The sequence below is a fragment of the Suncus etruscus genome, chromosome 14, assembly GCF_024139225.1.
Source record: "Suncus etruscus isolate mSunEtr1 chromosome 14, mSunEtr1.pri.cur, whole genome shotgun sequence".
NCBI classification, from domain to species: domain Eukaryota; kingdom Metazoa; phylum Chordata; class Mammalia; order Eulipotyphla; family Soricidae; genus Suncus; species Suncus etruscus.
The window spans coordinates 84,758,626-84,877,952 of NC_064861.1; the positions used below are offsets into that span (position 1 = coordinate 84,758,626).

The 119,327-nt window shown below is 51.4% G+C and overlaps 3 protein-coding genes and 1 non-coding gene across 7 annotated transcripts in view; 3 read left to right on the forward strand and 1 right to left on the reverse strand.

Annotated features, from left to right (window-relative positions):
- Positions 1-6,263, reverse strand: part of BLVRB (biliverdin reductase B) — a 14,620-nt gene extending 8,357 nt beyond the window's left edge. The window contains exon 1 of the mRNA XM_049787212.1: positions 6,129-6,263. Within this exon, the coding sequence (XP_049643169.1) occupies positions 6,129-6,207 (79 nt within the window). The 5' untranslated portion in view covers positions 6,208-6,263. The remainder of the gene's footprint in view (positions 1-6,128) is intronic.
- Positions 6,264-8,462: 2,199 nt separating this feature from the next.
- SPTBN4 (spectrin beta, non-erythrocytic 4) lies at positions 8,463-103,997 on the forward strand. Of its 3 annotated transcripts, XM_049787129.1 has the most exons (36): positions 8,463-8,573; positions 12,527-12,719; positions 22,098-22,249; positions 24,957-25,130; positions 31,099-31,190; positions 32,408-32,488; positions 33,428-33,543; positions 36,469-36,581; positions 36,681-36,868; positions 36,954-37,071; positions 37,348-37,506; positions 39,464-39,766; positions 41,275-41,425; positions 47,318-48,269; positions 50,365-50,502; positions 53,221-53,965; positions 55,065-55,267; positions 57,127-57,217; positions 61,081-61,227; positions 63,673-63,936; positions 84,001-84,225; positions 86,016-86,105; positions 87,697-87,975; positions 88,080-88,210; positions 89,675-89,879; positions 92,401-92,781; positions 93,119-93,363; positions 94,945-95,083; positions 95,163-95,247; positions 95,717-95,913; positions 97,312-97,955; positions 98,287-98,356; positions 99,061-99,353; positions 100,397-100,570; positions 100,715-100,757; positions 102,922-103,997. In XM_049787129.1, the coding sequence occupies exons 2-36, from the start codon at positions 12,542-12,544 to the stop codon at positions 103,078-103,080; spliced, it is 7,725 nt and encodes a 2,574-aa protein (XP_049643086.1). In that variant the 5' UTR covers positions 8,463-8,573; positions 12,527-12,541; the 3' UTR covers positions 103,081-103,997. The 3 variants fall into 3 exon arrangements, with proteins under 3 accessions (XP_049643086.1, XP_049643088.1, XP_049643087.1); XM_049787131.1 differs by lacking the exons at positions 8,463-8,573; positions 12,527-12,719; positions 22,098-22,249; ... (13 more) ...; positions 55,065-55,267; positions 57,127-57,217 and adding an exon at positions 58,836-58,932; XM_049787130.1 differs by lacking the exons at positions 8,463-8,573; positions 12,527-12,719; positions 22,098-22,249; ... (13 more) ...; positions 55,065-55,267; positions 57,127-57,217 and adding an exon at positions 59,131-59,271.
- On the forward strand, positions 67,573-67,676 carry LOC126029213 (U6 spliceosomal RNA). Its single transcript, XR_007502858.1, has one exon. It is a non-coding gene; the product is annotated as a U6 spliceosomal RNA (small nuclear RNA).
- Positions 103,998-104,374: 377 nt separating the features above from the next.
- Positions 104,375-118,204, forward strand: SHKBP1 (SH3KBP1 binding protein 1). 2 transcript variants are annotated; one of them, XM_049787156.1, is made up of 18 exons: positions 104,375-104,490; positions 104,688-104,741; positions 104,869-104,914; positions 105,021-105,094; positions 105,746-105,804; positions 106,030-106,110; positions 109,530-109,691; positions 109,777-109,867; positions 109,958-110,121; positions 110,844-110,959; positions 112,262-112,349; positions 112,445-112,561; positions 114,826-114,996; positions 116,231-116,386; positions 116,622-116,718; positions 117,282-117,460; positions 117,588-117,702; positions 117,793-118,204. In XM_049787156.1, the coding sequence occupies exons 1-18, from the start codon at positions 104,405-104,407 to the stop codon at positions 118,022-118,024; spliced, it is 2,088 nt and encodes a 695-aa protein (XP_049643113.1). In that variant the 5' UTR covers positions 104,375-104,404; the 3' UTR covers positions 118,025-118,204. The 2 variants fall into 2 exon arrangements, with proteins under 2 accessions (XP_049643113.1, XP_049643112.1); XM_049787155.1 differs by lacking the exon at positions 104,375-104,490 and having other exon boundaries at positions 104,561-104,741.
- Positions 118,205-119,327: the final 1,123 nt, after the last annotated feature.

Genomic DNA, 119,327 nt, shown 5'->3' on the forward strand with positions numbered 1-119,327 from the left:
CTAAAGCCCTGGACTATCTCTCCAGACCAACACGGAGAGAAGCTGACTATCCTCAGGTCAGGGGAAAAACATGTGTGCGTGAGCTGAAAATAGGGCTGTCTCAGGGTTAGAAGATGGAATGATTCAGCAGCTTTGGGCAGAGTCAACACTTCCTCAAAAGGGTCAACATAGTTATGATGTGACTCAGCAATTTTGCTCCTACGTAGGAAAACATGTCTCCTAAGAGAAAAGCAAACAGGGGCCGGAGAGATAGCACAATGGTAGGGTGTTTGCCTTGCACGTAGCCGACACAGGATGGACGGTGGTTCAAATCCTGGCATCCCATGTGGTTCCCTGAGCCTACCAGGAGCGATTTCTGAGCTCAGAGCCAGGAGTAACCAACCCCTGAGCGTCGCCGGGTGTGACCCCAAAACCAACACCAACAACAGCAAAAAAAAAAAAAAAAATGGGGCCGGAGAGATAGCATGGAAGTAAGGCGTTTGCTTTGCGTCCATAAGGCCAGTGGTTCAAATCCCAGCATCCCATATGATCCCCCAGTGCCTGCCAAGGGTGATTTCTGAGTGTAGAGCCAGGAGTGACCCCTGAGCACTGCCGGGTGTGACCCCCCCAAAAAAAAGAGAGAGAGAAAATCAAACAGAAGACAGAGCCTTAGCACAATGGCGAGGTTGCTTGCCTTGCACACAAACAACCTGGGTTTGATCTCTGGCATCCCATATAGTGTCCCCAAGCCCCACCAGGAATAATTCCTGAGCACAGAGTCAGGAGTAAGTCCTGAATAATTGCCAGATGTGGTCACCCTTCTAAAAAAAAAAAAAAGAAAGAAAGAAAAAGAAAAAAAAAAAAAAAGAAAAGAGGTACAAACATTTACTTACACAGAAATATGTCCCTGAATGTTCATAGAGGCTTTATTTATACTAAGTACAAACAACCTAAAACTTTCCAATGACCCAAAGGAGAGATAAAATGTGTCCCTCTGAGAGCTAGAGAGATAATTAAAGTGCTTGCCTTGAAAGAGACTGACATAGTTTTGATTTCAGGCACCCCATATGGTCACCCTGAGAAGAGTGATCCCTGAGTGCAGAGCACAACCAGCTGTGGCTCAAAAACACAAAATAAATCAAAACAAAACAAAACCAAAAACACCCATCTGAGGCCTTTATACACTTTGAGCCCTTGGCCTAGAGCTCCTGGCACACTCCATCCTCAGCCCCAATTGCTATGCTTCCTGTTAGGGCCCTACATTTGCTGACCTGGAGTAAATCTGGGCTCAGGGACTATGTCAGAGTTCCCTAATTTGGGGTGGGGGAAGGGGAACAATCTCCCCAGCGGTGTTAGGAAACCAAGATGAATATCTAACTCTTTTGTAGCTTCAGCCACAGCTGGTGGTGTTCAGGATTTACTCCTGGCTCTGAGGCAAGCAACCATTTTCTCCTCTGGACCATCTCTGTGGCACCCTCATCAGTCCTTTGATCTAACTCCTGATCGCTTTAAAAAATTTTTTTTTGTTTTGGTTTTTGGGCCACACCCCGCATTGCTCAGGGGTTACTCCTGGCTGTCTGCTCAGAAATAGCTCCTGGCAGGCACGGGGGACCATATGGGACACCGGGATTCGAACCAACCACCTTTGGTCCTGGATCGGCTGCTTGCAAGGCAAACACGGCTGTGCTATCTCTCCAGGCCCTTTAAAAAATTTATTTAGGGGCCGGGCGGTGGCGCTAAAGGTAAGGTGCCTGCCTTGCCTGCGCTAACCTTGGACGGACCGCGGTTCGATCCCCCGGTGTCCCATATGGTCCCCCAAGCCAGGAGCAACTTCTGAGCACATAGCCAGGAGTAACCCCTGAGCGTTACTGGGTGTGGCCCAAAAACCAAAAAAAAAAAAAAATTATTTAAAGAAAATGCATCACATAGTTGACATAACTGATCATTTGTTTTAGGAAGAGCAAAAGCAACATTTGAAAAACATTAAAACAGGGCCCGGAGAGATAGCACAGCAGTGTTTGCCTTGCAAGCAGCCAATCCCGGACCAAAGATGGTTGGTTAGAATCCCGGTGTCCCATATGGTCCCCCGTGCCTGCCAGGAGCTATTTCTGAGCAGACAGCCAGGAGTAACCCCTGAGCAACGAGCAGACAGCCAGGAGTAACCCCTGAGCAATGCCTGGTGTGGCCAAAAAAAAAAAAAGAAAAAAAAACCATTAAAACATTTAAAACATTTTAAAAAGTAGAAAATTGAAGAAAAAACTGAAGAGATGGAAAAGAAAGGAAAGAAGAATAAGTTCAGTAGCAAGTCTATTTTTTAAAATTATTGAATCACCATGAACTCATTAAAGCACTAGCAGAAAGTTTAGTAAGCTCTTCTCTCTCTCTCTCTCTCTCTCTCTCTCTCTCTCTCTCTCTCTCTCTCTCTCTCTCTCTCTAAGAGAATAAGAGTTAAAAAATAAAACAGTAATAATGGTGTGAGAGTGGCAATTGTTGTTTGCATAGGCCCAGCAAAATCTGGGGAAAATGGAAAGAAAAAAAGCCTTGGCCTAAATACAAGGAGACCTTATCCCTGAAGTTTTCTGGCATAACACCAATTCTGGGTTCCAGGCATACTAGGTTGTCCAACCTGAGTCATTCTCTGTGGTCCTGGTGAAATTTTTTCGAACAATAGCTGTTGTTGGTGTCAGGTTTAACTCCTGATCTCTTACTTTTGTTGCTGTTGCTGTTTTTTGGGGCCACACAGATGATGTTCAGGGCTTACTCCTAGCTCTGTACTTAGGCATCACCCCTGATGGGGCTCTGGGAACCAAATGGGGTGTCAGGGATCAAACCTGGGTTGGTAACTGCTGTCCTGTTTTGTCTGCTACACCCAGTGAGTGATGTTCAGGTCTTAAGACCATATGGGATACTGGGACTTGAACTCGGATCACCTGTGTAAAAAGCAAATCCCTCTCCTCTATGCTGTCGCTCAGGCCCTTCCTCCAGGAATTTTTTGACACAAAAGCAGAGGCTTTGCTACTTGCTCCCTGAGCCTGGCTTCTAACTGAGATCCTGATGCTAGTGTCAGGAAACTTGGAAAATAAATACTCCCTAGTTAGAGCCCTGTCTCGTCTCTAAAGTTTATAGGGACAGAGAGAATATGGCAGGGAGGAAGTTGGTTTTGCATGCTGAGTTCAATTCCTGCCATCCCATATGGTCTCCCAAGACCCACTGGGGGCGATCCCTGAGCACAGAGTCAGGAGTGAGTCCTGAGTACTGCTGGGTGTGGCTCAAAACTAAAACTAACAATAAAAAGAGGAGAATGAGGCTAAAGTGGTGCTGCTTCACCAAATTTAAGGGTGCGGGAGTCTTTGTGGTGCCAATGTGGCCGCCAGTTAACTGCCACTGCACACACCTCGGGGGTTGCTCCTGTACTTGGGGAATTGCTGCTGGCATGGCTCAAGGACCTTGTGATCTATTGGTGATGGAGTCCAGGTCTCTCCGTGCAAAACTCTTGTTCAGCCTCTGGAGCCATCTCCTCAGCCCCGATGATCTCATTAGTCATAAGAACCACCAAAGCAGGTCCTTGTGGGTCACTCAAACCTTCCAGATGTGGTATAAAGGACCACAGGGGTAGGATGCTGGCCCTGCAGGCTGGGCCTGGCACATAGTGTCACAGATAACTGGGATCAAGAAAAGTTTTGCTTGACTTTGATGGGTCTGAGAGATAGTACAAGTACAGCTGAGAGGGCACTTGTCTTCTAAGTAGCTGATCTGGGTTTGATGCCTGGCATCCCTTATGGTCCACCAAGCAACACCAGGAATGATAAAAGAAAGAAGAAAGAAAAAAAGATGGAGAGCTGGAGAAAGAGGGAGAGAGAGCTGGAGAAAGAGGGAGAGAGAGCTGGAGTGAGAGGAGAGAGAGAGAGAGAGAGAGAGAGAGAGAGAGAGAGAGAGAGCTGGAGTGATAGCAAAGCAGCAGGCTGTTTGCTTTGCACACAGCCATTACAGGATGGACAGTGATTCAATTCCCGGCATCCCATATGGTCCACCCAGCCTGCCAGGAGCGATTTCTGAGCACAGAGCCAGGAGTAATCCCTGAGCCACGGTATGGCCCAAAAAACAAGAAAGAAAGAAAGAAAGAAAGAAAGAAAGAAAGAAAGAAAGAAAGAAAGAAAGAAAGAAAGAAAGAAAGAAAGAAAGAAAGAAAGAAAGAAAGAAAGAAAGAAAGAAAGAGAGAGAGAGAAAGAAAGAGAGAGAGAGAAAGAAAGAAAGAAAGAAAGAAAGAAAGAAAGAAAGAAAGAGAGAAAGAAAGAGAGAAAGAAAGAGAAAGAAAGAGAGAAAGAAAGAGAAAGAAAGAGAGAAAGAAAGAGAAAGAAAGAGAGAAAGAAAGAGAGAAAGAAAGAAAGAAAGAAAGAAAAGATGAAGAAGAAGAAGAAAAGAAGAAGGAGGAGGAGAAGGAGGAGGAGGAGGAGGAGGAGGAGGTCCATCCTTGCTTCGTTCTGAGCTCTACAGCTGGGGAGAGATTTGTCAGAGGCTCAGGCCAGATGAGTCTCCAGGGCCCAGAGTTCCTGGGGTGCAATTCCAGCAGTGAGCTGCAGGGTGGCTGAGGCTAGAGGCCCCAGTGGATCTCAGGATTACAAGCAGGTTCAGGATTACAGGAAGGTGGTAAAGCAGGGAATTCGATCCTCAGGGTGACTCAGCACCTCTGCTTTTCCCTCTGATTTCCTCCCCATAGCGACCTGACCATGGCTTTTCTCCCCTCCCGATAAATCAATCTCCTCACTCAGTCCTGGGGAGCTGGGGATGAAAGTTTGGGGTAGGGGGGGAAGTAGAGGGTGGCAGTGGGCCCAATGAGAAACTGTCAGGCTGGGCTAGGAGACCCCAGAGGAGGACCCTAGGGGCCTCCACCCTTTTGGGGCACCCAGATAGCCAATATCTTTAGTCGCTGAGGCCAGCCAGGGTGGGGCCCTGTATCTGGAGGTCTCAGCCCAGCTAAAGGGTGAAGTCTAGATAGCACCTGATGCTCATCCCCTTTCTTGGGGCAACTGAATGTTCTGCCCTTCTCGACTTTCCCAGCCCAAGTCTTCTGCCATGTCTCCAATTTTGTCTGGGCAACAACAACCTGTCCACCAGCCTTGTCAACTTTGGGCCTGGGTGTCCAGGCAGTCAAGTGTGTGAGGCAGGACAAGGGCTGAGGGTTGGAGAGAAAGTAAGTGTGCAGGGTAAGGCGTTCACCCGCGTGCCAATCCTAGCACCTTTTGCCATTAGCCCCCCTAGGACACCACCTGGTGTGGTCTCCCCCCAAAAAAAATACCAGGGGCCAGAGACATAGCACAGCAGTAGGGCATTTACCTTGCTCCAGCCAACTTGGGACGGACAGAGGTTCGATCCCAGGCATCCCTTCTAGAATGGCAAGCCTGCTAGGAGGGACTTCTTTCTATTTTGTTTTGTTTTGTTTTTGGGTCAAACCCGGCAGCACTCAGGGGTTACTCCTGACTCTACACTCAGAAATCCCTCCTGGCAGGCTAGGAGGACCATCTGGGATGCCGGGATTCAACCACCGTCCTTCTGCATGCAAGACAAACACCCTACTTCTATGCTATCTTTCCGGCCCCATGCTAGGAGGGATTTCTGAATGCAGACCCAGGAGTAACCCCTAAGCACCTCCAAGTGTGCCCCCCAAATAAAACAAAACCCCCAAAAAGTATAGTGGATAAGGTGTTTGCTTGGGGTTCAATCCCTCACACCCCATGTGGCCCTCTGAGCACTGCCAGGGCTAAGCCCTGAATACCAACGATTGTGGTTCCCAAATAAACAAAAAAGAGTGGTTTGGGGAGTTAAAGGGATCGCTGGCTTTTTAGACCAACATTGGGCTTACTAATAACCATGGTCCAGTTGGTCTCCACTGCCACCTCTGGCCGGCACTGTGACATTTCCTAAGTGCCCTGAATTCAAGAATTCAATCCTGCTTCCCATTCCTATTCCTTGAAGTCACATAGAACTGGATCTCTTAGCAGCCACCCTCAAAATGCACACACAATCCTGCCATCTGGGTTTCCACACCAGGGCAGTGAAGGCCCAAACCCGCCTGGATCCCCCGCAGCCCACGCATTGACCCCAGTCCTGGGGGTCAACCATGACACTCCCTGCCCGCCCCAGCTCCATGCCTGCTTGCACCGCCTGCGCCAGGGTGGTGAGCCCGGTATTGCCGGTGGCTCCGAAAATCGCGATCTTCTTGACAGCCATGCTTCGGGGTCGCGCGGGAATCGAGTGGCCTCGAGACCGCCCTCTCGGGGGTTCTTTTAGCGGACGGGCCTATCGGGGCGGGGCCGCCGCACAGAGTCCCGCCTCCGACCGCTTCTGATTGGCCAATCGAAAGAAGAGCCCCAACAGACCACGCCCCCAGATTAACCCGCCTGGGTGGGCGGAGCATAAGGGGCGGGCTTCCTCTGGAAACCCCGTCCCTCTTTTTCCTCCGCCCAACCCTTAGGTTTGAGGGGGCGTGGTTTTATTTGTACGGCTCATAGGATAGGAGAGTGAAACTGTCTTTCACTCAGCGTGTTCCGCCCCACGCGAGGGGCGTGGTCATGTGGGGGAGTAGGGGATTCTCTTAGCGGAGGGGCGTATCGGGGCGGGGCCGACGAGCAGAGTCCCGCTTCTGATTGGCCAATCAAAAGAGAGGACCCAACAGGCCACGCCTTCAGACTCAAAATACCGGGGGTGAGCGGAGCACCAGGAGCGGGCTTTCTGAGGAAACCCCGCCCCTTTTCACACTCCGCCCGTGTCTTAAGGTCGGGGGCGTGGCTATATTTGGCTAAGTCATAGGACCGGGAGGACTAGGATAGGAGAGCGAAACTGTCTGTCACTCAGCGAGTGTTCCGCCCGGCGCGGGGCGTGGCCACGGGGCGTGACCAAACAAAACCACGCCCACCTCCCCTCAGTCTCTCGAGGCCTCACGCTTTGAGTCGGTTCCTCACCTGAAGAAATGTTGTCCTGGGAGAAGGGGAGCGCGCGACCCGGGTGTCTCTGTGTGTGTGGGAGGGGGTGCGACGCTGCGTCCCCCCATGCTTGTGTGACTCGGAGGGACCCGAAGCACCTAGTGGGGGGTTGACACGTGCCGCTTTCTTGTCAGCGCGGCTGTTCTTGCGTGATTTAGATGTAGGGACCCTGAATGGGGGACCCTGAGGAGGGGACCCCAAAAACTCATTCTGGGGCTGTCAATGCTTGTGAGACCTGGGACTGACAGGCCGCGATGGTGACAGGGGGACGCTGAGGAGGGGGTCCCCCTTTTACCCGGCGACGTGTGACAAGTTGGGGGGGAATTCTGTGAGGGGGACCCCACAAAAAAAACTCAGTCTGGGGCTGCCAGTGCTTGTGGGACCTGGGACTGACAGGCCGCGATGGTGACAGGGGGACGCTGAGGAGGGGTCCCCCTTACCCTGGAGAGATGTGACAAGTTGGGGTGGAAATCTTGTGAGGGGGACCCCAAAAAACTCAGTCTGGGCTGTCAGTCTGACGCCTGAGGAGGGGTCCTCCCTTGACCCGGGGGCTCGTGTGACAAGTTGGGGAGCCAAGGGTCTGGTGGGGGGTGGACACGCGTCGCTCTGTCAGTTCTTGCATGATTTGGATGTGGGGACCCTGAGAAGGGAACCCAAAAAACTCAATCTGGGGCTGTCAGTGCTTGTGGGACATGGGACTGACCCACCGCCTTGGTGTGCGACTCCGCTGGGAACAGGAGGTGACGCTGAGGAGGGGTCCCCCTTACCTCTGCGAGCGTGTGACAAATTGGGGGGAATCCTGTGAGGGGAGGGGGACCCCAACAATCAGTCTGGGGCTGCCTGACAGGTCGCGATGGTGACAGGGGTGACGCTGAGAGGGGGTCCCCCTTACCTCTGCGAGCATATGACAAGTTGGGGGGAATCCTGTGAGGGGAGGGGGTCCCCAAAATCAGTCTGGGCCTGCCACTGCTTGTGAGACCCGGGACTGACAGGTCGCGATGGTGACAGGGGTGACGCTGAGAGGGGGTCCCCCTTACCTCTGCGAGCCTGTGACAAGTTGGGGGGAATCCTGTGAGGGGAGGGGGACCCCAACAAACTCAGTCTGGGTCTGTCGGTGCTTGTGGGCCTCCGGACTGACAGGCCGCGATGGTGTGCAATACCGCTGGGGACAGGGGGCGACGCCGAGGAGGGGTCCCCCGTTGACCCGGCGCGCGTGTGACAAGTCGGGGTGCGAGCGTCCAAGCGGGCGACACGATGACAGACCACCCCGTGGGACGACCCGGTGCGTGACGCCGCGTGCCCGGGGGTGAGCCTCGCCCTGAGAGTGTGTCGGGGTGCGGGGGGACCCCGGGGGCGCGGGGGGCCGCCCCGATCGCGCGCGGGGCCGAGGAGGGTCCCGGGGACGCGCCGAGCGGCGGCCGCGAGCAGGGGGAGGCGCGACGGCGGCGGCGGCGGCGCATGCGGATCTCGGCGGCGCGGCGGGGCCGAGCGGAGCCGGGCCGGGCCGGGCCGGGTCGGGTCGGGCCGGGCCGCGGACGCCCGCCTTAAGTCGCTCCGAGGACGGTGGGGCGCGGCGATCGGCGGGGTCGGCGGCGCGGGGGGCCGCGGGCCCAGGTGAGCGGCCCCTCCAGCATCTCCCCACCTGCCCGAGCATCCCTTCCCCCGCGCGCCGTGGGCCCCCCAACTCCAGGTCTCCCCGGCTGCAGAGCCTGAGATTGGAGGATCCGCGAGGAAGCGGCACCCCCGGACCCCCCACCCCAGCCCGGTGGCGGCCCCCGCGTGTGGGTCTCCGCACCCCCAGGCCTTGTCCTTCTCCGATCCCCCTCCTCCTCCTCCTCCTCCTCCGATCCCTAAACTGCAGAGAGGCGCGGCCCTGGAAGGGTTAAAGCATCCGCTCCCACCTTCCTTCATTCAGCCTAGGCCAGGCCCGGAGCCTCCTTTTCTGCCTTCCCCCCAACCTCTTCCATTCATCCTGCTCGGACCAGGATGACCCCTGCGCCTCCCCCAGCAGACAACTAGAGCTGGAGAGCTCCTCGAAGTGCTCACAGCTCCCCACCCCCTAGTTTCTCTCCCCCTCCCCACTCAGGGAGTAGATGTATGTGCTCATCGGTTAACGGGGGTGCGGTGGGGTGAAGAAACTGAGGCACTGAGGGGACCAGTGAGGGGACCCCGCTGGAGGAAAGCCAGACTTGAGGTCCTGATTGTTCCAACTCCAGGGCAGGCTATATGAGGGGCTGGGCTGTGGGATCCAGGAGAAGAGGAAGAGCCTCCAGGAATGGGGGTTTTGGGTCTCTGTTACCCCAGCAGTGCAGATCCCCAGCATTTCTGATGTCCACACTCCAGGGATCTGGAGCTGTATTTCCATTTTAGAGACTGCGACTGGGAAGGGACAGGTTCTTACATAGGGGATAGGCGGCTGTGTGCCTTTCTGCAGAAGAATGAAAGACTAAAGAGTTTGGGGTTTCCTTCCCAGCATCCTGGTTGGCACCTGTCTGAGTCTTGATGAGGGGTGTGACATGAATCCCTGGTTTCTTCCTTTGAGGGACTTAGATCTGGTTGGAACCGAGGGTGGAGGAGACAGGTGATTCTGACCCTGGACCCATAAACTTCTTGTTTTTACTCTCTGGCCTTGTTCTGGAACATAACCCCCAAATCAGACATTATGTCAGCAAGCTATTGTCACAGTAGTGCTGCATAAAAGCCCCCCACCCAAATTTAGCTTTTCTTTCTTTTTTTTTTTTTTTTGAGGGAGACACACCCAGCGGTGCTCAAGGGTTACTCTGGCTCTGTGTGTAGGTGTTATTCTTGGCAGTGCTTGAGAGATCATATGGGATACCAGGAACTAAGTACAGGTCAGCTGCATGCAAGGCATGCTGTGCTTTGCTTCAGCTCCACATCTTTTTTGTTTTTGTTTTGTTTTGTTTTGGGTCCACACCCAGGAGCGCTCAGGGGCTACTCCTGCCTCTGCGATCAGAAATTGCTCCTGGCAGGCTCGAGGGATCTATGAGATGCTAGGAGTTTGTCCCTGATCACCTATGTGCAAGGCAAATGCCTTACCGCTGTGCTATTGCTCTGGTCTCTTTGTTTTTTCAAAACAAAATAGTTTTTATTTTATTTTATTTGGGGGGGGGCACACCCCGTGATGCTCAGGGATTACTCCCGGCTATGTACTCAGAAATCACTCCTGGCTTGGGGGACCATATAGGACATTGGGGGATTGTACCATGGCTCGTCTTAGGCTAGTGCTGGCAAGGCAAACACCTTACTGCTCCATGCCACCGCTCTGGCCCCCAAAATAGTTTTTATTGAAAGACATTTATTTAGGCGTACAGAGGAGGGGAAAAAGGAATATATGTTTAAGAGGAGCATGCATGTCTCTAGAGCTGAAAAGGCCTCGAAGAGAAAGAAACCATGGGCTTGAAAAGGCAAGCAATGGTGCTGGCTGGAGTGATTAGTAAGTGGGGAAGGCATTTGCCTTGCATGTGGCTGACCTGGGTTTGATCCCCGACATCCTGTATAGTCCCTGGAGTCTCACCAGAAGTGATACCTGATGCAGAGCCAAGAGTGAGTCCTGAGAACCACTGAGTGTGGCTCAAAAAAAAATTATTTTTGGGGGGCCGGGTGGTGGCACTGGAGGTAAGGTGCCTGCCTTGCCTACGCTAGCCTAGGACGGACCGCGGTTTGATCCCCCGGCGTCCCATATGGTCCCCCAAGCCAGGAGCGACTTCTGAGCGCATAGCCAGGAGTAACCCCTGAGCGTCACCGGGTGTGGCCCAAAAACCAAAAAAAAAAAAAAATTATTTTTTGAGAAAGTAGAAAAAAAGCAGGGGGGGGGGGCAAATTCAAACTCAGAGCCTTAAAACATAAAACCTTTATTTAGCCCCGGAACTTGAGGCCAACATCAAGTTGGGTTGGGCTCAGAAACTCGGGTTTCTGTGGACCTTCCTCATGTGTCCAGATAGGACTGTGTGTGGACCCTTTGCTGCTCTGTCTGGCCTTGACCTGGAGTGGCCCAGGAGAGCTTTCTCACAGCCATAGTCAAATTCAAGCAAAAATACATAAGACATATAAGGTCTGTGGAATCAGAGACTCAGAATTTTGTTTTGTTTTGTTTTGTTTTGTTTTTTTAGACACTCAGAATTTTTCTTTTGTTTGTTTGGGTCACACACAATGGTGCCTTGAGCTCTGTACTTAGGGATCACCCCTGGCAGGCTCGGGAGATTATATGGGGTGCCAGGGATCAAACTCAATCAGCCTAATGCAAAGCAAGTGCCCTAGCCATTGTACTATTGCTCTGGTGTGGAGATTCAACATTCACCAGTATTTCATATCTAATAAATTGGACAAAGCTAAGGGAATTGACCAAACCAGCCCAAGGGCTGAGAGGGGTTCTGAGATTCCTCTTCCGTTCCCCCACATCCCCAGTCGAAGAATGCGGAAGAGTTCTATGACAGGAATGAAACTATAAGCATGAAGAATGGGGACCATTAATGCCATTATCTGATCATAGTAGCTATGTCTCACTCCTGCCTACATACTCGCTGTGTGATCTCAGACAAGTGAATTAACCTCCCTGTGCTCCACTTTACTCCCCTGCAAAATAGATCTAATGAGATCTCTTGGGAATTAACTCTGTGCAAATTAAATAAGATCATGCCTACAAAGTTCTGAGCATAGTATAAGTGCTAATATGTGTTCATTAGTGTTATTACTAGAGTTCTTTGGATAATACTATTTTTACTTATTTATTTATTTTGCTGAGGGCTGGTTTGGGTCATACCTGGTTGTGTTCAGGGTTTACGCTTGGCTCTGTGCTCAAGGATTACCCTTGATAGGCTCAAGGGACTATATGTAGTGCCAGAGACTGAATCCTAGTCAGCCACTTGCAAACAAGTACCTTTCCTGCTGTATTACTTCTTGAGCCCTTGGCAGTCTAGTTTATTATTTGGTGCTCGGGGGATATTCCTGGTTCTGTGCTCAGGAGTGACCTCTGGTGATCTGATGATACTTGGATGTTTGGGAGGACTATATAAGGTGCCGGGGATAGAATTGGGCCAGCTTGCATGCAAGGCAAATGCCCTACATCTGACCTATCTCTCCAGTCTGTGTGGTTGTTTATTTTTGTTTGTTTTGGGGCACACCCCATATCAATAGTGCTTAGGGCTTACTCAAGGATTGCTCCTGTAAGTGCTTGGTGGTCTATATATGGTACCACTGAATCGAACCAGCGTCAGCCACGAGTAAGACAAATGCCCTATCATCTCTCCAGCCCCTCATATATCCACTCTATTTTTGGTTTTGGGTCACACCCAGTGGTGCTCAGGGTTACTCTTGTCAGTGCTCAGGACACTGTATAGGATGCTGGGGATTGAATTCAGGTCAGCTCCATGCAAGACAAGCACCTTACCTGCTATACTATTGTTCTGGCCCTCAGATGTCCACTTTAAAGACAGGGCAAATGGAAAAATGAGCTGGAGAGAAGGCACAGGACTGGGACCCAGAGACTGCTCAGGTGGGCACCTTGGACTCAGGCTGACCACACTTTAACCTGCTCTGCTCATTACCAGGCCTCAACTTCCCCGATGGCGCAGGTATCGGGGGAAGTGGACAACATGGAGGGCCTGGGCACCCCCAACAACAACAACAACAACCCTGCCAGCCGCTGGGAGAGTCCAGATCGCGGCTGGGAACGGGAGCCACCCGCTGCTTCCACTGCTGCGGCCTCGCTCTTTGAGTGCTCCCGGATCAAAGCTTTGGCAGGTACCAGCAGAGGGGCTGGAGTGGGAGGGGGTGCTCCGTGGTGGTGTCTGCACCTTGGTTCCTGAGGACAGATGGAAAGACAGTGGTGCCAGACCCTCAAGGTGAACTTTTTAATTTTTTTCAAAAAAATTGTTATTTTGTGTGTGTGTGTGTGTGTTTTAATATATATTTTTTATTTAAGTAACATGATCATAGTTGGGTTACAGTCATAACCAGAACACCCCCCCCCCTTCACCAGTGTGTTTTGTTTTTTATTTTGTTTTGTTTAGATCATATCTGTGGTGAGGGCTCTGTACTCAGGAAAGATTCCTGGTGAGGTTTGGGGAACCCCATATGGAGTGCTGGGAACTGAACTCTGGTCCACCACATATAAACAAGCACCCCGCCCACTGTACTACAGCTCAGAGCCCCCTCCTTTTTAAATTAATTTGTTTGTACCATATCCATCAATGCCTGGACTTAGGAATCACTCCTAACTTTGCTCATTTTGCTCATAACTTTGTGATGCCAGGGATTGAACCCTAGATTGCTGTGAGCAAGGCAAGTGCCCTACCCGCTGTGCTATCGCTCTGATCCCAACAAAGTGCACATTTTAAGGACAGCCTAGTCTGCTAGAACTTTCTACCATGATGGGAAAATGTTCTTACTCCACCACACCCTTTTATTTACCAAGAGCAGTTGTGGCCATGAGCACTGGGATTGTGGTCAGCGCTACTTGGGGGAATGATTGTTTTTTTTTTACTTACTGAGTTTTAATGAAACTATAAAAGCCACACGTGGCTTGTGGCTACTGTGTGTGGGGCAAAAGGGCACCCTTAGACCCTTAGTATTAATTGTCCAATTCCTGAAGCATGGGGCTTGACATGCACGGTCCTTTCAAGTCCCTAACAGGGCTTAGGACCTTCAGTGTCAGTTCAAAGTCTCTTTAGAAACTTTAGGAACTTTAAACTTTAGAACTTCAGAGAACTTTAGAAAGGAAACTTTTAAAAACATAGAGTTTGGGGCCCCGAGAGATAGCACAGCGGCGTTTGCCTTGCAAGCAGCCGATTCAGGACCAAAGGTGGTTGGTTCAAATCCTGGTGTCCCATATGGTCCTCCGTGCCTGCCAGAAGCTATTTCTGAGCAGACAGCCAGGAGTAACCCCTGAGCACTGCCGGGTGTGACCAAAAACTGAAAAAAAAAACAAAAACAAAAACATAGAGTTTGATCTTCAGAGCATTTGAATTATTAGATTAGATATTTGATTTTTTTCCCAGTTTTTGGGCCACACCCAGTGACATTCAGAGATTACTCCTGGCTATGTGCTCAGAAATTGCTCCTGGCCTGGGGGAGCATATGGGATGCCGGGAATCGAACCCAGGTCCATCCTGGGTTAGCTGTGTGCAAGGCAAAAGCCCTACCGCTGTGCTATTGCTCTGGCCTCTTAGACCTTTGATTCTTTTTTTTTTTGGGGGGGGGGGGCCACACCCGGCGTTGCTCAGGGGTTACTCCTGGCTGTCTGCTCAGAAATAGCTCCTGGCAGGCACGGGGGACCATATAGGACACCGGGATTTGAACCAACCACCTTTGGTCCTGGATCGGCTGCTTGCAAGGCAAACATTGCTGTGCTATCTCTCCGGGCCCTAGACCTTTGATTCTTTTTTTTTGTTTTTGTTTTTTGGGCCACACCCTGTGACGCTCAGGGGTTACTCCTGGCTATGAGCTCAGAAGTTGCTCCTGGCTTCTTGGGGGACCATATGGGACGCCGCATGCAGAAGGACGGTGGTTCGAATCCCAGCATCCCATGTTGTCCCCTGTGCCAGGGACGATTGTTTTCTGAGTGTAGAGCCAGGAGTAACCCCTGCGCGCTGCTGGGTGTGACCCAAAAACCAAAAAAAAAAAAAAAAAAAAAAGAGTAATCCCTGAATGCAGAGCCAGGAATAAGTCCTGAGCATCAATGGGTGTAACTAAAAAACCATATGGGACGCCGGGGGAGCCGGGGGATCGAACCGCGGTCCGTCCTAGGCTAGCGCAGGCAAGGCAGGCACCTTACCCCTAGCGCCACCGCCCGGCCCCAGACCTTTGATTCTTAAAAACCTAAACAGAGAGCCTTGGGATTTGTGATTTTATTTTATTTCTAATTTTTTTTAATATTGGATTTTGGGTCACACCCAGCAATGCTTAAGGGTTAGTCCTGGCTCTGTGCTCAGGAATTACTCTTGACAGGCTTGAGGGACCAGATGAGATACAGAGGATCAAACCTGGATTGGCTATATGCAAGGTTAAGCTTCTTACTGTAGTTTCACTATGGTCCGGCTTCATGATTTTTTTTTGCATTTGTTTTTGGGCCACACCTGACTCTGCATCAGAAATTGTTCCTGGCAGGCTCAGGGGACCATATGGGTTGCTGGGGGTTGAACCTGGGTCCACCTCAGGTTGACAGCATGGAAGGCAAATGCCCTAATGCTGTGCTATTGCTCTGGCCCCTCGCTTTATGATTTTAAACATTTAAAATTTCAGGTTGGAAGCATGATGGATCCCTATTAATATTATTATTTGGTTTTAGGTCACACCGGCAGCACTCAGGGGTTACTCCTGGCTCTACACTCAGAAATCACTCTTGGCAAGTTCGGGGGACCTTATGGGATGCCTGGACTTGAACCACCATCCTTCTGTATGCAAGGCAAACACCTTGCCTCCATGCTATCTCTCTGGCCCCCTATTATTTTTTAACATAATTATTTTTCATTATAATATCTTGATTTACCTAGTTGTTTATAATGCGGTTATTTCAGGAACATTAAATGTTCCAACACTAATTCCACCACCAGTGTAACTTCACTATGAGTGAATTCAGAGCATAGAAAACAAAACCCCACACAGTCACCCCTCTAGCTAGAATAGCTTTTGGTGCCTCTTCATCATCCAATGTGTGTTTTTATTTTGGACATCTAGCTGGATGTGTTTTGTTTCTCTGAAATGAACTTGCATTTTCTTGTTGACTAACTAATAGCCTTGGTGTGGTTCAGGGCTGGTTCAGGGCCTGGTCATGTTTTCACTTATATCTTGGATCAGTTTCTGGGAAAAATGTTCATTCAAGCCTTTGCTCACATTTATATGTTTTCTTGCCTTTTTCTTTTTTCTTTTTTGTTTTGCACCACACTCAGCAACACTCAGGCTCAGGGGACCATATGGGATGCTGGGGACTGAAAACTAGGTCGGCTGCATACAAGGCAAACGCCCTACCCACTGTACTATTGCTCTGGCCCCCTCCTTTTTGTGGTTTGCAGAAACATATATGTTCTGGAAATTAGTCTTTTTTTTTTTCGGGCCACACCCGTTTGGTGCTCAGGGGTTATTCCTGGGTAAGCACTCAGAAATTGCCCCTGGCTTGGGGGGACCATATGGGACACCGGGGGATCGAACCGTGGTCCCGATCCTTGGCTAGCGCTTGCAAGGCAGACACCTTACCTCTAGCACCACCTCGCCGGCCCCGGGAATTAGTCTTTTATAAGGTATTAGTGTTGTGAATATTTGCTCCCACTCTGTAGCTTATCTTTTTCATTCTCAAAATGAAGCCATTTGGGGGGGGAGGGTAACACCTGGTGGTGCTCAGGGGTTATTCCTGGTTCTGTGCTCAGAAATCGCTCCTGGCACGCATGAATAACTATATGGGATACCAGGATTTGAAACACCATCTGTCCTGGATCGGCTGCATGCAAGGCAAATGCCCTGCCACTGTGCTATCTCTCCAGTCCCAAAATGAAGCCTTTTTTTTTTTTTTGGTTTTAGGTTTTTGGTTTTTGGGTCACACCCTGTGGTGTTCAGGAGTTACTCCTGGCTCTTTGCTCAGAAATCACTCCTGGCAGGCAAGGAGGACCATATAGGATGCCAGGATTTGAACCACCGTCCATCCTGGATCGGCCACATGCAAGGCAAATAAATGCCTTACTGCTGTGCTATTGCTCCAGTCCCCCAAAATGAAGCCTTTATGATAAACAGTATTTATATCTTTGGTTGGGGGGAAGAGTGAGGAGAGGGTCCTACTGGGAAGTGCTTGGGAACTATTCATGATTCTTTGCTCAGGAGTGGCTCTTGGAGGGTTTGGATTCCATGGCTTGCAAGGCAAGTACCATATGCTCTATCCCCAATTCTGCTCAACAGTGATTTTTTTTCTTTTCGGTTTTTGGGTCACATCTGGCAGCACTTGGCTTACTCCTGGTTCTGTGTTCAGAAACCATCCCTGGCAGGCTCGGGGGACTATATGGGATGCCGGGAATCAAACCATCCAAGGTCAGCCACATGCAAATGTGCCCTACTGTGCTATTACTATGGCCCCTCAACAGTGATTTTTTTTTTTTTTTTGAGTTTTTGGGCCACACTCGGGTGATGCTCAGGGGTTACTCCTGGCTATGAACTCAGAAATCGCTCCTGGCTTGGGGAACCATACGGGACGCCGGGGATCGAACCGAAATTCATTCAGGTTAGCTGTGTGCAAGGCAAAAATGCCCTTTCACTGTGCTATCATACTGGCCCCTCAACAGTGATTTTTATTTTTTTATTTTTTTTTATTTATTTATATTTTTTTTTGGTTTTTGGGCCACACCTGGTAACGCTCAGGGGTTACTCCTGGCTATGTGCTCAGAAGTTGCTCCTGGCTTGGGGGACCATATGGGACACCGGGGGATCGAACCGCAGTCCGTCCAAGGCTAGCGCAGGTAAGGCAGGCACCTTACCTTTAGCGCCACCGCCCGGCCCCTGATTTTTATTTTTTAATATTTTTTGGGGGTCACACCCGGCAGTGCTCAGGGGTTACTCCTGGCTCTACACTCAAAAATCGCTCCTGGCAGGGGACCATATGGAATGCCAGGATTCGAACCACCATTCTTCTGAATGCAAGGCAAACGCCTTACCTCCATGCTATCTTTCCGGCCCCTCGATTCTTAATTTTGTTGTTGTTGTTGTTGTTGTTTTTGGGCCACACCTGGCGGTGCTCAGGAGTTCCTCCTGGCTGTCTGCTCAGAAATAGCTCCTGACAGGCACGGGGGACCATATGGGACACCGGGATTCAAACCAATCACCTTAGGTCCTGGGTCAGCTGCTTGAAAGGCAAACGCCGCAGTGTTATCTCTCCGGCCCCCTTGATTCTTAATTTTCAAGTAGTTTTGGGGGTCAGGTAACTTAATGAACTAAGCACATGCTTTTCAAGTGTTGTGCTCAGAGCTTATTTCTGGCTCTGTGCTCAGGGATCATTCCTGGTGGGCTTGGGGGACCACCTAGGATGCTGGGATTGAGTTTGAGAAGTCACGTTCAAGACTGGTGCCCTCCCTGCTGTAATACTGTTCCAGCCCAGGAAGTTCAGGTTTGATTTTACATCACCACATTATTCTCTGAGTACCACCTTTGATTGAGACTTGAGGATAGAGCAGGGAGTAGCGGAGGAAGGAAAGAAGCAAGGAAAGAAGGAAGAAAGGTTTGCCTAATTGAAATCTATATAGATAGTTTTGTTTTGCTTTTCAATTCTGAAAGTACTATTCGATTCCTTTTCTACTTAGATTTCTGTGCTGAACCTGAGAGGTAGTACAGGGGTTATAGTGCTTACCTTGCATGCAACTAACCCCAGCTCAATCCCTGGCATTGCATAATCCCTTGAGCACTCCTTAATGTGACCCCAAACCCCCAGATAGATTTATAATCTGAATATCTTTTTTTTTTTTTTTTTTGGTTTTTGGGCCACGCCTGGCGTTGCTCAGGGGTTACTCCTGGCTGTCTGCTCAGAAATAGCTCCTGGCAGGCACGGGGGACCATATGGGACACCGGGATTCGAACCAACCACCTTTGGTCCTGGATCGGCTGCTTGCAAGGCAAACACCGCTGTACTATCTCTCTGGGCCCTGAATATCTTTTAATTACATTTTATTGTATATAATAAGATTAAATATACAGTTGACTCAGCTTCATTAAATGAACACTGTTGCTGGGAATGGAATGGGAAACCATGCTCCCCCACCTTACTCCAACCCTCTAAGTTCTTCCAGTAATTAAATTAATACTAGACAGACAAGTTGGAGGGAAGCATTCTGATTTTGTTTTGTTTTGTTTTTGGAGGGGAATTCAACATGGAAGTGAGGGTCCTAGGTCAAAGAGATAGAACAGTGGTGCTTGCTTTGCATACAGCTGGCACCACCACATAAGATCCCTTGAGCTCCTCCAGGAGTGACCTCTGAACACAGACCAGGAGCAAGCCCTGAGTACCAATGAGCATGGCCCAAAATAATATAAAAGTTAAAAGAAAAAACAAAACAGAAAGACTATTTTTCAGGTTTGTGAGGGTAGAAGAGGGACTATTGATCCAGAGCTAAGGGACAGGGCTGGCTGGGGTTTTCAGAAGTGGAGAGCAAGGACGAAGACCCTTACTTTCCCTAATGCACAGATGCAGACCCCCTACTTGCCCCCGATGCACAGAAATATTTCTTCTAAGAAGGCTGGGTCTGGTAAAAAAAAAAAAACAAAAAAAAACTAATTCTGGGTGGTTCCCCCAATTTTCATTTGTCTAGGTGGTGATAGGGTAGTAAAAATGTCTTGTGATACCCCCTCCCCAAAGCACTGCCAGGTGACTCTGAAGTTCCTGAGAGTACAGGTTCTGGGCAGCAAAAATCCTCTTGCTGATTAATGGTCTGTTCAGGTTGGCTAAGTGTCACTCGGTGTGGACCCCAGGCCTCCAGAGCACTGCATGGGAGGCTTTTACTAAAATAAACAAAACTGGTTCCTTTGGGTCTGTGTGGTCTTCACTGACCTTCTCTCAAAATAATAACACTCCGGGGCCAGAGATATAGCATGGAGGTAGGGCATTTGCCTTGCATGCGGAAGGATGGTGATTCGAATCCCGGTATCCCATATGGTCCCCCGAGCCTGTCAGGAGCGATTCTGAGCACAGAGCTAGGAGTAACCCTTGACCACTGCTGGGTGTGACCCAAATACCATAATAATTAATAATAATAATAATAATAATAATAACAACAACAACAACAATCCAAAGGGACATATCTTGGTTTGGGTCTTTTGTTGTTGTTATTTGTTTTCTGGGCCATACCAAACAAGACATAGGGGTTACACCGGTGTCTGACTCAGGAATTATTCCTGGTAGTGTTCAAAGAACCATTTGGGATGCCATTGATCAAACCTGGGTCGCCTGAGTTTCATGAGAGCATTTTATTATCTCTCAGAAAGTCCTAATCTTTCTATTTTTATTTTTGGAGGGGAAAGAGGTCAGGGCCATATCCAGAGTTACTCTGTTCCTGGCTCTATGCTCAGAAGTGATGGGGGTGCTCAGGTGACCAGGATACTAAGGATGGAACTGAGTTTTGCAGTCTGCAAAATGTTTAACCCAAACGCTATCTCTTTGGTCTCTGTGTCACTTCTTGATCCCAGCATCCCACCACAGAAATTAAAGTGTGAAAAGGGCCAGATATATAGTACAGTAGTCGAGGAGTTTGCCTTGCATACAGCTAATCCTGGTTTGATCCTCTGGTACGTTATATGGTCCCACAAGCGCTATCAAGATCGCACATCGGCGTCTGCCTTGCAAGCAGCCAATCCAGGACCAAAGGTGGTTGGTTCGACCAAAGGTGGTTGGTCCCATATGGTCCCCCATGCCTGCCAGGAGCTATTTCTGAGTAGACAGCCAGGAGTAACCCCTGAGCAACGCCGGGTGTAGCCCAAAAACAAAAAACAAAAACAAACAAACAAAAAAAAAACCCAAAAAAAGAGAGAGAGATTGCCCAGTGCAGATCCAGAAGTAACCCCTGGGCATTGACAGGTGTGGCCCCAAAGCAAACTGAAGTGCCAGATCCCACTTCTTGAGGATGTCAGCACCCACAGGGCCCAGGATTTGTTTGTTACTTCTTTTCTTTGGATATCACAGAAATGAAATAGTGGTTTGTTGATAAGGGAATAGAAAGGGTGCCTGGGCATGACCACTCACTGCTGGAAGTGTCCAAGATCCAAAAATATTCAATTGCACCCCCTTTCTCTCTCATCTATCTCCCTGCGGGATCCAAGTGAGGAGAAAAGGAAGATGTAGAAGATCTGGGCCATGAATTGTGATTTGGTCACTAAAGGAATAAAGCACATTGGATGAACCTGCAAAACATAAGGCTCAGTGAAAGAAGCCAGAATATCCCTCCTCCCCCCAAGAAACAAAAAAGCAAGCAAACACAGCCCAAACAGTTCACTCTTGTTTGATTTCATGAATGAGAAATGTTCAGAACAATGTCAGGCAAATCCATGGAGACAGACAGATGATGAGCTGATGGTTTCTAGGGCTTTGAATACCCCAAATGGAGACTACATGTTTTGTTTTGAGTGCATGGAAATGTTCTGAAGGGACGAACGGAATGACAGCACAATGGGCAGGGCCATTGTACGCAGCCAACCCGATTCATTTCCCGGCATTCCATATGGTTCTCCAAGATCTGCCAGGAGTAATTTCTTTTTCTTTCGTTTTTTTTTTTGTTTTGTTTTGTTTTGTTTTGTTTTGGGGGGGGGGGTTTGGGCCACATCCGGCAGTGCTCAGGGTTACTCCTGGCTGTCTGCTCAGAAATAGCTCCTGGCAGGCACGGGGGACCATATGGGACACCGGGATTCGAACCAACCACCTTTGGTCCTGGATCGGCTGCTTGCAAGGCAAACACCGCTGTGCTATCTTTCCGGGCCCTCTTTCGTTTTTTTGTTTTTTTTTTTCTTTTGTTTTGTTTTTGTTTTGGGGCCACACCCAGCGGCCCTCAGGAATTACTCCTGGCTCTGTGCTCAGAAATCCCTCCTGGCAGGCAAGGGGGACCATATGGGATGCAGGGATTCAAACCAATGTCTGTCCTGGGTCAGCCACTTGCAAGGCAAACGCCCTTCCGCTGTGCTATCTCTCCGGCCACCCCCGCAGGAGTAATTTCTGAGTGCAGATCCAGGAGTAACCCTTGAGCACTGCCAGGTGTGACCCAAAAGCCAAAAGCCAAAAGCCAAAAAAAAAAAAAAAAGTTCTGAAAATAGAGGTGATGTTTGGCCAATTATGGATCTACTACTAAAAACAACAGAACCAACTGTCTGAAAGGGCTAGTTGTCTAGTATGTGAATAATTCCTACTCAAGCTGTGATTTTGTTTGTTTGGGGGCCCCACCCTGCAGTGCTCAAGGCTTACCCTGATTGTATTATGGGACTTTATACTGTTGGGGAAGAGGGCCCAGGTGTGTGTGTGTGTGTGTGGGAATGGAGCCCTGGTAGGCCATATGCAAAGCAAGTGCCTTATCTGTGCACCATCCCTCGGGCCTGGCAACTCCCTCCACCCCCCAAGCAGGTTCGGGGTGGCTGCGGAGTGGGAAGAGCTTACCAGGGACTGTCCTTCAGATGAGCGGGAAGCTGTGCAGAAGAAAACCTTCACCAAGTGGGTCAACTCGCACCTGGCTCGCGTTGGCTGTCACATCGTGGACCTCTATGCCGACCTCCGCGACGGCTTCGTACTCACACGGCTCCTGGAAGTGCTGTCTGGGGAGCAGTTGGTGAGGGGCCTACGGGCTGGCGAAGGAGGGGTCGTGGCAATTAAGAGACCCAAATCGGTGGTGGGCTGGGAGACAGTGTGGGAGCTGGGCTTGTCTGGAAGGAGCCTGGGACTAGATTTGGCTTGGGCCTGGGCCCGGGCCTGGAGCAGAAGAGGCTTTTTGGGAAGGTGAAGGCTAAGGTTCACTCAGCATTTGGGTGGGGTTACTAGAGAAGGGAGAAGCTTTCTTGGGAGAGACTTGGGGCTGGGTTAGTATTGTATTGAGGCACACGTTTGTCAGACTGAGATGTGCTACACTTGTTAGGTCTATGAAAATACTGAAGAAAGTATTTTGTTTTGTTTTGTTTTGTTTTGGGGGCATGCCTGGTGACAATGGTATTTATGAATTTGGCTGATGCTTCTAGCAAAGAGTGAGAGCAAAAAATTCAACAAGGGCCGGAGAGGTAGCATAGCGGTAGGGCATTTGCCTTGCAAGCAGCTGACCCAGGACCAATGGTGGTTCGAAACCTGGCATCCCATATGGTCCCCCAGCCTGCCTGGAGCGATTTCTGAGCACAGAGCCAGGAGTAATCCCTGAGAAACACTGAGTGTAGCCCAAATATATAATATAATATATAAATAAATAAACTGCTAAAAATAAGATTCAATAAAGCCAGAGAGATAGTATAGCGAATGTTTACCTTGGACTCGACCGACCTGGGTTCAATTCTTGGCACCACATAGAGTCTTGCCAGGAACCGTGAGCACAGAGTCAGGAGTAAGCTCAGAACACCGCCTAGTATGGTCCCCAAACAAGACAGACAAAACCAGATTCATTTAAGGATCAGAACTTGGAAATTAGGTAATTGTCAGAGAAATGAATATAGATAAGTACAAGGTTTGGAGTGATAATATGATGGGTACGGTGCTTGGCTTGCAAGCAGATAACCTGGCAAGTCAAATGGTTCCCTGAGTACTGCCAGGAATAATTCCTGAGTGCAGAATCAGGAGTAACATTGCCAGTAAGACCTAAAAAACCAAAACAAGCAAAAGAAAAAAAGCCTTTGGGGGTAATGAGCCTCTCAAGCAAGTACCAAGGGCAGAGTGATAGCATAGCAGTAGGGCATTTGCCTTGCATGAGGCTGACCCAGGACAGACCTGGGTTCAATTCCCGGATTCCCGGCATCTCATGTGGTCCCCCGAGCCTGCCAGAGTGATTTCTTTCTTTCTTTCTTTCTTTCTTTCTTTCTTTCTTTCTTTCTTTCTTTCTTTCTTTCTTTCTTTCTTTCTTTCTTTCTTTCTTTCTTTCTTTCTTTTCTTTCTTTCTTTCTTTCTTTCTTTCTTTCTTTCTTTCTTTCTTTTTTCTTTCTTTCTTTCTTTCTTTCTTTCTTTCTTTCTTTCTTTCTTTCTTTCTTTCTTTCTTTCTTTCTTTCTTTCTTTCTTTCTTTCTTTCTTTCTTTCTTTCTTTCTCTTTCTTTCTTTTCTCTTTCTTTCTTTCTTTCTTTCTTTCTTTCTTTCTTTCTTTCTTTCTTTCTTTCTTTCTTTCTTTCTTTCTTTCTTTCTTTCTTTCTTTCTTTCTTTCTTTCTTTTTTCTTTCTTTCTTTCTTTCTTTCTTTCTTTCTTTCTTTCTTTTCTTTCTTTCTTTCTTTCTTTCTTTCTTTCTTTCTTTCTTTCTTTCTTTCTTTCTTCCTTCCCTCCTTTCCTTCCTTTCCTTCCTTCCTTCCTTCCTTCCTTCCTTCCTTCCTTCCTTCCTTCCTTCCTTCCTTCCTTCCTTTTTCTTTCTTTCTTTCTTCCTTTCTTTCTTTCCCTCCCTCCCTCCCTCCCTCCCTCCCTCCCTCCCTCCCTCCCTCCCTTCCCTCCCTCCCTCCGTCCCTCCCTCCCTCCCTTTCTCCTTCCTTCCTTCCTTCCTTCCTTCCTTCCTTCCTTCCTTCCTTCCTTCCTTCCTTCCTTCCTTCCTTCCTTCCTTCCTTCCTTCCTTCCTTCCTTCCTTCCTTCCTTTCTTTCTTTCTTTCTTTCTTTCTTTCTTTCTTTCTTTCTTTCTTTCGTTTTTGGGTCACACCCGGCAGTGCTCAGGGGTCACTCCTGACAGGGTCGGGGGACCATACAGGATGCCTGGGTTCGAACCACCATCCTTCTGCATGAAAGGCAAATGCCTTGCTGCCATGCTAATTCTCCAGCCCCCAAGAGCAATTTCTGAGCTCAGAAATAACCCCTGAGCACCACCTCTGGATGTGACCCAAAAATACAAAAAAAAAAAAAAAATCAAGCAAGCACCTAGAATCCATGGGATAGGGCAGGACTTGATAGAAATTGGAGTGGCAGGAGCCTGATAGAGAGGTGGTGAGGAGTGTAGCCATGGAACTGGAGGCTAAGTGAGTGGTAGGGAAGATATCCAATAGAAAAGGCTAGACTGGTTAGAAGGGACAAGGTTTTGTGATCAGAGGTGTGGTTATCAGGCCATAGGTGGAGTGCCAGGGAAAGGGGTGGTGGGGCCAGGAACTTGCAAAAAGATGGGAAAGGATGTTACCCTTGACAGTATAGGGCTGTGGGGGTGGGGTGGGGTGGGGGTACAGCACTTCTATGTAACAGCTAAGTCCTGGATCTGTGATAAATATAACTTTGCCTGAGTACACAGAGCAGGGACTGTGGTGAGGAGCCTAAAAGGGGTGGGGTCGAGGACATGTGCTTTTGACCAGGCTCTGGTTCTCCCAACGCCCCTGCTGCCCTAGCCAAGGCCCACACGCGGTCGCATGAGGATCCACTCCCTGGAAAATGTCGACAAGGCCTTGCAGTTTCTGAAGGAGCAGCGCGTGCACCTGGAAAACGTGGGCTCGCATGACATTGTGGATGGGAACCACCGGCTCACCCTGGGACTCGTCTGGACCATCATCCTGCGCTTTCAGGTGCTCCCAGCCCCTCCTTCCCTTTGCCCATCGTCCGGGTGGAGCTTTAGGAATCACTCATTCATTCAAAGCATATTCCAAATGTGTTCTGTTCTTGGTGCTGGGGATAAAAATAATAAAAATGATGGGACCCGAAGAGATAATACCAATACTTGTCTTGCATGCAGCCAACCTGAATTCAGTTGCTGGCACTCCATTTGGTTCCCTGAACACCTTCAGGAGTGATTCCTGAGCAGAGAGCCAGGAGTAAGCCACAGAGTTTGCCCCTTAAATAATAATAAAATAGTAATCAGACAGGTGATGGAGACCAATGGTAGAATACTTGCTTTGCATGTGTAAACCCTAGGTTTGATCCCCAACAACGCCAAAAAAAAAAATCAATAATTATTATCACTGTATTCATCATTTACCTTCTTCTTTATTTTTTACCACTTTTAAAAATATATGTTTTGGAGCTATGCCTGGTGGCTTCCAGGGGTTACTCCTGGCTCTCTGCACTCAGAAATCACTCTTGGCTGGCAGGCTCGGAGGACCATATGGGATGTCGGAATTCAAACCACTGTCCTTCTGCATGCAAGGCAAATGCCCTACTTCCATGCTATCTCTCCGGCCCTAATTACCCCCCCTTTTTATTTTAAATAAAGTTCTGCACACTGTTTTAAGCATTGGCATTTAATTTATACAGTAACTCCACAGATTAGGCACTATTTCCTTTTTACCAGTGAGGACCCTGAAATTCAGAGAGGTGAAGTGACATGTTCCGGGTCACAGCATGCTAGAGGAGCAAGGACCAAGTCCTGGCATTCTGCTCTAGTGCAGAGACAAAGTAGGCAGATTTTCTTCAATGATGATACTTACATTTGTGGCAGGAGAAAACTGATTTCAGAAAGCAAAAGATAGGCCGGGAAGGTGGCGCTAGAGGTAAGGTGTCTGCCTTACAAGCGCTAGCCAAGGAACGGACCACGGTTCGATCCCCCGGTGTCCCATATGGTCCCCCCAAGCCAGGAGCGATTTCTGAGCACATAGCCAGGAGTAACCCCTGAGCGTCAAATGGGTGTGGCCCAAAAACCAAAAAAAAAAAAAAAAAAAAAAAAAAGCAAAAGATAGGTATGGGGAAAAGACTAACTTTAAGCAGAGAAGTCAAAAGAACAAAAAAGGGATAAGTATTAGGGAGGTGAGAAAATTTGGACTTAGTGACTGGAGGACTCTGAGACAGTTGAATATGGAATATGGAGTGGGAAAGCATTTCAGGCAGGGGACCTGGCAGATGCAAAGGCCCCGGGATAGGAATGAGCTTGGTGTCTTGAAAGAACCAAAGGACCAGATAGATACAGAACAAGAGTCTGGTAGGAAACTAAGAGGGAGGAGATCATGTGAGAGGAGTTGACAGGGCCAGGTGATATTTGGATGATTTAAGAGTTTGAATTTACTTGCTGCAGACATAATACTGCTAGTGGGTAGAGTCGTTGCCTTGCACTATGGCCGACTCATGTTTGATCTCCAACACCCCGTAGGGTTGCTTGAGCTCCTCCTGGAGTGATTCCTGACTGAGCACAGAGCTGGGAGTAATTCCTAAACATTGCTGAGTGTGGCCCTCCCAACAAAACGCATCCTAAGGGCCAGAGTAGCAGCACAGTGGTAAAGTGTTTGCCTTGCATACAACTGACCCAGGACAGACGCAGGTTCAATCCCTGGCATCCCATATGGTCCCCAGTTCTTGCAGGAGTGATGTCTGAGCACAGAGCCAGGAGTAACTCCTGAGCACCACCAGGTGTGGCCCAAAACACCAAAAAGAAAAAAAAGGCACCCTAAAAAGAAGTTGGATTTTACTCTGCAACAGGTAGTGATGAAGAGTTTTGTCAAGAAGGGGGGTATGGGCCCGGAGAGATAGCACAGCAGCGCTTGCCTTGCAATTAGCCGATCCAGGACCTAAGGTGGTTGGTTCGAATCCCGGTGTCCCATATGGTCTCCCGTGCCTGCCAGGAGCTATTTCTGAGCAGTCAGCCAGGAGCAAGCCCTGAGTGCTGCCGGTGTGGCCCAAAAACCAAAAACCAAAAAACAAACAGAAAAACAAAACAACAACAAAAAAAAGAAGGGCCCGGAGAGATAGCACAGTGGCGTTTGCCTTGCAAGCAGCCGATCCAGGACCAAAGGTGGTTGGTTCGAATCCCGGTGTCCCACATGGTCCCCCGTGCCTGCCAGGAGCTATTTCTGAGCAGTCAGCCAGGAGCAAGCCCTGAGTGCTACCGGTGTGGCCCAAAAACCAAAAACCAAAAAACAAACAAAAAAAACAAAACAACAACAAAAAAAGAAGGGCCCGGAGAGATATCACAGTGGCGTTTGCCTTGCAAGCAGCCGATCCAGGACCAAAGGTGGTTGGTTCGAATCCCAGTGTCCCACATGGTCCCCTGTGCCTGCCAGGAGCTTTTCTGAGCAGACAGCCAGGAGTAACCCCTGAGCACCGCTGGGTGTGGCCCCCCCCAAAAAAATAAAGTGGGGTATGGGGCTGGAGAGATGGCATGGAGGTAGGGCGCTTGCCTTGCATGTAGAAGGACGGTGGTTCAAATCCCGGCATCCCATATGGTCCCCCGAGCCTGCCAGGAGTGATTTCTGAGCATAGAGCCAGGAGTAATCTCTGAGCGCTGCTGGGTGTGACCCAAAAACCAAAATAAATAAATAAAAAGAGGGCATGCTCAGAAGGGCCCCTCTGAATTGATGTGGTTCCCAAAGCAGGGAAGAAACTAAAGCTGAACCAGAATAGGAGCCATGGGCTGTACTATCATTCTGGCTTCCCTTATTATTATTATTATTATAATATAATGTATTATTTATTATATATTATTATTATATAATCGCTCCTGGCAGGCATGGGGGATCATATGGGATGCCGGGATTCCAACCACCTTCAGTCCTGGATCGGCAGCTATCAAGGCAAACACCCTACCACTGAGCTATCTCTCCGGCCCCATATTCTTTTTTTTTTTTCTTTTGGTGCATGGGGCCATACCTGGCAGTGCTCAGGATTCACTTTTGGCAGGGTTTGTCGATCCTACATAGTGTTGGGGATCAAACCTGGCTGAGTCTGCCACATGCAAGAAAAACATGTTTAAATTTTTTTTTTAAATCACCATAAGTTGTTCTAACACCCATCCTTTCACCAATGTCCATTTCCACCACCAATTTGCCCTGTTGTCCTCCTGTCTCCTCACCCAACCTGCCCATATGGCAGATACTTATCTCTCTCTGTCTCTCTCCCCCCCCCCTTCCTCCTTTCGTAGGCATCATGGCTTGGAATACTGTTACTGCAGAGTATCATGCATATTATTTTACTTTCTTTCAATTCCCATTTCTTGTCCAGAGCGATCATTTCCAACTTTTTTTGTTTGTTTTTGGCCCACTGCCATCAGTGCTCAGGGGTTACTCCTGGCTCTGTGTTCAGAAATCACTCCTGGGGATCATATGGGATGCTGGGATTAGAATCACCATTGGTCCTGGGTTGGCCTCTTGTAAGGCAAATGCCCTACCACTGTGCTCTCTCTCCAGCCCCCATTTCTAATTATTATTGTGTTATTGTCACAGTGGTCCTTTCTCAAGACAAGCATCTTTTATTGTTATATTTGGGTCACACTCGGTAGCACTTAAGAGTTACTCCTGGCTCTGTGCTCAGAAATTACTCCTGGCAGGCTCGGGGATCATATGAGATGCTGGGAATTGAACCACTGTCCATCCTGAAGACAAGCAGCTTAACACACTATACTGTCTTTCTTTCTTTTTTTCTTTTTTCTTTTTTTTTCGGGCCACACCTGTTTGATGCTCAGGGGTTACTCTTGGCTAAGCGCTCAGAAATTGCCCCTGGCTTGGGGGGACCATATGGGATGCCAGGGAATCAAACCACGGTCCTTCCTTGGCTAGGGCTTGCAAGGCAGACATCTTACCTCTATCGCCACCTCACCCGCCCCACTATATTGTCTTTCTAATCCTAATCTCATTAGTTTCACTTTAAAGGCTCATCTCCATCAAGTTCAGTTGCAATGAAAACTAGAGCATTCACCTATGCATTTTGGGGGGGCGGGGGACATACCTGATGGTGTTCAGGGTTTACCCTTGGCTATGCATTCAGGAATTAATCCTGAAGGACTTGGGGACCATATAGTATGCCAGGGATTGAGTCTGAGTTGGCCACATTGCAAGACAAACACCCTGCTGTCCTATTTATTGCTCTGACCTGCATTTTTTTTAGTTAATTTTTTTTTTTTTTTTTTGGCTACAGCTTGCAGTGCTCATGAGGTATCATTTCTGGCAGTGTTCAGGGGACATATGGGGTCCAGGGATTTAATCCGAATTTGCCATGTGCTAGGCAAGCGCATTACCCATTGTATTATCTCTTCTTTCTGGCCCTGAACCATGTATGTATTTTGGAGGGGAATACAATTTAATCCACGATAGGGTGGGGGCACAGTGAATCAGATGAATAAATAAAAGCTGGAGGTGGTGATAAGCACTCAGGAGAAATAAAGGCTGAGGAGGTAAATGTGAAGCTTCGGGGTAAACACTGAATACAAACCCAAGTAGGTGGGCTGGGGAGATGGCTCCAGGATCTGGTCCACTCACTTTGCAGGTGGGAACTCGAGTTTGAGTCCTATGAGCCCCATGGGGGAATTTCCTCTCCCAAATAAATCAAGTGGTAGGTGGAGACTAGTTAGAAAGTTCCCCCAAGGAAGATGATGCCTGAGGCTGGAAAATCATCTGTGCAAAGGTCTTAAGGTCTGGTGCAAATGTACTCCCTAGATTTAGCATATCTGTGCTATGTACATATGTGCTGCTGGCTATGCACATGATGCCTAGCACACCACTCCTTAGATGTGGACTTTCTGCTTTCATGCTATGTACTGTGTGTTGTGCCCCAGGGCTCCCTCTGCCTTTGGTGAAGCCCATGCTCTCTCTTGAGCACATTACTCTCTTCCTTTCTTATTCTCTCCTTCCCCTTTCTCAGAATTTCCAAATAAAATCTGTTTTTTACTTAAAAAAAAAAAAAAAAGGGTGTGTGTGTGTGTGTGGAGTGATAGCGCAGCAATAGGGCATTTACCTTGTATGCTGCCAACCTGGAATGGACCCAGGTTTGATCCTCGGCATCCCATATGGTCCCCTGAGCCTGCCAGGAGAGATTTCTGAGTGCATAGTCAGGAATAACTCCTGAGCGCCACTGAGTGTGGCCAAAAAAACAAAAATATAAGGGTGGGGGCTGAGATCTCTAGAGCTGAAGGTGCTTCTGAGGTCGGGGTGTAATAGGGGTGAATGCCTGGGGGGGGGCATTCCTGGTGGGGCTTCGAGTACCACATGCACTCCAGCCTGTGACCTGTGTGTAACTGAAGGGTTTCTGCCTCCTCCATCTCCAGAGAACTCCAGGTGGGCTGAGTGATCCAGAAGGAGTTTGTATCTTATTTAAATGTTGCTAGGGTCCTTGCTTCTCAGGTTGGAAGATTCCAGGGCTTGGATCCGGGAAGTGCTCTCACCTCCAAGTGTGGGGATTTCCCTGGAAATCCAAGTCCAGGGACCAGGGGAGATGGATCCGAGGACTAATGGCACTGAGTTCCATCTTTAGCACTGCTTGGTTATTCCCCATCCCACACAAAACAACACAAACAGGGACAGGAGAGACAATGCAGGGGATAGGGACTTAACTGGCATGCATTGACCACAGTTTGATCCCAGTCCTGCAGATAAGCCCCGAAATGAGTGATCCCTGACAACCGGCCAGGAATGGCCACCAAACAAATACAACAATAAGCAACCCCCAAACCAAACGAGAACAAAATTAATAGTTTTTTCCCCAATGTGGATATTCTGGTCCTCCCAGATTCAACCCTCACCTCCTGAACCCCAGCCCAGCCCCAGGGGGCATCCAGCACCCTCCTTGGCTGCTCTCTTTGTGGCTGCACCCCCAGCTATCTACTTTGATCTCATTTAGATCCAAGTCATCAAAATTGAAACTGAGGACAACAGGGAGACGCGCTCAGCCAAGGACGCGCTGCTCTTATGGTGCCAGATGAAGACAGCTGGGTAAGCCTGCTTCAGGGGCCCAAACTCCTGGGATCTCCTCTGACAAGCATGCCAGGGCCTGGGCAGCCTGGGCCTTAGGTATGCTCAGGTCTGAGGACAATGATGATAAATAAAACAGCCCCCAACTTCCACCCAGGACCTGCAGCCTTATAGCCTGGATGATCCTGACTCCTTACCCCACATCAATGCAGGCTGGTGGCCTATGCCTGACCTGCTCTCCAAATACTACACTTCAAGAAGCATCAGGAACACCCTGTGAGCAGCTCAACTCTGTTCTGCCCTGGCCTGCCCAACCACAAAGGGCAAGCATAGGGTTCAGCTGGAAATCTAGGGACTGGGCCCTTCAATGTGGTTGAAAAGAGAGGTGCATAGATCCTGCTTCCTTCCAGCTTCTGCTCTGTGTGCAAGGCTGGCCTGAAACTCCAACATCCTCTAGATAACCAATCTGGGGAGGTGGCTTTAGCAGGCTGGTATGGACAGAGCCCTGGGCAGCTTCAAATACTTGCTCTACAATTTGACAGTGGAACCTGCCATCCACGTCTCACTCTCCTCCTCCTGCCTCTCGCCTCCATCTCCCTTCTCTGCCCACCTCTGTATTTCTTTTTCTTTTTTTGGGTGGGAGGAGGGTCTTCCAAGTGGTGCTCAGGACACCTGGAAGCCCATGGAGGGATTCTCGACTGAGCAGGCAGGGTCCAGGGTACGGTGCTGCTCAGGCCCTGTGGTGTTGAAGGGCTCCAGGGTTACTCCTGGCAATGCTCAGGGGACCATGTGGTGCCGGAACTTGAACCTAGGGCAGCTGTATGCTATATTGTCCCCTAAACACTATGATCTCTCCCAGGCCTATGTTTTTGTTTATCTCTCTTCTTCCTCTACCTTTTTCTCCTCTCCCATCTTTCTTCATTCATCTTTCCTGCTCGCACACTTGCTCACCCTGTAAGCATATCACATACCTACTTATCCACCCATCGGGACCAGAGTGATATAGTACAGTGCATAAGGTCCTTGCCTTGTACGTGGCCAACATGGGGCTCATCCCAGCATGCCATATGGAGTGATCTCTAAGTGCAGAACCATGAGTAACTCCTGAGCACCATCGGGTATGCCCAAACAACCCCCACCTGAAATTATCCACCTGTCTCCCTCCCTCTGTCTCTCTCCTACTTCTCCTTAACTCACTCTCTCTATCCTCTCTTTCTCTCTCTCATCCTCATTGCCAGTTATCCTGAGGTGAACATCCAGAACTTCACCACCAGCTGGCGGGATGGCTTGGCCTTCAATGCCCTCATTCACCGACACAGGTACCCCTGCTTCACCCCTCCTTCCAAAATCCTTTACAGGCATGTTCAGACCACAGACATGGGGCACACTCCTCTTCTCTCCACACCCATCATGGACACAGCCTGGAACTCCATACCCTCACAGACTGCCCTAAACTCCCGAAGACACTTGCGCACACATGTGTCTGCTGCTTGGTGGTCTCTGGAGCAGGGCTGTCACCCTTGGGGAGGTAGGGTTGGGAGGCTCCTTCTGGTACGTGCATAGGATCCAGAATACCTTCCTGGCTCCTGCACCCGTTCCTTTTTATTCTTAAAGGCTTGAGGCTCAAGTGGCTGAGGGAAGACATCAAGTCAGGATCCTGCCTCTGACAAATTAGGGAAACTGAGGCCTAGTGGTGGAGGTAGTGGTGGTGGGGCATGGATTTCTTTATTCCGGAGTGATGGAGGCCAGAAATTCACATGCTCTTTCTGGTGATGGACACATGCTCCTTTACATCCTGGACACTCTCAGACTCAGAGGGGGAGACCCAGCACCCCTACCCCACACCTACATGCAAGGATCGAAGGGGTCCTACTCAAAAAGGTGACCCCCTCCTGAGGCACTCAAACCCCAGACATTGTGATCAGGGATTCTCCAAGGCATGAGCCTTATAGGATCTGCATTTTCTGAGGTTGGAAAGTGAAACAGAGAGAAAGGAAGGTGTTTGCCCAGAGTGGCTGCAGGTCTCTGTCATTGCCCCATGTCTGCCCAGGCTCTGGAGGGAGACACCTCTGGGTGGACACAGGGAGTCACTGCCCACTAGCCCTGGCACAGCCCTCACTACCACCCAGCTGCCCCCCCCCCCAGCTCTCTTCTGGTGCCTCCCAACCCTCTGTCCTCACCCTGGTGGGGCTTGGATGAAATCTTGCCACCTGGCACTGGGGCCTGCCTGCTGCCTCCCCTCTCTATACCCTGCACAGGCCTGATCTCGTGGACTTCAGCAAACTCACCAAGTCCAACGCCAACTACAACTTGCAGAGAGCCTTCCGCACAGCTGAGCAGCATCTGGGTCTGACCCGCCTGCTGGATCCTGAGGGTGAGCCCCGCACAGCCTCACCCCAGTGCTGTCCTCATCCCAGGTTCAACTCTGCCTGATCCCCAAATCACCCCAGATTACAGGATTATTCCCAGCCCTGCTTTCTTTCCACCTCCCCCTTGCTTTTCAGGTGTCCAGCTCCACCTCCAACCGTGTTCCCATGACTGCCCCTGGTCTCACTCCTTTTCCTTTCTGCCCACCTCTTTAACCATCTTCTCCAAAGTCCAACCCTCCTGCCTTCTCCTGCCTCAACAGGATGCTGGAACCAATCCTACTGCCAGTGCCAATCTCCATCTCCATCGCCTTTTCTGTCCCAGCCCTTCCTAAGCCTTGGCCAGCAGCCAATCCTCAGAGCTCATCTACTCCCCATCTTTAGTCTCTCCCACCCCACCATGACTCCAGCCTCATTCCCAGCCTGTGATCGCACCCGTGACACCCTCATCTACCATCTCAGCAGTCCCCTCCCCTGTTCTCATACCAGCTGCCTCACACATGGCTGGGAATTTAGCTGAAACGGTTCATTCCTTTCCTTCTTTCTCACCCTGACCTCCCTGGGTGGCATTGATCACACCTGATTTCAGCTCAGAAATGTGAAGTCCCTTGCCTGCCTTCACACAGAAAAACCATGAGCAAGACTTGTGATTTCAGAATTCTGATTCTTTGTCACTCCTCTGTCCTGCTTGTCATAGTCTCATAGCTATATTCTATGGCCATTACCTGGCACGCGGAAGGTGTTAGCTGTCATTGCATGAAGTGGGAAAGAATTAAGCCAAATAAAGCCAAATATATTGGTGAAGGGCTGGAGTGATAGCACAGCATGTAGGACATTTACTTTGCACATGGCTGACCTGGATTCGATCCCCGGTATCCCATATGCTCCCTGAGCACTGCCAGAAATAATTTGTACAGACTTGAGTATTGAGTACAGAACCAGGAATGATGAGCACAGCCAGATGTGGCCCCCTAAAACAAGAAAACAACCTCTAAATATATATAACATATATTTGGTAAACATTCAAGAGATTAATTAAATGCTGGAGAGAGAGTACAGGGGTTAAGGCACTTGCCTTGTGTGGCTCATCCTGGTTACATCCCCAATAGTGCATGTGGTTTCCTAAGCACCACTGGACACAGAGCTGAGAATAGTCAGTCCCCAAGGCCACATTAGGTGTGGCCCCCAAACTAAAGTAAGTAAAGACCACATTAAAATGTTTAACAAATTTGGGGCTAGAGTGATAGCACAGTGGTAGGGCATTTGCCTTGCATGCGGATGATCCAGAATGAACCCAGGTTTGATCGCCAGCATCCCATATGGTCTCTCAAGCCTGTCAAGAGTGACTTCTGAGCACAGAGCCAGGAATAACCCCTAAGCACCACTGGGTGTGGCCCAAAAACCAAAAACCAAACCAAAACAAAATGTTTAACAAATTCATGGACCAGAATGATAGTCCAAGGACCAGAGCGATAGCATAGCAGTAGGGCATGCAGCCAACCTGGGACTGACGTAGGTTCAATCTCCAGCAACCCATATTGTTTCCTGAGCCTGCCTGGAGTGATTTCCGAAAACAGAGCCAAGAGTAAACCCTGAATGCTGATGGTGTGGCCAAAAACCAAACAAAAACAAACAAACAAAAAGGATGATAGTATAGTGGTGAGTACAAGATGCTCAGGTTTGATCCCTGGCATCCTATATGTTCCCGTGATACCAGAAGTAATTTCTAAGTGCGGAGCCAGGAGTATAAGCCCTGAGAATTGCCTGGTATGGCTCCCAAACCTAAAATAAATAAAATGTTGAACAAATCCAAATGCTAATTAGAATTTGTTGGGCTTGTCCACTGTTCCTGGTGGGTCTTTTGATGAATTGTTTCTCAGTGGCACAAATTGCGATGGTCTGAACTATAACTGGGGAAATGGATGGAGAACAGTTAGGTCTATTGTTTGCAAATGGCGAGTGAGAAAGTGAGAGAGCAGCAACTCTGCTACCTGAAAAGCCATAGGCTTGATTCTGGACTTCGTGCCCTGTTCTGTTACAACCCCATCTTAATAAATATTAATTTAGTATTGACTTTGTGGGTGGCATGGAAGAAAGGGGGGGTAAATAATAAAGAATAGTCAGAGTCCTCTTTAGACTTAAACTAAGCTAAGAAGATCATTGCAGAAGTAATTTTGGGGGTGGGTATACTTAGCAGTGCTCAAGGCTATTCCCAACTCTGAGCTCTGAGGTTGCTCTTAGCAGTGCTCAGGGAAACATATGCAGTGATGACAGACAGGAATTGAATCCAGGTTTCCTGCATGCAAAGCCCTTTGTGATGAGCCTCTCCCATCTTTCAAAAGTCAACATTTGATTGTTTATGTGTTTGTTTTTTTTTGGTTTTTGGGCCACACTTGGTGATGCTCAGGGGTTACTCCTGGCTATGCACTCAGAAATCGCCCCTGGCTTGGGGGACCATATGGGACGCCAGGGGATCAAACTGTGGTTCATCCTAGGTTAGCACGTGCAAGGCAAATGCCCTACCACCTGTGCCACCGCTCCGGCCCCATAAAGTCAACATTTAATTTACAATTCCTGATATGGTCTCAAGGAAATGACAAGATGTTCTGAGGGAGAAAGTTCTAAGGAGACCAGCTCTGGACAAGGTGAGCAGGAAGTCTGAAGAAATCGAGACAGAGCTGAACACTGACAAGTGAGCACAGTTTGGCACAGAGAAGCAGGAACAGTATTCCAAACGGTGGGAATGGCATGTGCAAATGCTCTGGGGTGGAGGATTGAAAGGCAGAATTGAGAACTCAGAAACAGAGAAGTTAGTCACTTGGTCTCAGGTCACACAGCTGATGAGAGTACAGGCTCCTTTTCCATACCCAGAGAACTTTCACTTACTCTCTCTGTGCTCACCATCATGACCACCTCCCACCCCATCCATCCAGATGTGAACATGGAGGCCCCAGATGAGAAGTCCATCATCACCTACGTGGTCTCTTTCTACCACTATTTCTCTAAGATGAAGGCTCTGGCAGTGGAAGGGAAGAGGATCGGAAAGGTAGGGGGAGACCAAATGTGGGGTGAGTCAGCTTGAGAACCCGTCCTGGGGACACAGCCAGGTTGCAGCTCTTGCCCCGCCTGCCTTTGCTGGGGTCAGGTCCTGGACCAGGTTTTGGAGGTAGGCAAGATTATTGAGCGCTACGAGGAGTTAGCGGCCGAACTGCTGGCCTGGATTCAGCGCACCGTGGGCCTCATCAGCAACCAGAAGTTCGCCAACTCGTTGAGTGGGGTGCAGCAGCAACTTCAGGCCTTCACGGCTTACTGTACGCTGGAGAAGCCAGTCAAGTGAGCCCCCATACTGCCCACAGGAGGGAGGGCAGCAGGTGGAGGGGGGCAGGCCAGGCTCCTAAACTCCAGACCAACCCCTCAGGTTTCAGGAGAAGGGGAATCTGGAAGTGCTGCTCTTCAGCATCCAGAGCAAGCTGCGGGCCTGCAACCGTCGCCTCTTTGTACCTCGGGAGGGCTGTGGCATCTGGGACATAGACAAGGTGAGGTGGAAGGCCCTGGGGCAGGGCAGGGTTCCTCTGGGGTGAGGTATGGGTTGTGCACTGCTCAGGGGTCTGTTTTTACTGGAGAGAACATGAACTTGAGGTTCCTTCGGATAATTTTGCAGCTGGAAAAATATCACGAGGAAGCCAAAAATGATATTCCCCACCCCCAATTTGTACAAAAATGCTGTGAGTGTTGGGAATGGCTTCCAAAAAGCCAGGGTCTTTAGATAGCCACGAGAAATAGCGTGTAACCGTCTCCTCCCGTCTTCTTAGGCTTGGGGCCAGCTGGAGAAGGCAGAGCACGAGCGGGAGGCTGCCCTGCGGGCCGAGCTCATCAGGCAGGAGAAGCTGGAGTTACTGGCCCAGAGGTTTGACCACAAAGTGGCTATGAGAGAGAGCTGGCTGAACGAGAACCAGCGTTTGGTGTCCCAGGTACACTGTAGGGCCTGGCTTTGGGGGAAAGAGGATTGGGCAGTGCTTGAGCCTGGACCAGAGATGTAGCCCCATCTCCTAAGCAACGGGGAAGGAAGTGTTGGTTTCGTCTCCTAGGCAACAAGTGAGGGTGGGAAGGGAAGATTGGTCTCCTAGGTGATAGGTGGGAGGAGGGGAGTGGGCCTGATCTCCTGAGAAACAGGAGTGAGGCTGATCTCCAGGGAAACTCAGAGGACAGAATTAGTCTCTTTAGGAAGAGGGAGAGTATTTAATTAGATGCTGAAGTGACAGGAAGGTTGTATCTTGTGTCCAGGGAAACTCCGGAGAGGAAAATTGGTTTCCTAAGGTTAACGGAAGGCAGGTTCCTCATGGAAGGATAGACTGATTGCCCGACTGGTGACAACTTTAGAATTAAAAACGTGGGGCTATGGGGCCGGAGAGATAGCACAGCGTAAGGCAGAGGTCTCAAACTTGCGGCCTGCAGGCCGCAAATGGCCCTCCATACAACATTTTGTGGCCCTGCCCTAGAGGAATCTTTTTTGTTTTGTTTTGTTTTGTTTTAGTTGTTTGGGTCACACCCCCCAATGTTCAAGGCTTACTATTGACTTTGCACTCAAGGATCACCCCCACTTTGCCTCCTGCGGCTCCTAGGTAAATTGAGTTTGAGACCCCTGGCGTAAGGTGTTTGACTTATGCGCAGAAGGATGGTGGTTCGAATCCCGGCATCCCATATGGTCCCCTGAGCCTGCCAGGAGCGATTTCTGAGCATAGAGCCAGGAGTAACCCCTGAGCAGTGCCGGGTGTGATCCAAAACCCAAAAACAAAACAAACAAACAAAACCGTAGGGCCAGGGGCCGGAGCAATAGCACAGTGGTAGTGCATTTGCCTTGCATGCAGCTGACCCAGGACAGACCCGGGTTCGATTCCTAGCATCCCTATGGTCCCCGGAGTCTGCCAGGAGCGATTTCTGAGTGCAGAGCCTGGAGTAACCCCTGAGTGCCACCGGGTGTGGGCCCCCCAAAAATGTGAGGCTAGTAGGCCAGAGTAACAGTATAGCAAGTAGGGGTGCTTGCCTTGCATGTGGCCAGCCTGAGTTTGATCCTTGGCACCATATATGGTCCCCTGAGCACCACCAGGAGTAATTCCTAAGTATAAAGCCAGGAGTAACCCATGAGCATTGCTGGTCGTGGCTCAAAACCAGACAAAAGTGTGGGGCCGAAGAGGTAGTACAACAGGTAAGGCTCTAGCCTTGCTTATAACCAGGTACATTTCCTGCATCCCATACATTTCCTTGAGCACCTCCAGGAATGAGCCCTGAGAACAGAGCCAGGAGTAACCCTGAGTATACTGGGTGTGGTCTGAAAGTAAAAAAAAAAAAAACACACATAAATAAGTAAATAAGGGGCCGGAGAGATAGCATGGAGGTAGGATGTTTGCCTTGCATGTGGAAGGATGGTGATTCGAATCCTGGCATTCCATATGGACCCCTTAGCCTGCCAGGAGAGATTTCTGAGCATAGAGCCAGGAGTAACCCGTGAGCGCTGCCAGGTGCTACCCAAAAACCAAAAAGAAAAAAAAGTAAATAAATATAATAGGGAAGGGCAGGCAGATTGATCATATAGGGTAGTTCTCTGGCCTGCACATGGCTGACCACAGTTCAAATCTCTGGCCCCACCAGGGGTCACTCCTGAGCACAGACCAAGAATAAGCCCTTAGCACTATAGTATACCCCACAAAAAGCTATATCAAGGAAGGTGTGAGCAGGTCTCCAGGTAACTGGAAGTGATAAGGCAGGTCCAGGGTAACAGGGTGATGAAACTAGTAGTCTCCAGGGCAACTGGGAGTGAGGGATACTGGCTTTATTCTGGGTGACAGGATCAGATTGGGGTGGGTCTCCAAGGATCAGGGTATAGAGCAGAGGCCCCATAGACATGTATCTGTGGTCTACCCTGCCCAGGACAATTTTGGCTATGAGCTGCCGGCAGTGGAGGCGGCTATGAAGAAGCATGAGGCCATTGAGGCCGACATCGCAGCCTATGAGGAACGGGTGCAAGGAGTGGCTGAGCTGGCAGAGGCCCTAGCGACAGAGGGTTATTATGATGCCCGCCGGGTGGCTGCCCAACGCGACAGCGTCCTGCGCCAGTGGGCCCTGCTCACTGGACTTGTGGGTGCCCGACGAACCCGGCTAGAGCAGAATCTGGCACTGCAGAAGGTCTTCCAGGAGATGGTGTACATGGTGGACTGGATGGAGGACATGCAGGTAGGGGTTGCGCAGGGGCCTAGGAGGGATATGGGGTGCTGGGAGGAGGGGCCCTAGAGACATGGACATGGTGTTCTCTGATGGAGAACTGAGCTAGAAAGGAATGAAGAAAAAAGGAGACAGAGAAAGGGAGGGAGAAAAAAAGAAAAAAAGAAAGGGAGAGAGAAGGGCTAGAGAGATAGAACAGGGGGTAAGATGCTTGCCTTGCATCTGTTTCATCCCCAGCATCCAATGTGGCCCCCAGGAATGATACCTGAGCACACAGCCAGAAATAAGCCCGGAGCTTTGTCAATGCGAATCCTCCGAAGAAGAAAAAAAAGGAAAGAAAAAAAAATGGGAGGGGTGAGGAGAGAAAAGATCAAGACAGAGAGAGGACAGAGCGTAGGGATTGAGTCATAGATTAGTCAAAGTGAGATGGTGGGAAGATGGAGTCTACACAAAAATAGAAATATGGGGGCCGGGCGGTGGCGCTGGAGGTAAGGTGCCTGCCTTACCTGCGCTAGCCTAGGAGATGGACCGCGGTTCGATCCCCCGGTGTCCCATATGGTCCCCCAAGCCAGGAGCGACTTCTGAGCGCATAGCCAGGAGTAACCCCTGAGCGTTACCGGGTGTGGCCCAAAAACCAAAAAAAAAAAAAAAATAGAAATATGGAGGTAAGGTTGAAGGAAGCAGAGTCAGGAACAGAGATGAGGGTTCAAGAAGAAGTGAGGAGCAGTGGGTAAGGCACTTGCGTTGTACTCAGTTCAGTTCTCAGCACCGACAGGATTCCTAAGTGGATCACTCAGGACCCTAGGAATAAGACCTTCTGGATATAGCCAACAATAACAATATTATTAATATTAATATAATATAATTAATATTGATTAATGTTATATTAATATAGCCTATACCTTGCCTACAAGAAGCTCTGAGTTGGGGCCGGAGCGGTGGTGCAAGCGGTAAGGCATCTGCCTTGCCTGCGCTTGCCTAGGACGGACCTGGGTTTGATCCCCGGCATCCCATATGGTTCCCCAAGCCAGGAACGATTTCTTTCTGAGCGCAGAGTCAGGAGTAACCCTTGAGCATCACTGGGCGTGTCCCCCCCCCCAAAAAAAAGGCAGCTCTGAATTAGATCCCGGAGGAGTGTCTGGTTGTGGCCTAGGTGTGCCCCGCTGAACCCAATACAGCAGCAGGTAACTGGGACTTTTCACAAAACCCCTGGCATGAAACATTCAGTTTTGCAATCTGGACCTAGTCCCTTCAGCCACCTCTGGGAACGCACTCCCCCACCCCTAAAAAAAGGGTGGAAACAAAGAGAGGTGGAAGGAGACAGAGATGAGAGTATAGAAAGGGCCCAGAGATGGCAGATGGGAAGGAGACAGATGGAGAGGTGGTCCTGGCCGACAGGAACAGAGCTCAGAGGTTTGTTTGGAGAAGCAGGGCTGAGCCTGTGGGAGCAGGGGGTAGGGACTTGGGGCGTGGCTAGACCTGGGTGCAACTGCTAGCTCAATACCGCCCCCCTCTGGCAGGCTCAACTGCTGTCCCGCGAGTGTGGCCAGCACCTGGTGGAGGCCGAGGACCTGTTACAGAAGCACGGACTGTTGGAAGGGGACATTGCGGCCCAGAGCGAGCGGGTGGAGGCGCTCAACGCCGCTGCCCTGCGTTTCTCTCAGCTGCAGGGTGAGTCGGGGCCTGGGGTGGAGATTTCTACCAGAAGCCGAATGACCCCAGGGACAGCATAAAAGGAGGGATTATGCCCTGTCTTTGGAAGCATTTGGCCGAGCATATCATGAGGCGAATTCGAGTTCAGTAGAAGGTTCTGGAGCACACATGGGTTGTCCCATGCTTGAAGTGTCTTTGTTTCAGTCTTAGTTCACATATAGGGAAGCTAGGCACCTCTTGCTCCCCTGTGCACAGAACTAAAAAGGTAGTCTGCCCTCCAGCACCACTAGGTGTGGACCCCCCCAAACCAAAGCCAAAGCCAAAAAAGACAGTGAAAGGTACAGTGAAAGCAGATGAGAGAACATCAGTTCAATTAACTGATGGAGGAAGGGCAAGTGCGTTAGCCATTATAACTAAAATGCCCAAGCTTGTCTTCAGGTCTGGCTGGATCCAGGGATGGTGGTTCTGTGATCTGAGATCTCGATTCTCCCTGACTCTCTCTCTCTCTCTATTTCTTTCTCTCTCTCTATTTCTCTCTCTATTTCTCTCTCTCTATTTCTCTCTCTCTCTCTCTCTCTCTCTCTCTCTTTCTCTGTGGGTCTGGCGGGGGCAGTCCCACCCTTGTACCTCAAATCTGGTATTCTCAACCCTGCATTCACAACCCAGTACACTCCAAAGGAGAGAGGCCCTTTCCTTAATAGTCTGACAAAAGGCCCCTGGAGGGCCAGAGAATAGTACAGGAGGGAAAAGAATCTGCCTAGCATGTAGCAACTTACTTGTGACCTCAAATGGGCTCTTGAGGCCCACATAAGGTTCTCCAAGCACCATTAGGGCATTCCTGCAGAGAGCCAGAAATAGCCTCTAAGCTTGTGATCCAACAACCCCCACCCAATAAAGAAGTACCCAGGGAATACTTTTCTTAGTGAAGGCTTCCATCCCCTCCATACAGTTGACCAGCACTGCCCTGGCCTCTTTTATTTATTTATTTATTTATTTATTTATTTATTTATTTATTTATTTATTTATTTATTTTTGGTTTTTTTGGGCCACACCCGGCGATGCTCAGGGGTTACTCCTGGCTGTCTGCTCAGAAATAGCTCCTGGCAGGCACCGGGATTCAAACCAACCACCTTTGAGCCCTGGCCTCTTAATGGCTCAAATGGCGACATCCATGTGACATGTCCACCTGGGGTGAGGAGTGGGTTCAGCTCTATCTAAAGACATAACTGAGGGGTGCTGGAGCGATAGGGCGTTTGCCTTGCACATGGCTGACCCAGGACGGACCTGGGTTCGATCCCCAGCATCCCATATGGTCCCCCAAAGCCAAGAGCAAACCCCTGAGTGTCATGGGTATGGCCCAACCCCCAAAAAAAGACATACTGAGGGGCTGGAGCAGAGAGGGAACTTGCCTTGTAAGTTACCAACCCAGTTTTAAAATCCAGCACCTCATATGGACCCTGGACCCCTGCCAGGAGTGATGCCTGAGCCCAGAGCCAGGAGGAAGCCCTGAACACCAGGCAGTGTGGCTGCCAGCACAGGTTTGATTCCAAAACCACATATGAGCCCCTAATTACCACCAGGGGTCACTACTGAGCACAGAGCCAGGAATTGTCACTATGCACCACTAGGTGTGGTGTGGTCCAATTGGGGGCGTGGCCCCCCCAAAAAAAATCCCCAAAGATGTGACTGAGAAATGTGTTGCTAGAAGGGATACGGTCCAGAGCAACTCCCTGAGGGCTCGCATGTTGCTGACAGGACAGCGCCATCCCCAAAGTCCCTGCTGTCACCTCCCCCTGCCTTTGTGGGCTCTTTGTGCCCATCCCTGGAGTGTCTCAGGAAGAGGCTGTGATGAGGGTGTGGGCTTGTGGTTGTTGACAAAGGATGAGATCACTGAGCAGGATTTGCTGTGAATTGGGGGTGTCAGTGAGTGGGGGCGGCTGAATGACAAGCCGCTCAGTCATCTTTAGGGAAGAAAAGAATTAGAACCGGAAGCAGCCTTGTGTGTGGTGATGGGCTCTGGGGTGAGTATGAGCCTGAGAAGAGGCTCCTGTGTGTATCTAATCTGGGGCCCACGGTGGCCTGAGGTTGGTGCCCCTTGACACTGCAGGTTGATTAAGAATGTGGCCATACTTTTTTGTTTTTGGGTCACACCCAGCAATACTCAGGGATTATTCCCTGCTCTGCACACAGTAATTACTCCTGGCAGGCTCGAGGGATCATAGGGATGTCAGGGATTCAACTCCTGTCATCCAACTTTAAGACAAGCTCCCAACCTGCTGTACTATCTCTCCGGCCCCTCTATTTATTTATTTTTTTGGGGGGTGGTCACACCTGGCAGTGTTCAGGGATTATTTCTGGCTCTCCAATCAGAAATCACTCCTGGCAGCTTGGGAGACCATAAGGGATGCCGGGATTTGAACCACCGACCTTCTGCATGCAAGGTGAAGCCTTACCTCCATGCTATCTCTCTGCCTCCCCCCATTTTTAAAATTTTGAGGCCACAACTCAGTCTTGAAGGTGCTTAAGGTACTGGGAATTGAGCTCGGATTGACCAGGCATAAGGAAAATATCTTAATCTCTGGACTTGCTCCAGGGCCTGTAGAACTCCAGAGATCCTTCCAGACTTGTACATGGTGTGGGGGTCTCACTTAAAGGGGCTCATGTCCAGGTCTCCTTCCACTCTGGATCAGGGACTCTTTGATCAGTGCTTGTTTCTGCTAAGCTTTAGGTAGAACATGGGGCTGGGAGGCTGGGCCCCAAGTGGTAGAGCACATTCCCAGTATGTGGTATATGTGAGGACCTGAATTTCCTGCCACCCAACATGGCAGGAAGTGGTTGTTGTTTTAAAATATATGAGCCCCAAATTTTTGGTTTGCTTATTTAGGAGTGACCCCTGTAGAGGTCAGGGGTCCTTATATAGTGCTAGAGATTCAAACTCCGGTCAGCTTCGTGCAAGGCAGGAGGTAATAATAATATTACCTCTTTAGCCTCTATCATGTTATAGCTTGTTGTTGTTGTTGTTGTATTGTTAGTTGTGGGAACAATTACTGGCTATGCTAGGGGTGAGGCCAAGTGGGGCTGAGATCAAACTCATGTGCCATCACATATGAGGCATACGTTTCTCTGGCACATCTCTCCCTTCTCTATCCCCCACTCTTCTACCCCTCTCCTCCACATCTCTGCCTTGGAGACCATTGCTGGAACTTTCTCCTGCTGTCTCCTTTGTAATATCTGCCTGCCTCGTGACAGCCAGAGGCACTCTGAATAGAGTGAAGTCAGGATGGGGGTTGCTTAATAGTGACAGGAGGCAGCAATCTGATAAGTGGCCCACTGTGTCTTCCTAATCCCCTATATCTGACTGATCCTGGACACATGGCCTTTGGCCCTACTCAGTTTTCTCATCTATAAAATGGAACTAGTAAGGATGCTAATAACCCCGTAGGATGGTGACACACCTGGTGTTGGAAGATTTGGCACTTAGGTCCTTTCTGTGAATGGCCAGAATTACTCAAATCCTGTATCTGTTTTTTTTGTGGGTGGGGCAAACAAACAATCTTCAGGAAGCCCGGGATCCTCCCCAGCATTCCTCAGCCAAGTAGTCTGGCAGTGCCACGCAGAGCCAAGGATGCAGGGTTGTTCAGACAATGCAGTGCTGAGATTACCCAGGCCACCCTCACAATGTTTGGGGATCTCCAGGGATATGATTGGTGATATCCTATAGGTAACCAGACCTGCACTCAGCAATGCTTAAGGACCCTTCATGGTGCTGCAAGTTGAACTGGTCTCTTCTTCATGCAAAGCATGCACATAATCCTTATACTGTGTCTATGTCTCTCTAGTACTTCCACACTGTTTTGGTCCAGTAAGAAATACATCTACCGGGGCTGGAGAGATAGTACAGCAGTAGGCCGTTTGTCTTGCATGCAGAAGGACGGTGGTTCGAATCTCGGCATTCCATATGGCTCCCTGAGCCTGCTGGGGTGATTTCTGAGCATAGAGCCAGGAGTAGCCCCTGAACGCTGCTGGGTGTGACCCCCCCCAATAAAAAGGAAAAAATACATCTACCTTGTGACTGAATGATAGGACAGTGGGGAAGGCTCTTGCCTTGCATGTGGCTCGCCCAGATTCTATCTCTGGCACCCTACATGGTTCCTCGAACTTTCCAGGAATGATTCCTGAGTGCAGATCTAGGAGTAAGCTCTGAGCAGGTGTGGCCCAAAAACAAAATAAAATAAAAATAAAAATAATCAAATAAAACAAAGAAATACACTTGCCTCATGATCCCAGGCTTGAGAGAGAGAGAGAGATAGAAAGAGGAAGAGAGAAAGAGAGAGAGAGAGAGAGGAGAGAAGGCAAAGGTTTTATAAAGCAGTAATTCCCCTCACCTACATGCTGACATTGTCTGTTCATTCTCTTCTCTTCCATGAAAGAAATGCTGTTCGAGGACCATTAAGTTAATTTCACAGTTCTCTAGTCACAAACTATGGGTTAGAGGGAAGATTTAATTGGGACTAATAGGATGAGATGAACCCCTGAAAATCACTGACAAGCAAAAACATTTAATTTGGTTCCATTCTGAAATTTGACTAAAATCCAGAGTTTAGGCTTTCCTGAATTTCAGCGTCCATATTGTTGTGTATGTAAATATTTTAGGGGATTATTATGTTACTGACAATCTCCGATCAGGGTAGGGTCAGTAACATAATAATCCCCTAAAATATTTACATACACAACACATATATCCACCCATCCACTTCTTATTCACCCATTTGTACATACACATCCACACACTTCTACATCCACCCACTTGTGTTCCCATCTATCCCCCACCCCATCCACCATCTATCCCCCATCCATCATCTAGCCACCCATCCCCTACCCATGATCTATGATCCGTCATCTACCTTCCCACACCCCATCTTTCCATCCATCCATCCTCTATCCCTGTCACCCATTGCACTAGAATGTTCCAGGTACCACCCTATGCCGGGCAGAGGTGTGGCAGAGACTGGCTCAGAAATTGCCCCCTTAGGTTCCAGTCCAAACTGAGGCAGAGAAGCAGAGAAGAATTTGGGGTGCTAGAGAGCTGGTCTGGATGTTTGCATCCACCTGACAATTGTTTTGGAGGCCACATTGGACGGAGCTCAGGGGTTACTCCTGACTCTGCACTTAGGAATTACTCCTGGTGGCCTGGGGTTGATCCTATGGGTTGTCAGAGATTGAGATCAAATTAAGCTTTGTGCAAGGCAAAACCCTCCTCAGCTGTACTTTATTTATTTATTTTTGTTTGTTTTGGGGTCACATCCGGCAGCGCTCAGGGGTTCCTCCTGGTTCTCCTCTCAGAAATCGCTCCTGGGGCCCGGAGAGATAGCACAGCGGTGTTTGCCTTGCAAGCAGCCGATCCAGGACCAAAGGTGGTTGGTTCGAATCCCGGTGTCCCATATGGTCCCCCGTGCCTGCCAGGAGCTATTTCTGAGCAGACAGCCAGGAGTAACCCCTGAGCACTGCCGGGTGTGGCTCAAAAACCAAAAAAAAAAAAAAAAAAAAAAAAAGAAATCGCTCCTGACAAGCTCGGGGGACCATATAGGATGCCGGGATTCGCACCACCATCCTTCAGCATGCATGGCAAACGCCCCACCTAGTCTATACTATCTCTCCGGCCCTGTACTTTATTTTTTGGCTTTCCCTTCTGGCTCTACCTACACTCAGGAATCACTCCTGGCAGGCTCGGGGGCGGGGACCATCTCGGATGCCAGGGATGGAACCAGTACTGGGTCAGGGACCTCCCGGAGCACTGTCAAAGTCCCCTGCCAGGGCCTGGACAGGTAGGTAGACTGCACCGCCTCTCGAGGGCGGCCCCTGGCGCGGGTCCAACCCGGCGTCCTTCCCTTGTCCCTTGTCCCGGCACAGGCTACCAGCCGTGCGACCCGCAGGTCATCTGCAACCGCGTGAGCCATGTGCACGGCTGCCTAGCGGAGCTGCAGGAGCAGGCGGCACGACGGCGCGCGGACCTCGAGGCCTCGCGGAGCCTCTGGGCGCTGCTGCAGGAGCTGGAGGAGGCCGAGAGCTGGGCGCGGGACAAGGAGCGTCTCCTGGAGGCGGCGGCGGCGGCGGCCAGCGGCACGGCGGGGGCGGCGGGGCCGGCGGGCGGCGCGCACGACCTGTCCAGCACCGCGCGCCTCCTGGCGCAGCACAAGATCCTGCAGGGCGAGCTGGGAGGGCGGCGGGCGCTGCTGCAACAGGCCCTGCGGCGCGGCGAGGAGCTGGCCGCGGGCGGCGTGGCGGTGGGCGCGGGCGCGGGCGCGGACCCGGCGCCGCTGGCGGGGCTGGCGGAGCGCGCCACGAGCGCGCGACGGCGCTGGCAGCGGCTGGAGGAGGCGGCGGCGAGGCGCGAACGGCGGCTGCAGGAGGCGCGGGCGCTGCACCAGTTCGGCGCCGACCTCGACGGGCTCCTGGACTGGCTGCGCGACGCCTACCGCCTCGCCGCCGCGGGCGACTTCGGCCACGACGAGGCTTCCAGCCGCCGCCTGGCGCGCCAGCACCGCGCGCTCACCGGCGAGGTGGAGGCGCACCGCGGGCCCGTGGGCAGCTTGCGGCGCCAGCTGGCCAACCTGGGGGGTGCCGGCGGCGCGGGGCCCCTGGTCGTGGCTCTGCAAGTGCGCGTGGTGGAGGCCGAGCAGTTGTTCGCCGAGGTGACCGAGGTGGCCGCGCTGCGACGCCAGTGGCTGCGGGATGCCTTGGCCGTCTACCGCATGTTCGGCGAGGTGCACGCGTGCGAGCTGTGGATCGGCGAGAAGGAGCAGTGGCTGCTCGCCATGCGCGTGCCGGACTCACTCGACGACGTCGAGGTGGTGCAGCATCGGTGAGCGCTCTCCAGAGGGACTGGGGGGTCCCCTTCCTCACCCGACCCATTTCCCGTGCATGGTTCGCGCACGGTTCAGCAGGTCCTGTGGCGACCAGGCTGGAATTCACAGGCTCAGAGAAGTGGGGATGAGATTAATTCTAACTTCACAGGCGGAACAGGGACTGAGTGGACACTGGCAAATGCCCGGGCACGGGAGGCCTCCCTGGAACATCCACCCTAACTGTGGGTTTATATTCAACCGAGTCACCTGAGTGATTCCAGAACCAAGCCAGCCCCTTTCATCCCCTGGACAAATGTTCCTCTAGCTAATAATAGCTCTGACCTGCTCACTTTGTTTCTTTCTTCCCGCCCAGGGCCACATTAGCTACTATTATATTATAGAACTATTATAGGACTTCCACTGAGTTGTTAAATGCGTGTATGAACCTCCTCTCGCTAAATATTTTCTTCATCCACTTGCACCCGCAGGCATCCATCCATCATGCCTGCGCCCAATGCATCTAACCCATCCATAAATACGCAAGTGTGCATGGATCACCCATCTATGCAAGCATACATGCATCCGTTCATGCTTACACTCCAAAATAAATGCATCCATCCATACACACACCCATCCATTCATGGATCACCCATTCACCCATGTATCCATTCATGGATCACTCACCCACCCATCCAGGCATACATGCATCCATCAGTGCTGCATCCATGTATCTGCCCATCCATGCATATGTACTACCCACCTATTATTGGTTCTTCCATGCATTCATTTATTCTTTCAGCTCATACTTCCCAAGCATCTACCTCCCTTCTAGGTTTTGTTATGGGTATTGTTGAGGACACAGTACTGGGTGCTAGGGATTGAATCTAGGTTGGCACATGCAAGACAAGTGCCCTGACAGCTGGACTGCCTCTCTGGCCCATTGGGCATTGTTTTAAACAAGGGAGGACATGCCCAACTTAAAAAAAGGGGGGGGGGCAGAGAGATAGCATGAAGGTAAGGCATTTACCTTTCATGCAGAAGGTCATCGGTTCGAATCCCGGCGTCCCATATGGTCCCCCGTGCCTGCCAGGAGCAATTTCTGAGCACAGAGTCAGGAAAAACCCCTGAGCACTGCCGGGTGTGACCCCAAAAAAAGAAAGAAAGATAGAAATTGAAAACTCAGGGCAGGAGAGATAGCATGGAGGCAAGGAATTTGCCTTGCATGCAGAAGGACGGTGGTTTGAATCCCAGCATCCAATATGGTCCCCCGAGTCTGCGAGAAGCAATTTCTGAGTGTAGAGCCAGGAGTAACCCCTGAGCACCGCCGAGTGTGACGCAAAAAACAAAAACAAAACAAACAAAAATTACATAAGGAGGATGGTTTGCAGGAACTAAGAGTATTGTCTGGGAGCCCAAAGAGGGAGTAGTGGAGGTGGAGGGGGCAGGACTAGATAGGTCATGGGGGCAGGCAGGTGGGGTATATTCAGAAAGGATCTCGTCTTGACCTCAGAGTTGGTGAGAACTCAGAAGAATGTTGAGGGGCTGAAGAGAAAGCACAGCAAGAAAGTCACTTGTCTTTCGGTCTAACCCATGTTTGATTCCTTACACCCTATATGGTCCTTTGAGCCCTGCCAGGAGTGATCCCAAGCAGAGTCAAGAGTAAGCTCTGAGCATCTCTGGATATGGTCCCTGAAACAAAACCAAAATAACATAACTTTGTGGGGCAGCTAGTGGGTCTGAAGAACTCTCAAAAGAGGATGGGTGCTCTGAGGTTGAAGACTGGTTCAGAAGGAAAGAAGCTGAGATTCCAGACAAAAATCTAGGGGTTTGTGAACTGAGCTGAGAGGAGCTGGGCTGTGGGGAGAAAGTGGGGGGGGGGAGGTTAAGATGCCCCAGGCAAGCTCAGAGGGCTTAGAGCAGAACTTTGAGGAGTATGGATTTAAAGACTCTGGAATTGAAGAATATAAGAATTTGAGGAGTGTGGGATTGAAGCACCAAGGAAGACAAAGAGGTCAAAGAGGTGAGAGGAGAACCAAAAAGCAGGTAGACACAAACTGGAGGCCAGTGGATCCTAGAGTCAGGTGTCTTCAAGCAGAGTGTCCCCTCCTGCAGGTTTGAGAGTCTGGACCAGGAGATGAACAGCCTGATGGGCCGAGTCCTGGATGTGAACGTCACCGTCCAGGAACTGGTGGAAGGAGGTCATCCCAGCTCCGATGAGGTGCGCTCCTGCCAGGATCACCTAAACAGCAGGTAGGGGGGGGGGTCTGATGATCACCCTAGACATCTCAGCCCAGTACTTCTCCTGATTCTTTCCTTCTTACATGCTAAGAAATTAAGAACATGCCATCACAAACCTTTGAAAAGCTAAAATAGTCTAGTAAACCAGCAGAATCTTGGGGGAAAAAAGGCAACAGGTACTGCGAGTAATGCCTCTGTCAAATGGAACACTTGTCAGCAAGTTCTGATTCATTTGTTCAGAAATAACCTTTTGGGGCTGGAGCAATAGTACCGTAGGTAAGGTGCTTGCTTTGCACACATCTGGCCTGGGTTCAATCTCTGGCAAACCCATATGGTCTCTAGAATTTGCTGTATATACATATATATATATATATATATACACATATACATATAAATTTGGTGTTTGGGTCACACCCAGCAATGCTCAGGGGTTACTCCTGGCTCTGCGCTCAGAAATCGCTCCTGGCAGGCTCAGGGGACCATATGGGATGCCGTGATCCGAACCACTGTTGGTCCTGGGTTGGCGGCTTGCAAGGCAAATGCCTTACCTCTGTGCTATCTCTCCGGCCCCTGCTGTATTATTTTGTGTGAGAGCTGGAGTGGGAGGGGTAGGGCTGCTTAGGTGGCCTGGGCCCCTTCTTGTGATTCTTGGCCAAACCAGTTGAGATACTTAGGGGCCCATGTGGTGCTGAAGAGTGATTCCTGAGTGCAGAGCCTGGAGTAACCTCGAGAACTGCCAAGTGTAGCTCAAAACAAATAAACTAAAACAATGAATGACATATTTAGGGTAGGGCACTTGCCTTGCATGAGGCTAACCTGGCTTCGATCTTTGACATCCCATATGGTGTCCTGAGCCTCTCCAGGCATGATCCCTGAGTGCTGAGTCAGGAGTAACCCCTGATCACTTCCAGGTATGACCCAAAATATACCCCCAAAAATGACCTATTGACCTCTACTTGTGGACGAAGATTTCATCCAATCCCTTTACATGCCCCACTTTCTTTCCCAATCTCCCAATTTAAAAAACTTTATTGATTGATTGGTTGGTTGGTCAGTTTCTGGGCCACACCTAGTGGTACTCAGGGGTTACTCCTGGCTCTGCACTCAGAAATCACCCCTGGCAGGCTGGGGAACCATATGGGATGATAAGAATCGAACCGGGTCCCTCCTGGGTCAGCTGTATGTATGCAAGGCAAACCATCCTATTGCTGTGCTATCTTGCCCCCAGTATCCCAACTTCTGTGGTGAAGATTCCCAAAGTCTTTACACATAGTATAGTAATAGATTAAAACTTCTACATTTATTTTGTTCCTTGGATCTGAGAGATAGGACAGGGGTTAAGGCTCATGCCTTGCATATGCCCACACAGGTGCCATCTTCAAGCACCACATGGGCCCCTAAGCATCTTAGCTGATTTGGGCAAGAACTACAGGAGGGGCCCCAGACCATCTTAACATCCCTACCCTCCTACTCCAGTTCTCACACAAAATAATACCTTTTCCTATGCTGGAAAAATACTTCAATGGGCTGAGTATTTGCTTTGCATGCAAAGGACACAGATTTAACCCCAGACACTGCAGAGTCCCCCAAGGATCACCAGGAGTGATCTCTAAGTACAGAGTCAAGAGTAATCCCTATGCACTTCCAGGTGTGCTCCCCCCACCAAAAAAAAAAAAAGTCGATGAAAAATTTCAAAACAAATAGTGATTTACTTTGTGGTGCTCACAAATATCTTTAATGTCTGGACCCCAAGACGTGTTTTTTGTTTGGGAGTCAGACCCGGTGGTGCTCAGGGTTTATTCCCACTTCTGGTAGGGCTCGGGGCACTATATGGGATGTCAAAGATCGAACCCAAGTTGGTACCATATGGGGACAGAACCTGAATTGACTGCATGCCAGGAAAGCACACCCCCACTGCATTGTCACTCTGGCCTCTGCTTCCAGCCTTTGTCAGGCTGCTCCCACTGTGCTCAGGAGACAATAAATGTGGACAGGCAGCAAGTCCTAGTACGTGTGTGGAGACAATTATTTGTTTTATTATTGTTTTGTTTTTTTTGTTTTGGGGGGTGGGCACATCCTGCCTTGTTCATGGCTTATTCCTGGCTATCTGTACTTAGGGATCACACCTGGCAGGGCTTGGGGGACTTGCTATATGGAATGCTACGAATGGAACCCACGTCAGCCACATGCAAGACAAACTCCCTACCCATTTTAGGATTATTCTGGTCCCTTTGCTATTTGGTGCTGCACCGATTGGTGCTCAGGTCCAGTTCTTGCTCACTAGTCGGGTTTTTTTGAGGGGTGAGGGTTGGTGTCACTCCTCGTCGTGAAGTGCTGGGGATTGAATCCCAGCTCCAACTAGTCCAGCTTTCTAGGCTCATTTGTGAAGGTAGTTTGATCCTCACTTAGAATACAGCATTTGGAGGGGCTAGAGATAGCACAACGGGGTGAGCATTTGCCTTGCACATGGCCAACCCGAGTTCCATCCCCTGCATCCCATATGGTCCCCCGAACACCACCTAGAGTGATTCCTGAGTGCAGAGCCAGGTATGTCCCCTACCCCCCCCCCCCCAAAGAATATAGTACTTTGAGAATTAGAACAGAAATGGCAGCAAGGGCGTTTCAACCAGCAGCAATGGGTCCAGGGCGCAGGACGTAGGTGGCTGGGTGCTCATCCTCTGGCTCTCGAATTCCTGCCCTCCTCAAGCCTCTCCTCTCACCCCGGGACAGATGGAACCGCATCGTGGAGTTGGTGGAACAGCGCAAAGAGGAGATGAGCGCGGTGCTACTGGTGGAAAACCATGTGCTGGAGGTGGCCGAGGTGCGCTCGCAGGTGCGCGAGAAGCGGAGGGCAGTGGAGAGTGCTCCCCGAGCCGGGGGCGCCCTGCAGTGGCGCCTGAGCGGCCTGGAGGCGGCCCTGCAAGCACTGGAGCCCCGCCAGGCAGCCCTCCTGGAGGAGGCGGCCCTGCTGGCAGAGCGCTTCCCAGCGCAGGCGACGCGGCTGCACCAGGGCGCGGAGGAGCTGGGCGCCGAGTGGGGCGCGCTGGCCAGCTCGGCCCAGGCGTGTGGCGAGGCGGTGGCAGCCGCCGGGCGCCTGCAGCGCTTCCTGCACGACTTGGACGCTTTCCTGGACTGGCTGGTGCGCGCCCAGGAGGCGGCGAGCGAGGGGCCGCTGCCCGGGAGCCTGGAAGAGGCGGACGCGCTGCTGACGCGCCACGCGGCGCTCAAGGAAGAAGTGGACCAGCGCGAGGAGGACTATGCGCGCATCGTGGCGGCCAGCGAGGCGCTGCTGGCTGGCGACGGCGCCGAGCTGGGCCCGGGTCTGGCGCTCGACGAGTGGCTGCCGCACCTGGAAGTCGGCTGGCACAAGCTGCTGGGCCTTTGGGAGGAGCGCAGGGAGGCGCTGGTCCAGGCACACGTCTACCAGCTCTTCCTGCGGGACTTACGGCAGGCGTGCGCTGTGCTACGCAACCAGGTACGGGGCGCTAGCGCAGGTGGTGGTGGTGATGGTGGTGGGGTTTCAGCAAGGGAGCGGGGTGCTGGGAACAAGGAGAGCGTTTGCGGGACCAGTGGCTTCGTGGCGTTTTCGGAGGGTAGCGGGACTTGGGGATCAGCCTCTAGGAGGGAGTGCCCTATGCCTAATTATCAGAAGTGGGGTCTGGTGTCTTAGCTGAGCTCACAGTTCGGGGCCTCTCTCGCCGGAGTAATACTCTGGGTTCTTTCTTGCCTGGGATTTGGGGATTATCTGGAAGAAGAGAATAAGCATGTGTAAAGCATCCATGGTTAATGGGACTCAGAGATCTTAGGGGTGAAGAGCAGATAAATAGGGATTATGGAAGTAGGAATTCAGGCTGAGACCATCATGAATGATGTGTTTACATGATGTTTGGATTTCCTCCCTTCTCCCCCTTTTCCTTCATTTGCGGAGAGATTGTGATGCTATTACAATCCCATATATTACACTGTGCTATGACTCTGGCCCTTGTTCGGCCATCTTACTAGTTAGAAAATTTTGGGATGGGAATTTTGGTTTAGGGGCTAAAGAGATAGTATAGCTGATAGGGAGCTTGCCTTGCATGTGGCCTACTGGGGTTCAATCCCAACATTCCAATATGGTCCCCTGAGTACTGCCAGTACAATTCCTAAGTGCAGAGCCAGGAGTAAGCCTTGAGCATCGTCAGGTGTGACTCCACTATTAAAACAAACGAACAACAACAGAAACTCTAAAAAAAAGAAAATTGTGACGCAGGTGTCAGAGTGATAGCAGTAGGAGGTTCGCCTTGTATGGGGCTGACCCAGGTTTGATCCCTGTCATCCCATATGATCCCCTTGAATCTGCCAGGACTAATTTATAAGTGAAGAGCCAGGACTAACCCCTGAGAAGCTCTGGTGTGCCCCCCTCCAAAATTGTGGTGTGTGCATGCAGGCGTGTATAGGGAGATGAGTATGGGCAAAGGCTCTGGGGTAGGGCCATGCTTGAATACATACTGTGAGCAGGCAGTTGGGGGAACAGAGATAAGCATGGGTCTTGGAATGGATAGAACTAACTTGAACCACCACCCCACTTTTCCCAGGAGGTGGCCTTGTCGGGAATGGAGCTCCCGGGCACGGTGGAGTCGGTGGTGGAGGCATTGAAACAGCACCGGGATTTCCTCACCACCATGGAACTGAACCAGCAGAAGATGCAGGTGGCCGTGCAGGCTGCCCAAGGCCTGCTTCGGCAGGGCAATGTCTACGGGGCGCAGGCGCAGGAGGCTGTGACACGGATGCTGGAGAAGTAGGTCCCAGAGAGCCCAGGGGCACAGTGATGGGTGAGGAGTCAGAGGTCGTGCCATTTTGCTTCACAATATTGGCTTTTCTGCACCCCCCACATGATTTCTATTTAATTTCATAGTTTTTAATGTGATAGAAATTGCTTCTTCTTCTTCTTCTTTTTTTTTTCTGGTCACACCTGGCAGCACTCCTGCCGCTGCACTTAGAAATTACTCCTGGCAGGCTCTGGGGACTGTATGGGTTGCCAGGGATTAAACTCAGGTCAGCCACGTGAAAGGCAAACGTCCTACCTGTTGTGCTATTGCTTGAGCCCAGAAATGACTTTTTTTTTTTTTTTTTAGGTTTTTGGTTTTTGGGTCACACCCGGCAGTGCTCAGGGGTTACTCCTGGCTATCTGCTCAGAAATAGCTCCTGGCAGGCATAGGGAACCATATGGGACACCGGGATTCAAACCAACCACCTTTGGTCCTGGATCGGCTGCTTGCAAAGGCAAATGCCACTGTGCTATCTCTCCGGGCCCGACTTTTTTTTTTTTTTTTTTTTTTTTTTTTGGTTTCTGGGCCACACCCGGTAACACTCAGGGGTTACTCCTGGCTATGCACTCAGAAATCACCCCTGGCTTGGGGGACCATATGAGATGCCTGGGGATTGAATCACCATCCTAGGTTAGCCGTGTGCAAAGCAAATGACCTACCACTTGCACCATTGCTTTGGCCCCAGAAATGACTTATTTTATTTAATTTGTTTGGTTGTTTGTTTTGGGGCCACACTCAGCAGTGCTCAGGCATTACCTCTGACTCTTGCTCGGGATCACTCCTAGTAGGGCTCAGGGAGATTAAAACCAGTACATGTGGGCTTCGTGCAAGGCAAATACCATACCTACTGTACTATCTCTTTGGTTCTGAGAATTTTTATTTTTATTGTTTTCGGGGGGCCACACCTTGCAGTGGTCAGGGCTTAGACCTAGCTCAGGGATCACTCCTGGTAGGGCTCAGGAAATCATATGTGGTGGCAGGAACTGATCCCAGGTCAGTCATGTACATGGCAAGTGCCCTACCGACTATACTATCTCTCTGGCCCCTCACCTGGTTTGTGTTACCTCCCTTTTGGTCTCCCCCTTGCCCATTCTCATCTAGTTAAATGAGTGCTCTGTTCTGGGCCTATGGGCACAAGGCACTGACTGGGTCCCACCACGACCCCATCTTCCCCACAGGCCCCTGCTGAGTGAGGTGGGAACTAAGAGGGAACAGACAGACCAGTCCCCCTTCCCACTCACTAGAACCATGCAGAGTTGGGGTACGGCAGCTACAGCCTTGGAGTTGGGGGCCTGCTGTACTGTAGGTGGCGTTTTGCCTCTTTGCTTGCACTGTTTCTCTTTTGCTCTCCCTCCCTCTGCCCTCAATTTTTCTCTCTCTTTGGCATGGTCCCTGTGTAATTTCTACCCCCACTCTGTTTTTTATGGGTCGGGGGTAGCCACACCTAGTGGTACTCAGGACTTACTCCTGGCTCTGTGCTTAGAGCACTCCAGAGACCCTATGTGGTGGCAGGGGCTGACCCATGCAAGGCAAGCATCCTATCTGCTATACTATTGCTCTACCCAGTAACACCCTCTTGAGGTGTCTAATTCTTTCTCTGTCTCTCACCTGTCATTCCTCTCTTCTTTCTGAGCTCCCTCTGACTCTGCTCTGTTCATTCATTGAGGTGTCCCTGCCCCTTTCCCGCCTCTCCTTAATCTCCCCTAAATGGTCATCATGAATCCCTCCCAGTTCCCTAGAACTTTGATTTGATGCCCTTAACAGACAGTCCGCTTGACCGCGTCCCCGAAACCCAAGTTTTCCCCATTCCCATCTCCCCCCTTCCCAGGAGCCAAGAAAACCAACTGCGGGCCCATCAGTGGATGGAGAAGCTTCACGACCAACTCGGACTGCAGCACTTCCTGCGAGACTGCCACGAGGTCGGGCCGTCGGGCGTTGCTGAAGGGGAGCAGGATGGGGGGGGGGGTGCCGGGGTGCAGTGGGGGCGGGGACGCCCCGTCGAAGTGGGTCGCGGAGCCGTAGTCACTCCTTACCGCCAGGGGGCGCACGCGCCGAGTGATCAGCGCGCATGCTCCAGGGTCCCTCCACCTTCCCTCCCCACCCACGCAGGTACCGGGGGAGCGGGCGGGGCCCCCGGCGCTCCTGGCAACGGCGCGTCCACGCTCGGGTCCCGCGGGAGCGCGCGCAGAGCTCACCTGGCTCCCCCGAGGGAGGAGCAGCGCGCTGCTGGGGAGCAGGGCAGGAGATGGAGAGGAGGAGGAGGATGGGAGGGACTTGGGAGGGGGTGCGCCAGCGCCCCAGAGCTCTAGTTGGACCCAAAGATCGGACAGACTCCAGCCTGCGGGATTCTCTTGAAAGTGCTCAGGAAATCGGGCCGGAGAGATAGCATGAAGGCGGGGCGTTTGCATTGCATGCAGAAGGACGGTGGTTCGAATCCAGGCATCCCATAGAGTCCCCCAGCCTGCCAGGAGCGATTTCTGAGCGTAGAGCCAGCAGGAGCCCCCGAGCACTGCTAGGTGTGACCCCAAAACCAAAACACACCAACAAAAAAAAGTGCTCAGGAAATCACACACACTGCGCGCTTTGAGAGGCTCCCCACATGCCTATGGGGGTCACCCCCAGCGACGGCCCAGGTTCCCTTTCCACTTAGAGAAGGTCCCAGGAGACCCTGTGGCCGCTGCCGCCGCCTCCCCCTGCACCCCGCAGAAGCTGCTCTGCTGGACTCTGACATCCCAAGAGATTAAAAAAAAAAAAAAACGTTTTCTTAACCCCTAACCGATTCTTGCCCGGGGCTCTCTATAGATCCACATACCTGACCCGGCATCTTGGCCATCTAAGCTTCCCCCAACCGAAAATGCGCCTGAAACCAGGCTCCCAGACCCCTATTAAAGGTTCACCCCAGGGAGCCGGAGAGATAGCATGGAGGTAGGGCGTTTGTTTGCTTTGCATGCAGAAGGACGGTGGTTCGAATCCCGGCATCCCATATGGTCCCCCGACCCTGCCAGGAGTGATTTCTGAGTGCAGAGCCAGGAGGAACTCCTGAGCGCTGCCGAGTGTGACCCAAAACCCCCCCCAAAAAAGTTCACCCCAACTCCTGGTGAGCCTGGATGGAAGATTCTGCACCAGCGCCTCCTTCCCTTGCGCCCCATCAGGGTCCAGCTGGGAGTCTGGGACTCGAGCTCTTGAGAGCTGATTCCAGGAGACCCTCCTGTCCCCCCTTTTCGGCAGGTCACTATAGATCTATAGATGCTACAGATCTTGGACAGGATGTCCCCACCCCAGGCCCACCGCCTCCCACACCCCCTATGCCTCCCTGTCTGTCCTGCAGAGGGACCAGGGGCCCCGAACCCCTTTCCTCTAAGGGCTGGCCCTGGCGTCACCCCCTCCCCAGGAGTGGGCGCGATCCTTCCTGCCACCCCCACCCGGCTTGGGCCCGGCGGGGAGGCGGGCAAGGAGGCCTTGGGGCGCGCGCGCGGGCGGGCGGGCAGGCGGGCGCGCTGCCGCGGCGCGGGGGCGAGGGCGGGGGCGCGCGCCCGCTGGAGCCGCCGCCGCCGCCGCCGCCGTCGCAGTGGAGGGGCGAGCACCCGCCCGCCGCAGGGACGCCCCGCCAACGCCAACGCCGCCGCCGCTGCAGGTCTCGGGGGCGCCGGGGGAGGGGGCTGCCGCGCGTGCTCGCCGCGGGGGCGCGGGGCGCGCGGCCGAGCGCAGGGACCCCCGCCCCGCACGCCGGGAGCTGTCCGCGGTGCTGCTGCTGCTGCTGCTGCTGCTGCGGGCGGCACTCGGGCTGGACCCCAGGGAGGGAAGCGGACACGGGGTGGGGGGCACTTGTAGGGCTGTTGGGGTGAGGGTGAGGCTACAGGGGGTAGTTCCGGGTACTCACTCTGGGTAACTAACTGTCCAGGGGTTGGGGGGACTCTCCCCTTCTCCCCCGACCTTTTGGTTCTCTTTTCGTCTTGACGGGTCTATGATGGGGGTAAGTCACTTTTTTTGGAGGGAGGGGGTCGCCTCGGGCCCAGAGGGTCTTACTTAGACTTGCGTGCGTTTGGCAGCATCTGACTTTTGAGGGGCCTTTCGTTGCTTTTTTTGGGGCCCCCGGGCTTGGCGGTGAGTGATGGGAGGGTCTGTCACTTTTCGGGGCTTGCCTGGACGCTAGCGACTCTCTCCCTTCTCCCCGCTCTGCGTCCTGTGCTGTGGTCCGGCCACCGGTGGGGAAGCCAGATTGGGGCCCGGGGTGTCAGGACTTGCTTTGGTTCTTGGGGTGTGGGTCTGAGGGAATTCGCAGGCGTCCGGGACCCCGGGGAGCCGTGCTCTGGGGACAAGGGGTGGGGTTTGGCTGTCTCGGATTTGTCCTTGGCAGTGTCTGACTGCATCTGCCTCCTGGGTCCGTTTTGGGTTTGGTTTTTTTTTTTTTTTTTTTTTCCTGAGCGGCAGGAGGAGGATCTTGTGACTGGGAGGGCGGGGGAGAGGAGAGCTAACGGTCCCAGGTGCCAGGTTTGGTCATGAATGGAGGAGGTGCCAGCTGTGGGGGGGGGGGGCAGCCTGCTAGGGAGAGCTCAGAAAAAAACAATCTTCTGATTGGTCCTGTTGAGTTAAGAGATTAGAACTGGTTTTGATTTGAGAGGGGGCTGGAGCTAGATTTGGGGGGTCAGCTTTATGGAAGGAGTGAGAAGGCATCTGCGGCTGGCATGTGGAGGGAGGTTTGGGGAAATGTCCCCGTTTTTAGGGAATTGGGGTCTAGGAGTGGCTGGTCTGGACTTGGGGAGTCCTGTGAGCAAACAGGGAGATTAGAGCGGGACTGGGGGGGATGTTCTGCTCCAGGTGTGGTGTCTACCTGGGTGAGAAGTAGAGGGCTCTAGTTGGGAGTCTGTTTTGGGGTTCTTCCGGCTGTAGGGTTGGGGTAGGATTGGGAGACATTTGATAAACATGGGAAAGGGCTGTGGCCTTGGTCCTGATAGATGTGACGAAGGCTCAGGTCTCAGTGCCGGTGTGTGTGTGTGTGTGTGTGTGTGTGTGTGTGTGTGCGCGCGCGCGTGTGCGACTGTGAGTAGTGTAGTGTGTCTGTATAAGTGTGTCCGTGTGTCATGTATGTATGTGTCTAATGTCTGCGTGTAAGATATGTCTCTATAACATGTCTATGAGAATGTGGGCATCTGTGTGTCTGTGTTGATTGTATGTATGTGTATGAGTGTCTGCATCTGTGCTTGAGATTATCTTGGTGTGTGCATATGTGTACATTGAATGTGTACCCTTGTGTCTATGACACATGCATCTGTGTGTCTCTGTATATTGTGTAAATGTGTTTCAGAGACAGCGCATGTTTCTCCATGTCTATGTCATATGTCTGCGTGTGAAAGTGTCTGTGTGTGAATGTGTGTCTATATGCATATGTGTGTCTATATGTATCTGTGTGCATGTGTCTGTACCACGTGTATACGTGTGTTTTTCTGTGTTTACGTGTGTGTGTGTGTGTGTATGTGTGTGTGTGTGTGTGTGTAACCTGCCCTAACTTGAAGGACTTGTTATAGGGGGGCTGATTCAGCTCTGGGGGAACTGACGATGATGCAGCTTTGCCTTGGAAGTTTCTGAGGCATGGGGAGGGGGTGCCATGAGACTGGGAATGAGCCTTCTGGGGGGTGTCCCCATCTACCACCATCACCCCCAAAGAACTGGAGCCTGAGTTACCCCTGTTGGGCCATTTTTTGCTGAGATTAACCCCACCCCCACCTGGCCCCAGGCACACCTGCAGGGTGCCAGGCTGAGTCCCTACCTCACACCCCTGCAGCTGGATGGCTGGGTCCGTGAGAAGATGCTGATGGCGCGCGATGGTTCACGGGGAGACGGCCACAAGCTGCACAAGCGATGGCTCCGGCACCAGGCATTCATGGCCGAGCTGGCACAGAATAAAGAGTGGCTGGAGAAGATTGAGCGGGTGAGTGAACCCTGGGCCTCACCCGCCTCCTGCTCAGCCCCTTTCACATCTGGCTCTGGGCTGTGAGCTCAGAGCTCCCCTGGTGGTCCCCACCCCACCCACCCCACCCACCCCCCCCCCTCGCTGACTGCCATGCAGCTCTGCTCTTCGATGCCCCTCGGAGGTGGCCCAGTAACTCCTGGCTGAGATGGGCCGGGCTCATCCATCTGCAGACCTAGGGGCATTGGCCCCCTCCATGATGCTCCTAGTCTCCCCAAACCAAAGGAGGCCCCAGACTCCAGATACTCCCACATTAAATATGGTTATTTAATACCAACATTTATGGTTATTTTAATAAATTACCATTAACATAATGGTTATTTAATGTTAAATATGATTATTCAATCTAGAATGAGCCCCCAGAGTTTTGTTCATATGTAAATGGTAAGCTTAGACTCTCTGGGGATTGATACCTGCCTCCTCCATCAACTCCCTCATCAGACTCGCTTGGAAGATAGAAGGTTGGGTAGGCAGGTGGGACAGACCTAGGGAGTGAACTCTGAGCCAGAGAAAAAGCCCAAAGGATTGCAATGCCTGGCTTGAATGCAGGAAGCTGAGTCCCCCAAGCATCACAAGTGTGACTCCCAACCTAGTACAACCAAAGGAAAAGAAAGTGAACTTGGTACCTACTACCCTGCCTCACGGTGTGAGTAATACCTCTCTCTCCTCCCTGTTCTCTGCTGGTGCCAGGGCCATGGGAAATTGAGGTGAAGTTCCTGGAGCTTCAGTTTGTTGAAGGAAACAGGCAGGGAAGGCTCTTGTCTTGCATGCAGCTGACTTGGATTCCATTTTGGAACCCCATGTAGTCTCCCAAGCACTACTGGGTATAGTGCTAGGCATCTCTTCATACTTTTGAGGGGATCCTAATGGGGATTGCCCACATTGAGCTGTCCTGGCACAGCTACAGAGTTTCCCAGAAAGTAGTTATGGCTCTCAGATTATTGAGAAATTATTGAGAGGGGGGATACACCATCCCCCACTCAATAAAATAAAGGAGACAATAAGCAAAGCCACAGATCTGGGTTATTGTGTTCGGGATGTGTCTGATACGGTCTTGGAGCAGAGGTGAGCTCTAGGATAGTCCTGTTTGTTTTGTTTTGGGGCCACACCCAGAGATGCTCTGGGGTTACTCCTGACTTTGCAATCAGAAATCATTCCTGGGAGCTCAAGGGATCATATAAGGTGCTGGGGATCAAACTTGGCTTGGCTGCATACAAGGCAAGTACTTTCCCACTGTATTATCACTCTGGTCCCTGGCATGGGCCTTTTTTTTCTTCTTGGTGTTTGGTTTTTGGGTCACACCTGGCGGTGGTGCTCAGGGGTCACTCCTGACTCTGTTCTCAGAAATCGCTCCTGGCAGGCACAGGGGACGATATGGGATGCCAGGATTTGGTCCTGGGTCGGTTGCTTGCAAGGCAAACACCTTACCACTGTGCTATCTCTCCGGCCCTGGCATGGGCCTTTTATATGTCATTGTAACTGAGATGTCCCTGGCCATCAATGAGCTTGATGTCAGACTTGGAGAAACCCAGGCAGATTTTTGCTTCAAACCTCAAACCTTCCCCAAACTCTGGCTAAATCACTCAATCTGTAGCCTTGGGTGCCCATTTTTCTGACTCAAAAAGATGTCCAAATTGTCCTAATTTGTTGTTATTTGTTTGTTTGTTTGTTTGGGGCCCACACTCAACTGTACTCAAATCTTATTCCTGGTTCTGCACTTGGGGATGATTCCTGGCATGGCTTTAAGGATCATATGGAGTGCCGGGGATTAAACTTGGGTCAGCTGCATATAAGACAAGTGTTATATATCCTGTTCTATTCCTTCAATGCCCCCTTTGTTTAGGTTTTTTGAAATCCCTTATTCTATTTATATTTTGATATTTGGAGGTTGGAGATTGGGCCCATCCCAGCAGTGCTCAGGGCTTACTCCTGGCTCTGTACTCAGGGATCATTTCTGGTGGGGACATGAGATGAGGGATGGAACTACTCAGATGCTTCTTGTCCTCTCCTCTGTCTGGTCGGCCCTTTAGAGGTCATGGATGCCTGTAACTGGTCGTGCGTGGTTGAGTTCTTCACTCTCAGTTGAACAGAAATTCATTCTTTCCCTCTCCCTGTCTTTCTCTCTTCTACTTTGCCTGTATGTCTTTGTCCTTCTTTTCACAATGCTCTCTCTGTCTCTCTCCATTTTCTTCCTCTGACTCTCTATCTCTGGGTCTCCTCCTGCCTACCTCTGTCCATCTGTCCATCCCACTCCCCGCTGGGCCATTCTCTGGGTTACCCTCCCCTCACATCTTTCTCTCTGCACATCTCCCAACTCCTCATCTCTCTCACACTCCCCCCAACCTGTGCTCTTTTTCCCACTCACCCCGTATTTCTCTGCCTCTTGCCTCCCACCTGCCGGGGCAGGAGGGTCAACAGTTGATGCAAGAGAAGCCGGAGCTGGCAGCCTCAGTAAGGAAGAAGCTCGGGGAGATCCGGCAGTGCTGGGCCGAGCTAGAGAGCACCACACAGGCCAAGGCGCGCCAGCTCTTCGAGGCCAGCAAGGCCGACCAGCTGGTGCAGAGCTTCGCTGAGCTGGACAAGAGGCTCCTTCACATGGAGAGCCAGCTTCAGGACGTGGGCCCCGGCGGTGACCTGGCCACAGTTAACAGCCAACTCAAGAAGCTGCAGGTAGGTCCTGGCCCAGCCCCAGGGATGCTGGCTATGCTATAGGAAATGGGGGAGGCAGGGGTGGTGCTATTCAGGGGGGTTCAGAAAAAGAGGATCTTTGTTTTTGTTTGTTTGGTTGGTTTTGTTTGGGGATCAGCCCCGGCAGTACTCAAGTGTTAAGTCTGACTCTGCACACAGGAATCACTTCTGGTGTTGCTTGGGGACCATATGGGGAGCCAAGGATTGATCTGGGTTGGCTGCATGCAAGGCAAATGCACTATTCTATTGACCCGGCCGAGAGAGTGTGTTTAATGCAGGGGCTGATGCTAGCTGGGCAGCAGGGCAGGCAGAGCTGAAAGAGAAGGATGGGCTTGTGGTAAGGGGAGCATTAGAGCAGGGAGGAAAGGTTTAGAGCAGGCCAGGAGCTAAATAACCTGCACCCCACATTTGTTCCTCTGCTTGAACTCCAGCTCCAGAGGCAAGAGAAGACACAGGATGAGCCTTTTGGAGGTGCCTGTGTGCCTGGCCATCACTGTCTCTCCCAGCAGCCCTTGGACACAGGAGCTATTATTATTTCTGTTCTTGTATTTGAAAGAAGGGCAAATCAGTGATATTCAGGATTTATTCCTAGCTCTGTGCTCAGAATCATTCCTGAAGGGATTTGGGGGCCTATGTATGGTGTCAGGAATAGAACCAGAGTCAGCCACAAGCAAGGCAAGTGCCTTACCTGCTGTGCTATTGCTTTGACACCTTTCACTCAGGGTACTATTATGATCCCCATCACCACTGGGCAAACAGAGGCTCAAAGTTTGCGAGCCCCAGCAAACCAGCTCCTCCCTTTGGAATTGGGGGTGCTCACCTGTCTTCTCTCTGCCCTGACTTGGCAGCTGGTGGATGCCCAAGGTCCGACTAGGGCGGTTTGGGACTGGAAATGAGGACCTCCTCTCATCTCCCCAGGTGGGGGCCAGTTTCTAGGGGGGCTAGGAGCAATCCTGAGTAGGAAACTGAGGTTGGTGCGGCCGCTTCACTGGCCCAGGGGACCAAATGGTGAGCGTGGCCCCATGTTTGGACTGTGTCTCTCCTTGCTGCCCTCTTTAGGCTCTTCCTGCTGAGTCACGAGGCTGCCCAGCTCGGCAGAGCGTCTGGCACAAGCCAGATGGACTAAGAATTAAAAAAAAAAAATTAAGCTAGAGCAATAGTCCAGTGGGGAGGTTGCTTGCCTTGCATGTGGCTGACACAGATTCAATCCCCAGCATCCCAGAAGGTCCCCTAAACACTGCCAGGAGTCAGCCCTGAACACCACTGTATGGCCTAAAACCAAAAAAACTAACCAAAAACAAAAAATAAAAACCCAAAAATGTAAAAATGGGGACTGGAGAGATAGCATGGAGGTAAGGCGTTTGCCTTTCATGCAAGAGGTCATCGGTTCGAATCCCAGCGTCCCATATGGTCCCCCGTGCCTGCCAGGAGCAATTTCTGAGCATGGAGCCAGGAGTAACCCCTGAGCACTGCCGGGTGTGACCCAAAAACCACAAAACAAACAAACAAACAAACAAAATGTAAAACACATTTGGGGGGGTTAAGGCCACATTTGGGGGGGTGTTTAAGGCACACCTGGTGGTGCTCAGAGGTTACTCCTGGCTCTGTGCTCAGAAATCGCCCCTGGCAGGCTCAGAAGACCATATGGAATGACTGGAATCGAACCCAGGTTGGCTACATACAAGGCAAATGCCCTACCGCTGTGCTATAGCCCTGGCCCCTATTTAGACACTTTTTAAATGAAAGCAGCATGATACTAGCTAGTATCAGTGAGGTTCACAGATACTGCAGCTCTCTTGTCATATATCTAATATGCAAGATGCCAAAATATAGCAGTAGGCAGAAGTTTCCCCCAAATCCCTACCCTCCTGGGATTCACATTCTTGGTGGGGGTCAAGGGTGAAGAGACTGAGAATCCCTGACCATGATGATGCTGGTGACATCATTGTCTGTCCCCACCAGCGGGGCTCCACCCCTCCTACATCCCCAAAGGACTCCTGTTTCTGTGCATCTTGCCTCTCGCTGTTTGTGCTATTAAAAATTAAAAGGGAGAAATATTTAAATTATTGATTTAAAAAAATACATCAATGGCCACAGCACCTCTCGGATCTAGGCATCTCGGCCAGCCTGGGGCTGACTAAACACCAAGGGAGAAAAATGCACTTTGGCTGTGGGTCCTGACAAGAGAGGAAAGCAAGGTGCAGAGACGCCCCCTTTCTACTCTTTGCTCTTTGTTTTAGGGCCACTGTGACTGTGTTCAGGGTTTGTTCCTGTTTTGGAGCTTTGAGGTCACTCCTATGTCGCATCAGGATTTGAATCAGAGTCAGCTCTGGCAGGGCATATCCCTTTTTTTCCCACCCCCTTTGGGCAACATCCGGTGGTTTTCAGGGGTTACTCCTAGATCTGTGCTAAGAAATCAATCCTGGCAGGCTCAGGGGACCATATAGGATGCCGAGGATCGGACTTGGGTCTGTCCCGGGTTGGCCACATGCAAGTACTGCTCTGCATATTGTTCCAGCCTTGGGCACATTCCTTAAACCCCAAACTCTCTCCAGCCCTTTTGCTCTTTTTTTTTTTGTGTGGGGGCAGGGGGAGTCACACCTGGCAGCACTCAGGAGTTATTCCTGGCTCTATGCTCAGAAATCGCCCCTGGCAGGCACAGGGGACCATATGGGATACCAGGATTCGAACCACCGTCCTTCTGCATGAAAGGCAAATGCCTTACCTCCAAGCTATCTCTCCAGTCTCCCTTTTGCTCTTGTTGTGGTCCTGTCCCTTCCCATGGGGTCACACATGCATGCTTGGGGGGCTTACATACTCAGGATCAGCATTCTCACATCTTTAGTTGTGGTGCTTACCACAGGGGGTCACACGCTTGTTTTGGAGGGTAGGAAGAAGGTAGAGTGGCCCAGATCCCACTGGGGATCCCACTTGGCACTGGGGGCGAAACCCATGACCTCACACTTGCAAAGCAGGTGCATTTAGCAAATGATCTGCTTACACTTATTTCTCTTTATTGTTTAGTGTTGGTTTGGGGTCACACCTGGTGGTTACTCTTAGATCTGCACTCAGGGATCACTTCTGGAGGGCTCAAAGAACCATTAGGGATACCGGAGATTGAACCCACATTGGCCATGTACACAGCCAGTGCCCTCTCTGCTGGACTAATCACTCTGGCCCCAAAACTTACTTAAAAACAATGAAAGTCTGGCTGGAGAGATAACACAGTGGTAGGGCATTTGCCTTGCATGCAGCCAACTCTGAACAGATGGTAATTTGAATCCCAGCATCCCATATGGTTCCCCAAGCCTGCCAGGAGTGATTTTTGAGTGCAGAACCCGGAGTAACCCCTGAGGGCTGCTGGATGTGACCCAAAAACAAAAAGCAAAAAAAAACAATGAAAGGCAAAAGAATGTAGAAGGTCATCTCATTTTTATTTATAATTTGTTTCTGCTGTGGCATCTCAGCTCAGATCCCTCTGCCCATGCTCAGACAGCTTTAAATTATAAGGGCAAGGGATTTTCATTTATGAGGAGTTTCATATCATACAAAAATATCTCGGTATTTCCTGCTGGTTGGTGATTAGGATTCGACACTCTCAAATAAAAATATCTCGGGGTGCTCGCTTCGGCAGCTCATAAACTAAAATTGGAACGACACAGAGATTAGCATGGCCCCTGCTCAGGAATGACTTGCAAATTTGTGAAACATTCCATATTTTTTTAAATGTACACATATGGGCTGGAGTGAGAGCACAGCAGGTAAAGCATGCAGTCAACCGGATTTGATCCCCAGCTCCTCATATGTTTCCCAGAGTCCCCCTAGGATTGATCCCTGAGCATTGTTAGGGGTATCTTAAAAAAAATACAAAAACATAGCTCTGTGTGCAGATGCAAACTGGTAATATAAAAGCAGGGTTTACAGTGTCTATGAGAATAAAAATAAGAGAATGCAGCACACACAATGGGTTGGCATATGCATTTATCCATTTAAAAAGTGAACCTGTTATATTACCTGTTCCAAGTGGTCAAGAGGCAGATTGGGCAGTTGGTGAACCAAGAAGGGGGTAAACTATGAATGCGAATGGATTTAATTTTTATTATAGTTTAGGTAACTCAGCCATAATAATATAGATGTTTATGGTTTTGATGTACAAAGTTACTACCCCATCCCTACCACCAAAGTGCACAACCCTCTACCACAGTCCCATATCACCATTAGTCTGTCTCTTCCTTCCTCCACCTACTGCCCCTGGCCCCACATAGTTGGTCATCTCAGTCTTGTCCAAGGACGAGGTTTGTGATCATTTGATATTGTTTATTTCTTTGTTTTGGCTTTCTTTGGGGCAGGGGGGTCATCACACCCAGTGGTACTCAAGGCTTACCATATGGGATGCTGGGGATCAAATTTGGGTCAGCCACATGCAAGGCCAACACCCTCCCTCTGTACCATCTTCCCATCTCTCTTGTTTTATCTGTGATGAGTGAGGTCTTCAGTTACTTGGCCTTTATCCCTCTGACTTATTGCACTAACACGATGGCATCCAGTTTCATCCAGATCGCATTAAATGCCAGATTTTGACTTTTCTCACAGCCCTGGAAGTATTCCTCTGTGTATAAGTGTCACCACCTTTTGATCCACTCTTCTGTTGCTGAACAATTGGATTAGTCCCAGATCCTGGCTAAGTGCTATCATTGACAGAGGTGTGCCTGCATCTTTTTAAATCAATCTTTAGTTTGGGGAGAGGTAGATACCAAGAAGGGGAATAGCTGAGTCACATAGAAACTCTATTATTTTGTTTCTGTTTTGGGGCATCACGCAGGGTTTGCACTCAGAAATCACTTCTGGCAGGCTTAGGGGACCAAATGGGATGTTGTGGGTTGAACCAGGGTTGGTCACATGCAAGGTAAATGCCCTTCCTCTGTGCTATCACTCCAACCTCTAAGAAGCAGTTTTAGTTTGGGGGCCACACCTGGCAGTATTCGGGGATTGCTTAAGATTGCGTCCAGGCAGGGCTCCAAAGCTCTCTTCTTATGGTTTTTTTATTTGTTTGTTTGTTTTGGGGTCACACCCAGAGATGCCCAGGGGTCATTCCTGGCTCTGCACTGAAGAATTACTCCGGGCAGCGTTCAGGGGACCATATGGGGTGCTGGGGATAGAACCTGGGTCAGCCATGTGCAAGGCAAGCATCCTACCTGCTGTACTATTGCTCCAGCCCTATTCTTACTTTCTTTTTTTTTTCCAGAGAGATAACATCTTTATTCAGCCCTAGCCAACAGAAGTGGCTGCTAACCATTTATGCATTCAGCCATTCTTAGCTTGCCCTGCGTCTTAACTCCTTTCAGCCATCTTTCCTCTGACCTCCATGCTGGCAAAGACCAAAAGACCCCTCTTCTTTCTTTATTTTTTGGGGGGTGCTATATCTAATGGTGCTTGGGACTTATTCCTGACTTTGCGCTTAGGAGTCATTCCTGGTAGTAAATTATATTAAGTTTGGGAATCAAACTCAGGTTGGCCGAGTGTGAGGCAAATTCCTTACCCCTACTGCAATCTCTTTGGCTCTCATTCTTACAATTTTGTTGTCATTGTTAATTTTGGGCCACACTCAGCTGTGTTCAGGGGTTACTCCTGGCTCTGGACTCAGGAATTAGTCCTGGCAGTGCTCAGCTGACCATATTGGATGCCAGGAACTGAACCGGGCCAGCCACTTGCATGGCAAAAACTCTCTGCCATACAACTGCTCAGGTCCATTCATACCTTTGGGGGGAGCACCCAGTTGCGCTCAGGGTTACTCCTGGCTCTGTGCTCAGAAATTACCTCCTGGCAGCTCGGGGGACGATATAGGATGCTGGGGATCAAATCTGGGTCAGCTTCGTACAAGGCAAATGTCCTCCTCACTGTGTTTTCGCTCTGGCCCCCTCATAGTATTTTTTTTTTTTTTTGCCTTATCACTTGCACCACTGCTTTGCCCCCTCACCCATACATTTTTGGAGGACTTTCCATAGTTTGTTTTTAATAGAGGCTGAACCAGGGACCAGAGAGATAGCACAGCGGCATTTGCCTTGCAAGCAACCGATCCAGGACCAAAGGTGGTTGGTTGGAATCCCGGTGTCCCATATGGTCCCCCATGCCTGCCAGGAGCTATTTCTGAGCAGACAGCCAGGAGTAACCCCTGAGCAATGCCGGATGTGGCCCAAAAACAAAAAACAAAAAACAAAAAAAATAGAGGCTGAACCAAATAACATTCCCAGCAATATTGAGACATTGAAGACTCCCTGTTTTTAGGAGGGCTACACCTGGTAGTGCATAGGATTGATTCCTGAGCTGCATGCTCAGGGACAGTTCCTGGTGGACTCAGGTGTGATCCAGGCATTGAACCTGACTCTCTGCATGTACCTCAAACCCTGTACTTAATCTCCCTGACCCTACACTTGTGTTATAGAACAAAAACAAGTGATTTAAGTACCTATTACTCCAAGGCACTCTTTTATGAAATGTAACTATTTTCCCAAAGTAATTCAAGAAATGTTAGGAACTAGCAGGCTTTTCAAAGTCCCACCCCTGCTGTTCTACAAAATCCCACTTCTCCCTGGGAAAGGAGAGTGAGAAAGACAATAGGATTTGGGGGGTTGTTCATGTTTTCATTTTTTTTAATTTTTGTTTTGGCTTTTGGGCCATACCTTGCTGCATTCAGGGGGTTACTCTTGACTCTGCACTCAGGAATTAATCCTGGCAGATTCTGGTGACCATATGGATGCTAGGGATTGTACTATCGCCTGGCCCCAAAGTTTTTTTTTTTTGTGTTTGTTTGTTCGTTTTCATTCAATTTGGGAGCCATGCATAGGGATTACTACTGGTTCTGCACTCAAGAATTAATCCTGGCAGGCTCAGGGAGCCATATGGGATGCCAGGGATTGAGCCAGGCCAGATCCAGTATGCAAGGTAAATGCCCTACCTGCTGTGTTTTAGCCCTCTTCTAGTATTTGGGGGGGCCACACTCGGCGGTGCTAAGGGGTTACTCCTGGCTCTGTGTTCAGAAATCGCTTCTAGCATGCACGGGGGGGGGGGGGGGGTCATATGAGATGCCGGGATTCAAACCAACACCAGTCCTGGGTCAGCTGCTTGCAAGGCAAATGCCCTACCACTGTGCTATCTCTCCGTCCCCTCTTCTAATATTTTTATTCTAATTTAATTTTGTTTGGGGTGCGGAGAGCTTAGACAGGGGTTAAGGCAACTAACTTACTTGCCTTGCATCCCTCCAGTCTGGTTTGAGTCCCTGGTACCATATATGACTACCTCCCAGCACCACCATGGGTCGCTCCTGAGCACAGAGCCCAGGGTTAGGCCCGAGCTTTGCCGAAAGCGGCCCCCAAACCAAAACCCAAACCAAAAGTCATGTAGAGCTGTGTGTGTTCTCACCCTTTTGCTGAAGCTCCCCCTTTTGGCTTTGTTTCCTTCCTGTGCCCCACCCCCATGCTCAGCCCTCAGATCCAACCTGTGGCACCCCCTGGAATTTCCTTACCCTCTTCCTCTCAGATTCAACCTCCTTGGCTCCCTTACTCCCACGAGGACCAGCTTCAAGGTGCATGACCCGTGCCGCCACCTAAGATCCCACGCTGTCTGCTCTGCCAGTGTCTCTAAAAATTCTTGCTTGTATTTTGGGAGTGGGCCACATCCATTGGTGCTCAAGGCTTGTTCCTGGCTCTGCACTCAGTAATCACTCCTGGTAGGGCTCAGGGAACCACATGGGTTGATGAAGATTGAACCCAGGTCGGCTACATAGAAGGCAAGCTCGCTCCACATGCTCTGGCTTCTCTTCTTGGTTTTTGTCTTGAGGTCACATCTAGCAGTGCTCTGTGCTCAGGTAACTCCTGGCTTTGTGTTCAGGGGACCCTATGTGATGCTAGAATGCAAACCATGGGCAGAGCAAGGCCCTTAACTGTTGCACTAGCTCTCTGGGTCTTAACATCCTTCTGTTGTTGTTTTGTTTTGGGCCCACACCCGATTGTGCTCAGGACTTACTCCTGGCAGTATGTTCCATGATCACTCTTGGCTGCACTCGGGGAATCATATGGGGTGCCAGAGACTGGTCAGCCAAGTGCAAGGCCAGTGCTCTACCTGCTTTGTTATCACTCCAGCCCCCAAATCCTTTTTGGTTTTAGTTCACACTGAACAATGGTTGGGGGTCATTCCTAATGATGTTGTGGAAGTGGAAGCAACGAAATGCCAGGGATCAAACCTGGGTCTCCTGCATTGCAAAAGCCTGCACTCAGCTTTCTCTTTTTCTCTCTAACCAGGTCTTAAAATTCTTACTCATATTTGAACAAGATATCTGTGTTTTCCTTCTGTACTAGGCCCAGCAAGTCCCTAGCTCAATCCAAATAGAGCCACTTCACACAGCACAGCTATCCCTGAGGTTCTTGTTTGGTTCTAGTTTGGGGTCACACTCAGCAGTGCTCAGGGACTACTCCCAGCTCTGTACTTGGGTCTCCAGCCTACTGAGCTAGTCCTTGGTCTTCCTGTGGCTGTTTATTGTCATTATTAAGTTTGGTTTTTTTTTTGGGGGGGGGGGGGCACAACTGGCTATGTTCAGAGCTTTCAGGCATTGGAGACAGTGAGAAACTTGGGGGTTGAACCTGGACCACCATGTGAAGGATGTATTATCCTCTGTACTATTGCTTCTGCCCATCATTATTAGTTCTTTCCAGCAGCATTTGCAGTGGTTGTAGCCACAAACTCAAGGTTCAGGGGTAAGGGAGGGCATGTCCTGGATTTGAACTTTAGCTCTCTTGCCACTTCTGTGGCCTGGGTTGGCCTCTGGCTAATCTCAGGTCTACAGAGGAACCCTTAAGTTCTGTCACTCAATGGTAAGGGAACTTTATTTAGTTAGTTAGTTTTTTGGGGGGCCACACCCAGTGATGCTCAGGGGTTACTCCTGGCTATGTGCTCATAAATCGCTCCTGGCTCAGGAGACCTTATGGGACGCTGGGGATCAGACCCAGGTCTGTCCTGGGTCAACTGCGTGCAAGGCAAATGCCCTACCACTGTGTTACCTCTCTGGCCCCTCAAGGTAACTTTAGGAGATGGAGCAGCACGAAGGTCATAGCCGTGGGGGTCTGCGCAGGGCTGTACCTAGATGACCCAAAAATCACCTTTCTGTGTGTCTTCCATTTCTTCTACCTCAAAATGGGCCTAGGAGAATGCTGCCCTCTGGTGGCCACTGCGAAGACGGCAGGGCAGGACAGCACTGCTAGCCCAAAGACCCTTATTCTATATTTTTCTCCACCAGAGCGTCCTGAATTTATTGTCATCGTCCCTTTCCCATTCCCTTTTCAAAATAAAAATTGCTCATACGGGCCCAGAGAGATAGCACAGCGGCGTTTGCCTTGCAAGCAGCCCATCCAGAACTAAAGGTGGTTGGTTCAAATCCCGGTGTCCCATATGGTCCCCCGTGCCTGCCAGGAGCTATTTCTGAGCAGACAGCCAGGAGTAACCCCTGAGCACCGCCGGGTGTGGCCCAAAAACCAAAAAAAAAAAAAATTGCTCATACACCCCCATTGGAAATTAAAGGAACATACTTAATTTTTATCTTCTTTAAGTGAGAAACAGGAGGTGTCTGCCCCAAGCACTTGAGGTTTTCTACTGCTTTCCGAATCTTCTTGGTGGGTACATTGTCCACTTGGGGACATTCCTGTATCCAGGTTTGACACTGGCAGTGACCTTCAGCCACTCATTTCCATTCTGTATGGGAAGGAATTGTTGAATTTGTTTGTATGGGCCCCTTTCCGGGCATTCCCTATTCCATTTGTAACACTTCATAAACACATTAAAAACGTCCTGAGGTTCGGGGCTGGTGGAGATGTCTGGGGGCTGGTACACCCCATGCCTGGAATGTAACATTTTTGCTTCCATCCCCAGCACTTCATGGCACCTCTAAACCACATCCCAGTTCCCAGCATTATTTGTTGGAGGCTTGGCCCCAGAACCGCATAGGTTTGAAGTGTGGGCATCCCTGCCTATGGGTTCTGCATTGTGGGTTCAGCGGACCATGTCGGTTGCTGAGATTTACAGGGGCCCAGCCCCATATTGAGAACACTAGGGCATTGACCCCAGTGCAGGTGTGGATGCCACTAACCCCCAGGTGGGTGATCAAGATTAGCATTCTTGGGGCTAACCTTGACAGCAGGAAAGGCACTTACCTTACACTTGAATGATTCCAATTGGATTCCTGGCATATCCCATAAGATCCCTGGAGCCCCTATAGGAGTGATCCCTGAGCGCAGAGCCAGGAGTAAGTCCTGAGCACTGGTGATCCCATCACATCACCACTACTATCTTGGGGTTAGCATGTCTCCTACATCCTCCAGCTTGTCTGTCTCCATCCAGCCTGCAGGTGGTCCTGTTTCTTCCCAGCCACAAATCACACGAGTCCTCTGAGCCTTCCCTGCTTCCCCCCAATCCCATGGGACAGAGACAACCAACCTCTCTCCATGTAGCACTTCCTTATGCATTTTCTGGGATCACCGTGGCTCTAGTGTTTTTTGAGGGGGGCACACCCGGCAGCACTTAGGGGTTACTCCTGGCTCTGTGCTCAGAAATTGTTCCTGGCAAGCTCTGGGAACCTTATGGGATGCCAAAGATCGAATCTGGATCAGCCAAGGCAAAAAGCCTCCCCGCTGTGTTATTTCTCAGGTCCTCCTGTTTGGTCTTTGAGGGTTCAGAGGACAGTGGGGGCTGCCTTCTCTGACCAGAGCACTCAGTAGGCCTCTCGATCCCCCCAGGTCGAACAGTGGGTAGTGTAGCTTCATGGAGACCATGAGGTGATATCTCCCTGGTTGAAGGGACAGACTGAGGGTGACAGAGCCCCGAGTGCGGATGTCTAGGCTGGGCGCCCTTTGACCAGCAGAGGGAGCCCGAGGCGGAATGACTCTGGGTTGTGGGTCCAAACTGGAGCCTGGAGAGGCCTCAGGAGCTGCTGGACCCCAGCCGGCTCCGAGGTCCCCCTGAACCAGGACCAGTCCCTGGAGGAGGGAGTAAAGTTGGCACATTTCTAGGCTGTTTCCAGGCCAGACTGGGGTGCTAGGAGTTCGGGGTGCTGGTGAGCTAAGCGCCCCAGTCTCTCTCTGGGCCTCTCTGTCCAATCCACTTTGCCTTTCTCACCTCCCCTTCTCTCTGCATCTCTTCCTCTCTCTACAACACTCCCGCACTCACATATTTGGTTTTGATTCCAGTTCTGTCTCCTGCCTTGACCTCTCTATTGTGTTTGCCTCTGGTGCCACCTGCCCCCAGTCACTGCCACAGGCTTTCTGGAACCCCACTGCCCAGGTCGGGCACGTGACCTAGAGTCGTTTCCCCCCCCCCCCCCACAACCACCTTTCTTCATCAGCGGCTCCTGCCCAACTGTCCTTCCTGGCCAAGGAGGGAGCAGATGGTGGTGGATCAAGCTCCCACTTTCCCCAGCGTCCTCAGGGGCCCGGCCAGCTGGTCTAGCTCAGACACTCGCTCCTGTTCAGGGGAGGGGAGCTGGTCCCCCCGTCATCCGGGGTGGGGTTGGGGATGGGAATGCACTGGAGGCTTTGCAGCTGCTGGGCTGAGTCCTTGGGGATCCTCCAGTTCTTCCCCCACCCCATCCCCCAGTCCCCAGCCAGGCTTCCTCTGGCCCGTCAGCACCTCTGCAGTCCAGCTCCTTCTCAGCCTTCCCTCACCCCAGACTGACCAGCTCAGCAAGGCCCAGAGATCCCCAATTCAGAAACCTCCCAGTCTGGGTTTGAATCCACATCCAGAGGGCTCAATCCACATACTGTGGGAAGGGCACTTGCCTAGCACAAGGCCCACTGGGTTCAATCCCCAGCATCCCATATGCGTCTCTTCATGAGCACTGCCATGAGTGATTCCAGAGCGCAGAGCCAGGAGTTACAGCTGAGCACCACCAGGTGTGGATGCAAAACAACAACAACAGCAACAGCAACAAATCCACACTCAATGCTGTATGGCCTCAGACCAGTCCTGGGGTATTTAGGAAGAGGTGGGCTGGAGTTTGAGCAAGTCCTGGGTCCAATTTCTGACCCTGGCATTAGCACTTGGGACCAAGGGCTAGAAAAAGGGAAGATAGCAAAGTCGGTCAGAGAAATCTGGCTGCTGGGCACAAAGGCCTCCCCAGCCACTGATTTGTCCTTCTGAGGGGCCAGCATCTCAGGCATTTGAAGAAGGCGCCTCTGCCTTGAACGTTGCCTTTGGTTGGGGCACTGCCATCTCGAGTGGTGTTTTGGGGTCCTGGGAACAATTCCTAGTCTTCCCAGTGGTTCCCAGCACCCTGGCTGAAATGCTAGAATGAAGACAGTGTTGTGGGGGGGGGGGGGGCCTACAAGTGTTGACGATCTCCAGGGCCATAGCGGACTCTAGGCTCCAGCATTGCTTAGGTGCCAGTGATCAAACACAGCATACAAGCAAGCCACTGCAGCCAAAGCTTGGGCCTTAGCTCCTATACTATCTTTCTTTAAAATCTCCCTTTAAAATCTTTTTAAAGTCTGAGGCTGGAGAGATAGCATGGAGGTAAGGCATGCCTTGCATGCAGAAGGCCAGAGGTTCAAATCCCCGCATTCCATATGGTCCCCTGAGCCTGCCAGGAGCCATTTCTGATCATAGAGCCAGGAGGAACCCCTGAGCACTGCAGGGTGTGACCCATAATAAACAAACAAAACAAAACAAAAAATCTTTTTAAAGTTTGAGATATAGGCGCCAGAAAGATAGTACAGTGGGGAGGGTGTTTGCCTTGCAGGGGCTGACCCAGGTTTGACATCCTGCATCATTTATAGGGTCCTCTGAGCACTGCTAGGAATAATTCCTGAGTGCAGAGCCAGGAGTAACCCCAGAGTATTTCAGAGTATGACCAAAACAAACAAAAAATTTGAGATATAGGGGCTGGAGAAATAGCACAGTGGTAGGGCATTTGCCTTGCACAAGGTCAACTCGGGTTGGGGCCAGGTTAGATCTCATCATTGATCCCATATGGTCCCCAAGCCTGCCTGGAGCAATTTCTGAGTGCATAGCCACCGGATGTGCTGTGAGTGCCACCAGGTATGCTTCCCCCTCCACCCCCCCAAAAAAAATAATAAAATTGAGATATAGGGATCCAGGAAGATAGCGCCAAGGCTGGAGCACATGCAAAGCATTTACGAGGCCTCAGGTTTGATCTTTGACACTGTGTGCCCCCTGAGCACTGCTGGGTCTGAGCATCATCATATTGCTGGTCCCAAGCATTGAGCCATCCTGCCTGGCTGGGTGGTCCCCGCTCCCAGCATTATTAGGAGCACTCCTTCCCCACCCAGTGAGATCTCATTCTGCCCAGTACAAGGTGTGATTCTAAAAGTGTTTAATGCAGTAGGTTCTTGGGTCCCTGTGAAACGAAACCCTTTCCCCACTCACTCCAGGACACTTCACCACTCCCAAAAGAAACCTATTAGCTCACCCTGGCTGGCTGCTTCCTGTCTGTGAATGTGCCTGGTTTGGATGTTTCACAGAAGCAGGCTCTCACAGTAAATGAAGGACCCTTGTGGCCGGCTTCTTTCACTTAACATAATGCTTCCCAGTCATCTCTGTGGCTGGCCGCAGCTGTCCTCCGCTGCTCCGCTGGTTTCAGTGTTTTAAGTGTAACATCTTTTGTCCAGGCATGCAGTGCAGTGGTTGAGCAGATGTGTGAGGTCCTGGGTTTGAGCCCTGGCACACATACAAAACTAAGTAAATAAAGGCAGTTTCATGTTTGTTTGGGTTTTATGGAGAGGGCCTTAGGCACAGTGCTGCCAGCTACTTCTAGGGGTACTTGGGGAAGCACGGGGTGCTGGGAATGAACCTAGCCTCCTCTGTGTGTGTGTGGGCAAAGCCTGCAATCATCTCCCTAGGCCAAAGCAAGTTTTTCTTAGGGAACAAGGTGGTTGGGGCCCTACCTGGTGATGTTCAGGGTCTATTCTGGGCTCTGCACACAACGATCACTCCTGGCAGAGTACAGGGGACTCATGTGCAAGGCAAACTGATCAACCCACATTTCTATTGGTGAGGTCCTATAGTTAAGTTTTGTTTTTTAATTCTGACCTTAGGCTAGAGAGCAAGTACAAGGGGCTGGAGTGATAGCACAGCTGTAGGGTGTTTGCCTTGCACATTGCCCACTGTGGATGGACCCAGGTTCAATCCCCAGCATCCCATATGGTCTCCTGAACCACGAGCGATTTCTAAATGCAGAGCCAGGAGTAACCCCTGAGTACCAAAAAACCAAAAAGAAAAAAAATAACCTTGCATACAACTGACCTAGGTTTGATCCCTGATACCAGATAGGTTCCCCCAGATCCACCAGGAGTGCTCTCTTTGTTGTTGTTGTTGTTTTTGTTTGTTTATTTTTGTTGTTTTTGGGTCATACCCGGCAGAGCTCAGGGATTACTCCTGGCTCTATGCTCAGAAATGGCTCCTGGCAGGCTCAGGGGACCATATGGGATGCTGGGATTCGAACCACCAACCTTCTGCATGAAAGGCAAACGCCTTACCTCAATGCTATCTCTTCAGCCCCAGGAGTGCTCTCTTTTTTTCTGATTTTATGGATTCTATTGTTTTGTTTTGTGGGGGTACACCCAGAAGTGCTCAGGGCTTATTCCTGACTCTGTTCAGGATTACTCTTGACAGTGCTTGAAGGACCATATGGGATGAGGGGATCAAACCCAGGTCAGCTGTGTGCAAGGCATGTGCCCTCACCACTGTACTATGGCTCCGGCCCCAGAAGCTTCTATTTGTCATTGGCCTGTACCACTTTCTTTTGTGGACATGTGCCCTGGGGATGTTGGCTGCTCTCCCCTCTCAACTCACTTCTCTCCTGAGAGATCTCTGGGCCCTTTCCTGCTCACCTGGATATAAGCACACATGCATCGCTGACAATGTTCAGAGTGAAACTTCTGGGTTGAAAGGTGCATACAGTCTTCAGTCCTTTGGGGCTGGAGCAATAGCAAAGTGGTAGCGTTCGACTTGCACTTAGCCATCCCTGAACGGATCCTGGTTCAATTCCCAGCATCCCATATAGTCCTCGGAGCCTGCCAGGAGTGATTTCTGAACCGCAGAGCCAGGAGTAACCCCTGAGTGCCACTAGGTCTGACCCAACCTCCCCAAAAAAGGTGCATACAGTAAAAGTGGGGTGCCAGAGCAAGAGCTCAGGGGTTGGGGGGACCATGCATTGCATATACAAGGACCTGAGCTTGATCTCTGGCACCACATGGCAACACCCACCCCCACCCCAGCACACTGCTGGCCCTAAGAAGTACCACTTTACTAGGCCAGATCACTGAATGCCTAGCCTAGTTGGCTGTGTACTACTAAAGAGTGACTCCTGAACCCCGAGCACCACTTGGGAGGTCCTACTCCTATTTTAGAGATAGAAACTTTGGGGGCTGGAGTGATAGTACAGTAGGTAGGGTGTTTGCCTTGTATGCAGCTAACCCAGGTTCAATCCCCAGCATCCTGTATGGTCTTCCTAGCCCTGCCAGGTGTAACCCTGAGTTCAGAGGCAGGAGTAACTGTGGAGCATTGCCAGGTGTGACTCCTCCTAACAAAAAAGTTTCAGACATCCTTTGGAAAAGACTATAAACTCCAAAGCCCCTATGTGGTGCCTTGGGGTCATACTCCGGTCTGCTTCATGCATGGCAAGCACCCTACCCGCTGCACTAGCATTCCTGCCCTAATTCCTTTTCACAATTTTCCACCTTCTATGGTTTTGCCTTGCTAAGTATGCCTTTTTTTACTAAGCCTTTTTATGACTTCTATAGATTATAATTCGTATCAACAGAGACTCTGGGATGTTGTTCACAACATTTCAAACTTGGCTAAAAAGGGTCATTATCGTCTGCTCACGTGGCTGAAGAATGCAGGGTGGGTCCATCTCTGGGGGTCACTGGATCCAATGACGCAAATTACATCCTCAGGAATCTGCCTTTCTGGATTCACTCTCCCCCTGTGTTTGCTGCAGTGCCTGATAGCAAAATGGTCCCTAACACCTGAGGCGGACTTCTACCATCATCTCAAATATATTCCTTGAGAAATAGAGCACCCTTTCCGAGCTCAACTATTTTCCAGTAAAAGGAGCATGAGTTTTTGGAAGGCTGTTTTAATGATCTGATTGGTCAGGCCTGAGTCACATGACTATTGGTGGTCTTTAAGGGCTCATTAGCACCCCAAGAAGCAGGGAGTGTTTTCATTGGTTCCCTTAAATTAGCATGATCTTCCTGACCCAATCCTTGGCAAGAGAGATTTCAGGGTTTCTGATTGGACAGGGTTGAATCATGTGACCAACGAGGTTTGGTCTTTCTGGAAGTTCAAGACCTGGATGGAGATTTAAGGTGCTGGTAGAAGAAGGGGTAACAGTTGAGGCAACAAAACCAATTGCTCCGCCCTATTCGACCTTGGAAGTAAAAATCTTGACTCGTTGCTTGAGTTTTGGGTTGCAGTCTTTGGCTAGAATCTGTTACTACTTAATCCCATGACTATTGTTTTGTTTTCTAGCTCTTGCCATCTGTTTAGAATCATAAACATAATATATGAATATATTCTCTTGGTGAAAGGTCTAACCAATGGAGAAGTCTTCAGTAAGATATGAAATTTCCCTTCGATGCATCTTTCAGTCCACACCCCATCGGGAGCCTTAATCATTAGTTCGTTGGTTGTACATGGCTCCAGACCACTTCCTAGGCATTTTGCATGTGCATACATGGATTTTTTTTCATTGTATGTTCTATTTGGATTTTTCATGTTCCATTCTTTCTGTTTGACTTCGGGCCTGCTCCCGTGGTGCTCAGGGCTCACTCCTGGTGGTGTTTGGGGGACCATATGGGATGCTGGGATCCAACTCAGGTTGGCTGCATGCAAGGCAAGCACCCTGCCCGCTGTATGTACCATCTCTTCAGCCCCTTAATTAAATTCTTGAGTAAATAGATCTATGATTCAGACATTAAACATTATTTTTTTTAATTTGTTACAAACAAGCAACCCTATGTGAAAAATGTCTCCTTCATCTCTGTCTCCCCCATTGGCTGAATTTTGAGTTCTCAATAGGTACCATCTGTGACTGGTTTCTTGTTTTCGTCAAGGAATTTTTATGCATGTGCAACCGACTACGAATACATTTTCATACGTATGCCCTAAATTACTTTTTCCTCTTAGCATTAATCCTTGGCTATTATTCCATTCAGATGTGGAGATGTTTAACCATTTCGTTCTTGGTGGGATTTTGACTCTGCTTCCCACTTTTTCTCATGATAAAAAGCCACTCCAGTGAGATTCTCAGACAATTATCTAGACTGCCATGAGTTCCTAGGATCAAACATCTTCATGCCTGTGGGGTCCTGTTTACACCTTGATTGGTTATCGATGGATCCTCAAAGAGCTCCCAGAATGAGAAATTGATTCCCATTCCCCTATCCCCTTGGGAGGGAGGAGATCGTGGTAATATTTATTTGCAGCAAATAATCCACACAGAAGGAGGGTAAAGGGGTAAGAAGATCAGATGCAGAGTCCTTTGTCAGTCTTCCAGCAGCTCCAAAAAACACCTGGAGCCAGCTAGTAAACTCTACTAAAAGACCCCAAGGACCTTGCTCCCAAACTATTTATTAGGCTCTCAACAGCGCCCCCACCTGGAAGGTAGAAGATGGGACAACAGGCAGAGATAATGAAAATGCTTTCATATATAACACATGCCTATGTGCCAGGATGTCTTGCTAGAAAATAATTTTCAGGTACTGGATCCACATATGTACATTTTGCACTTTGAAAGGATCTATCAGCTTATTTTCCCAATGGTTTATCTAATTTACATCCCCACGGAGAGTGACTCAATGTGCATATTTGTGAGCATTCAGGACAATTGATTTTAATATTCTTTTGTGTTTTTTTTTTTTTTGCGGGGGGGGGGGGGAGACACATGCAAAGGTATTCAGGAGTTACTACTGGCTCTGCACTTAGAAATCACTCCTAGGGCTCGAGAGATAGCATGAAGGTAGGGTGTTGGCCTTGCATGCAGAATGACAGTGATTCAAATCCCGGCATCCCATATGGTCCCCTGAGCCTGCCAGGAGCAATTTCTGAGTGTAGAGCCAGGAGTAACTCCTGAGCGCTGCCGGGTATGACCCCAAAACCAAAACCAAAAAAAAAGAAAATAAAATAAATCAGGGGACCATATGGAATGCAGGAAATCGAACCCGAGTTGGCTGCATGCAAGGCAAACACCCTACCTGCTGTGTTGATCTTTAGATTTTTGCCAATCTGATTAATATCCTGTTTGTATTTGCTAATGATTAGCAAGCCTGGGTATGTTTTCATGTGCTTATTTGTCTGTGTGTGGCCTCTTCACATCTGACACTCATGTCCCTCTAGGGCAGGCTTTTCCTTGGCTGATGTGATTCACTGGTGCATTGACCAAATTATAATCAAAGCCTGACTATATGCCAGACACTTTCTTATGAAGGCAGTGAGGAGTTCAGGGTGAATGGACACAAACCTTGCACTCAGGAAACTGACATTCTAAAAGCAAGGAACAGTAGCCTGGGCCAGAGCAATAGCACAGCAGGTAGGGTTTTTGCCTGGTTCAATTCGGGTTTGATCCCCAGCATCCCATATGGTCTACTGAGCCTGCCATCTTGAGTGATGCCAGGTGTGGCACATACACATACACACAGAGTAGACTCAATAAACCAAGTGCAAATAAAGAACCAGAGAGATAGCACAAGAGTTAAGGCACTTGCCTTGCAACATGGTCAATCCTGGTTCCTTCCCTAGCACTGCAAATATACCCAAACACTACCAGGAGTGATAGATTCTATGCTCAAGGGACATCAAATCAGGAATAAACCCTAAACATTTCCAGGCATAGCACAAAAGAAGAAAAAAAAAAGCCTAGAACAAAACTTTTGCACACAAGTAAAGGCAGAGCTGTTTCAATGGTGCTAGCTCAGTACAGATGAAAGGGAATATTTTATTGTTTTAGAAACTGACTCCTTGCTCTAATACGTATTAACTTTTAATTGTTTTCTTTCAGTGTGTCATTTAGCTTCTAACGACATCTAAAATTTTCTTTCTACTGATGTAATTAAAAGAAAATCTCTCCGCCCCCTGGGTCAAATTTTCCTTCATGGTTTTTATGCTTCGAAAGATTTTCTCCATTTCCAAGATTATAAAATCATTTGCCCAGGTTTTCTTCTCTCGCCTTATGGATTTACTTAGTCCATTTAAATCTTGACTCCATCTGGAATTGCTCACAGCATCAAGAGCCAGGAGCCAGCTAAATTGGTTGGCCAATTGGCCCATGACCATTCATTGAAACTTTTCCTGGGAGATGAGACGAGCATTTATTATATATCCGAACTATCTGTGTCACTGGGACTGCCTTTGTGCTTCCTGCCTGTCCCTCTGTCCCTCTGCACACCAACCATAAATCACTATAGCTTTGTACTTGCCAAGGTCTGCTCTTGACAAATTAAGTACCAGGCCCGAGTTTCCTCCCCTGTAAAACAAAGACATCACCAACTTTGCAGAATTATTCTTAGAATTAAAGATATAACTGCCCCCTTTAGTCCAGGGGGTTCAAGTAAGCCTCGTTGAGATGATGTTTTAGCTAACATCGATTAGCTAGAAAGAAAATACCTGGGGCAGGGGGAATAGCAAGGGCAAAGGTGCCAGCGCAGGAACTGGCTTAGGACAGAAGGGCAGTGTCAGGAGAGGGATGCATCAGGGAAGAGCGGAATGATGGGGCGCAGAGAAGGGTTCGCTGTCACATTGAGGGTCGTCATGGGGGCCGGAGAGATAGCACAGCATAGGATGTTTGTCTTGCCCGGGGCCGACCTGGGACAGACCTGGATTCGATCCCCGGCATCCCATATGGTACCCCCCCCCCCCGAGCCTGCCAGGAGCAACCCCTAAGCACAGCCGGGTGTGGCCCCAAAACCAAAAACAAATACATAAATAAATAAAGGTCATCACGGAGAGGGAGGGTGGGGCCCGCTGACCCTGCCCCTGTTCCCGCAGTCGATGGAGTCGCAGGTGGAGGAGTGGTACCGCGAGGTGGGCGAGTTGCAGGCACAGACGGCGGCGCTGCCCCTGGAGCCGGCCAGTAAGGAGCTGGTGGGCGAGAAGCAGAACGCGGTGGGCGAGCGCCTGGTGCGCCTGCTCGAGCCCCTGCAGGAGCGCCGCCGGCTGCTGCTCGCCTCCAAGGAGCTGCACCAGGTGGCGCACGACCTGGACGACGAGCTGGTGAGAACGGGTGCCGGGAGCCAGGCCGGGGCGTGAGGCCAGAGGCTGGGGAGGCCTGAGTGGGGGCCCGGGCCTGGAAAGGTGGAGGTGTGCGAAAGGGCCGGAGTTTGAGGTCGGCTACAGGAGGCAGGGTCTGGGGAAGGGCAAGGCCTTGGGACCAAATTCATGGATACAGACTGCTGAGGATCTCAAGACTTAAACCATTCATCCCTTCTTCACTTACGTATTCATCCATTCACTCATCCATCCATCCATCCATCCATCCATTCATTCATTCACTTTTTGTTTGTTTGTTTTTGGGTCACACCCTGCAGTGCTCAGGTATTACTCCTGGCTCTGCACTCAGAAAATCGCTCCTGGCAGGCTCCGGGGACCATATGGGATACCAGGAATCGAACCCGGGTCTGTCTGGGTCAGCCTCGTGCAAGGCAAATGTCCTACCTCTGTGCTATCACAGGGCCCCTCAATCACGTTTTCATATTTATTTATTTAACAATTCAAGTTTCTTGGGGGGGTGTCTGTAAGATTGGGCAGTTACAGCAGAAAGAGCATTTATCTTGTACAGAGCTGCCCCTGTTTCAAACCCCAGAACCCCATGTGATCCCCAGAGCAAAGAGCCAGCAGTAAACCCTGAGCACCAGGGAAAATATTTCAAGATTCTTGGGGCTGGAGCCAAGAACAGTGGGTTTGACACTTTTCTTGCATGTGACAAGATCTGGGTTTGATCCACATATGGGGAGCCCTGCCAAGATTGATCCCTGAGCACAGAGCCAGGAGTAAGTCCTGATTTCTGCCAGGTGTGACCCCACCTCCAAAAAACCCTAAAATAAAAAAATTATTGAAGGGTACATGAGACACGGAGTAGGGTGCTTAGTGTCTTAGGATCAGCTTCTGGCTCTGTGCTTGAGACCTCTGCAAGTGCTCAGGGAGCACTTATGATGCTGGGGGTGGTGGAGCAAAGGTCAGCTGCAAGTAAGGCAGATACCTTCCTCCTGGGCTATCTCTCGAACCCTGAGGTTCTTTTAGTCATTTTCAGCCATTCATTGATATAGTCACAAAATCATTTGGTCAAAGTCTCTGCCTTGGGGCCAGAACAAAAGTGGTCAACCCAGATTCAATCCCAAGCACCTCATGTGGTCTTCATAGCCCACCAGGAATAATCTCTGAGTGCCACTGGATGTGGCCCCAAAGCTAAGTAAAACAAAACCTGACTCTGATTTTACTCCTTTCTTCACTTATTTATTAGCTTATTACTCATTTATTCACCACTTAGCCATCCTCACTCACTCATTCACTTCCGATTTGTTCATTCATTCATTTATTCATTCATCCATTAGGTGGTTCATTCATGTTCCAACTCAGGGCCTAGTTTTGTGGTTGCATGATGCTGGGATCACAGGTTACAGCTAGTTCGATGGTTCAGAGCACAAAAGGGGAAATGCACCCCAAAGGGGAAGTGACAATCCCAGGTGTATTAGGGCTGTGATGAGGGAGAATGGGGGAATTTTGAGAAGCCAGAGGAAGTCACTAACCCAAGCCTGCAGTCAGGGAGGGTTTCCTGAGGAAGGAGGTGTCTGGGCTGAGATACCTGAGCAGGTGTCTCCTGAGCAAAGGGGGAAGGGATTTACCGGCAGCAGGACCGACAGATGGCCAAGGCCCGAGAAGAGCCAGCATGAAGCTGCTCCTGTGCTCAGCCAAGGCATGCAGAGGCCCTGGGGTGCTGTGACTTATACTTGATTTGGAGTCCTGGAGTACATTCTCCTGCTAACCTGCTTCCTGATCCTCTCCAGGCATGGGTTCAGGAGCGACTGCCACTGGCCATGCAGACAGAACGAGGCAATGGTCTGCAGGCTGTGCAGCAGCACATGAAAAAGAACCAGGTGAGAGGGCCAGAGAGATAGCACAGTGGGTAGAGCAAATTGCCTTGCATGCAGCCAACCCAGGTTCAATCCACAGTATCCCATATAGATCCGTGAGCATCTGAGAGCAGAGCTCTGAACACTTCCAGGTGTAACACAAAAGCAAAAGCAAAACCGAACACTAAGTGAGGGGGCCAGAAAGATAATACAATGGGCAGAACATTTGCCTTGAACAGGGAAATCCGGGCTCTATTCCCTATACCATATATGGCCCCGAGTACTGCCAGAAATGATCCCTGAGCACAGAGCTGAAAATAAGTTCTGAACACACAGAAACACACCAGATGTTAGCAACAGTTCATAAACTTTGGACTAATGCAAAGCCACCTCTCCATAATGTCTCACTAGACAAAGATAGAAGCAGACGCCACAGTGAGGGTGAGGGAGTGAGTGGTTTAGAACACACACTTGCAAGGCCAGAGAGATAATACAGCAGCAGGGAGGATGCTAGCCTTATACAAGACTGACTTGGGTTCAATCCCTGACATCCCACATGGTACCCTGAGCCTGCCAGGAATAATCCTTGCATACAGAGCATATGTGGCCCTAAAACAAAACAACAAATAAATACAAACAAACAAAAAAGAGCACACTTTCTCTGAGAGATAGAAAACAACCCATGGTGGGTAACATCTGAGGGGACATTCTTAGCATTGGTAATGGGCAAGACTGTGAGGACAGAGCAGAGAATGGGGCTTATGGTAGAGCACATGTAGGAGAATTGGTTTTGATTCTCAGCACTATATGGTCCCTTGAGCACTGCCATGAATGCCCTCCGAGCATTGCTGGGTGAGGACCCCCCAAAACAACAAAACAATGATAGTAAGCATGATGATGAAACCAATACATTAAATCAAAAGAGTTTCTGTGTGCCAAGAATGTCTGCCTTTTGGGGGTTATAGTGGCTATTTCATTCCTGCCCTTCTACTAATCTCTCAGAAGGAACCTAGGGGCAGTGGGCGGGGAGCTGGTCTCACCCACTTCTCACAATGATGCTCTTTTTCTTTTCCTCCGTTTTTTGGTTGCCGAACCACACCCATCAATGCTCAGGGCTTACTCCCTGCTCTGCATTTAGGGATCATGCCCAGCGTTGCCCTGGGGACCATCTGGGGTGCTGAGAATGGAAAATAAGTGGACCACAAGCAAAGCAAAGTGCCCTCCCCACTGTACTCTTTCTCCAACGCCCACTCCCCACGTCCCCCCCCCCAGTTTTTATCTATAAACTGTGCCCCAGCAGCCTGATTCTCAGGCCTCTGCTTCACTATTTAGGGGGTATCTCATAACTGGGTCTTGGTTCAGAGCACACCCCATCTCTAGGGAGTCAGCTTCCCACATGCTAATCCTGTCCCCCCCCCCCATTCCCACCCCCATCCTAGCTATTTGTTCTCAAGCCAAGTCCTTGGGCGTTATTGTGTGTTCTGCTGTCCTTAACATGCAGGAATCCTGGTACCCTGTGTGTGTATGTGCGTGTTAACATGCAAGGATACTTGTACAGTGTTGGGGGGGGGTCCCCAGCTCACCCCCAGACCCACACCTTCTCCTCCTGCCCCAGGGCCTGCGACGGGAGATCCAGGCCCATGGGCCGCGCCTGGAGGAGGTGCTGGAGCGCGCGGGCGCGCTGGCCTCGCTCCGCAGCCCCGACGCCGAGGCCGTGCGCCACGGCCAGGAGCAGCTGCAGAGCGCCTGGGTCGGCCTGCAGGAGGCGGCCGAGCGGCGGCAGCAGATGCTGGACGCCGCCTTCCAGGTGGAGCAGTACTACTTCGACGTGGCCGAGGTGGAGGCGTGGCTGGGCGAGCAGGAGCTGCTCATGATGAGTGAGGACAAGGGCAAGGTGCGCCCGCGCTGGGGCGGGCGGAGGGCCAGGGCCTGGGGCGCGGGGCGCCGGAGCCGGGGCGCTCGCCGCTGCAGCCTCACTGCGGGCTCCGTGTCCCCCAGGACGAGCAGAGCACGCTGCAGCTGCTCAAGAAACACCTGCAGCTGGAGCAGGGCGTGGAGAACTATGAGGAAAGCATCGCGCAGCTGTCGCGCCAGTGCCGGGCGCTGCTGGAGATGGGCCACCCGGACAGGTGAACTGGGACATGGGCCCAGGGGTAGGGCATCTTAGGGATGGGCCCGCAGGAACGGAAGTTAACGTTTGGGTTGGCGGAGAAAGGGCCCACCCAAAAGGCTATGTGGGGACCTGGAGAAATGGTACAGCAAAGAGGGTGCTTGCCTTGCATGCGAATTACACGGGTTCCATGGCCCATATGGTCCCCTGAGCACCACCAAGTGTAATTAATTCCTGAGTTCAGAACTAGAAGTAACTCCTGAACATTGCGAGGTCTGTCTCCCCCAAAAAGAAACAAACCATAAAACCAAGCCCCTGGGGAGGGGGGAGCAATAGCACTGAGAGTAGAGTGTTTGCCTTGCATGCGGATGGCCTGAGTTTGAGTCCCGGCATCCCTTATAGTCCCTTTGAGCCTTCCAGGAGCAATTTCGGAGCGCAAAGCCTTGAGTGACTCCCGAGTTACGAACCACTGGGTGTGCCCCCCCAATAACAAAACATCACCAAAAACCAAGGTCATGTGTTCACACACCTCCAGGTGCCAAAATACACACACACACACACACACACACACTGCAGGGATTCTCTCAGAGGCTGGTTGAGAAGGGCCAGGAGGTGATTCCAGGACTGTGGAGGGAAGAGGTCAGGTCAGGGAAGGGGTATAAGGAAAAGTTTGTGGTCCATACTTGGCCTCTGCTCCTTTATGCCATCTCTCTGGGTTGGGGACATGTCTAGGAGGCTGGGTCTAGGACTGAGATCTGGAAAGGGGCACAGAGTTAGAACCCTTGTCCCCTTAACTTCCACCCCTGTCCTGGGGATTGGGACCAGAAGTATGGCCAGTTGAGGATCCAAATAGAGAGCAGTGGAATCCCCAGGTCACTAGAATGAGAGAGCTTATCAAGAATGGGGAGGCAGGGGCTGGAGAGATAGCATGGAGACCCTTCCATGTAGAGGGTCTGTAGTTCAAATCCCGACATCCATATGGTCCCCTGAGCCTGCCAGGAGCGGTGCCGGGTGTGACCCAAAAACAAAACGAACAAACAAACAAAAAAAGAATGGGGAGGCAGTCTGCCCAGAAATGCTCAGATACAAGGACTGAGTTGAAGGGATCCTAGACTTGTAGAAAACAGGCCAGAGAGATGGCTCAGAGGCTGAAGTTCTGGTCGGACCTATAGTCCAGTGGAGAGGACATTTGTCTTGCAATCGACAGACCAAGGTTTGATGCCCAGAACCCTATATATTCTCCCGGGCACTGCCTGGCATGCCTCTCCGAAAAAGAAGGCTGAAGTGCAGCCCCTAAATTTGGAATTTGAAGGCCTCCAGATTCCCTCCCCATCACCCCTTGGTTCTCCAAACACCCCCAGGAGTGACCCCCAGAGGACTGTTAGATGTGATCTCCCAACCCAGACAGAATTCCAGGACCCCCTAGAAGCCCCAGGGGGCCATCCCTGGGAGGGGGTATCAGGACCTTCCCGCCCTCCAACAGCGAGCAGATCAGCCGGCGACAGTCTCAGGTGGACCGACTGTACGTGGCGCTCAAGGAGCTGGGCGAGGAGCGGCGGGTGCGCCTGGAGCAGCAGTACTGGCTGTACCAGCTCAGCCGCCAGGTGGACGAGCTGGAGCACTGGATAGCCGAGAAAGAGGTGGTGGCGGGCTCCCCTGAACTCGGCCAGGACTTTGAGCACGTTACGGTGAGCATGGGCGATTTCTCCCATCTGCTGCCTCTGGAGCAGTTCTAGGCTTTGGGCGAGTTGAAGTACAAGTGCTCAGCCTATTGGTCGAATAAAAAGTCAATCACATCTCACCTCCCAGTGTGCACCTCAGGTCAAGGTGCTAGTTACCATCAGTCTCTTACTCTTCCTCCTGGGGTAGCTGCTCCAGTGATTTCAGTAAGCAATACCAGAAATCAGAGACGACTTTTTTTGGGTGGGTGGGGGATATATATGTCTTTTCTTTTTATTGTTTTGGGGATCGTACCCGGCAGTGCTCAGGGATCAATCCTGGCTTTCTCTAGGGACCATCATTTAGGATTCTGCAGATCAAATTCGGGTCCACTCTTTCAAAAGCAAGCGCCCTACCCACTGTACTATCACTCCAGTCCCATATTTCTATTTATTTTATGGCTGAGTTTACTCCCAGGCCAGAAGTTTTGCTTCTTCAATTTCTTCCGGGGGTAATTTTTTTTCTTCCATGCAGCATTAGTTTGTCTTTCTCAATTGGATCCTCTCTGTGTGCCAGGGAGAGTTCATGGAGGGAGATAAATCCATCTATCCATGAGTTTGAGATGTTTTGTGGTTTGTCTCGGATGCTTTGTTCACCCGGGTGTGCTCCATGACTAAAGAATTCCCATTTAGGGGGCCCGGAGAGATAGCACAGCGGTGTTTGCCTTGCAAGCAACCAATCCAGGACCAAAGGTGGTTGGTTCGAATCCCGGTGTCCCATATGGTCCCTCGTGCCTGCCAGGAGCTATTTCTGAGCAGACAGCCAGGAATGACCCCTGAGCACTGCCGGGTGTGGTCCAAAAACCAAAAATCAAAAAAAAAAAAAAAAAAGAATTCCCATTTAGGGCCCAGAGAGATAGCACAGCGGCGTTTGCCTTGCAAGCAGCCGATGGACCAAAGGTGGTTGGTTCGAATCCTGGTGTCCCATATGTTCCCCCGAGCCTGCCAGGAGCTATTTCTGAGCAGAGAGCCAGGAGGAACCCCTGAGCACCGCTGGGTGTAGCCCAAAAACAAAACAAAACAAAACAAAAAAAAAGAATTCCCATTTAAACCCTTTTGTTCAGCATTACTCTGCATTTTTTGTTTTTATTTTTTATTTATTCTTTTGGTGTTTTGGGCCACACCCATTTGACGCTCAGGTGTTACTCCTGGCTAAGCGCTCAGAAATTGTCCCTGGCTTGGGAGGGACCATATGGGACGCCGAAGGATCGAACTGTGGTCCTTCCTTGGCTACCCTTTCAAGACAGACACCTTACCTCTAGCGCCACCTCACCGGCCCCAGCATTTTTTGTGCAGTAGAAATTCAGCACTCTGGGGCCGGGCGGTGGCGCTAGAGGTAAGGTGCTTGCCTGCGCTAGCCTTGGACGGATCTCGGTTCGATCCCCTGGTGTCCCATATGGTCCCCCAAGCCAGGAGCAACTTCTGAGCGCATAGCCAGGAGTAACCCCTGAGCGTCACCGGGTGTGGCCCAAAAACAAAAAAAAAAAAAAAAAAAGAAAGAAAAAGAAAAAAAAATAAAAAGAAATTCAGCACTCTTTATGGGCCACTGGCCCCTGTATCCAGCCCTATTGTTTGACCTGGGCAGCAACTACCATTTTCAGCACTGTAACTCTAGAAGGGAATGCAACAAGGGAATGCTGTAAAGTCACATCTTTCAGCTACTAAATGACTTTTCAGATATGCCTGCCCTTGATGACCTGCAGTTCCCTGAGTGTTCTCAGAGTGAATAAGAAGGGTTGGAGAGATAGTACAGTAGATACGATACTTACTTTGCATGCAGCTGACCCAGGTTTGACCCCTGACATCCTGTATGGTCTCCCCAAGCCCATCAGGAGTGATACCTGAGCCAGGAATAAGCATTGAGCACAGCTAAATGTGGCCCCCAAAAAAGCCAAAGTATTATATCATAGGATTTGGGGGGTCAAGTGATGGTCTATCTTAAGGACAATCTAAGACCACTTAGAGAAAATCCAGAGCAACCTTTTTTTCCCTCAGGATAACCATCATTACAGTTTCTTTTTCCTGCCCCAATGGGATTTGGGAGGGGTGGGAGTGGTAGCATAGCTGTAGGGCGTTTGCCTTGCATGTGGCTGACCCAGGAAAGACACAGGTTTGATCCCCAGATCCCATATGGTCCCCTGAGCCAGGAGCAATTTCTGAGCACAGAGCCAGGAGTAACCCCTGAGTGCTGCTGAATGTGCCCCCCCCCCCAAAAAAAAAAGTAAAAAAAGAAAGAAAGAAGGGCCATAGTGATAGTGCAGCACAAGGCATTTGCCTTGCATGGGTCCAACCTGGGTCCAATCCCCAGCACTCTCTATGGTCCTCTGAGCCTCTCAGGAGTGATCCCTGAGCACAGTGCCAGGAGTAAGCCTTGAGCGCCCCAAGATTGGCCCTACAACCAATAGAAAAGGGGGGGTTCAGGCATGCCCTGAAGGGGAGCTCACAGGGCCGTATTTCACCCATGCTGTGTCCTTCCCCTACCTGGTGCCAGGTGCTGCAGGAGAAGTTCTCTGAGTTCGCCAGCGAGACGGGCACAGCAGGGCGGGAGAGGCTGGCAGCCGTGAACCAGATGGTGGACGAGCTCATCGAGTGTGGCCACACGGCAGCGGCCACCATGGCCGAGTGGAAGGACGGGCTAAACGAGTCATGGGCCGAGCTGCTCGAGCTGATGGGCACGCGGGCACAGCTGCTGGCTGCCTCCCGGGAGCTGCATAAGTTCTTCAGCGATGCTCGAGAGCTGCAGGGACAGATAGAGGAGAAGCGCAGGCGGCTGCCCCGCCTGACTGCACCCCCAGAGCCCAGACCCAGTGCCAGCTCCATGCAGCGAACGCTGCGTGCCTTCGAGCATGACCTGCAGCTTCTCGTGTCCCAGGTGGGGCCGCTGGAGGGTGGGGCCAAGACGGGGTGTTGGGCAGCAGAGCCAGCAAAAGGCAGGCTGGAGAGCAGGTCAGGGCCTGGGGAGAGAGAGAAAAAGCCCATGGTAGGATAGGAAGGAAGGAAATGCCAGGCCAGAGCAATAGGACAGCAGGGAAGAAGCTTGCCTTGCATACGACCAGCTGGGGTTCAATCCTCGGCATCCCATATGGTCCTGGGCTCTACCAGGAGTGATTCCTGAGTGCAGAGCCAGGAGTAACCGCTGAGTCCCACAGACACCCCTCCCGACCTATTCAGACTGGCCCAGTCCCTGAGTGTGCCCCTCTTCTTGGCAGGTGCGGCAGCTGCAGGAGGGGGCGGCACAACTGAGGACCGTGTATGCGGGGGAACATGCGGAGGCCATCGCCAGCCGGGAGCAGGAGGTGCTGCAGGGCTGGAAGGAGCTACTGGCCGCCTGCGAGGATGCGAGGCTGCATGTCAGTTCCACGGCCGACGCCCTGCGCTTCCACAGCCAGGCCCGGGACCTGCTCTCCTGGATGGACGGCATCGCGGGCCAGATCGGGGCTGCTGACAAACCCAGGTGCCCCTCAGCCCTCTTCAGGCTTCCAACTTGTCCCCTCCTTACTCCCCCTCCACCCTCACACACTTCTTTCCATTCCTTGAAGAAGTCACAATACCAGGGGTCAGAGCGATAATACATCGGGTAGGACATTTGCTTTGCACGTCGATGACCCGAGTGCAATTTCATTATCCCGTATGGTCCCCTGAGCCAGCCAGGAGTGATTTCTGAGTGCAGAAGTAACCTCTGAACACCACTGGGTATACAAAACAAAAACAAATAAAATTAAACAAAACAAACAAAAAAGAATAGAACTTGCAGTACTAGACTCTAAACACTTTCTGGCAGGCCTGGCACCAGGGGGTTTAGAAATGGGTCATCTTTCTGCCTTCTTTTTTTTTTTTTGTTTTTTTGTTTTTTGGTCACACCCATTGGCACTCAGGGGTGACTTCTGGCTCTATGTTCAGAAATCATTCTTGGCAGGTTCAGGGGATAAGGTGGGATGCCGAAGATCGAACACAGGTTGGCTGTGTACAAGGCAAACACCCTCCCTGCTGTGCTAATCACTCCAGCACCAACTTCCTGCCTTCTTTTCTTCCCAGGTGCCCACTACTGGCCCCCTGGGTGTCTGGCAAACCCTGGGATAGACTGAAGCCAGGACAGTGTCAGGAGGGCTGGGCTGGGGTTCTCTTTGTGGTTTTGGTTGTCCATTGTTCATCAACCTTTTTATTTTTGCTTTTTGAGGGCCTTCACCCAATGATGCTCAGGGATCTCTCCTGAAGGTGCTCAGGGTGTTGGGGATCAAACCTGGGTTGGTTATGTGTGAGGCTAGTACCTTCCCTGCTGCTCCCTTTTGCTCCAGCCCCTCCTTAACATCCCCAACCATGGGCCAGAGAGATAGGAATAGGAGCACAGCATCAGGAGTCCTTAAACATCACTAGGCGTAGCCTGAAAACAAAACAAAATTTAAAAAATAATCGGTATAAAATTTGAGAGATCTTTCCTAGGCTAAGAGCATCAAAGTCCAAAAACATACTTTTTGTTTTATTTAGGGGCCACGCCTGGCAGTGTTCAGGGTTCACTCCTAGCTCTGCATTCATGGATCACTCTTGGTGGGATCAGGGGGTTATATGGGATGCGAGGGATCCAACCTGGGTAGGCCCTGTGTAAGGAAAATACCTTCCCTGCTCTGCCTTCAACATGCATCTTTATTATAGCTCAATGCACCTCACTTCACACAAGCCGGATAGCATTGGCTCCTTTCCTATCATATTGGTGGCACAGACTTAGCAGAAGTTGATCCATGCCTGAGAAGAGGGATGTCGGGGAGGGGGGGTTTAAGGACGGGGCACATATATTGGCACTGTCTGCTGCAAAGCTAAAGTAAACTTGTTCTGTGAAATCCTAGGTTAGACTCTCCAAAGTGTGACTTTTTAGCATCTCAGGGGAACATAGAACCAGTGGAGCCACACAATGTGGTCACAGGAAGTGTCCCAATGGCTTGGAACCTTGGCCACTGCTCTGGGGCTCTTGTGGGACTGGCCCAGGGAGGCTGCCTAGCCCATGCCCGGGGCTCAGATCCTGGTCTGCTGCCCATTGCAGGGATGTGTCCTCGGTGGAGGTGCTCATGAACTACCACCAGGGCCTGAAGACAGAGCTGGAAGCAAGGGAGCCCGAGCTGACAGCCTGCCAGGAGCTGGGACACTCTCTGCTGCTCAACAAGAGCGCCATGGCCGACGAGGTACGTGGGGCACAGGGTCTCCCTCCCGATTCATGCTGTGGGGTGGGAGCCTGCACTGATCCTTCTCCCTCCCTCCCAGATCCAGGCACAACTGGACAAGCTGAGAACCAGGAAGGAGGAGGTGTCGGAGAAGTGGGACCGCCACTGGGGATGGCTGCAGCAGAGTGAGTGGGGTCCATCTCCATGGCTGAAGGGCTCTCGACATGCACCCTCCAATCCTGAAAGTCCCCAAGGGTGACATGTGTCCTGCGTCTCTCAATGGTGTCTGGCAGTGGGTGTGAAGGTCTAGGTGAGGGGGCGGACTGTCACCACAGAAGGCCTCATGCCAGCTAGGAGGACACAGGACACCCTCAGAAATCGCCCAGGGCCCTCTCATTCCTGAGGAGTCCAAGGGTGACAGGGCTGGGATAGAGGACGCTAATGTCTATATTCACAAATGTGTGCGCATGTGTCTGTATTTGCATGTGTGACTGTGTCCACACCTGTCCACGTGTGCATGCCGGTGTTTGTATTTGCATGCATGTGTCTGTATGTATGCATGTCTGTGTGTGCGAGTGTGTATCCACATGGAGGAAAGAGCCCCGCCCGAGCAGTCCCCACAAGCCCCAGCCCCCTTCTCCTGTGTCCCCTTAGTGCTGGAGGTACACCAGTTTGCCCAGGAGGCAGTAGTGGCAGACGCCTGGCTCACGGCGCAGGAGCCCATACTGCAGAGTGCAGAGCTAGGCAGCAGTGTGGATGAGGTGGAACAGCTTATCCGGCGACACGAGGCCTTCCGAAAAGCAGCCGCGGCCTGGGAAGAGAGGTTCAGCTCTCTGCGGCGCCTGACCACGGTCAGCACCCCACGTCTGGCCCAGAACCCTCTCCCAGACTCCCGGTCCTCCTCCCTTCCTAACAGATAGGCCCTGCTGAGTGATCTCAGCCCATGATTCAGCCCAAGAGACTGGGGAGGGCCAGGGTTGTTCTGGCCTGGGACAGGTACTAATCAGAACAAGGGCCAGTGGGATCAAGGTGGAGGTGCTGAGGTAGGGGCTTTAGGCGATAGGGAAATGAAATGAACAACAAGGAATTTAGGACTGGAGAAATAAAAGTGCAGTACAGTGCCTAACACGAAATCAGGGTAGACACAAATGAAAATGGAAAAAAGGAAGGAATCTGGTGCTTACCTTGCACTTCATCGACCAGTGCTTGATCCCTGGTATTTCATATGGTCCCCTGAGCACAGAACCAGAGCCAGAAGTGAGCCCTGAGCACTGGGTGGTGGCCCAAAATGAAAAAAGAAATTAGTAAAAGAAATAGTGGGCTTGGAATTCGTACAAGGAATGGTGGGGCTTGGCTTCATGTGTGAGATCCTGAGTTCAGTTCCTTGCCACTGAAGTAAAAGAAAAGGAAGGAAAAGCGAGACCTGGGGAGATGGTCTAGGAGTGAAGGCCTTTCCTTGCACACCACGGTGGCATACTGAGCACGGTGTGAATATAATATATATACATAGAAGACATTTTCTTGCAAAGAGAAAGTACTGATTTAGTTCGTTCTTAAAGAACTAGGTATTGAGGGCCGGAGCGAAAGCACAGCAGCAGGGCATTTGCCTTGCGCGTGGCCAACCCAGGATGGAGCTGAGTTCGATTCCTGGCATCCCATATGGTCCTCCGTGCCTGCCAGGAGCAGTTTCTGAGCACAGAGCCTGAGCACCGCAGGGTGTGGCCCAAAAACAAAACAAAAAGATAACTAGGTACTTGTAAGAGAAGACAGAAATTAAGTTTCTGGCAGAGAGCAGACTGGGGCACAAGGCCTGGCCAGCATTGCTTTCTTGCTACTAGATACAAAGTGGGTGCTGGGCAGACAAGAGGCCCGAGTGAGTCTTCCTTGCCCTATCATTTTGGGCAGGGCCATATACCCATAGGTACTCAGATGTTACTCCTTGCTCTGCATTAAGTAATTACTCTTGGTGGGCTCAGTAAACCATATGGGATGCCAGGGATAGAGCCCAGGTTGGCTGGGTGCAAGGCAAGCGCCTTCTCCACTGTACTATAGCTCTGCACCCCCCTCCCCCAAGTTTTTGGGCCACATCGGCGATGCTTAGGGGTTACTCCTGGCTGGGCTCGGGAGACCATACTGGGTGCTGAGAATTGAATCCAATCCGGGGTGGCTTTCTGCAAGCTAAGCGTCCTCCCTGCTGTCTGTCATTGCGGCCCAAAGCCTCTTATATTGACTCTGCTCCTCCTGCCCAGATCGAGAAGCTCAAGGCCGAGCAGAGCAAGCAGCCGCCCACGCCTTTGCTGGGGCGCAAGTTCTTCGGAGACCCCGCGGACCTGGCCGCCAAGGCCGCGCCCCTGTTGCGGCCGGCGAGCTACGAGCGGGCCTTGGAGCCCCTGGCCCGCCGGGCCTCCGACACGCTGTCGGCCGAGGTGCGGACCCGGGTGGGGTACGTGCGCCAGGAGCTCAAGCCCGAGCGCCTGCAGCCGCGCATCGACCGGCTGCCCGAGGTCCCGGTGCGAGTGGAGCCCACGACCCCGCCGCCGCAGCCGTCAGCGGCCGCCCCCGAGGCCGCTCCCGAGGCCCCGGGGCCTCCTCCGGCCGTGGTGGAGCAGGTCCGAGTGCGGCCGGAGCGCCAGGAGTCGGCCGAGCATCATCGCGCGGAGGAGCTGCCCAGGAGGCGGCGGCCCGAGCGGCAAGAATCGGTGGATCAACCCGAGGAGACTGCGCGGAGACGGAGGTCAGAGCGACAAGAGTCTGCGGAGCATGAGGCGGCTCACAGCTTGACGCTAGGCCGCTACGAACAGATGGAGAGGCGACGGGAGCGGCGGGAACGGAGGTTGGAGCGACAAGAGTCCAGCGAGCAGGAGACGCCCGTCCGGGGAGAGCTGGTCAAGGGGTGAGTAGGCCTATGGGGGAACAAGGGAGAGGATCTCCGGGGCTCTGAACTGCCAAAGGGCTCGTGAGACCCACTCTGCAGAGGGGTAAACTGAGGCTGGATGTGGGCAGGAGATGTGGCCCGCAGAGGCTGTTGTTCTAAGGGGTCAGGGCTTTACTCCAGGCACCAGTGCTCGGCCGAGCTCTAACCCAACACTGATTATTTGGGGTGGACTTGAGAAGGCACCTGTCTGCTAGGCCCTCAGTTTCTGTACTGGGGTGAAGTCACCTGGGAAAGGCACCCCAGAGTCCCACTGGGTCATTTCTGTCCCATTGCTGCCCTCCACCCCCAGGAAGGCCACCTTGGCGGACATTGTGGAGCAGCTGCAGGAAAAAGAAGCGGGCCCTGGGCTCCCTGCTGGGGTAAGTTGGGTCCCCCTCATCTGAGAGCAGGAGTCTCAGCAAGCAGCCGATCCACGACCAAAGGTGGTTGGTTCGAATCCCGGTGTCCCATATGGTCCCCCGTGCCTGCCAGGAGCTATTTCTGAGCAGACAGCCAGGAGTAACCCCTGAGCACCGCTGGGTGTGGCCCAAAAACCAAAAATAAATAAATAAATAAATAAATAAATAAATAAAAATAAAAAGAATCTGCTTCCAGGAGGCCGGAGAGATAGGATGGAGGTAGGGCATTTGTCTTGCATTGCAGAAGGACGGTGGTTTGAATCCCAGCATCCCATATGGTCCTCCCTAGAGCCTGCCAGGGATGATTCCTGAGTGCAGTGTCAGGAGTAACCCCTGAATACTGCCGGGTGTGACCCAAAAATCAAACAAACAAAAAAATTACTCTTGGGGGAACCAGAGAGATAGCACAGTGGTAGGGCAGTCGCATGCTGCCAACCCAGGTGGCTCGATTCCTAGTATCCCATATGATCCCCCTCGCCTGCCAGGGGCGATTCCTGAGCGCAGAGCCAGGAGGAACCCCTGAGCGCTGCCGGGTGTGACCCCAAAACCAAAAAAAAAAAATTCTGCTTCCAGCCCCTGCAAAGGAGGAGGCCCTGCAGGTCCCTGTGCACAGCACCCAGCACCCCTCTCTCCCTCTCTCTTTCTCTCCCCTCCCTCCAACACAGCCGTCGCTGCCACAGCCTCGCGAGCTTCCCCCGGGCCGCCTGCCCAACGGGCTGGAGCCGCCCGATCGGACGCCCCGGCCCGACCGGCCGCGGGCCAGGGACCGACCCAAGCCACGACGGCGGCCACGGCCCCGAGAAGGCGGCGAGGGCGGGGGCAGCCGGCGCTCTCGCTCCGCCCCAGCCCAGGGAGGCTCCGCCCCCGCGCCGCCGGCCCCGCCCACACACACGGTGCAGCACGAGGGCTTCCTGCTGCGCAAGCGCGAGCTCGACGCGAACCGCAAGTCGTCCAACCGGTGAGCGGGCGGTTAAGGGGCGGGGCCTCCCGGCTCGACGTCCAATGAGCGCGTAGTGCCTAGCTGGGGGTGGGACTAAGACTGCAGGACGTCCAATCGGGGCACAGGCTGAAGAAGGATGGGGCAGAGAGGGGCGGGGCTTCAACTGGACTGGAGCCTTCTCCAAACTGTGGATAGCAGTCATTGCTTTTGACTTGCGGGCTGCAACGTGAGATCATGTTCCAACTTGGAAAAAAAAAATGGGGTCCTGAATCTCGCTGCAACCGCCCTAGGGGTTACCTAGAGCCAATAGCAAACTGCATGTGAAGTCTAGAGAAATCCAGTGATTTTGTGAGTTGGAGCCCACTGGAGAGGACATATAGCTAGTTGGTGGGGTGAGGACGCCTCTAGAAGTTTTGGGAAGAGCCCCAAATCAGGCAGGGCAGGTGGGAGGTACCACCAATAGATTTCCAAATGGGGGTCTAAAGGTGATGCATTTACTCGTGCATTTAGGCCCGAGGTTCCTGAACCCTTGGAAATTGTGGGGAGACACGGGGTTAAGAAATTGTGAGGGGACATATTGGCTCATCCTTGGAGCGAGACTGAGGCCCAATAAATGGGCAGACAGGTTCAACCTGGGGGTCTTTTCTCCCAGTGTTGATGCGAAGTTGGAAACGAGCCCAGACACCTTGTCGTATTTTGCTTGTGAAAAAATGTACCTCCTGATTTGGGACTTTGGGGGAGGCTAGGATCCTGCATGTCTGACTAATAAAATCTGACTGGGTGGGAGTGTAAAGATCTGTTGGGGTGTGCTGGGTGGGGTAGGAGGAGGAGGAGTTTGGAAGGTTGGGGAGGACCATGCATAAGTGGAAGGCTTCCAGGGAACTCAGCCTAAAGGGGGTAAGAGAGGGCCAGTGCAGCCCCAGAAGCCCTGTTTGGGCAAAGTTTTGCTAATCAGAGACATACTATTGGGGACAGCCCTGAAGAAACACATCAGAGTATATGGCCCTGGCAAGTGGAGCCTTGCAGTTTTGCCTTGAGTCTCTCACCCTCTTGTGGCCCAGGTCGTGGGTGAGCCTGTACTGCGTGCTCAGCAAGGGGGAGCTCGGCTTCTACAAGGACTCCAAGGGCCCAGCATCCGGGGGCACACACGGCGGGGAGCCTCTGTTCAACTTGCACAAGGCCACCAGCGAGGTGGCTAGTGACTACAAGAAGAAGAAGCATGTCTTCAAACTCCAGTGAGCCCCCACAGCCGGCAAGGGGAGGGATTCAAGGCACTCTGCCCCCTTCCAGCAATGACCACCTCTCCCCAAGGTTCAGCCCAGGGATGGGGGAGTCAAGGCCTGCCCCAAACCCCACAATCCTGTATCCCCTTCCTACAGGACCCAGGATGGCAGTGAATTTCTTCTCCAGGCTAAGGATGAGGTAAGATGTGGGAATCAGGGACCATTGAGCAGCCTGGCTTCAGGCCAGGGTTTGGGGCTGGGAGTGGAGTTCCCAGGGCCAGAAGTGCAGAGAGATCCCAGAGGAAGTTCCTGACTAATTGAGGGTAGAAGAGGGAACACAGACAGAGGGTGTGTGTCAGGACAAAGGCCAGCATGACTGCCTTGGCCCTCAGGGAGACTGGGAAGAGGAGGGAATTCATTTATTTTAAAATACAGGGATGTAGGGGCCCCCGAATACATTGGCCTATTCTGAAGATCTGGGAGTTTGATTCCCAGGGCACCAAGGGACCAAGACAGGGTTGTGAGGAAAGGCGGGTTCCAGTGATACATAGGAAAGATCCCATAAGGGCCAGAGGGATAGTACAATGGGTAGGGCATTTCCTTGCATGCTGCTGACTTCCGGTTCAATCCCCAGCATTACATTTGGTCCTCTGAGCTTGCCAGGAGTGAGTACAGAACTAGGAGTTACCTCTGAGTACCACTGGGTGTGGCATCCCCCCCCCAAAAAAAAAGGAAAAGAAAAGAAAAGAAAAAATATTCCTTTTGTTAGGATTAATTCCTGAGTGCAGAGCCAGGAGTATCCCCTGAGCAATACCAAAACAAAAAGTCAACAAAAAAACAAAAGATTCCTTTGTGGTGCAGGTTATGGGTGATAGTATAGTACAGTGGGTAGAGTAATTCCCTTATATGAAACCTGCCCAGGTTTGATCCTCAGCGTCCCACATGGTTCCTCAAACCCACCAGGAGCGACCTATGAACATAGAGCCAGGAATAAGCACTGAGCTCTGCTGGGTGTGCCCAAACCCCCCAAATAAATAAATTTATAAAAATAAAATGGAGACAGCTTTCCAGGGCCTGAAGGGCAGGTCACCAAGCATATGTGAGGCCCTGGGTTTGAACCTGACATAGCAGGTCCCATTAAAAGATAGTTTCCAGCATAGGATGTGAAAATGAAATAAGCTGATTCATGTATGTGACACAGGGTCTGGTAACGAGATGCTCAGCAGTTGTCTGCTAATACTGACCCCATTTTCCTTCTTTGTTTTTATGTTGGGAATTAGATTTAATCCTTTTCTGCAAGATTAAGTGAATCAATCCATAAAATTGCTTAGAACAGTGCCCAGAATGGAACATTCTACACATATGCAATGATGGGCCATACCTGGCTGGGCTCAGTGGACCTTAAGCATTGCCGGGGATGGAGCCATTGCTTACCATATGCAAGCCATGCATCTGTGCTCTCTCTCCGACCCCTGCGTGCAATTTTATTAAAAGATAAGGATAAGGAACTTGTCTTGCACATAGCCGACCTGGGTTCCATCCCTGGCCTCCCATATGGTTCCCAGAGCCAGAAGTAATCCTTGAGCACTGCAGGGTGTGACTAAATAATCAATCAAAGATGAGGAAGCTGAAGTTCTGAGAAGTCCATCTGATTCCAGCATCCTCTGTTATCAATATAGATAGGGGAGGCAAGGGGCTGGAGTAATAGCACAGCAGTAAGGCGCTTGCTTTGTATGCAGCCAGCCCTGGGCAGAACACATGGTTCTCTGAGCCTGTCAGGGGCAATTTCTGAGCACAGAGCTAGGAGTAACCCCTGAGCACTGCCTGGTGTGACCCAAAAACCAAAATAAATATATATAGGGAGGCAGGACCAGAGACATATAAGTTTTGGAGCTAAGGGACCTGCCCCAAATCAAAAGAAGGGCCAGAGTTGGGCCCGGAGAGATAGCACAGCGGCGTTTGCCTTGCAAGCAGCCGATCCAGGACCAAAGGTGGTTGGTTCAAATCCCGGTGTCCCATATGGTCCCCCGTGCCTGCCAGGAGCTATGTCTGAGCAGACAGCCAGGAGTAACCCCTGAGCACTGCCGGGTGTGACCCAAAAACCAAAAAAAAAAAAAAAAAAAAAAAAAAAGAAGGGCCAGAGTTATAGGACAGTGGGTAGGGTTATTGCTTTGCATAGGGCTGACCCGCTCCATCCCCAGCATCCCATCTGGTCTCCACACACCCCCAGCAGTGTCAGGAGTGATTCCTGAATGCAGAGCCAGGACTAAGCCCTGAGCACCACCTCTGGGTGTGGTCTCCCACGCCCCCCCCCCCAAAAGAAAGAATAAAAGCCTAACAGATTCTGTTCTGGCCCCCTCCAGGAGGAGATGAACGGCTGGCTAGAGGCCGTGGCCGCCTCTGTCGGGGAGCACGCCGAGATTGCCCGCTGGGGACAGACACTACCCACCACCTCTTCCACCGACGAGGGCAACCCCAAGAAGGAAGCTGGGGAGCGCCGGGCCAGCGGGCGTCGGAAGTGACCTCCGGTCCCCAAGACCTGCCTGGGCCCCTTGCGGGTCCTCTCCACACTGTGGGCACAAAGACACTTTCTTCCGCAGGGGCAGGAGCCCCTGAATGCACCAACCAACGCTGCGGCCGCGCCAGGACGAGCACTGGAGAGGAGGGGACTCCTCCCACACCCCCAAAAGTGGTGGTGGTGGTGGGGTAGCTGCCCCTATAGCCATATCTCGGCCCCTTCCTGCTCGCCACCCCACCCCCCCAGGTGCTGGGGCTCCATTATTTTTATGCAATAACTGAGCTGGGGGTCGGGGTAGGGGTGGGGTAGGGGCCAGTTGAGCCAAGCCCCCTCACCCCAGCTTCAGATCCTGCCCCAAGGAGCTGGGGGTGGTGGTAGGAGGGGGGAAATTCCTGCCCCCTTCCCCTCTCCGCTCTCGGGAATAGCAAGGGGGCGCTGGTGAGGTCCCCTGGACCATCCAGGGTGCTAGGGGGTGGGGAGGGGACGCCCCTTCTCGCCTTTACCTCACTTCCAAAGCTGCCTTGATCTCTTGTCTGGGAAGGGGGGGAGTCGAAGGGGCCCCAACCTCCCCACGCTCCGTCGCCTCAGAGCCATGCGGTTGATTGATCCCTGATCTAGTTTTATTTTTGCAAAACGTCGAACCCCCCTTTCGCCCCCAACCCGCATCAGCGAAGGCTTCTCTCGGGAGGGGCGTCCGAGCTCGAAGAAACTGTCCCCTCTTTGCTCCTCCAAACTCCAGCGGTAAAATGCCACTTGGGGAGGGGAGAGAGAGGGGCAGGGTCGCCCCCTCCCCGCCCCTGCATGCTTCTGGCTGGAGCACCTCCCTGGGGAGTAGGGGAACAGGGTTAGCGGGCAGCCCCCCCAGGCACACAGCGGCGAGGGGCGGTGTGGCCTACAATAAATCCTTTGGCTTTGACAGTCTTTCCCGCCTTGTTCGCATTTCATGGGCCTGCGCCTGGGAGGGAGGACAACATGGGCAACACCTTGGGGGAGGCGTCTAAATACGTGCACCCCCTTGCCCCATGAGGAAGCACCCAGATGCCACGCCTTAAAACGACTCCGGAAGGATGGGGAAATAATATTGTCGCGATTTCCCCCCAGAGCAGCAGTTAGGTCCGCCCCGTCCAGGACAGGACAGGACAGGAAAGGAAAGGCGGGTCCCTTTAAAGAGGCGGGGGGGAGGGCTCGGGTTGACGGATTGGCGCTTCGTCCAATGGTCAGCAGCGGTGGGGCCCTGAGAACCAATCAGAACGCGGCGAGGGCGGGACCTCGTGACACACCCGGAAGCGGGCGCAGACCAGGCCGGCCGGCTCGCCCAGGCAAGGGCCATGGCCGCGGCTCTGCCGGCCGCCGAGGGACTCCCAGGACGGGGCCCTCCCGGGGAAGTGATTCACTTGAACGTGGGAGGCAAGAGGTGAGTGCGGGAGGGTCTCCAGGTCCCCCCATCCCCTCCGGAGAGGGAAAGCCCCCGAAAGGAGCCTGCCCATCAGTGATGGCTCCACCCTCTGCTCCTGGACCGGCTCCGGGGAGAACAATTGACAGCCCGGGCGTCGCCGGAGGAGGTTGCATCCCTCGTCCTGCATCCTTGCACCCCCTTACTCTCCCGCTCAGGTTCAGCACCTCTCGCCAGACTCTCACCTGGATCCCAGACTCCTTCTTCTCCAGGTGACCCCCAAAGCTTGTTTCGGGAGGGCCTGGGGGAGGTCTGGGAAAGACCTGAGCCAACAGACAAACACCTGCTTGCATACACGTGCAAACACCCCTGACACCAAGTTCCACCTGTCCCCCACAGTCTGCTGAGCGGGCGCATCTCCACACTGAAAGACGAGACAGGAGCTGTGAGTAGATCCAGAACAGTAAAAGGGGTGGCCTGCCCTTTGGAGGAACAGGATTCCCCTCTAGGCCATTGAGCCCCACTTTTTTGCCCACACTCCCCCTCTGCAGATCTTCATCGACAGGGATCCCACCGTCTTCGCTCCCATCCTCAACTTCCTGCGCACCAAAGAGTTGGATCCCAGGTGGGCATGGAGGAAAAGGGAGCGTCTTCCTCTTGTCTTCAAGAGGAATTTCTTCTTCCACCTCCACTTCGCTATGCAACCCCCCCCCCATGTTCAGTTATATTTTCTTTTAGAACCTTGATCATGTTTAACTTTTGAGGTCTATGTGGCCAGAGAGATAGTAAGTGGGTAGGGTGCTTCCTTGCATACAACAGATCCATGGCATCCCATATAGTCCCCCAAACAATGATAGGTGTAACTCGTAAGCATCGCTGGATGTAGTCCCTCAAATTAAGAAATGAACTAAAATCACTTCTGTGGCCCAGAATTCCCTGCCCACACGAATTCATAACCCACACCATTGCTCCTTAGAATATTGACCCATCAAGGTAACCAGATTTGGGGGCCAGAGTGATAGCACAGCGGTGGGGTGTTTACCTTGCACGCGGCAGACTCAGGACAGTCCTGGGTTTGATTCCCAGCATCCCAGTGGTCCTCCGAGCCTGCTAGGAGAGATTTCTGAGTGCAGAGCCAGGAGTAACCCCTGCATACTGCTGGGTGTGGGCCCTCCCCCTCCAAAAAAAAGATGTACAGATTTGCAAAGATTCTCCCTAGAATTTGCTCCTGAGCTCATTCCCCAAAGCCTTACCCCCAGTCAATTCCACTACCCAGGGGTGTCCACGGTTCCAGCCTCCTCCATGAAGCCCAGTTCTATGGGCTCACTCCGTTGGGTAAGTGGGGGGTCCCACTATCATTTCTCATCGTTACTTGGAAAGCCTGTTGCACTCTGTCTTTCCCTTCTCTCCTGAAAGAAGATTGGGTTAGTGTGGAAAACGCTAGATTTGCTTCTGGGTCTAAAGGGGTGGGGGAAGAGAAAAATATGGGGGTGGGGAGGAGGATTTCTACAGGAATGCCCCCACCAGCACCCCAGCCTCCTCCAAGTCCTTCTGCCATAGTTCGTCGTCTGCAGCTTCGAGAGGAGTTGGATCGATCTTCTTGTGGAAACGTCCTCTTCAATGGTTACCTGCCTCCCCCAGGTGGGCGCCACACTAAGGGATGAAGGAGAGTGATGGGAGTTGTAGTCCTGTAAGGATGCAGCCCCAATCCTGGGGAGGGAATTAAACTTGAGGCCCTGGCCAGTCAGCTCCCTGGAGGTGCTGAAGCTGCCCCAGAGCCTAGCGGGAGTTGGAGTTCAGGTTAGGTTTCCCTGGGGAGAGACAAGAAGAAAGGAGTCCATAGTATTTATGCAGACAGGTTAAAAGGAACAATCCGGTGAGGTGGTGCTAAAGGTAAAGTGTCTGTCTTGCAAGCACTAGCCAAGGAAGGACTATGGTTTGATCCCCTACGGTTTGATCCCCCGGCGTCCCTTATGGTCCCCCCAAGCCAGGGGCAATTTCTGAGCGCTTAGCCAGGAGTAACCCCTGAGCATCAAACGGGTGTGCCCAAAAAACAAAACAAAACAAAACAAAACAAAAAAAGAAAGAGTAAAAGGAACAAAAGGCTGGAGAGATAATACAGTGGGTAGGATGTTTGCCTGGCACCAGCCTGAGCCAGGCTCAATCTTCAGCACCCCATATGATCCCCTGATCCCTCCTAGGAAGGACTCCTGAGCACAGAGTCAGGAGTTAAACCCTAACTGCTGCCTGGCCTCAAAACCAAAAAATAAAGGGAATGAAAAAAGGAATGGAAAGAGCAAATTCAATAAGTTTATTTTTCTAACCACAATCAATCCCTACTGCCTTTGTGAATTTTGTCAAAAACAAAGACCTATGTTGTTTTCTTTCCTTTTTTTTTCAATACTCCCCCTTTGTTTTGATGTCCTAAGGTTCATAGGGGATGATGCGGGGAATAAGGCATGCTGCCTCATGCATGCCAGATAGGCCTTCCACCACCGTGCCACATCCCAATACTTTTCTTAGTCTTGTCTAATTTAAAAAGGATAATTTTTAGGACCAGAGCAATAGTAGAGTGGTTAGTGCATATGCCTGGCATTCGGCTAACCCAGTTTAGATCCCTGGAATCCCATATGGTTCCATGAGCCCACCAGGCGTGATCCCTGAACTCAGAGCTAAGAGTAAGCCCTGAGCATACCAGGTGTGACCCAAAACCAAAACTAATTTAAAAGATCACTTTTAGGGTCCAAAGCAATAGTGCAGCAGTAAGTAGGACTTTTGCCTTGCATGTGGCTGACCCAGGACAGATCTTGGTTTAATCTTCAGTGTCCTATATGGTCCCCCAAGCCAGGAGTGATTTCTGAACACATATCCAGGAGTAACCCCTGAGTGTCACCAGGTGTGGCCCCCCAAAAACAAAGATCTTTTTTTTTTTTTTTGGTTTTTGGGCCACACCTGGCAGTGCTCTGGGGTTACTCCTGGCTGTCTGCTCAGAAATAGCTCCTGGCAGGCACGGGGGACCATATGGGACACCGGGATTCAAACCAACCACCTTTGGTCCTGGATCGGCTGCTTTCAAGGCAAACACTGCTGTGCTATCTCTCCGGGCCCACAAAGATCATTTTGAGGGCCAGAATAATAGTACAGCAAGCAGGGTGTTGCCCCAGAACCCCACCAAGAGTGACCTATGAGCTCAGAGCCAGAAGTAAGCCCTGAGCATGACTGGTGAGGCTCTTTTTTAGAGCTGGGGTTAAGCTTCTTTCTTTGCAATGCAGCCTACCCCGGAATGAGCCCAGGACCATAAGTACCCCTGAGCATGGCCAGATAGGGCCCAAAGCCACTCCACAACCAAAGGGAAGAAATGATCATTTTAAATAGAAGCATCGGGGACAGAGCGATAGCACATTGGTAGGGCATTTGCCTTGCATGCGGCTGACCCAGGAAAAACCTGGGTTTAATTCTTGGCATCCCATATGGTCCCCTGAGCCTGCCAGGAGCAACTTCTGAGCGCAGAGCCAGAAGTAACCTCTGAGTGCTGATGGGTGTAGCCCCAAAACATAAATAGATAGAAGCATTAATACTGTAAATATAAAGTTACCTTAAATATAAATCCTGGGGCCGGGCGGTGGCGCTAAAGGTAAGGTGCCTGCCTTGCCAGCGCTAGCCTTGAACGGACCGCGGTTCGATCCCCCGGTGTCCCATATGGTCCCCCAAGCCAGGAGCAACTTCTGAGTGCATAGCCAGGAGTAACCCCTGAGCGTTACCGGGTGTGGCCCAAAAACCAAAAAAAGAATTAAAAAAAAAAAAAATATATATATATATATATAAATCCTTACACAACTTCTCAGACTTCAGCAAAATGCTGTTGCTTACCCTGGGCATAGACTTAGTCTTTTTTTCCCCCTCTGGTTTTGGGGCCATACCCAGTGGGATTCTGGGATTTCACGAGCCTTGTGTCAGGGGTCCATGCAGTGTCCGTGATTGAATCTAGGCCCCTGGCATGCAGAGCATATGCTCCAGCCTCTGAGCCACCTCCCCAGGCTCCATGGACTTCTCTTAAGAGATCATTGACTGGGCCCAGAGAGATAGCACAGCGGTGTTTGCCTTGCAAGCAGCCGATCCAGGACCAAAGGTGGTTGGTTCGAATCCCGGTGTCCCATATGGTCCCCCGTGCCTGCCAGGAGCTGTTTCTGAGCAGACAGCCAGGAGTAACCCCTGAGCATCGCCGGGTGTGGCCCAAAAACCAAAAAAAAAAAAAAAAAAAAAAAGAGATCATTGACTAAGGGCCAGAGAGATAGCAAACGAGGTAGGGCATTTGCCTTGCATATGGCCAATCCAAGACAGACAGTGGTTCAATTCCCAGCATCCCATTATGGTCTTCCAAGCCTGCCAGCAACGATTTCTGAGCGTAGAACCAGGAGTAACCCCTGAGTGCCACCGGTGTAACCCCAAAATAAAAAATATATTATTGTTTGAGTGACAGCCCAGCGGGGAGGGCATTTGCCTTTCATGCTGCCATCCCCAGGTTCAATCCGCGGCAGCCCATATGGTCCCCTGAGCATAACCAGGAATAATTCTTGAGTGTAGAGCCAGGTGTAACCCCTGAGCACCGCTGGGGTTAGCCCCAAAACATAACAAAACAAAAAGATCGGCAAATCTCAAAGAAGCGTTGTTGTAACAAGCAGCCTGAATTTGCCTGCATGAGGGTCTCAGACTCAGAAAGGAATAACACTGACTTGAGTGTGTGGGGTCCACCCCACCTCAGATGCAGGCTGGGAGGGGAGTTGGGATGGGCCAGAGATTTGGGTAGTTTTTTGGATTTGGGGGGGGGGGGGCGCTTGCATACCCGGCAGTGCTCAGGTTTTCCTCCTGACTCTATATTCAAGGTTCATTCCAACAGGCTCTGGGGACCAAATGGAGTGCCAGGGCCAGGGGCATGAAGGCAGCCACCCTCCCCTCCCCGCTATGCCATCACTGATGCCATTTTGAAACTCAGACTCCCCGTCTACTATTGCATGTTAGAATGATACCGATCCTGCTTCTGCCCCTTCTCCCCACTTCAGTGTTTCCAGTGAAGCGGCGGAACCGGCACAGCCTGGTGGGACCTCAGCAGCCCGGGGGCCGCCCCGCCCCAGTCCGACGAAGCAACACGATGCCCCCCAACCTGGGACACGCGGGGCTACTGGGCCGCATGCTGGACGACAGGGTCCCGCCCGTCCCTTCAGGTAGGCCCGACTCACTGGACAGTGGGGTGGCCAGCGGAACCCCAGCGCCCTGCCCTGATCCCCGCACCCCTGCTTTATCCCGCAGGGCTGCCTGAGGAGCCAGGGATGGTGCGGTTGGTGTGTGGCCACCACAACTGGATTGCCGTGGCCTACAGCCAGTTTCTCGTCTGCTATAGGTGGGCAGGTTTCGGGTTGCAGGAGGCTTGGTCCCCCTGTTCCCTGGAGAGCTTTGCAGTGAGGGTGGATGGTTTCTCTTGCTCCCACAGGCTGAAGGAGGCCTCTGGCTGGCAGCTGGTCTTTTCCAGCCCACGCCTGGACTGGCCCATCGAACGCCTGGCGCTGGGCGAGCAGAACAAGATGGTAGCGGTGGCCACTGGTGGGGAAATCCTGCTGTGGGCACTGCAGGCCGAAGGCGGTGGCTCCGAGATAGGTACTGCACAGTCGTGTTCTAGAACCTTCTACCCTTCTCGAGCCTAGAGTTCGAGCACAGCCCAGAAGGCATTTTCCTTGCATGACCTGACCAGGTTCCATCCCCAGCATCCCACATGTATGTCCTCTGAACCTGCATGGAGTGATATCTGAGCACAGAGAGCCAGGAGTAACTTCTGAGCACTGTCTGGTGTGGTCTCAAACCAAAAAACACAAAAAAATATTCTCAATGGAGCCGGAGAGATAACACAGCGGTAGGGTACGGCATTTGCCTTGCAAGCAGACAACCCAGGACCAATGGTGGTTCTAATCTGGCATCTCATATGGTCCTCCATGCCTGCCAGGAGTGATTTCTGAGCAGAAAACCAGGAGTAACCCCTGAGGTCCGCTGGGTATGGCCAAAAACCAAAAAAAAAAAAAATTTCTCAAGCCTGCTCAAAGAACCCATCTAGTGGAATTTCCCCCCTAAAATAGTTTTATGTGGGAGACTGGGGAGATAGAGCAGCAAGCTAAACATTTGTGTTGCATGCAGCTGACCCGGGTTCAATCCCCTGCATCCCATATGGTCCTCTGAGCCCCACTAGGAGTGGTTCCTGAGCGCACAGCCAGGAGTAAGCCCTGAGCACCTAGGCTTGGCCCAAAGTAAATAAAATCACTCTTTAGCCTCCCCCACTCTGATGTGGGGTGGGGTGGGCTTGCTGACTATCTCCTGCCCCCCTGCAGGAGTGTTTCATCTGGGGGTGCCCGTGGAGGCCTTGTTCTTCGTGGGGAACCAGCTCATCGCCACCAGCCACACCGGGCGCATCGGAGTGTGGAATGCGGTCACCAAACACTGGCAGGTAAGTGTTATGTGCTGGCTAGTGGGACACCCCTTCCCTCACTCACACTGGCACCCCATATTGTCACCCAAGTCTCCAGGAAAGGGGTGTTCCTTCCCACCTTCACCTCTCCCTGGAAAGAACCCAACCGTGGGCCAGAGCTTGAGGATGATCAGGGAGACCTTCCTGGAAGGGAGGATCAGAACTCAACTGACCAGAAGGCTGGGTGGGTTTGAGAACAAGGAGTGAGATCTCCAAACACTGGAGGAGGCTGACGGGGTGGGAACCCGGAAAGGGGCCACACATCCCCCTTGCACCCACCAAGGCATGTCCACTGTACTAGAAAAGGATTTAAATGCATGGCCTGGGGAGAGGAGAAAGAAACAGGGTGGGGGAGCAGGACTGAGTAGCCAGTCAGGGCAGCTTGTAGAGGGGCTACCAAGGCCCCAGTCATGTCAAGTCTCAGGTTGGGGATGCCAAGAGATCTATCAAGCCACATTCAGAATGTTTGTTTGGAGTCAAAGCAATAGCACAGTGGGAGGGTGTTTGCCTTGCACACTTTCAACCCAGGTTTGGTCCCCTGCATCCTATATCCCCTAGAGCCTTCCAGGAGTGATTTTTTTTTAAATCTTCAATGACTTTAATTTCCATTTTCTTACATACTGGAGGTGTGAAGGGAAATAAGTGACAGAATTAGCGAATTAAGCATCAGACGAAAACTACACTCCAGTCTAAAGTATCACATAAGTTTAATTATTTTTAGCAGCAAAAGGTGATATCATTAATTTAAGGCTTTTACTAACCAGGAGCGAATTCTGAGCACAGAGCTAGGAGTAACCTCTGAGTGCTGCCAGGTATGGCCCAAAAGAAAAAAAAATGTTTTGTTTGAGTTTGGGGGCCATACCTGGCAGGGCTCAGAGATGCTGGGGATTGAACCCAGGTCCAACATATACAAAGCAAGCCCCTCCCCACTATACTGTCACTTCAGACCTGGAACTATCTTAAATCATTTATTGTTACTGGGTTTGGGGGCCCCAGATTTGGGGACTGTTCCTGGCTCTGTGCTCAGGAGTGACCCCTGGCGGTGCTCTGGGGAGCCACACGTGTGGAATTCCAAATGGGGATCAGGCAATAAAGTACCTGGAAGGAACGAACACCCAGACCCTCCTGACACAGGGCCAGCGCCCTCCCCGCTACTGTCCTCCCCACTAAGACTCTTTACAGAGTCAGTTTCCCGAGCGTGGGGGCCTGGGGGTGCTGCAGGCTGGCTCCCAGGTGGGTTCTGGGGTGCAGAGGAGGAACCATCTTGTCCTGCCACCCCAGGTGCAGGAGGTCCAGCCCATCACCAGCTATGACGCCGCTGGCTCCTTTCTCCTCCTTGGCTGTAATAACGGCTCCATCTACTACGTGGGTGAGCTCTGCCCGCCCTGCACAGCTACCCGGGACCTGGAAGGATGCCCCCCTGCCGGCCGGGACAAACCACTTCCCCCCTCTACACCCACCCAGACGTGCAGAAGTTCCCCCTGCGTATGAAGGACAATGACCTCCTGGTCAGCGAGCTCTACCGGGACCCAGCCGAGGACGGGGTCACGGCCCTCAGCGTCTACCTCACCCCCAAGACCAGTAAGCTATGTCCCTGCACCTCCCTTCTGCCCCAACAGCCTGTCCCCGTCCCCCTGAGACTGCCTGTGGGATGAGTGAGGAGAAAGAACAGGAGTGCTCTCATAATCATTCCACAAACTCTTGTGGAGATGTGGATGTCACCCCCAGAGTTTCACTTTGTGTTTTGTTTTGTTTTTTTCCATCTCTGCCACTCGGGTAGGAAGCTGGTACCTTCATCCAGCAAAGAGTTTGCAGGAGTCTTTTTTGTTTCTGTTTGGGAACCAGTGATGTTTAGGGCTTACTCCTAGCTCTGCACTCAGGAATAGCTTATGGAGGGACTCGGGTGCTTGGGATCGAGCCCTGGGTGGCCTTGTGCAATGCAATTGTAACTTCATGTCTGTGCTATCACTCCAGGCCCAAACCTCTTTCTTCTCGTTTTTTTGTTTTGTTTCGTTTTTTTTTTTTTTTTTGGTGGGGGGGGGGGAGGTCACACCCAGGTTACTCCTGGCTCTGCACTCAGAAGTTGCTCCTGGCAGGCTCAGGGACCATATGGGATGCTGGGATTTGAACCTCTGTCCTTCCTGTGTTGGCCCTGTGAAAGTCAAAGGCCTTTCCGCTGTGCTATCACTTCAGCCCCTCTTTTCTTTTTTTTTTGGTTTTTGGGCCACACCCGGTGACGCTCAAGGGTTACTCCTGGCTATGCGCTCAGAAGTTGCTCCTGGCTTGGGGGACCATATGGGACGCCAGGGGATCAAACCGAGGTCCATCCTAGGCTAGCGCAGGCAAGGCAGGCACCTTACCTCTAGCGCCACCGCCCGGCCCCATCTCTTTCTTCTTCTTAAGGGAATTTGAAAAATGTTTTTGTTATTATAATGTTGTTCCATTTATCCTAATTTGTTTTGTTTTGTAAAGGGACCACACCCAACTATGCTCTGGGCTTACTTCTGATTCTGTGTTTGTTGTTTTTTTTTAATTTGTTTGTTTTGGGTCACACCCAGCTATGCTCAGGGCGGCTCTGCACTCAGAAATTATGCCTGGTAGTGTTCAGGAATATATGGGGTGCCAGGGATCAAATCCATGTTGGCCATGTGCAAAGCAGAAGCCCTCCCTGTTGGACTATATCTCCCCAGCCCTTTACTCCTGACTCTGCTCAGGGATTACTCCTAAAAGTGCTTGGAGGACTGAACCTAGGTTGGCCAAGTGTTGTGTCCTGTTTACTTCTTTGTTGGTTATTTGTGTATCCTCAAAGAGCTCCCAGAATGAGAAATTGATTCCCATCCCCTTATCCCCTTGTGGGGGGGAGATCTTGGTAATATTTATCCACAGCAAATAATCCACACAGACAGGAGGGTAAAGGGGTAAAAAGTTCTTTGTCAGCCTACTACCAGCTCCAAAAAACACCTGGAGCCAGCCAGTCAACTCTGCCAAAAGACCCTGAACACCTCGCTCCCAAACTATTTATTCAGCTCTCAATAGCGACCCCACCTGGAAGGTCAAGGTGGGACAACAGGCAAAGAATAATCTTATGGAAATGTTTTCATACACAACAGCCAAGTACAAGGCAAGCACTCTACCTTCTGTCCTGTCTTTCTAGTACTTTGTTTACTTATTTTTGGTTTATGGGCCACACCTAGCAGTTGTCAGGGGGACTATATGGGATGCTGGAGATTGAACCCAGGTTGGTTTTCATGCAAGGCCAGCACTCCAGTCTTTGGGGTTTTCTTTAAAGTTAAAGTTTTCTGGGGCCAGAGCGATAGCACACACAGTACGACGTTTGCCTTGTACACGAACCTGGGGTGCAGAGGAGGAACCATCTTGGACCCGGGTTCTATCCCCGGCATCCCATATAGTCCCCCTGAACATCCCCTGAGCCTGAGAAGAGTGATTTCTAACTGCAAAGCCAGGAATAACCCTTGATCACCTCTGGGTGCAGCCCAACCACCACCACCACCACCACCCCCCAAAAAATTAAGGCTTTCTAAAAGTTTGCTTTCTACCTTGGGATCTCTTTGGTAGAGAGGCCTTCCACTGATGTCCAGGGCATTTGTGGTACCAAGACCAAACTGAGACAGGCATTTCCTCCAACCATCAAACTCCCTGCCTAACTCCCTGACTGCTCCCATTTTGGGGGGCTGAAGGGTTTGAGTCATACCGTGTAGTGCTCAGTGTCCCTCCTAACAGTGCCCTGTCACCCTCTCCCTAGCCCGTCTAGGCTATTTTCCATCAGTGCCTGGAGGTCTGTCTCTCTGTGACCCTGTCCTCTTCTCTCCGCTGCCCCTCACTAGGTGACAGTGGGAACTGGATCGAGATCGCCTATGGCACCAGCTCGGGGGCCGTGCGGGTCATCGTGCAGCACCCCGAGACAGTGGGCTCAGGCCCACAGCTCTTCCAGACCTTTACAGTACACCGCAGCCCTGTCATCAAGATCATGCTGTCAGAGAAGCACCTCGTCTCAGGTGGGCCGGCTACTCAGACCCAGGGCCATCTTCCTGGGCAGTCACTGGGGCAGTCGAGAGGGCAGTAAGGGGACCGGCAGAGAGTCAGGCACCAGCTGGACCTGCACAGAGGCCTAGTGACCAGCAGGGCCACAGTTCTACCCTTGGGGACAGAACTGTGAATTTTTGCAACCAGAAATGAGTTGCAGGCAGGGATAAGAGCTCTGGAGGGGCCTGAGAGATAGCACAGTGGGTAGGGTGTTTGCCTTGCATGAGGCTGACCCAGGTTTGATTCTAGCATCTCATAAGGCCCCCTCAAGCACCACCAGGAGTGAATTTCTGAGTGCAGAGCCAGGAGGAACCGCTGAGTATCGCTGGGTGTAGCCCAAAGTTAATTTAAAAAATATTTTTTTTTTGTTTTTTTGTTTTCTGGGCCACTCCTGGCAATGCTCAGGGGTTACTTCTGCCTCTGTGCTCAGAAATTGCTCTGGCAGGCCCGGGGCACCATATGGGATACCGGGATTTGAACCACCATACATCCTAGATTAGATGTTGCTAGGCAAACACCCTACCACTGTGCTATCTCTCCAGCCCCTAAAAAAAATTTTTTTAATTAAAAAGAGCTATAGAGGGGCCGGGAAGGTGGCGCTGGAGATAAGGTGTCTGCCTTGTAAGCGCTACCAAGGAACGGACCGCGGTTCGATCGCCCGGCGTCCCATATGGTCCCCCCAAGCCAGGGGCGATTTCTGAGCACATAGCCAGAAGTAACCCCTGAGCATCAAACGGGTGTGGCCCAAAAACCAAAAAAAAAAAAAAAAAAAAGAGCTATAGAGAAAAAGTGGAATAGGGGTATGAGCAGTCCTAAAAATCAAGAGGAGCAGCAGAGCTGCTCTATGGTGGTGGGGTTCCCCAAGGGGGTACAGAGCTTGGGAAGCTGAGATAGGAGCATCCGGGAGAGGAAGCAATGCGTGTGTGTGTGTGTGTGTGTGTGTGTGTGTGTGTGTGTGTGTGTGTGATTGACTGACTCAGGACTCCTGGGGCCCAGTGGGGGGGTGCATAAAGGCAGGAGGAAGTCAGGAGGAAGCCACAGTGATGTCCCAGCTAGAGACAGGGATTGGGAGGGATAGTGGTTAGTGTCAGGGAGATCAGGCCTGGGCATGTGGGAGCAACAGGATTGGGAGAGGTGACATCTCCTTGGAAAGGGGTGCCTGAGTCACAGTGGGCCCTGAACATGCTGTCCTCTCGCCACCCCCAGTCTGTGCCGACAACAACCATGTGCGCACATGGTCAGTGACACGCTTCCGGGGGACCATCTCCACGCAGCCCGGCTCCACCCCACTGGCCTCCTTCAAGATCCTGGCACTGGAGTCGGCCGATGGCCAGGGCGGCTGCAGCGCCGGCAACGACATCGGTGCCTCTGCTTATCTGGGGAGCACATTACATTCTGAAGCCCCCTTTGCGACCCATGGACACCCCAGCACAGCCACCTCCCACATATCTTGAGGGGCCTAACCCACCCATCCTTTCTTGTTCCTGTCCCGTCCTCCTGTCCTCTCTGACCTGGGCAAGGGTGTGTCATGGGGAATGGGACAGATGGGGGTCCCAGGACCAGCTGGTCCTGACTCAGTCTCCACCTACTTGGCCAGGCCCATACGGGGAGCGGGACGAGCAGCAAGTTTTCATCCAGAAAGTGGTGCCCAACGCCAGCCAGCTTTTCGTCCGACTCTCCTCCACCGGGCAGCGGTAAGGCACGGGGTGCTGTGAGGATGGAGCCATGCAGGCCAAGTGATCGGAGCCTGAATGGGCATGCACAGTGCTGGAATGGGGTGTAGGCAGAGGGATCAGTGCTGGGATGGGGACGCAGGAAGAGGCGGTGCTTAGTCCTGGTGGGAAGGGACCTGCAGGGCTTCCTGCAAGAGGAGACCCTGAGCTAAAGCCCTGAGGCCACAGAAGGGGAGCAGGAGGCTACGCTGTGTCTGTCTGAGGCCTGCACTATTGCTTTGGCTCCCAAGGGAAATAGAGACAGGAGGGAGGGGAAAGACCCTGCCCAGTAGAGGAGGAGCCTGTGTCTACCCCAAAGTGCGTGGGCCTCTGGGGGCTGCAGCTTGGTGAGAGCCAGGAGGACCCCCGTGAGGGTCTTGGGGAGCCCTGACCACGGATAGGCGTGGGTAGAGGCGAGTTGGTTGGTGGTGGACAGAGGCATGCTCAAGCCCAGGGTACAGTTCTCTACTGGGCAGGAAGGGGGCACGCAGCTCTGGGCTCGGGCCACGGGCTGGGGTGCAGGGCCAGTGGACACTGCTCCTTAGGGTCTGCTCCGTGCGCTCCGTGGACGGCTCGGCCACCACCGCCTTCACCGTGCTGGAGTGTGAGGCCTCCCGCCGCCTGGGCTCCCGGCCGCGCCGCTACCTGCTCACCGGCCAGGCCAATGGTAGCCTGGCCATGTGGGACCTGACCACCGCCATGGATGGGCTGGGCCAGGCCCCAGGTACCACTGCCCGGCTGGGCTCCCAGCCCTCCCCACACCCCCCCACCGGTGCATCCCTCCCATGTCCAGACACACAAGCCCAGCATGTGCCCTGTGACCCCTGACCTTGCTTCTTGGTCACCCCCAGTCGGCGGCCTGACAGAGCAGGAGCTGATGGAGCAGCTCGAACAGTGCGAGCTCACCCCGCTGGCTTCCTCCCGGGGCTCCTTCCCCAGCCCCTCGCCCCACGCCTCCCTCACCAGGTAGGTATGGTCCCAGCGCCCCATGTGTGCAGTGAGGGAAGGGAAGAGCAGGGGATACCCCCTTACTAACTCACCCCCTTGTCCCTCCAGTCTCCACTCAGCCTCCAGCAACCCCTCCCTGTGCGTGCGCCGAGGGAGCCCCAGTCCTCCCCAGGCTGAGCCCCGAAGAGGAGGCTCAGGCAGCTTCGTGGAACGTTGCCAGGAGCTGGTGCGGAGCGGGCCTGAGCCCCGAAGGCCACCCACACCCACTCCCTGGCCCCCCGCGGCTCTCGGAGCACCCACTGTACCCCCCAAGGTGAAACTCAATGAAACGTCCTTCTGAACACGGCCAGCAGTGCCTCTAGACACCCAGATCCTGGGCCTCAGGAGCCTCCCCACTTCCTGGCAGAGCTCTGGGTTCAGGGCCAGGGCCTCCACGAAGTGGTCATTGTTACTAAACCCTCACGCTCCCCCTTTTCTACAGCCAAAGTCCTCCCTACACCTAATAAAGTTCTCACTGCCATCCCCTGATGTGTGCTTTCAGGGCCCAGGGATCTCCAGAGACAAGGCAGGAGATTGTGGGGTCCACAGCTCCCCAGCCATAGATTTAGGAATATCTGCCCCTTGGGGTTTAAGCAAAGAATGGGGGTGTATGGCTTCAGGCATGGCTGTATCCAGGCTCTGTGAGTTGGCACAGTCAAGCAGGATATCCCCTATGTGGGCAACAAGTTCCAGGTGTCCCCGCTCTGCAACTTTTTCCAGATCACTTCAATCTGGATCCACCTGTACCTCAGTGTGCTTCACTCTGGGTTCACCAGCTCTTTGACTTGGGGTATCATTTCTTTCCTCCCAACACTGCTCTCCACTCCAGCATCTCCCATATCCCTGCCTTGGCTGTATATATATATATATATATATATATATATATATATATATATATATATATGTATATATATATATATATATATATATTTTTTTTTTTTTTTTGGTTTTTTGGACCACACCCATTTGATGTTCGGGGGTTACTCCTGGCTAAGCGCTCAGAAATCGCCCTGGCTTGGGTGGACCATATGGGACGCCGGGGGATTGAACTGCAGTCCTTCCTTGGCTAGCCCTTGCAAGGCAGACACCTTACCTCTAGCGCCACCTCGCCGGCTCCGGCTGTATATATTTTTTTGCACTTTTTGGGCCACATCTGGAGCTGCTGCTCAGGGGGTATTCCCAGCCCTCAACTCAGGAATCACTCTGGGTGGTGATCAGAGGACCATATGGGATGCCTGGGATCAAACTAGGTTGACCATGTACAAGGCATGTGCCTTCTCTGCTGTCCTATTGCTCCTGCCTGGTTTTGCGCATTTTTCCCCTTTCCTGGCTTCTCTTTCTCTCCTTTCCTTTTTCCCAAATGACAGAATCTCTTGACACTAAAATAAGGGCCAAGCCATCGTGGTTCCCGTGGCGAGAGTGTGATGACCATAGGGCTCCCATGACCGAAACAACCATGAGGTGGGACTTCCTGATCTCCACTGTGTCTTCACAAGCTGCTAGGGAGGGACAGTGGAGGAATACACACACACACACACACACACACACACACACACACACACACACACGTAGCTGAAGTCATAGTACAGCAGATAGGGCACCTG

Bases quoted from the DNA above. Each gene is read 5' to 3' on its own strand.
- SHKBP1 (XM_049787155.1), top strand. From the start codon at position 104,569: ATGGCTCCACCCTCTGCTCCTGGACCGGCTCCGGGGAGAACAATTGAC. The intron at 106,111-109,529 runs GTGGGCGCCACA...TCCCCACTTCAG, and splicing joins TGGTTACCTGCCTCCCCCAG to TGTTTCCAGTGAAGCGGCGG. The intron at 110,122-110,843 runs GTACTGCACAGT...GCCCCCCTGCAG, and splicing joins AGGCGGTGGCTCCGAGATAG to GAGTGTTTCATCTGGGGGTG.
- SPTBN4 (XM_049787129.1), top strand. From the start codon at position 12,542: ATGGCGCAGGTATCGGGGGAAGTGGACAACATGGAGGGCCTGGGCACC. The intron at 95,084-95,162 runs GTACGTGGGGCA...CCTCCCTCCCAG, and splicing joins AGAGCGCCATGGCCGACGAG to ATCCAGGCACAACTGGACAA. The intron at 98,357-99,060 runs GTAAGTTGGGTC...CCTCCAACACAG, and splicing joins GCCCTGGGCTCCCTGCTGGG to CCGTCGCTGCCACAGCCTCG.